This window comes from Typha latifolia, chromosome 7 (genome assembly GCF_019914945.1).
Source record: "Typha latifolia isolate L0001 chromosome 7, TyphaL0001v2, whole genome shotgun sequence".
Taxonomy (NCBI): domain Eukaryota; kingdom Viridiplantae; phylum Streptophyta; class Magnoliopsida; order Poales; family Typhaceae; genus Typha; species Typha latifolia.
The window spans coordinates 10,027,437-10,141,702 of NC_133092.1; the positions used below are offsets into that span (position 1 = coordinate 10,027,437).

A 114,266-nucleotide genomic window follows, 5' to 3' on the forward strand; every position below is an offset into this window, starting at 1 on the left:
TTTGGATTTAGCTGGCTTTTGTTTGCGTGTGGACCCTTATAAAGTCATAGCAACATGAACAGATGCACCACTATCAATCCACCAAGAATTTGATGGTACATTAATCAAATTGGATTCAAAGCAAACACAAGCAAGAGGATTACCTTCTTGTTTGTTTTTCTTCTCTAACTAAGATTTGAATTTAATATAATCAATTCTTTTATGACCTTTCTTCCTGCAAAAGAAGCACTTGATTTCTTCCGGAATGATAGCTTTAGGACCATCTCCCATATCTTGAGCCTAACTGGTACCATGTTTCTTGAAGTCTCTAGTATTTTTCGGAGCCTGGTACCATATATCTGATATCTTGAATATTAAATTTTAGCAATAAAATTAATGCGAATGTTTTTTAAGAACATTTAATATATTAATTCCACGTTGGGTATGTCTTATATTTGATATTCTTACATATTCATAGAAAGTGAGGATGTTAAATATTAAATATTATTTTACTATGTGATAGTAAAATATTAAGCATGCTTATGAAAAAAATAGCATGTGCTATTCATTTGATTACTATTAATGGTATGTGTATGCTTCAATATATATGAGATGAAAATCGTGTATATTATAAAGCATGATATACACATTATAGCATGTGAAATACTTTTCTTCTATAGTTAATAATAAAAAAATGCTATAGGAATTAAATGTGATTATTTAAATCACTGTTATACATGATACATGATAAATTATCACACCTCATACAAGAAATTATTTATAAATGTGAGGGTTGTGAACTCTAAATAAAATTTTATGTAGAATTTTATATTGACATGTCATGTAAGTTAATTATTTGTAAAGGAAAATTGCTTTAAAGGACGAGGATCTAAGACTAGCATTGCTGTTAGATTTTCATCGAGGGAGATAGATCTAAAGCCCACATAATTGTTCCAATAGTAGATCCCTATAATATGATTAGATTTATCCAAAAGTGAAGTTGGATAGAAACAAAGTTTGATGGATACTTTGAAGAGCAATAGTTATTTTTTCTATCCCTATATGTCCAAGTTGAGTTTATCTTTTTAATGAATCCAATATAGTTATTATTTTCTAAGATGTGTATTATATTGCAAACACCTTTGAGAATTCACCTAAGTGAAAGTTGTTGTGATGTCACAACTATAAGACTTAGACAAATCCTTAGTAACTCTCATAATGATCAAGGCAAATGCATAGTTATAAATAGTGCTACGCCGCACGAAAACAAAACAATCCTTCTACTACATGAATGATTGTAGAATTTTAATACATTGAACTTTGTTTAAGGTGTAGTCTGCCATTGATCCTCAATCTAATAGAAATTATTGCAAAGTGCAAATTTAAACCAAAATATACTTAGCATTAATACATAGCATAAAAAAAATTCGATCAGATAATCTCACATATATATATATATATATATATTAATGATTTTAAAAATGTTTGTATTTTTAAATCCCTTGTGGGGAATTGTAATTATTTAAATTTAAAACTATTAACTAAAAGAATTTAAAGCTCAAATGTCATAAAAATTTTCAAAATTTTGTAACAACGATAATGAGTATTGGAAATGTTTAATGGGCTGAATTTGTTATGAACCGGCTTGATCCGACCCGTAATAGTTCTGGGCTAGATTGAAAACATGACTTTCAAAGGAAGCTGCGGATAATCTAACCATTGGATCTTCATGAATTTTTGATATGTTGTCGCCTTTGAAAAGAATTTTCCAACGAATCCAAGATCGTAGGTTTTGAATGGCTATATCTTAAGATATCAGCCAACAATTAGCTAAAAGTTAGATAAACCCTAGCTTGATAGCCCTTCAATGGCTAAATAGAGGCTAGGTTAATTCCTTAGTGTGAAGGGGGAGAAGTTGTTGTAGAAGAGGGGGATCAGAAGTTAGAAGAAGCCGACCAAAAACTTGGGCGGTGGAAGGAATGAGGTGGGAAAGGGTGTCAATGGCTAGAGTAAGTAGAGAAGGAGATAAAAGCATAATATTATTTTCAATTATTAGATTCTTCCAATTATGGTTCCCTTCACATATTTATAGAGGCTCATGCTAGGGACCTATCAACTAAGTTAGAAAACCCTAATAAATTAACAATTTTTGCTACGGTGCGTTCGAACGCGCCCAATCATGTTTGAACATGGAATTACAATTCTTTGTCGTTGTGAACGTATGTAAGCGTTAGAATGATCGCATTCGAACAGCCCGATTCCATTCAATTGCACAGTTTTTGTGAACGCGTGCAGGCATTCGCATAACCCGTTCGAACGCGGTCCCTGCGTTCGAACGCCCCTCGACAAAAATCCTTTTATTTCTTTAAACAAAAATCAACCAGATATATAAGCTCATCTTAATGAACCCAATGTCGCGAGTGGAGCCAATATGGACCGAGACGTATCAGAATTTATTTGGAGGTTACAAGTTTTGAAGAAATTCAGAAAGCCTCAAATACTTATAAATACCTCTTTATTCACGATAAAATATATAATAAAATTCCAAGTGAAAAACAGAAGCTTTTTTTCTCTCATTTTTGTTATGTATATTATTTTGATCAAATTGAAGGAGTATACTTCTCACACGAAAACATCGAAGGCCTGTGCTAATTGGTGACGTAGGAATGAGGTTCTGGGTTATACCTTGGAGAAAAGATAGGTGGTAACCTTACACAAATGACATCACTTTTTTTAGGGCAGTTACGCTTTGGTGTGCCTGACCAAAGTTTCTTAAATTTTTTATTATTTTTATATTAAATAATATTTGTTTTATTTTTTCAAACACAAAAACTAGATTTACTATATGCATAAATATTTAACATTAAATTTTAGAAATAAAAATTAACAAACAAAGCTTACTAGAAACTAAAGCCAATACTCACTAGTTAACGCTGAAATTATCTAGATTTCTGATTTTAATATTTACTTTGGTCCATAATAGACTAAAATCATTCTATTTGGATCAAAAATATTTTTTTCTTTAGAGGTTCAAATCGAAACATAAAACTTCGAAATAGCTTTAAGTTTAGATTTATTTAGTTCTTTAGATAAAAAAAATATGACAAATATATTAGACAGATATATATATATATATATATATATATTTATCGTATCTTTATTATTTAAAATTAATTAAAATTAATTATTAAATTATCAACAACTTTAGGTCGAATTAGTATATTCACATAAGTTTAGTTAAATATAATATAAATATAATAGTTTTAGTTTAAATATAATCATAATATGATAAAATAATACAAATAAAACTAGAAGGTGAAAGTGAATTTAGGCTTAATTACCTTGGGATAAAATATAATTTCCCCAAATAACAAATATCAAAATAGGCCTTCCGCTCAGTATACCCGCCAATGGCTTCTCTCCCAATAAGGAATGGCCGCTTCTTTCTCCGCCCTTCTCTCCCAAAACCGACTTGTCTCTCTGCTCCAGAAACTCAAAACCTTTTCCCAACTCCTCCAATTCCAAGCGCAGCTTATCACAAGAGGCCTCATCTCAGACACGTTCTTCTCAAGCCGCTTCCTTACCGCCATCTGCGAGCTCTCCACCCTTTCTTCCACTTCGCTCAATTCAGCTTACACAGAGCTCATATTCTTTCAAATTCCTCAACCCAATACCTTCTCCTGGAATACCATCATAAGGTTCCACACTAACACTTCAAAACCCCTCCGTGCGATCCATTTTTACTCCCTGATGCGTAAAAATGGGATGTTAACCGATAATTACACCTACCCATTTGTCATCAAAGCCTGTGGATTGATGCCCGACCGTAAAGAAGGAAGTTTCATTCATGGTGAGGTTATCAAGAAAGGATTCGATAAGGACTTGTTTGTGAAGAATGGTTTGATCAGCTTCTACTGCAGGAGAGGGGAATCCCATTTGGGTCGGAAGATTTTCGATGGATCTGATTCTAGAGATTTGGTTTCTTGGAACTCAATCATTGCTGGGTATGTTAGTTGTGGTGAGATGGGACAGGCCCAGAAGCTATTCGATGAGATGCCGGAGAGAGATGCCTTCTCTTGGGCTATACTTATTGATGGCTACGGAAAGAAAATTGGAGATGTTAGTCATGCACGTGAGTTGTTTGATGAGATGCCTGATAGGGATTTGGTCTGTTGGAATTCTATGGTTGATGCATATGCAAGTCACGGCCAGATGGGCCCTGCAAGAGAACTCTTTGAAGCAATGTCTGAGAGGAATGTTATCACATGGAGTATCCTTATCGATGGGTATGTTCGCCATGGAAATTCTATTGAGGCTTTGGATTTATTTCAGCAAATGCTTTATCAGGGTGTGAAGCCTGATAAAGTCAGTGCAGTTGGTGCCATTACAGCCTGTGCTCAGTTGGGTGCTCTTCATCAAGGTCGGTGGGTACACTCCTACTTGAAGAAGAAGAAAATCTTGTCTGATGTTGTGGTCCAAACTGCCTTGATAGATATGTACATGAAATGTGGCAGCTCAGATCTTGCAATGAAGCTCTTTGACAGCACTCCTGAAAGGAGTACGATTACTTGGAATGTGATGATTGTTGGACTTGGGACTAATGGTTATGGATATCTAGCTATTAAACTTTTCTATCAGATGGAGAGGGAGGGAATACTGATGGATGATCTTACTTTCCTTGGCATATTAACAGCTTGTACACATGCTGGTTTAGTTTCTGAGGGATTACTGATATTTGAGGGAATGAAAAATGATTTTGGAATAGAGCCTAAGGTTGAACACTATGGTGCCTTAATTGATCTCCTTGGCCGTGCAGGGAAGTTGCAGGAAGCAATAAATCTCATAGAAACGATGCCTATGAAACCCACTCCAGCTTTGTGGGGCTCTTTTCTCTCAGCTTGTCGAACCCATAGGTGTGTTAAGCTGGCTGAACTTTCTGTTGAGCAGCTTGCAAATCTTGGAGCAGATGACTATGGGGTTTATGTGCTGTTGTCCAACATCTATGCAGATGAGGGCATGTGGCATGATGTATTGCGGATAAGAAACTTAATGATTGCTAGAGGGATGAAAAAGGAAATCGGAAGGAGCTTGATTGAGGTGGATGGAAGAGTCCATGAGTTTGTCAATGGAGATGATTCACATCCTTTTAAGCAGGAAATATACATAGTTCTATGTGGTTTGTCAAATATGGTGGCATCCACAAGATAGTTTTGATGTTTGTTGTCCATCAAAAAATCTACTGCAACGATATTGAGATAGTTCGGTGGTAGGCCCTAGACACCGATAGATTTGTATGCTGGCAAGTTGACTATGGTTTTTACTGCAGAGATAATGCAGCCAATATAAGTTATTGCATATACTAACTTCATCCTTACACTGCTTTCTGATCGTAGGCTTGTGACTATCCATATACCATAGCTCTTTATATTTTGTCAACACCTCCTTTGTCTTTTGACCATGATTCCATGAATCATCCAGTAGCCCTAAATGCTGAAATCAGATTGCCAGCTAGTCCTTGCCTGATCACTTAATGCTTCCTTGATGATGGTGATGATGACAATGAAGTATAATAGGAGATGAGCTTCCAATTTTACCAGCTGTTTCAAATGCTAATGATCATAGACACAATTCTCTTCTGAGAGGTAGACAGAGGTATACAGAATGATCTTTACTAATCTTCATGGTTCAACACTCGGACACTCTTAGCAGCAAGATGGCCTTGTTGATCTTGGTAACATCTGGCTCTACCACTTGAAACTTATCCTGTCTAGGTCTATAGAGATTAATTTAGTAATTCAATTCTATTAGATCCAGAGAGTGCAGGCTTCATCGTAAGACTTCTTTTTCAATGTAATATGCACACGTCAATTTAGACTTTGTTCTGAAAAACTGTGCCTCTAACTCATTTCAACCCTCATTTTAGATGGATCAGTCAGTTATTCAGTCACTTTTCTCATCTTTATATTGTTCTCATCTTTAAAGTGGTAGGAAGCATTGTGCTCAATTGATCTGGTTCTTTGTGCAGTTGTCCTAGTCAAGTCATTCAACTTAATTGAATTGTTTTATTTCAATATTTCGAAGGGCAGACATGTCCTCATAGGAAAAGATCCCAATTTATAATTCTTCTGAGTTTAACCACAGATGTCAGACTTGATGGAATCAAGACTGTAATGAGGGAGAAAAGCAATAACCTTCGTGGGCTGAGAAGTGACAGAAATCCGAGATGTTATTTTGCAGCACTTGAAGATCTTCAGAAGGCTAATATGAGAGCTTTACCACCGGCAGAACATCAAAAGAGAACCTGTTGGAAAAACTAGATTGCTCCAACGGTTCTTCTCTTGCTGAGCATTATCAGCTTATGATGCTTCATCTGGAAAGCTGTACATGTTTGCTTGTAGTGTTTCCAAATCTTGACCAACAGTCAGCAAGAAATCCTCACTGTAAGAGGTACTTGGAAGAGGTGCTGTCCGAGGTGTTTACAAAATCTCAAAATGAGATTATATTTGACTTAGATTTAATTTTATCTCTAAAATGTATTTACCTTATCTCTAAGAGACATGTTTATCTTATATCTAAGAAGTATATAAAGGGGTTTAATCTAACTCCAAGAGTGAAGGCTGTCAAGTATTAAATTGGAGATTATCTTTTAGAAAGCGGTCTACAATTATATTGAAATAATCTTTTGGAGACGATTAGAGATTAATTCTCAGCTTTAGATGAAACGTATTTAATTATTCTCATATCAACGCATCTATATCAGATCTAGAAGAACTACGTCCCGAGGGTCACTAAGACAGAAGAATCAACCTCGAGGGTCATTGAGATTTGGATACCTATTGCGAGGTCTAGCGAACAAAGTCGATACAGATTGAGTCGTGGGAATCGGCAGGTGATTTGTAAGTTTCTTATTAACTGCTACATGTTTTAGTGATAGTCTCGATTCGAATTTAGATCTGTGATTTTTTACTTGGTTTAGAGTTTTTCCACGTAAAAAGTTTTATATTTGCGATTGATTTTTTCATGCTTTATTTTTGGCATATCATTATTAATAGCGTGTGATAGATCTCTATCTCCTAGGGCATTTTTTTATACTTTTTAATTGGATAAGAGTATACCTAAGGATTCACATAAGTTTCAATTTTTTTAAGGTTGGTTATGTAGCCTTGAACTACCATTGAAAGGCCTTTTACCTTGAGAAACATGATGACACTATAGGAGAAGACGAACTTGATAAGCAAGTTTATGAGTCTAACCCTGATGATGCCTAAGATAGTGATGACGACCATGATTACAATGACCATATTGTTGGTGTCGTTCGTTGTGTTTTGATGCAATCGTAGGAGACCGATGATTGGAGAAGGAATACAAAATTCCACACTTATATCAAATGTGGGACCAAATATTGCAAAGTGATCATCAACAATGAAAACTACATTGACACAGTCTCTTCTAGCGTTATATCTTGCTTAGCGTTAAAATCTGGACCTCACTCGAACCCTTATAAGATATCTTAGGTCAACGATTTCTTAATCGCTATAAATGAGAGATACCTAGTTCCTATCACTTTCCTTTCTTATAAAGAAGATGTGTGGTGTGATATTGTGCTGATAGACATAGGCACATTATTTTGGGCCGCCCTTGGTTATTTAATCGTGATGCGATCATCTTTGGGTGTTTCAACTTATGCTCCTTTATTTTTGAAAGAAAGAAGATTAAGATAAATTTTATACGTCCAAAAATAATTCACAAAGATAACAAGAAAAAAGTTCTTAGTAAAAAGGCTTTGCACATAATAAATTTTATTGAATTTGAAAATGAAGCAAATCAAGGTTCTATTGTGTTTGTCTTAGTAGCTCGTGAAGTAGAGAGCCCTACTCTCACAATGTCAATTGAAGAAGCTGCTCTTATGCTAAATGAGTTTCAAGATGTGTTCTCAGATGACCTTCCAGATCAATTGCCTCATTTGAGAAAATTTCTTATGGTCTACTTTGATGACATTTTGATTTATAATCGGTCAAAGGAGCTTTTTTGGATTATTTGCGTCAAGTCTGTCTTGCACTTCATGTTGTTTAACTCTATGGCAATAGGAATAAGTGTTCTTTTCTTGTGGATCAAGTCATCTTCTTAGGGTTTGTAGTTACATATGAAGATCAAAAAATATTGACTTTGGCTAAGAATTGATTTTGAATAATAGCATGAAATGCGCGAAACACATCGAATACCTCATCTGTTCATTTTAGTAAGTATAACCATGTCATTCAGGTACAATCATCAACAAAAATCACAAATCAAGTATGCCAGAGATAGTTGTGATAGGAAATGGTCCCCAAACATCCGTATAAATCAAAGCAAATGGAGTATCGCTTTTATTAAGACTAATAGGAAAAGGTACACGATGGCTCTTGGCAAAAATGCAAGTCTCACATTTGAAATCTAAATACTTCAAACTAGAAAATATTTGTGGAAATAAATGTTGCATATAACTAAATGATGGATGTCCCAACCTATAGTACCATAACCAAATCTATTTCTCCTTCGTAATAAATGAATGGTTCACTTTGTTGGCTCTGCTCTCCATGTAGTACAACCCCTCTCTCTTAGTACCACGCTCAATGATCTCCTTCATGAGAATATCCTGAAAGAGGCAAAAATTTGGATACATTAGTGCTACACAATTCAACTTTTCAGTAGCTTGACCTACAAACATTAGTTTATTTAAAAGAGATGGTACTAAAAGAGTATTGGATAAAGATATAAAGGATGATAAGTGCACAGTTCCTGCCCCTATAGTACAACCTCTCTTAGTACCACGCTCAATGATCTCTTTCATGAGAATATCCTGAAAGAGGCAAAAATTTGGATACATTATTGCTACACAATTCAACTTTTCAATAGCTTGACCTACAAACATTTGTTTATTTAAAAGAGATGATACTAAAAGAGTATTGGACAAAGATATAAAGGATGATAAGTGCATAGTTCTTGCCCCTGTAACTAGATACATGACCCATTAGCATTAGAAATACTGGTTCGCCTTGGTTCTGTATGGTTGACAAAGTCGTCTGGGCACAACGTCATATAATCTGTTGCTCCGGAGTCTACTACCCAACCATCCTTTTTCTGTTCATTAGAAGCAATAAAAGCACTATTGTTGCAAGAACAATTATTACCTTGATCGTTAATATCACTAGTAAACTCAGCCTTTGATTCCACAAGTGGAGCAAAAGACAATTGGGGTTGTGCATATGCCATTGCAACACGCCCGATTCCACCATTAGTTCCCTTTAGTTTACGAGCCTTGAGTTCATTCCACCATTCTAGATAGCCATGTAACTCAAAGCAAGTATCACGCGTATGTTTTAAGTTTACACAATGAGAACAACCACTTCCTCCATTCTCCCTTGTCCTTTTCTCTTTGTTGAAGGATTTGGTTTCCCCCACCTGGTATGGAAGATCTTGACTTTGCAACTTGAGAGGCCACATGTAACTGTGACCCATTTCTGACTCCTTTAGATGCCATGGCAGAACACTAAGATTTTTATTGTTTGCAAGCATGACTGCTTGTCTAGTATCTTCTCTTCGGACATAAACATAAGCATGTTCGTAGGTTGGAAAAAAGGCTGTAATTGGAGTATGTCACTCTGAATTCTATCGAGTCTATCATCTAGACCATCAAGAAAAACATAAACTCGATCTTCTTGAACAATGGAGTTATAGGCGTCGAAAGTCAATCTCTCTCCATAAACCTTAGAGACTATTATAATATGACTTCTTTATCTACAAAAGTCAGCTCCTTGTAGGATAGGTATAAATCAGCTCATAAAATTTCTCAACTAAATTAGTACAGCTCACGCCAACGCATATTAGCTTATCCTTGTCCCAGTCTGCTTCGTCTCCCTTGTTCGACTGGATTAAGCTTAGTTCATCCTCAATGGTTCTAATGGCCTTCCAGATGTTCTAACCATTCCTATAGGCCCAATCCTTCATCTTCTTGGATAAGCTTGCCAAGCTATTGGTGAATGGAGCAGAAGGAGTGTGCCCATTCCATTCTACAAAAATTCAAAAAATCCTCAGAGCACACGTCTACCAATGCTCAAATCTTGGTTGGCGACTTTTGGAGGAAGAGGGAATTATGGTCACTGCTGAAATGGGCTTCTTTCCTGTATGAATGAGTCAACCACATTGAGCAGCCAAGAATCAACTCTATGACATATCAAGAATAAGGTGCTCTTTTACCACCTGATGCATGGACCTCCTGAAGAGCATGAGTTACTAACAAAAAGTTCAATAGGATCAGTTGGTCAACGATTATCAAGATTAGATGCTCTTACTACCATCTTCTACCACCTATTCATCCTTGTTTTTTTTTCCTTTGCATCAATTTGCTAAACATATGATTATGTTCATACATAATCATCCTACATCAAATCAAGTAACAAGTAGATCATAACAAATGATCCTGTTAGTCATGTTTCCAATTTGAAATCCAACTCATAAGAGTTAATAAAGCACGAGGAGATACAAATAGAAATTTTTTTATGAATGAAACAGACACTAAATCTGTTGGTTGTAATATTTTAAATATAGTTATCAAAACTGAATTAGACAAAGTGGTCGGATTGATAAATCGATGAACCAACAATTAAGTTAGTTCAGTTTATTTATAGGATTGGAAAAACAATTTACCCGTAAAAATTATTTGATTCTGCGAACCGACTGAGTTGCTCATTTTTTGTGATTAATTAATTATCTTTTATATTTAATTATTCTATCTTTTTATTGTGATAGTCGTAAAATTAAAGTAATTATATTTTTTAAATTAAAAGTTTAATTAAGATATAGTTTTATATAAGTCTTATGATTTGATATACTTAAAATTAAAGATTAGTTAAAGAAATGGTGAAATAAAATAAGAAATGTAATTATATTGCTTACATAGTTTTTACACCTGTTTAGAACTATAATTATATTATTTAATAATTTATAAATAAACTAGTAGTCTGATTAGATGGCCTACTAGTTGAAGATCTTTCACAGACTCAACGATGGATTGAAGGATTGGCTGATCCCAATCTTAACCAATGACTGAGATATGGTGGGATCTTTTTCCGAGTCAAATCCATAATGGATCCGACTCTGGAACATTATTATCTAGTGTCCTCGATCCCACATTGTTTTCATGTTCTCTCACTCACTCTCTCTTTCTCTCTTTCACTATTTTTCTCACTCTTATTCTCTCCATCAATGCAGATTCAACTCCAACAATCTCCGACGGCTTTGGCTATATAATTTTGTTAATTTTATTTATTTCTCTTTTTTGTAACGGTTCTCTCTTTTATTCTTCTTCACTGCAATAATTTTTTTACTTATTTTCCAATTTTTTGCTTGTTCCACTCTCTCTGTCTTCTTCACTATAGTAGTTTTAAGTATTTTTTTTTTATTTTTAGGCTTCATATATAAGTAATTATTATTTTTTAATTTTTTTTAACTTTATAAAAAATTTCTTACATTTTAAATCATGTTTAAAATTTTTCTTAATTAAAAAATAGTTAATCTAATCCTAGTGGCTAATACATATTATTTTTTCACGAGGCCGATCCCAATCACAATTTTTTGAACCTTAAACTCAAAATTCTATCCATTTCTTAATGATTTTAAAAGATTTAGAGGTATTTCAACTAGGAAACCACTAAATTATGGCATTTCAAATAATTTGAATGAATTTCAGTAAGTTAAAAAAATCCCAATGATTTGAGGTTGGATTTTTGCGAGAATTCATTTCCAGGTTGAGTAAACTTTTCTTTATCTTAAAATTAAGTCCCTGTTAGTTATATTCTTATTGATTCTAAAGATAAAAATCAGAAAATGCCACACAATTGAATGAATTTGCACTTCGAAACAAGACTTTATGGAATTCAGTTCAAAGTTCAAAACATTATTTCCAACCAGTGAAATTCCTTTCCAAGTGATATCAATTGAATCCAACTCAAAGAAGATAAAATGATATCCATCTAGAATTGGCTCCAAAACAAGTGTGAAAACTTTGACCTTTATATAACAATAACTATGCCAAATAATTCAAGGCCTTCTATGATAGACGTAAAAATCCCTTGAAAGAAAAGAAATAAGCTACACAATTACACATATCCCGTGTCTCATCCAATTCTTGCTGTCACTTTTATTTTAGGCTCAACTATCCAACTTGTGATTTGTTTAAGCCATCTCAAATCCATTTCTACTGAAGTAGTAGTCCTCCATGGCTTTCTGTATCTCAGCTCTTTTGTTCATAACAAACGGTCCATGCTGGACAACAGGCTCGTTCAACAATTTGCTGATTTATTCCACACATTTAGGCCATCCCCATGGCTGAGCACAAGACGGTAGTGGCTTGCTACAGGTGATGAGTCCTCAAACTCAAATACTCCCTCCCTTTCAAGAATATACACAAAGGAGTTCCAATTCTCCGGGATGGGCTGCTGCAACTTGGCACCAGGTTTGACTGTAAAATCCATATACATAGTCGGCATTTTAGTGTAGACTGGAGACCGGACACCAAAAGCTTCTCGTGCTTTGATCTGGACTTCGACACCATCCTTCTCGACCAGGCTTATGTCATTGCTTTTTAATTCCTGATATCGAGATTCAATCATGCAATGAGAAAACCGTTTGAGCACATCCTATTGAGTATGTCAAACATGAAGATAAGTTATTTGACTTGACAATGGTCAAATTTGTTACATTTTATCTTTGGAAGAGAGATTGATCCAGAGCTGCAATCCCTTCTGGACCCCTTCTCCTGCGGGCATCTCAGAATGAAGTATTCCCTGGCCTGCGGTCATCCACTAAAGAAGAAAAACATAGGCATGTTTAGATATCGAGATGAATGAATTCTACTCCATAATCAAGTAATACACAATCCTATGAATTCAGACCTGCACATCTCCAGTTCCAAGGGTTCCCATGTGCCCTGCGAAATCATGATAGGTCAAGGATCTCTGAAATCCCATTCAACCAAATCAGTGAACACCTTATGAGCAACGCATCTTCTCAAATCTCAAAAGACTAAAATTGAACTTTAGAAATAAACTTACATGCAGCATATATGAGACAGTCTAAAAACCTGCAAGCAAATAACATCAAAGAACATAATGTTGGAAATATTATATATTTGATATAAATTTTTATTAACTTTGAGATAAGTTTTAAGTGGGGACCACACATTATTAATGATGGATTAATGGTGAAATTAATTTAGCTTAAAGAGTACTTTGATGCCATTCATTCATTTATTCAAATCGAAGTGAGTGAAAATTGGCTCTAAAGTGGGTATTATGATAATAAAAAATAAAGATAAGTAAGTTTAGTATTATATTGGATATTTAAAAAACATTAGTATGTTATATCAGTGCCAAACTTTTTATGGGCTTTAGACTACAAAATGAGTACCTATTTTGTGGGTAAAGAATACTATACAACTTAACTCACACACGCGCATCACTCGGCTCGATTCAGTTTGCATGCGGGATTTGTTTGCATTTGTTAGAAACACAATTTGGTTCATTCCTTTCAAGTCTTGCTCGAGTCTTTAGTTAGCATACAATGCATTCAAATAGTTGCTTCATTTCGAGTGCAAGGCAATCCGACTGTTCTAAAAACAATCGATGGAGGGCAAATTGGTCAATAATCTTAAGACCAAATCTGGTTATTAATCTAACGGTTGAATACATTTTAACCCCCACTAATTATGCTTAAATTTACTTTATCCCCATGTACTTTGAAAAGTTTCAAACTAGTCCCTATACTTACGACTAAAGTGACACTGTCGATTTTGCTGTCTAACTTAATGGGGCGTGGCCAAATTACTACTAAAGCCAGCTGATGGGATTATTCTCCCCATGTACTTTGAAACAGCTTGGACATATGCTAACATGGGGAGAAGGTTTCTAGGTTGTGCTAATTATATGGTAAGTATTTTTAAACCTAATTTTTTTATGAAACTTAATTAGTAGTTAGATTATATCTAATGATGCAATTTTTGGGGCAATAATACACATTGTGGCTATTTCGAATGGTTTGATCCACCATTATGCCAACGTGGAAGAGAAGTGCTACCAAGGATGATGCAAAAAATTAACAAATTAGACATGGAATTAGCTGCAGTTAAGAAGAAAGGAAGCTTTTATTTCAAAGCTTTAGTTGGGACATGGGTTACACTGTTTATCATTTTGAAACTCTATATGCTTGTACGACAATAATTAATGTTAGCAATGTATCAGCTTGTAATGGATAATTTGATATTAGTAATGTATCGACTTGATGTTGGTGTATTGATGCTAATTTACTATTAATTTTAGTCCATAAAAATAGCTGATTTATATGACACTGAAAGACTGTAAAAAACACAATGAAGGCAATACAATGAAAGTCAATAGTGTAGAACTTTAAATTGTTACAAATTAAACATGAAGAATGCAGAAAGCCTTCCATTGGCAGTACAGTCAAGCTATTAAATTACCAACTTTCAACACTATTAATTGTCAACACAACAAAATATAGTACAGTCAAGCTATTAACTATCAACTACAACAAAATACACTATTAATTGTCAACAACTATTAACAAACTGCACTTGTCTCCAAAAAATGACTCCAATGAGCCTACCATCATTAACTGTCAATTAGATTCTCTCATTAGACTTTACATTTCATGCACTTGGGCCTTCTTTTCCTTTTCTAGTAGTTACAAAGCCACCGGAAGTTGGTAATTTTCAAAGCCGTGATGCTATGCCATATCTAGGAGGCTACAAATGTAACAATTTATTACTGACTAACAAATTAACAGAGACCAAACAAAGAGAAATTGAACAAAACATTAGTTTATCAAATACCATAAAAGGAGCATTAGGTGTTGTTTATGTTGGGGCCTACAATATTGTTGATGGTGGGACCTGCAATGTTGTTGATGCTGGAGCTTGAGATGATGAAGTGGGCTGAGATGCTGATGATAAAGTAGGCGGAGATGTTGATACTATGCCATATCTAGGAGGCTACAAATGCAACATAAAATTAGTGACTAAGAAATTAACAGAGACCAAACAAAGAGAAATTTAACAAAACATTAGTTTATCAAATACTATTGTTGGGGCCTGCAATGTTGATGATGTTGGTGCCTGAGATGATGAAGTAGGCTGAGATGCTGATGATGAAGTAGGCAGAGCGGATTGCTGAATATTATTCTTCACCAATTTTGAATTAGGGTGCACTGGACCTTTACACCCTCTTTTGTTATGACCCTTTTGTAAGCACCTTGCACAAACCATATATGTATTCCTCTTAGAAACTAAAATATGACTTGCTAGTTCATCTGATTCCCTCCTCAGTTTTTTTAGTCTCCCAGGTGCTTTCCTATAAATTGGTGGAGCTATTGATTTTGCAAATTGGGCTCTACTATCACCATCCACTATCTCTCTAGCTATTCTTTTTGCTCTGTATAATTTGTTTCTATTGACATCACATAGTAAATCTCTCTAAACAAACTTTTGCATTGAGCTAATCTTCAAATCAGGATTATCTCTAAACTTGTTAATATATTTTTGTGATAAGTAATAGGAGTTAACAAGATGATTCTTAATCCCTACCACATTTGTGTTCTGGTATCAAGGATTTAATTTGGAATGTCTTCTGCCCTTGCATTGGAGATGCATGCACTCTCCACCCACATTCTTTTTTGCAAACAACAGTAATCCTTGTGTTTTCATTTTTTATGTACTTTATGTCATAGCCATTTTGAATGTTCCATTCCTTCATAGCATCTCTAAAGATTTGAGGTGTGGAGAACTTCATTCCTAACTTCAACACAGGCTTCTCCATATATGTTTCCTTATTAAATTTTGGATATTTTGGCATGCTTGATTCTTCATCTGATCCATCTAAGCTATTTAGTTCATCAACTTCTTAGTCAGTGTACCATGCCTCATCATCTCTGGTAGTTGTCTCTGTAGTAGTTGCCTCCTCAGCTGCATCTGTTAAAGCTTCTTCTTGTGAAAATACTTCATCATCACTTAAATCTTCTAAACCATCATTAAACCAGCTAGGATCATGATCACTATCTTCTTCTTCTTCTTCCATAACAGCATTTGTTGTAACCTCTTCTTGCTCAATTTGATTGAGTAGGATTTCAGTTGCTCAATATGTCCACCTCAGTTGCAGTATCTGTTTCACTCTCAACTAGATTGTTGTGTTGTCCAATTGCAGCCTCTATTTCTTCAATCTGCTGCTAAATTGGATTACTAGCCACTTCAGTCTGCTGTTGAACTAGATCGTTGGCCACTTTTGTACCATCTAATGGCATCTATCTCATTTCACTATATAATTTGATCAACTTTTTATCTTTATGTTCATCTAGCATGTGCATGACTTGGGTGTCATTTTCCAACGGTGCAAGACCTTCATTAATATTTCTCCCAGGTGATTTGGAGTATATAAAACAGCTAGTAGGAACTTCTACTCCATTGCAAATGTCTTTTAACTCAAAAAAGATAAGAGGTCAGGGTCTATGTCCACTTGCAATACTTTTCCTTTCTTGTAGGTCTTTCTGGGTAACTTTGTAAATTTCATATCATAAAGCAATTCAAGTATGATTAACCGATCCATATATGTACTATAAGAAACAAACACCATTTGTAAGCAATACAAAATGACATTCATATCATTTACTGTGCACACAAACATAATCATATATAATAGGGAGTTAACTGATATGGTAGAAAAAAAAAAGAATAAGGGGTAAAAGTGATTTTATGCAAATAGTGGAAGATACCAATTTAGTGTGTATATCAACATGATCAAACTACGCAATCAGTGAAAGGGACCACATGCTTAAGTAAAATAGCATATAAATTAACCATAGTGGAGACCATGATTTTGTGATAATATATGTGATCAGTGAAAGGGACCACATGCTACCTTAATATTATATATAGCTTTCATTGATCCCAACCATAGTCTTCACCAAAAAATAAAAATCTGTCTGAAAGAAGCATATTCTTAACTATAATACTAAAATCTCTCCCAACTTGACAAATGCGAAAGGGATCAAAAACCCTAGCTCTACAAAGAAATGTGAAATGGTGAAAGGAGTGATTTTCGTGTGCGATTTATCCTAACAAAACACTAAATTCTTACCTCTAGTAGTTCCCAGTGCAATTTCGCCATATGATTTTGACAATCTGCGATTTTTGTGCCAAATCCCACAAACCCCAAGTAAGGAGATGATGTCGCCCAAACGGAAAAAAAATTAGGCAAAACTCCATCGGTTTATCCTAACAAACCGACGAGGTATTTTGGTCATTTAGCCGCGCCCGTTAAGTTAGAACAGTAAATCTAACGGTATCACTTTAGTCATAAGTATAGAGACTGGTTTGAGATTTTTCAAACTACATGGGGATAAAGTGATTTTGGGCATAAGTAGAAGGGTAAAATATATTTAACCCTTAATCTAATTCTTGTCACTATTTTTTTTTGTGATTGGATTTTTAATTTTCTTTCATTCTTTTAGATGACTGAAATAGTAAAAAGTATTATTACCCCTATCACTGTTCATCTAGTGACTACAGTTCATAGAAAAAAGCCTAAGAAGTTTTATGGTGCATAATTCAAGAGATGGCAGCAGAAAATGCTACTTTATCTGATCACCTTGAACTTGGCTAAATTCTTACATGAAGATGTGCTTGAACTCTGAAAGGAGGAAACTGATAGGTAAGTAATTGTTGTAGTGAATGCGTGCCGACTTTCTTTACCGAAACTATATCCTGAACGGACTGGACAACTCAATGTACAACATGTATAGTTCAATGAAAATGTTTAAAGAATTATGAGAATCTTTAGATAAGAAGTACAAGATAAACGATGCCGATGGAAAGAAATTTGTAGTCGGTAAATTTCTTAAGTACAAGATGGTTGACAATAAACTAGTGATTAACTAAGTACAAGATCTTCAAGTGATCATTCATGAGATCTATACTGAAAGAATGGTGATTAATGAATCATTCCAAATGGTGGCTATTATTAAAAAATTGCCACCGTCTTGGAGGTATTTTAAAAATTACCTAAAACATAAGCCCAAGAAAATGACATTTGAAGAACTTATTGTCAGATTGAGGATAGAAGAAGACAATCGTACTGCTGGAAAAAAAAATTAGAAGTCAGTACGTGTCAAAAAAAATATTGTGGACTCCACAAAGGACAAGAAAAGGAAGCATACTGGCAAAGGCTCTAAAGGTGGCGTGTCAAAGGCAAATGTTGTAGAGTCCAAGTGGCAGCTATTATTGAAAAATTGCCACTATCTTGGAGGGATTTTAAAAATTACCTAAACCACAAGCCTAAGGAAATGACACTTGAAGAACTTGTTGTCAAATTGAGAATATAATAAGATAATCGTACTATTGAAAAAAATTGGAAGATAGTACATGTCAAAGCAAATATTATGGAGTCCACAAAGGACAAGAAAAGGAAGCATACTGGCGAAGGCTCTAAAGGTGGCTCTCAAAGGCAAATGCTATGTCTGTGACAAGCAAGGGTATCATGCTTAAGACTGTCATTTTTGCAAAAAGAATGAGAACTCAAAAAAAGAGAACTCTGAGAAGTGGAAAACCTTCATTCTGATGTCGATGACATGCACCTCTCTACTGTTGTCTCCGAAGTAAACCTGAATGGTTGTAATCCTAAAGAATGGTGGTAGACACTAAGGCTACTCGACATATTTGTGCCAATAGGTGGATGTTTTCATCTTATGAAACTATGACAGATGAAAAACTTTGCATCGGCAATTCAACGACTTCCAAGATGAAAGGAATAAGGTAGGTTTTGTTAAAATTGACTTCAGGATAAGTGTTACAAACCAGATCTGGAATGATCCATTCGTAGGATGATCCTATGATTTTGAGGGGTAGTAATCTCGGAAGTCTTAGATCTAATAGATTTAGAATAAAGTTAATCGGAGATTCGAATAGAAAGTTATGGTTCAAATAGTGGAGCAAGGTCAGATAGGGCAAAAAGGTCAATAATCGACGTTGTGACTGTCGTCAGAGAGTGGCAGATGGCCAAGGATAGTGGTGGATGGTCGTATAATAGGGTGGCTGCTGGAGGAAGATTAGTAGGGTCACTGCCTTTCATCCGCCTTTCTATTGGCTAGGGTTTGGATGTTTGAAATGGTTCTACGTTTATGATCTACTCCTATGAAGATATAGACGATTTAATGGCTACGATAAAAGATAAAGACGATAAAAAATATTTGACTAAATTCAGAGTCATTCCACGCATAAACAATTAATGCTGCACTCCACATATTTTTAGAGGTTAGTTCTAAATTGACTCTAATTAGGATTTGTCTTAAGGGCTTCTATTAAAAATAAACATGATCTAGAGATAAATATAGCTTAGATAAGTCTTTCTTATCATTCTTGGAATGTTTCTTCATTCTATCATAGATAGAGTCCTAATCCTAAGAAGCCTTGAAAATGAAAGTTGTAGATCATGACGTCTTTGATCTTCTCCAAGTAGTTTTCATAATATTCGGTGGACTGATGAAACTGTGCAGGAGTTAACTAAACTAAACTTAGGTAATTAAATAAACTCTAATCTACTTAGACTCTAACTAAACTACATAAGCAGAATAAATAAGATAACTATACATGATCCATCAAGCCCAATGTTCCTATGATATGATCTGATCTAACCCGGATCGCATCAATAAGAACTTACTCTCAATGATGTGATGCATGTGCCCGATATTCGAAAGAATTTGGTTTTGGGATCATTGTTGAGTAAAAACAGGTTTTATACTGGTATTTGAGTCTGATATATTTATACTTATCAAAAATTGGCATGTATGTAGGAAGGGTCTACTTGTCTAATGGACTCTTTAAGATAAATGTAATGATCACTCTAACTCCAAATAAAGATGAATTTTCTTCTTATTATTTTCTTAAGTTTTGTGGAATTTGGCATGGTAAATTAGGACATATTAATTATGGTACATTGCATAGATTAATTAATCTTAACATATTGCTTAATTTATAAATTAATTCGAATAATAAATATGAAATATATGTTGAAGATAAATTGGCTAAGGCTTCGTTTCATTCCATTGAACAAAATATAGAACCTCTAGAACTTATACATACTGATATATATGATTTGAAATTTGTTCAAATCAAAGGTGGAAAAAAGTATTTTATTACTTTTATTGACGATTGCATAAGATATTGTTATGTATATTTGCTAAGAAGCAAAATTGAGGCATTAGAAATGTCTATATATTTCAAAACTGAGGTTGAGAATTAATTGTAATGACCCAAAAAAAATAAATCAAATAAATAATAATAATAATAACCCAGAAAAAATAAATAATAATAATAATCTATAAATTAAATATAAAAAAAGATAAAAAGAAAGAAATAAAAAAAAAATTTGGTGTTGCATGGCACGAGCTTGTGGGCGCACGTTGAGGGCGCCACGTGCGCCTACAACTGCCGGCCCCGCAGCCGCCGCCCTTCCCCCTCTTCCACCGCCTTCCCTCTCTCTTTCTCTCTCTCTCTCTCTCTCTCTCTCTCTCTCTCTCTCTCACACACACACACACACATATTCTCTCTCTCTTTCTCTCACATATTTTCTTGCCAACGCCAGCCTATCACCGCTGTCGCTGCCGTCAACGCCGCAACACCACCCTCACCATCTCTCTCTATTGCTCTTTCTCTCTAAAGACTCATTCTCTCTCTCTTACCCTCCTCTCTCTCTCAATCACCTCTCCCTCTCTCGAGCTCTCTCTTTCTCTCCTTCGCTTATCGACACCGGCCTGCCGCTGTCGCCGTCGTCGCCGTTGCTGCCACCGCCTCTACGGCCGAAGTGAGCCTCCCTCCCTTCCCTTCTCTTCTTCTTCTTCTTCTTCTTCTTCTTCTTCTACTTCTTCCTTTCCTCTACTTCTTTTTCCTCTGTTCATTTTACCTTCTCCGGTAATAAAACACATGTAAAGTACTTATGTTATTTAGTTAATCTAAATTAGATCTTTAATTTAATTTGTCAAGAATAGATATATCTAGTAACATGGTAAGTGTAATTAGTATAATTTCAGTTAATTATAATTATAAATATTTGTACATAAATATATTTTTAACTTCATATATTTTATTAGATTAATACATGTCTTTATAATTAGGTATATATATATATGTATAACTTATTATACATTATTATGCATGTAATATAATAGTTGGCTTACTTAATGTTTATATTACATGATTAAGTAAAGATTATTTTATATGCAACTCTTAATTTAAGTAAGGGTAGTAGTGACAAAGTAATTAAAGTATAATTATATAATATTATATAATATAGGTGCTTATATCTTAAATTATATTATTGTACATGGAGATCTTTTACGTTTTTTTTATCAAAAGAGATTGACTATTATATACTTAATATATAATTAGCAAACTATGGTTTTATAAATAAATCTATAATTAGAATAATAACATACTAATATTATTATAACTAAATATATGATATATATCAAATTACTTAATAAAAACAAAAGAAGGAATTTAAACCTAATAAATCATCATATGTTACACAAACGGATCCTAATTGGATAAATAATTGACCTTATATTACTTAAATATTTTCAGATCCCGAACCCTCTTATTTAAGACCTCGTAGACCTCGCTAGCGATGAGTGTCACTTGGTTGATTGGCGAATGTAAGGAATATGTGGTTTGCGTTTTCTGATCAGGGTGAGTAGTCTTATCCCCTAGACGTCTTTCTCAAATTATGTTATATTATATATTATATACATGCATGTTTTGGCCTCCAGCATGATTATATGACTTTATCTAAAGATGATTACAATCAAGCATATTTTTATCATGCATAGAATTAGGCTGATCTTGGATATGAGTATGATGATGATAAATAGAGATGATTAGAGATTATTATACTATTATGACTTTGTGTCGAAGTGATTTCTAGTATGAGTGTGCATGTGACAGACTAGCAGGAGTATGCATGTGTTAGATACATGGTTAGAGTCGGCATTGCATCATTTTTCTCTTAATTCCTATTCCACCTAAATTCTTGTTATGCATTAACTCGTTATCATACTAGATATATGCATATGATCTGGCATTTAGAAGGAAAACATAAAATGTGATTGATATGATAGTTGATAGAAAGCGTGGAATACCCGAGTAGGCGCCAAGATTAGGGGTGCTTGAGTGATGATTATAGTCGTTGATATGCGATATCTTGTAGCCCATGTCCGAGGTCAGTTGAGTCTATGCACATAGACAATCGAACACATGTCGTTCGCTAGGGCATATGTGGCGAGTTATCCTCACGAGATTTTTATCAACTATGTGGGTGCCCGGTCTGGATGGATGTTGATACCCTAACGGGTGGCGGGGTATGATTATATTTGAGATACTCTTGCGGGTCACAGAGTATGCTCTGAGCCTTCGGACATGATGTTGAGACCGGGTACCGTGTGGTGACTATGCACAGTGGTCTAGTATGATGATATTATACCGAGATGTCGGTGATGATCATGATGTTGAGAAATGCATATGATTTCATTATCATCTGATTACCTGATTATTGAGTGGTCAATATACATCATATATAGTTGCATTTGATGTCATAGCATCGTCATAGTCGGCATGCACCATGTGTCATATTTGAGAGAGAGTTATGATGATCGTATGACTTGGTGACATATTTATTCAGTGATAAGGATTATGTATTTTTATCAGTTATGACATGTTATGTATTTTTCACTTATATATCATTGAGGATACATTCATATACTCATTCATGACATTGTTCTTGCTGATTCATATTATCTAGTACATGATTTACTCTCTGTTTGGTATCACTGATTTGGGGTAAGGTCTATTCACTGAGCCTTTTGCTCATGACTCTCTTTATTTCTTTCTTTTTAACCCCCACTGATATTATGGTACGTGATATCGCTTTGAGATGCCCTGATGAGATATTTTAGAGCAAAGATGAGGTAAGCTATAGATGCGAGACGGTATAGATGATAGTTTATATAAAAATTGAGTTGTACTTGTATTTGATATTTGTACTCTTTTGTATTAGACGATGATTTGTATGATATAGGTCGAATCATGGCGTACTATTGTATTAGTTGTTTTAGTTGTATCTTGATGGTTTGTTGTGGCCTGTGTGGGTCCTGCTAAATTATGTAGTGATTTAATGTATATTATTGTGGACTGGGATATTAATATGTTAACAGGTTTATTTGGTTAATAGTATAATTTATCTAGTGATGGATTATGTGATCATGGATAGATTAGCAGGTTTTATTTGATGATGTCATGATTATATGTGCATAGGAGAGTCTGTACGTGATGGGCCCTGCCCGACTTGTCTCATGCGCCGCGCGTGCCGTGTTGGTGTGTGGGCATGCACGTACCCGTGTCGGGCGGGGGCATTACAATTAAGGTGGTATCAGAGCTTAGGTTTAAGGATGATCTGACAAACCATCAAGTATAGTAGTTGTCGATTTATTTTAGGGTTACCCTAGTAGTCAATCTCGATGAGTTTGATATTAATTGGTTGAGATAGAGATCTAGGTGATGAAGTTGAGATTATTAAGTTTTGATACTTGACGATATTGATAGAAATAATTTGTGATATTAGTATATTGAGAATTTATCTAAGTGATTAATGAATAGGAAGAGATAGTACTAAATCATGCATTGATGTTATTGAGGTCGAGGTGTTATAGTCACTAAAGCATAATATTGGAGATGTCAACATGATCATATGTTGTGATAAAGTGTAAAAATTTGTAAACATGTGGAGATAGGTATTTTGTGTAGAAGGATTATTATCAGTAGATTTGAGGTTATTTTGAGCAGATATAGCATATTTTTGGATTTTTGATCTATTATGGATACATTTGAGATTAGGAGATTAATGCAAAAAGATATATGTACAGAGAGAATATTCTGATTTTTATGAGGGTTATAATTATGGATTGTGGATGGATGAGTAAGACACAATGATTTTGTATAATGAAAAATAAATTAGGTGATGTGATATAGATGGTTGTAGATTGTATATGGAAAAGAACTTTTAGGTTGACTGGTATGATAAATTATTTTTGCAAGATACTTGTGTTAGTAGGTATAAAATTTTAATTGTATCGATAATGGGTGATTTAGTGGGGATATGTGTGTCTAACAATATTGTTAGAGGATTAACGTCTCGTTTAAAATCTTTAAGTTGATTACCAAACAAGGTAATGGGTATAGGAAATATGACATGGATACAGTTATTGGATTGAGAGTGATGTCAGTAGTTGAGACGTAATGTATATCTTTCTGGATGACATGATAGTAGGTTTAGTTTAGAAGTTGCTGATTGTGCGACGTGATAGTAGGTTTAGAAAGAATGATAATGAAACGAATTATATAGGGTGATGATAGTTGCTAAAGTTGAGTCTCAGGATATATCTTGTATGACAGTGAAAATATATTTTGGTTATTAGTTTAGTTTTGAACATTGATTTAGAGGATAAGAATATTATAGCCTGAAGATCGTGTATGTTGGGTGATGAATTTTAATTACAAATATACAGACTTATTTTATTATGATTATTAGGTGATATTAATGATGTTGTAGAAGGATGTTGATGATACTATACGATTAAATTGTGCAGTATATATATAGTGGACTTTGTATAGAGGATGTGATAGAATATTAAATTGAGACTCTTGAAGAAATATGAGGTTTAAGTGATTTAATTAGGAATGACATATGTTGGTATAGATGTTAAATTGAGATATTATGTCAATTTAACATAATATCTCAATTTAACATAATATTATGTTAAATTGAGATATTATGGAATGAGATATGCGCGCGTTCGAACGCAACCTTGGCCGTTCGAACGCAACTTGTGAAAATCAAGCCGCCGCGTTCGAACGCACTTGGGCCCGTTCGAATGCACTTGAGATCAAGTCAGGCCATTCGAATGCACCCGGGCCGTGTTCGAACGCACCTACGAAGTTTGTAATTTTTGAACTTTCGTGAGTTCAGATAAGACTTGGATTTGACTCTATCTTGGAGATCTTATATAAGTATTGTGATGCCCTAACTCTAGAGTGGTTTGTGAAGCAATTTGAAGGTGAACTCTTGAGGCTACATCATTTCTTCAACCAACAAGGTCTTACTCTTCTACAAATCTTAATCTTTAATCTTAAGGGTTATCTAGACGAAAGATCAATCTCAAGGGCTAATAAAGTTGGATATCAATCACGAGAAGCAGTGAATCGTAGGTTCTAGCGAGCAAGACTGAGATGAACAAAGTCGTTTGGATCGACAGATTGTTTTGTGAGTTAGTCTTGTAACTGCTACTATTCTAGTGATTGGTTTTAATCCGAGTTTGGACCCGTGGTTTTTTCCCATTTGAGCTTTTCCACATTAAAATCTTGGCGTTCATCTCTGCTTTTATTTTTTAATATTTCTTCCAATTTTTATTTAAGCAAATGAGTGATATCATTGCCTAGGGTTTAGATACATATGTGTGTCTAGGTGTTTTTTTAGTATTGTTGAATGTAGCAATAGAACTCTGAAAGAAATAATGAATGCCATGTTAATAAGATTTTGTTTACCTCCGAGTTTGTGGGGGGAAGCTTTACTTTTTGTAAATCACATTCTCAACCGGTTACCCCATAAAAAATTGGATAAAACACCTTATGAGTTATGGAAAGGTTGAGTACCTAGCTATAAATTGTTAAGAGTGGGCGGGTGCTTAGCAAAGGTTGCAATTCTAGTTCCTAAAAGAACAAAAATTGGACCTAAAATTATTAATTGTATATTAATTGATTATCCATATCGATTCAGGGTTCACAAATTAAATAATTGTAAGGTACATGAGAATATAATTATTGAGTCTAGGAACACATCATTCTTTGAGAATATATTTCTATATTAATCTTCATCAGAAGTAAGTTATTTTAAAAGAATTTATGAAAATGTAGAAAAAGATGAGGCGGACCAAGAGTCCAATGTAAGAAGAAAATGACAATGAACCTAGACAAAGTAAGAGGGCAAGGAATTCTACGTATTTTGGTCCTAATTTTCTAACATATTTGTTAGAAAAAGAACCTCAGAGTTACAAGGAAGCAATGTCTACTCCTGAAGCTCATTTTATGGAAAGAAACTATTGATAGTGAAATTTAATCTATTTTGCAAAACTATACCTAGAATTGGTGGATCTTCCACTAGGGTGTAAACCTTTGGGTTACAAATAGATCTTCTAAAGATAGATGAAAGTAAATTGTTCAATTGACAAATACAAAGCAAGACTTATAATCAAAGGATATAGATAGACGTAGGGAATACATTACTTTGATACATATTCACCAATAACAAAAATAACGTCTATCCGATTAATTATTGCTCTTATGGCATTATAGAATTTGAAAATAAATTAGATGGATGTAAAAACTGAATTCTTGAATAGTGAATTAAATGAAGAAATCTATATGGAATAACCGAAATGGTTTGATGCTCCGGGAAAAGAGAAAAATGTGTGCAAATTAGTTGAGTTATGATACAAGCACCTAAACAATAGTATGAAAAATTTGACCGAGTTATGATGTCAAATAGTTTTTGCATTAATGAATGTTATAAGTGTGTTTATGTGAAAGGAACTTCAGACAATTATGTCATTGTATGTCTTTATGTGGATGACATGATAATAACTAGTAGCAATATTAATGTCATTAAAGCTACCAAGAATATGCTGACTAACAAGTTCGACATGAAAAATCTAGGAGTTGCAGATGTGATTCTTAGTATAAAGATCACTAAGACAACAAAAAAAAAATGTTATATCACAATCGCATTATATTGAGAAATTGCTCTATAAATTTGATCAGAAGACGCAAACCACGTATCCCTCACATCCGCCAATCAATCGAGTGACACATCGCTAGCAAGGTCAACGAGGTCTCCAATAAGGGGGTTAGGATCTGAATTTCTTCTTTTTTTTTATTAAATAATTTGATCTATATCATATATTTAATTATAATAATATTAATATGTTATTATTCTAATTGTAGATTTATTTATAAAACCATAGTTTGCTAATTATATATTAAGTATATAATAGTCAATCTCTTTTGATGAAAAACAAAACGTAAAAGAGCTACATGTACAATAATATAATTTAAAATACAAGCACCTATATTATATAATATTATATAATATTATATAATTATACTTTAATTATTTTGTCACTACTACCCTTACTAAACAAATTAAGAGTTGCATATAAAATAACCTTTACTTAATCATGTAATATAAACATTAAGTAAGCCTACTATTATATTACATACATAATAATGTATAATAAGTTGTACGTATATATATATACCTAATTATAAAGACATATATAGATCTAATAAAAATATATGAAGTTAAAAATATATTTATGTACAAATATTTATAATTATAATTAACTAAAATTACACTAATTATACTTATCTAATAATCATGTTACTAAATATATCTATTCTTGAAAAATTAAACTAAAAATCTAATTTAGATTAACTAAATAGCATAAGTGATTTAGACATGTCTTTTATTGCTAGAGAAGGTAAAATGAAGAGAGGAAGAAGAAGAAGAAGAAGAAGAAGAAGAAGAAGAAGAAGAAGAAGAAGAAAAGGGAAGAGAGGAGGCTCACCTCGGTGGTAGCGACGGCGGCAGCGACGGCGACGACGGTGACAGCAGCAGGCCGGCGTCGATAAGAGAAGGAGAGAAAGAGAGAGCTCGAGAGAGAGGTGGTTGAGAGAGAGAGAGGAGGGTAAGAGAGAGAGTGAGAGAGAGTTGGAGAGAGACCTATAAAGATGGAGGGAGAGAGAGAGGCGGTGAGGGGGGTGTGGCGGTGGTGGTAGCGACGGTGGCGATAGGGCGACATTGATGAGAGAGAGAGAATAAGTGAGAGCGAGAGATCGAAAGAGAGGGAGAGAGAGAGGCGGTGAATGAGGGGGGAGTGCGGCGGCGGCGGGGTTCGCCGCAGCCAGCTGGCCTGGCCCGGCCAACGGCCGGGCCGGCGGTTGTGGGCACACGTGGTGCCCTCAATGTGCGCCCACAAGTTGCATGGCACGAGCTCGTGCCATGCAACACCAAATTTTTTTTTATTTTTTTTTCTTTCTTTTTGTCTCTTTTTTATATTTAATGTATACATTATTATTATTTATTTTTTCTAGGTTATTAATATTAATAATAATAATAATAATATTATTATTATTATTATTTTGGGTTATTACCATTACACTACTCAAGATATCCAACATTACTTGAATTACAGTGACACAAACTGAATTTCTGATACAAAAGATATCAAATCCACGAGTGGATATGTCTTTACACTTAGGGGTGCATCTATTTTATGAAATTCTTCTAAGCAAACATGTATAACCATATCTACTATGGAATCTAAATTCATAGTATTAGATGAGGCCGGAGAATAAGTCGAGTGGCTTAGATGTGGCCGAAACCTATGTCCGCAATTTGTATACATTGTGTCCGAAATTTCCAAACTTTAATGTTGCAATGAGTTTTTATTATGTATATATTGCATCACATGAGAAAGAACCACATACAACATACAATGTAGCACATCCTAATGAACAATGTGATGTTCTTTAACTATTGTACGGTTTGTTGAATTCTATTGTTCATGTTGGTTATCTTCTGTAAATTTTTTTGAAGTTTTGGAACTTCTTGGTTGTATTATCTTCTATTATTTGAATTGTTGGAGAAATATTTCATAATTATTTTGTTAAAACTCTACATTCTGTGGTGTGGAGACTATTTGGTAATATATTACTCCCAAAATGTATGTTTCAGTAGATATTGTTTCTATGACAGATTTAATGTAATGTTGGTATTTGTTGGAAATAATGTTTGTATGGTAAAATAAGGTTTAAATTTTGTCACTGAAAGAAGTGCTTTTGTATGTCACTAGAATGAGTTTTCAAATATTTCACTATAAGAAGTGTTTTTGTAATCAGTAATTTTTTGTTTTTGGCAGGTGAAGTGAAGGGAGAAAGCATTTTCAATTTGAACTTGTCAAGATTGTGTTGGTAGAATACAGGTTGGAGGTGTCTGCACACATTTTCTTGCTAGATATGTAGAAGGAGCATTCTGAAATGTTGTGAGTCTAATTTTTCCTTTTTTGGAGAAAATTTTTCACTATATTTTATACTTTTTTTTGTTCATCAAAAGATATATTCATGATAACTTATAGTTAATATTTTTATTTTGTGTAATTTTCTGTGTAAGCACAATTTTTTTGTAATATAGTTATATTGTTATATGATGGGATAATTCCACTTAGACCCTCATGAATTATCACCATTTTCTATATACACCCTCTGAACTTTTCTTTTTTTTACCACATACACCCCGGATCTAAAAAGTTTTTTGGTTTAGATGTCCATATAATTAATTTTTTTCTTAGTTCAAGGGGGTATATATGGATATTTTTCTTAGTTTAGGGGTGTATAAGTAATAAAAGAAATTAGGAAGTGTATGTGTAAAACAATAATAGTTTAGAGGGTCTAAATGGATTATAACTTATGTGATTAGTTTTTATAATGTTCTGTAATTTTTGAAATCTGGTTTTCAAATATATGATTATACGAATTTTGTGTGTATGCATGACATAGACCATATGATGATGGATAAAATATATTATTTTTGTGGAGAAATTAAAAAAAAAAGAAAATATTTTTCTCCTTTTTCCCACTTTTTAAATTAAATTTGTATGAAAATAAAATATCATTGAAAACCTAAAGCCTTACAGCTACAACTATATTGGCACTACAAACATTGCATACATAGTGACCTAGCACTGCATATCAAACGCCCAAGCATTGTATACATATAGCGCTACATAATTTTGCCCAGCATTGCATATATACGCCTTATATATGCAACGCAACTGCCCGAGCATTATATTCATACAGTGTTATATAAGTTTTGCTGAGCATTGCATACATAGACCACGACACACATCTATCTTCTCAAAGGACAGGTTAAGATTCATTCGATCTTTTCTTTTCCAACAATTTTTTCGATATAATTTCTTATGGAATTTTATCTTTCATATTTTGATGCTCTATGTAAAGCCCTTTTTCTAGATTTATAGTACATTTTCACTACTAAATTAACTTGTAGGAGTGGGTACTGCATATAAGAGTTTACCTTGCAATCTTATTACCAGTTGGTTTGCATAGGTTTTAAGATCTAATCTCTTATAGATATTTTGGGCTTGTCTTATAGCAAAGTTTATATTTTCTGAAATTGAGCAAGGAAGCTCAGGTCCTCTACAGTTAGTCTTTTAGTATACTCAGGGACCATTTTTCGTTCATCTGGAGTGTGCAAAGCTTTTATGTTGGCTTGTAATATGTGCATATTTTCATCTGCTTTCATGACCATTTTTCTAAACAGTTCCCTTTTGTTTCTCATATCTTTATATAGATCAATGAAAAAAGTTTAATTTGTTGCAAATTGACCTACTAAAGTTTAATTTGTTTCTAATTGCATTTGTTGAATTTGTTGCAAATTAAGCCGCTAAAGTTGAATTTGTTGCAAATTTAATTTCTCTAATTTGTTGCAAATTTAATTTCTCTAATTTGTTGCAAATTTAATTTCTCTAATTTGTTGCAAATTAAGGTTACTCTTCTTCTAACTACAAGGATCTTATTCTTCATAGGCTAGTTCTTCTACTTAGTGCACTGATATTGTGCCCCGCAAAAGGACCATTTTTTAGGTAATTCAGTTTTTATTTGTATTAGATTTAAGCTACAAATATTAGTAGGTTTTTAGCAATGTCAACATTTTTTGTTATATAGGAGTAGTATTAATATTCCTTAATTCATTCTTTGCAATACCTCACAATCGTAAATAAAATCAATGAGTTGATGAAGAAAAATTTGATGTAAAGGTTACTAACAGATGGTGCCCTAAGAGTATTCGAGATGCAATAAAATAGTATGTTCGTTATTGGCCGATGCCATTATTTGAACAAATAATTCGTCGATGGTCAAAGGAGCATAGATGTTTCATATTAGGTGAAATTGCTAAATTCATAATTATCATATTTGTTATGCCCAAATTATCAAATATTAATATTTTATTTTAACTAATTAATATATTTTAGTTATATGTAGACCTTTGATCGATTGAATTTCATTAAATCACTAAAAATGAACAAATTTTGGCTCAAACAAAATTTAGTGTTAGCCACTTAAGTTAATTGGTCAGTACTAGCCAACTCAATTTACCTCTCATCTCTCAAGTCATGCTTAAGTCAAACCAAGATCCACTAATCACTTTCTTCCCTATCTAAATCAGAATAAGTCAAGATTCATTTCTTTTTCATTGAGCAACAGAGTTTTAGCAATCAAATATCTATCTAGTAGTAGAATTTCAGCAAGAAATCTTCACATAATGCAATAGATTTTCAGCTCTAATTCAGTAAAACTTTCACTAATAATTACAGTAATAAATAAATTTCAAATTCCTATATGGGTAGCGATTTTCAGCCAAGCAAATTACCCACTTAATGCAATAGACTTTCATCATATTTCATGCAAAATTTTATCATATTTTATGTACATTCTCAGCAAATTTTAAAAATAATCATTGTAGATTTCAAGCAGATTTTCATAGGTATAAGAAGTCTATAAATAGAAGGGTTGAGAGCTAAAGAAAAATATTTTTTCTTGTACTTTTTGTTCAAGTTTTTTTAAAGGAGTTGTAGTTTAATTGTTTCAATTCAATTAGCAACAATAGAACTATTTAAAGAAATTTCAATCTTTGTAAGTCAGCAAAGTTCATATTCTATATTTTTTGCGTAATCTTTTGTTTTTGGATTTGGACTTTAATAGTTTTTGAAAGAAGTGTTCTACAACTCTCTAATGCTAATCTCATTTTAATTTTTACTCAAGTTGTATTATTAATTAAAAAAGTGAATTTCTAATTTTCTTAAGGTTGAGGATGAAGTTTGTTGATAACATATTTCTTTTATTCTAAATCTCTTATGTGTTCTTAATTGCTAAATAAGTTCTTCTTTCTTCTACTTTAAATTTGTTGTTTAGAATTTAGATATTAGTTGTTTTTCTTAAAATAGATACATCTAATAATTTAAAATTTTCAAACACTTTAAATTTTCAAACAAGTCCTTATGAGATCAATACCTTTCTTATTCCATAGATTCGGCTACAATTATAAGGAAAGCCAATATCTCTTACAAGCAGCAATGATGTAGCTCCTTGGGGTCGACGACATGTCATAGGAAAGCTAGATAAGGCCTCAATTGAGCAACAACTTCAGAAATTGTGCTCTAGTAATAAGATTGAAGAGATAGAAGATTTACAGATATTTCTTATTGCTTATATTTAGTGTTGTTTTCTTTCAATGCACCAACTACTACTGCCCACCTAAATTATCCAAATATCACCAAAACATAAATGAGATAAGTCTCTACTCATGGTCTACAGTAATTCACAAGTTTCTAATATTTTTAATTAGGAAAGCTCAAGGTTATCTCGAGGATTTACAAAGACAATAATAAGGCAATGTAATATATGTGAGCAAAGCAATAATCTTGTTGCCAATATTTCTATATAAGCATACTTCTATAGCAAGTGACATGGATGTTCCGCATTTATTCCCTTGCCTCTTCTATCAGAATGTTATAGTAATTTAAAGGAGTAGCACCTACAAAAACACTATCTGTACTTTAACTCATAGGAAGGTAACACATAAGGAGATGCCTTGATTTGTCACCCAAAGAAAGGGCATTGTTAGGTGGTATAGATTCATTGGAATTAGGAAAAAAACTACAAGCAAATTGGTTTTTTCCTAGTCCAACAAACCTTATACTTGAAAAGAAACAATGTACTAGGTTGGATGGACTTGGTTTTGATAAAGGGGACCCACAAAAGGGGACCCACAAAAGGAAGATTATTTTGAAGAAATACTAAAGGTATTGCAAGTAACTACATTATAAAATTTATACGTAAATATTGCTTAAATATGATTTCATATACAATCATCACATGTTGCTTTATTATACATATATAATTGACAAATCTTTTGCACTAGATTAAATTTGATATTGAAGAGATCAAGCAAACTCAACTATAGATATTACAAAAACTAAGGCGCGTGGAGAGATTGTTGCAAAGAGAATAGGAAAAAGGGAAAGCTTTTGAAACAAAGAGGGCTCAGAAAAAGTATATTTCCTCCCACAATGTTGCCTTAGGAGCCGATATGTCTTACTTCTCTATTAGGCCAAGTTATTGAAGACCAACCTCCTATTGAAAAAAAGCTTAGAGACTTTTATAATTTACACGCTATATTTTATCTATTTTGTGATTCACAATCTATTTTTGAGGATTTTATAATCTGACTCCTTTTTTTTCTTTATAATTCTCATTTAAATTCCTAACGTAATATTAACTAACTAATATCAATAAAATTATTAAAATACCCTTCCAACATCTTTTTTCATCTTTTCCAACCACCTCCTACCATCATCGTGGCCACCACCTTCCCTCATCATCGTCGTCGTCGTCCTCCTCCTCCTTTTTCTTCTTTCTTCTTCCTCTTCTTCTTCTTTCTTCTTCTTCTTCTTCTTCTTCTTCTTCTTCTTCTTCTTCTTCTTCTTCTTCTTCCTCCTCCTCTACCTATCCTTGCTTCGACTGAAGGTTCATTAGAGAAGATGAAGCTTTTAGTCCTCCTCCTCAACCTCCCTTTTAAATCCTACTCCTCTACCTTCCTTTAGTAATCATCTAATTAGTTCCTAGCTGATTTATTAGATAACTATTAAAGAGAGGAAGATGGAAGAGAAAGAGAGGATGAAGAAGACAAGAGAAATTTAGGTATTTATAAATTATTCTATATATTATAATGGAATATTTTTTTATTGTTACCGTCCAAGTGTTAACCAGTGTTAAATGAAAATTATAGAAAAAAATGAGCATTTGAGTTACACAATCCTCAAAGATGGGATGTGAATAACAAAATAGATAACATGTAGGGTATGATTTATAAAATTACATAATTTATTTCTCATTTTATTTCTTACAATATATTTGAACGTAACAATATTGTTTGAAACATTATAGAGATCTTTGAGCATGAATTCAGATTCAATGGTTGAACGTTGTATATCTAGTGCTCTTGAAGGTGGAAAACTATGGAATTGTGTTTATTTGATGATTCCATTGAATACATATTTACATTGGTACCTTCTTATTGTTGATTTAGAAAATAGTGTTCAACGACATTACTCTTCAATAGAAGTATAACACTATTTGGATGAGACGATAATAGTAGTATGAAGAAGATGATTTAATTTCACATTCATCTAGTACTATTTGCAATAATATAACTTATATAAATCTATATTTGCAACAGGGAAAATAGTTACAAGACACCTTGAAAGACTGTAATCTCGATATATATATGAACATGGAATCTAAGCTAGCGGCGATTGGAAAGTTATAGAAATATATTCCAAGGCAGCATCAAAGTGTGGATTATGATATATTTCTCTTATAATATGCAGATCGAATTCAAAGGAAGGCCAAAATAATTGGATTTGGATAAAAGGGTATGAAATTGCTTTGGGTTAAGCATACTACAGAGCAAGCAACTAATGATTTTCTAAAGAATCGTGAATACTTTCACTTCTATATCTTTACACAAAATTGTAACACCTAGACTACGTATAATAGGATGTTGATAGTGTTATCTTACATTTTTTTGCAGAGTGGAGTTTTTATCGGTCATAGTTCTTAGGATCAATCTCTTTCAAGTCATATCATTGATGGGCAATTTGATGGTAATTGATGGTAATTTGTTCTCCTATTAATTTTTTGTATTTATGGACAAGTTTTATTTATTTGTCTTTTGGGCTCATCCAAATGAAGATCATTGTACCTGAGATGTTCCTATTTGTAAACTTTATAGATGTTGACATTATTTGCTAAGGATTGCTGACATGGAATTTTGTTTGTTTGTTGCTGTTGTTAATAAAAGGAGCCTTCATAATATTTAAGCATGAAATTTATTTCCTTGTTGTAGTTTTTAACATTTGATGTTTGTTGTTTAACAATATTTGCAACTGACAAATATACATTTGTGGAGTTATAATGTTTGAAAGTTTGAATGATAAGTGCAGTGTCTAGTAACCTTGAAATAGTTTTGAATTTTGATGATTGAGAATATATAAAGTTTTTAATTTGGTGTTTATTTTTCACTTTAACTAGTATAAAGTTTTCTCTAATTCTATTTGCATTTGTCTGGTGCTTATTTTTCTTATTTGGTGGTAATATTTCTTATTTGATGTATACGAAAGAATTACTATATATGGCATTTGTCTGGTATAAAGTTTTCTTATTTGGTGCTATTTTTTCGCTCTGACTTATTTTTAGCAGAATATATATATGCTGAATTAGAAAGTATGTCATTAAATAGAGTAAATATAGCTCGAAGAATTATTATATATAAAAAATGTTAGATTAGAAATAATAGTAACGTTTACCTATAAATTGTTAGCCACTATTATTTTTCAAGAATTTTGGTATAAATATTTTACTATAAAGGTGTTTTAGTTGTGTGTGTATATATATATATATTACATAATTTCAAATATAGCAGGTTGATTTAATGGCCTAGACCTACGCATTGCATAGGTATCAGCATATAGTGTATACGTAGATGACCAATATAGTAATGTTAGGCATTAGACACCTACCACTAATTGGTTAGCATTGCATATTCATATATGTAGCATTACATATATAGCAGTGAATGTGGCATATGTACAGCACCTTTTATGTATTGCAATATTAGTAAGCATTACTTGCCAAAGGTTAAACTATTACCTACTTATCAGTATATAATGCATATGTAGGCGACAACCATAGTAATACGTATTGGTAGGTGCATAAAGTATGATAATGCATAATATTATTTGGAAATAGTAATACATTATTTATCTACACAATGCATATGTAGGCTTCCACCATGATAAAACATAATAATGCATGATAATATAATGTTTGATGCATACATTGCTACTCTTTTGTCTATCTATCCATCTACCCATTAATCTATTTTAAATCAAATATATGGGCTTTAGATTTGTTTTTTTTATATTTTTGTTTACCTTATATCACATCAAAAGTTATTATTATACTCTTATTCGAAAATATAAGTAAGCATAGAAATAGTTATTTCTAGAATGCATTCCTAATTTTAGTGCTTATTCCTATTCCACATTATTCTACGTGTGAATACAACCTATGGTAAGATGGCTTGAGAATCTATGAAGCATCTTTTTGTATTTTTTATGATGGATCTTCAGCAACTCATCTGTCTAGGATTTGACATTTATTCCAATCTATTTGCTTTTTACTGATTTTTCAAAAAACTTGTATGACCTACTTAATTTTCATCAAGCATTCAATATATTTGTGCGAAAGTTTCCTCCTTTGTATACATGATCATTAGACTCGACTTGCCCAAACTCGACCCGAACCTGTTTGGTTTTAATCGGGCTAAGCCCGACCAAGCCTAATTTAGGCTCAGCTTAACCCAAGCCCGAGATGGTAGTAGCCGGCACGGGCTAAGTCTTTGCCCACCCAGCCCAACCTGAAAACCCGATCCACTACTTTCATCTATGGCCATAATGCATGCATATTCCTATAATCTTTTTAGTCCCACATTGAATATTTAGTAAATTATATATCAATATATAAGTATGATCCTATAAAAAATAACAAATATTTTCATATAAGCCCATTAAACTCGGTCTAATAAGATATAATATATTTTATATTTAACCCATTATGTTAGACCCATTATACCCAAGCCCAATATCTAACAGGCTAGAATACTCTAGCCTTGGCCCGAGCCTGACCTGAACCTGACCCGGCATGCCCGATGATCACGTCTACTCCTCTGTTATGATGTTTTGAGTACATTTTTTCTGACCTTTTTGTAATGATTGTCAATCTATAATAAACGGGGAAAGATGTGTTTGATTTATAAATCTGTGACAAGTAAAGGAAGAAGTGTTTAAGATATCATTAACTAGCAGTTGGCTGCTATCTTGCATATGATGAAAGTGATATATTATCATCTATTACATGCATTGTTTTAGATGTTTGGAATTGAGAATATAAAGCATGTTCTCTATAGGTTCCATTTTCTATTTCTCACATGCATTTTACTTTGTTACGAAGCAGATTTGGTTAAAGTTATGAACATAAAAAAATTATGAATTTAAGCGGTGGTAACCTCGTCAGTTAAAGTTTTAATGGTTTTAGTTTCATCTAAATCAGAGGTCGGAATGAAAAGATTTAAATAAAAGAGTGGAGCAAGATCAGAACGGAGCAGACTGTTAAATATCCGATGTAATGACGGTCGTCGGAAGGTGGCGGACAGCCAAGGGTGGTGGTGGACAGCCGTAAAGTATGGTGGCTACTAGAGGAAGATGATGGCTAAGATTTGAAAACTTTGAAAGTTCTACAGCTGTGATCTACTCCTAAAAAAATAAAGACGATCTGACAGCTATGACAAAGTGGTAAATGTGATAATAAGAAAATAACTTAACTTAATTAATTCTCAATACTTAAATGCTTGAATTCTTAAATAAATAAGCCTAGCCCTTTTATATATAGATGTCGGATATAATAAGTCTTTCTCAAATTTAGCCCTAAAGGCTTATACAGCTTGAGCTAAAACTTGTCTTAGAAGCTTATATAATTTAGTTGAGCTTGCTTTAGTGACTTATGTGACTTAATTGAATTTGTCTTAATAATTTACTTGACTTTAGTGGCTTACATAACTTAACCAAACTTACACATTTTCCACTTCCGAACAAAAAGATGGGATCAATTCTTACTTCTAACATTCCAAAAAGTTGAATTCCATTATTTTCTAACCAGTGAAGTTCCTTTCCAAATAAAATTAATTGAATTCAAATCAAATCGTAAAATAAAATCCATCAAGAATTGGTTCCAGACAAAGTGTGAAAACTTTGACTTTTATGTATAACAACAACTATGCCAAAATAAAACAAGCCCTTCTATGACCGACGTAAATATTTGAACGAAAAGAAAATAAGCTACACAATTAGGCATTTCTAATGTCATCTTCTTGCTGTCCCTTTTATTTCAGGTGCAGCTATCCAACTTGTGAGCTGTTTAACTATTTCTGGGAGTTCCACTGCTTAGCCATCTCAAATCCATTCCTACCGAAATAGTAGTCCTCCATGGTTTTCTGTATCTCAGCTCTTGTGTTCATAACAAATGGTCCATGTTGGACGACTGGCTCATTCAACGGCTGCCCTCCGACGAGAACGAACCGCAACGGCTTTGCTGATTTATTCCACACATTTAGCCCATCGCCGGGGCTTAGCACAAGACAGTAGTGGCTTGCTGCAGGTGAAGAGTCCTCACTTCCAAATACTCCCTCTCCTTCAAGAATATACACAAAGGAGTTCCAATTCTCTGAGATGGGCTGCTGTAGCTTGGCACCAGGTTTGACTGTAAAATCCATATACATAGTCGGAGTTCGAGTGTAGACTGGAGACTGGACACCAAAAGCTTCCCCTGCTATGATTCGGACTTCGACGCCATCCTTCTCGGCCTGGCTTATGTCCTTGCTTTGCAATTCCTGGTATCGGGGTTCAATCCTGCAATGTGAAAACAATTGAGCAAATCATATTCAATATGCCAAATAATAAAAGGAAAATGTTGTTTGACTGGATTAATGCTCAAATTAGGTACATTTTATCTTTAGAAGAGAGATTTATCCAGAGCTGCAATCCCTTTTGGATCCCTTCTCCTGCAGGCATCTCAGAATGAACTATTCCCCGGCCAGCAGTCATCCACTAAAGAAGAAAAAATAGACATGTTTAGAGATTGAGATGAATGAATTTTACTCCACAATTAAATAATACATGACCCTATGAAATCAGACCTGCACATCTCCGGTTCCAATGGTTCCTTTGTGCCCTGCGAAATCTTGATGGGTGAAGGATCCCTGAAATCCCATTGAAGCAAATCAGTGAACATCTTATGGTCAGTGAATATTCTCATACCCCAAAAGACTAGAGATAAACTTACATGTAGCATATATGTGACAGTCTCAAAACCTGCAATCAAATAACAACAAAGAACAGAAGACAAGAGCATTAGAGAACAACAAAATTAAAACAAAGGATGGTCTGGGGATTGACATAATCCAACCTCTATGGGGGTGATCAGGGAATCCAGCAGGAGCCGAAACTGCAGGGAAAAGAACAAAATTAAAGCTAAAATTTTCATCCCATAAGCAATTACAAATGCAATCAAGTAAAAAAGAAGAGTAGTCATATCCCAATTTACCTTCAAACTCATCCAGGAGAAGGAACGGATCCAAATTTCTCAGTTCAGGCCTGAAAGAAACCAAGATCCAACTAACACTCCAAAAGCACAAATTTTTACAGTAGAATCCAAAACAAATTCTTATTATTACCTTCCAATGCTTCTCCTAACATTGGCTCCTACGCCCTCTTCCTGGGAATTGGCAAGGACCTTCTTGATCACTTGCCTGGGCTTCTCAAAGTTTACAGCAGACATGATGGTCCTCTTGGTTTGGCTTCGAAGTAGGAAGATTTTGGCTTTCGGATTGCAGAGAAGAGAGGTTTGTTTGAAGGATGAGGAGAGATTGGAAAGGAGGCTGCTATATATAGGAGAATAGCGAAGTCTCATGGTGTGTCGAGGCGATTTGTTTGGAGAAGATTGCTTTCCTTTTTAATACGCATGGTGGGTGTTGACTAATCCATCCATGCTGGCTGCTTCCAGAGATCAAAATCATCTTTTTTCAATGTGAATTCAATGCATTCACATCTATGCTGACCATGTCATCAGTATGTAACCATGACCTCTTTATATTTCTTTGTTTGGGAAATTTTCAAATAGCACCCTACATATCACTGAATTACAGTTCAAATCCAGAATTATTAGATTTTGGAAAATAACCCAATTTTATGAAAATGGCTAGAAAATACCCAACTATTACTTATTCTTCTTCTTTATTTTTTTTTTCTTTTGCTTTTGTAAAAACCCAACTATTATTTAGTAGACAGGGTTAGATTGAGATTGCTTAGAAATTTACCAACTATTACTTAGTAGACAGGGTTAGATAAACGAGGGTCCTGAACTCCTGATCAAACCAATTTAACCCATTAAACTTGTTAAATTTTGTGTTAGACTCGACCTGCTAAATTATCAGAATGATCCTAGATATATTACGAATATTTGAGATACCAAATATTTTTAAGATTAAGATTTCTACTTGGACGTTTTCCTATTATTGTTAGTTTTCTTTTGATTATTTTTGATTGAGTTATTGTGATGTTTAACTAGAATCTTAGATTCTAAGGGGTTGTAATTCTCAATAAAAAATAAGGGTTAATAAGTTTAATTTATCTGATTATTTCTCTGTTTATTTGGAATTAGTAAGTTTAATTTCTCTGTTTAATTCCCTGTTCATTTTAGATATAATTATTTTTTAGATTAATTATATTGACACCCTTTGAACTATACTCGGTTTTTATATCAAACCCCTAAACTTTTGTAGATTATAATGTTCTTCCTAAATTTTTTATTCCGTCGTTAGAAAAATTGGGTGAGTTAGCTTATGTGGCAATTATATTAGACGTAATTAATTTCAAATAAACTAAATACCCTCGTAATCTTGATACAACCCATTAATTAAATTAGGATAAAAAGATATTTCAATCGTCTTCCTTCCATTTCCTTAACGGTCACCATCATCCGTTTTCTTCCTTCCCTTCTATTCTCTCCCTCCCTATCTCCTTCCAATGGGGTGCCCGCGGCGAGCTCGTTGTTGTCGCTCTCTTGCTCACACGCTGCCTCATGCCCGGGGTAGAATGAGTGGAAACGAGACAGAAGAGAATAAATTATTTTAATTTTAAAAATTAATAATATTATGATATATTAATTAGGGGTAGAATTGTTATTACGTATTTTTCGTCACGGTCTTCACTCGTTTCACTTTCCCCTAAAGTTTAGGGTGATATTGTAACATAAAATTTTTTTAGGAAAATCTTCATAAAAATTAGGTATAATTTAGGGAATTAAACAGAGAAATTAAACTTATTACTTAGTAGGCAGGGTTGGATCCCAAAAATAATTATATCTAAAATGAACCGGGAATTAAACAGAGAAATTAAACTTACTAATTAGTTGCTTCATTCTTCTCATATCTGTTCCTAGAGAAATTAAACTTACTAAAAGTAAGACATTTCTTTGGTTGGCAGTTCACTACAAACTTGAGACGAAAAGGTATCTTAGCAAGGAAAGGTGTTCTTGGGGATCCATTATGTGCCCTTTGTGTTGAGACAGACGAGAATATTAATCATTTATTTTTTATCTTGTAATTTCCTTTTGCTCGATCATTCAACCTTTGTGTATCTATCTTCAATTGGCCTGGTGAACTTGTAATATATGTCAACTCTTGGAGCAGGCTGGGCTATATCTACTTAAGCTTAATTTGATGGCAAGTATAGAAAGAAAGGAATAATAGAACGATCTAATAGTTACAGAGGTTTCAACCACATGAGCAAACGAATTTGGTCCCTCTTATTTAATATCTAAATCTATGCTTTATTTTAATTTAATGGGTTCGCATTTTACTCAAAAAAATGAACAGTAGTAGAATATGTTGACTATATTGCCCATATACCCATAAAAATAAAAATTACTTAACTATAATTCATTTCGGATTCAATATTTTCTTTATAGTATTTATTTTAATATCTAATATTTGCTAACTGGTAAATCTTTTTTCTTTAATTTTATAGTTTGAACTTTGAAAAAAATCTACTGATATAGTTTAAGTTTGAGATAATCACCTGTTTGAAATGATAGCTTACTTTATTAAGGATAGTCATTTTTCCTAGGCTCTCATTCACTTTAAAAATAATTTTTTTTAATTCTAAAATAAACTCATTATTTTATAATAATAGCTAAATATCATAATAATTATATTCTAAATATAAATACTATTTATCAAATTTATATCTCATATCACTTACTAACACAGTTACTAATTTACTTTTTATATCTATCCCGTTAAGCTACTTTATATCAAATTAAAGAGTATTTATAATAATTTTATAAAAAATAAAAAAAATTCTATCTTTTTCTTTATATTGTATCATATCATATAGGTAATTATTGCAACTTTATTTGAAACCTCATTTAAAAACTAATAAAAATAAATATTTATTCTAAAACTAATCTAATTTCTAGAGTAAATGGGTATAAAATAAACCTACGATAATGATGTCATTTACTTTGATGTCTATCTTCCGATTTTGATACATATGTCATTTGACATTGATGTCTATCCTCCAATTTTGATAGAGTGTAAATCAAATTCTATTAAAATCGGAAGATATAATTAATAATAGCGGGAACATGCCATTTATTGCCAATCTCTTGGGACAACCTTATATCTACTACAATATTAAAGCTAAATGGGCTTTATATTTCACTTACATCCTGAAACAGTTTTTCGCATATACATTTTAAATTTTTTTATTACCTATATATATTCTCAGATTTATACGTACCTTTTGAATCGAAAAAAATAATAATTTTACTGATCTCTAAACTAAAAATAATTTGATTTATATGGTAAAAAATAGTTTGGAGAATGTATAGGAAAAACTATGATGATTTTAGAGCTCTAAGAAGAATTTTTACTATTATCACACTATTTAATCTATTATTGAATATGGAAATTTGACCAAAGTAGTTCTGTTCTAATTTATTTTTACTAAAATAGATTGCTCCTCAAATTTATTACTAAATGGTGTCTAATTTATTATTATTTCTAATAAAAATACTAAACTAATTAATATTTCATCTCTAAGTAAAAATGCTAATCATTTCAGTGTTTTTTGTTTATTCCTAAAACGCTAATAAGTTCAACATTTTATATATATAAATTTATTTAATTTAATCTTTTAGTAATTAAGAAAAAAATTTGCCTCGCTATAAAAATACTGATTAATTTAGCATTTTTGTTAGAATAAACTATTTTGATAATTAGTTTATAAAATATTCTATTTTGATATAAAAAAAAAGGGTCTAGTTCGGTCGAAAACCCTCCAATCTGCCGTTAAAGGACCGTTAGCATGGCAGGAATCGGCCTTTCCTTCTTCCCATCTCTCAAAACAAACGTTAACAACCACGGCTCCGCAAACCAAGGAGTTGAACAGCTTCAACACCATCCATCCATACATCTATACATCCATCTACCAACATTTTCCTTTCGTCGGACGAGGAGGTCACCATCACCAAGGTGAATGGGCCATGGCGATTTCGAGGGTATTCTTGATCTTTCTCTCCTTCTTGGCCTCGGATTTAGTCTTTGTCGCCGCCGATTCCTCCTTCGAGGACAACTTCTCCCCCAAGTTTTCCGGCTGCAGCAATGATTTCCAGAGGGTAGATTTTTCTACAAATTTATTAGTAGACTCTGCAATGTTGGAATCATTAAGTGGTCATATAATTGTTAGTCTTTGCTTATATGGTTTTTTATGCCATAGCCGTTAGAAATTATGCTTCTTTAGGTTACATTAGATTTTGGAACAAAAGGTATGGATTCGAGTAAGTTCGTTCCACAATAAGGTGACCTCAACAATGTGACTCTATTAACAAGTCACTAAGGTCTAGTTTGGTTCGTACATAAGAATTTTTTAACTTTATACATGGCCCATACATCTATAACTTTCCTTACGTTTTATTTTTTAGTTGTAAAAAGATAAGAATTACCTTATGTTTGTGTAAGAATTTATGTTTGGTTACTGTAAATAAATATGTTAACTGTAATATAAATATTATTTAGAAAACGTGCATAACTTATCATACCTCTCTACCAATGATAAAATTTTATGTATAACTTATCATATGATATTAAGATTTGACTAAAATATACATAAATAAGTGATTAGTTGTAAAATACATTTAAGGGAGACTAATTTATAAATAAGTATCCTTGTACGAATCAAATGCCACCTAACAAAATGGGTCATACAAATGAATAGGTTTAGAATGTATATAATTGAGAATTAGAAGGTGCACCATTAGCCTTTATGGTTAGACTAACATCCTCTAGAAATCCTCGAGAGGGTTTTTTTTTTAAAACAATGACCGTATAGGCAGTCTTCACCTAGTCATGCACATATAGTTTTAGCTGTAAAGTTTTTACATTTAAATGTATGAGCCCTATACACTGCATCTATGCAGATGATAGAGGAGCCTTTTGCAACTTAATTGCATTTTATTTTCAATCAGTAATAATAATCTTTTGTGTGCATCTCATAGGTAAATTGCGTGCACTCAGATACAGTAAGACATGCATCTAATATAGAAAATATATGCACTCGGTTTTCAAAAGTTCAAACTTTCCAATTAAAAAAATTACAATTAAGTTGCAAAATGCCCAATGATAAATAGAAGAATGTAAGGCCCATCTATGCCTCATCAAAAGAGATAATAGAGACTAATTAAAAAAAAACTGGGACTTAATATTGTTCGAATCTATGACCTCCAGGAAAACTAGTTTTCAAACCATGTTAAATGACAGGTTGATCCAAAATCTTAAGTTGCTACGTAACAATAATATATATCATGCTTTTAACAAGAACATAAAAGGTCTCAAAGTGAAAGTTAAGCCTTCATTGCATTTGTACTCATCCATCATCAACAGAGGTATTGAAAAATCATCTATTTGTTTTGTATACATGTAGGTGAATTTTGGTTGACTAAGAAATTTCAACTTTCAGGTTCAGATACGGAACTGGGTGAATGGTGTTGAAAAATCAAGCATAGTTGGAATAACTGCCAGGTTCGGTGCTATTTTGCCAAGTAATGCATCAGAAAATCTCAAGAAGCAAGCTGTTCTAGCAAATCCAATTAGTTGTTGCACTAATTCATCTTCAAAGGTTATTGTCCTTTGATCTTTTGTTTGCATCACTTATTAAAGTATTAGTCTTGGACAACCTGTTCATTTTGCTTCTCTAACTCCACGCTTCATGTTTCAAGGTGAAAAAGAATTGTCTTCCAAATTTGGCATATTTTATTTTCGTCATTCTCTATCCCTATAACCAACTCATCATATATAGCTGTGCATTTGTCAATGTCGTTATCATTTTGTTCTTAGTTGGTTGGTATCATTAATGTTTTTATCAGTTTGTGCCTGGTGATATGGTGCTAGAATACTGAAATCGAAAAGCTATTATTTTATTGTCGTGTTCTGCAGTGGAAAGAAAACTAAACAGCGATAGAGGATAAATTAATAGAAAGCAAATAGACAAGAATATAGACAAGGAAGGGAATAACTAAGGAAGAAAAGAAGAAAAAAATAAGAAAAGAAGAAGACTATAGATTAGATGAAGAGGATAACTACCAAATTGCTCTGGCTTGTTGGAATCACACCGAAAGGCTTGGCATTGCACCAATAGATGGTTTATGGAACGAAGAAGAGGAAAAAAGCCTCCTTTCTTCTTTTTTTTCGAATCAAAATCATTGCTGAAACAATACAAGATCTAACCCTAGAATAGATTAAGGGAGAAGAAAGATTTTGGTAAAAATATATTGCTTATGTGTGATAGAGGGAGCCTTAGCCCTATTTACACAAAAATCACCAGATATCTAACTAAATGAATAAATTATAACTCTAATGTCTTAGTTAAACTCAGATGGATCTTAAACCAAGAGTTTGTTAAGTAGACACTCAAAGAGAGGAATGGGAAGAGATTTCATGAAGTCGACAATCTTCTCCCTAGTGCTCAGGCAATAGGGTAAATAATGCCATTTCGATACTCCTAGCGAGTTTAGTGTATATCAACTTTAATGTACTTTGTCATCTCATAGAACAAGATTCTTTACAAGCTTTTTACCAGTGTTGTTGTCGACATTAAGAGGAGTTGTGATGGGCAAGAGAACACCCATGCCACTGAGAAAGTGATGGAGCCAAATAATCTCCTTTGTCGCAACACATAGAAAAGTAATTAGAATTTGTATAGGAGAGAGATACAACATTTCAATTCTTACTGCGCTAGAGAATTAGGGAGTCTCCTAGAAAAGTGTAGAAGCCCGCAGTAGATTTCCGTTGTCACTAGCATAATCTGAATCAGAATTAGCTCGTAGCTCTAAGATGAAAGTCGATGATATGAAAAGAGAGCAAGTGATGGTGCCACTAAGATATCGAAGAACATGTATGAGAGCAACATAATAAATAGATCTAGGAATCTGCATGAATTGAGTGACGTGACTAACTACATGAGAGATATCATGTTACGTAATGATTAGGTAGCCTTCGACCAACTAATAATATCTAGTTAGATTAGGAGGAAACTGACTATCATCAAGCTGAAGCTTCACATGTAACTCAACTAGAGTAGTAGAAAAATGAGTGTTAGTGATGGTGGCATAACTGAGAATGTCTACTATTTAAGGAATTTTGACAGTACTGAAGAGGACCAAGGTCTTTTATCTCAAACTAGCTTTCAAGATGCTATTAAAAGGGCAAATGCCAGCCGAGTCATCTCCGATGATAATTATGTCATTGACATACAAAAGGAGGATCCAACCCAGAGTAGAAGACCATAGAAATATGGATAGCTTAGAGAGATTCTCATGAAATTCGTAATCTATGTGAAAACTGCAAAACTGATCAAACTAAGAGCAAGGAGTTTGCTTGAGCCCGTAAATGGCTCATCGTAGTCGACAAATATAACTTGAAGGAATAGGGAAACTAGGTGGAGGATCCATGTAATATCTCCTCTTCGAGAAGACAATTAAGAAATGCATTTTTCACATCCATCTGATGTATAGAGGCTATTGGCATAAAAGCATCAACAAGAAGAGAACAGAGATAAGTCATTCGGGCAAGAGTGTCACGACCCGAAATAGGAATCATGACTGGCCATGCATCTCAATATGCTTGAGATACACGATGTCAGAACCAGAAAAAAAAATTTGGGGGTTGAGAGAGGAGGGTGCACGTGCAGCCCCTCCCCTCTCCCTCTCCGGCACGTGACGAGGCGCAGAAAAGGATTTCATCTAATCCGAATCGGATTAGATTTGATCCTCTTCTAATCTATAAATTAAACCCTAATTCTCTCTCTCTCCTCAACCCCCCAGCCTTCTTCTTCTCCTCTTTCGTTTTCTTTCTTTTCTCACCGTCGTAATCGCGATGAGGGTTCAGCCCGTCAGAGCACCGCCAAAGGAAATTGGGACCACCACACTCCTCCCCAGTGAGCCCTCTCTCATCCCTCTAGTTTAATTTAAATTTAAAGAGGTAAATTAGAAATACCTAATTCGTGGAATACGGCTTCGTCGGCAAATCAGGCCGGTAGATGGCTTCGGGTCGCAACCGCATCGTCACCGGAAGCTTTGTGCTCCAAGCCCGGTTCGGTGATGTCTTCTAGGGAGCCCTTGTGGCTCCAATCAACATCGGCCTCGACGTTGGCTGTCGGTGGTGAGTTCTCCACCTCGTGAGGACGACGAAGTAGAGAGAGAGAGAGAGAGGGAGCCGGTCGTGACTCGTCGCCGGCAGAGTCACCGGCGGCCACTCTCTCTGATTTTCTTCCCTTCCTCTCGTCGGATGCAAGAAGGGAGAAAAAAAGGTGGGTTGGGCTCGGGTTTAACCTGAGCCAACACCTTTTTCTTTTAAATTCGTGTTTGGGTTTGGATTTTAGATCCATAGACCCGACCCGAACCAATTAAGACCGCAGCCCAATCCATTTTCTCGGCTGGGCCTTGGCCTAGCCCGATTAGTTTCTTTTGGCTGGGCTTTGCCCCAGTCTGATTAGCTTCATTTTTTGGAATGGGCCGGGCCAGTAGTAGCCCAGCCCAATCCAATGGGTAAATTAAACCCATTTTAGTTCTTTTTAGTTTTTTAAAATTTAAAAATATTAATATTTATTCAAATTAAAAATATTATTATTATTTATTATTTAAGGTGGTGATTTTTAGTACGTGAGCTAGAGATTTGAGATTTCGGTTGTCCTACCTAGACTCAGGTAAATGGGTTCACTCACATTTATTTTATTATATTTCGTACCTTTGTCAGACCATGTAAATTTTCTGTGTGCAAATTATTTATTTCACCCTTACGTGCAAAAATTTAATTGTTACAATTTCTGTGTGCAAATCTATTTATTTCATCCGTATGTGCGAAAATTTAATTGTTATATTTTCTGTGTGCATTTAATTATTATACTCAGTGCATCACCATACTTCTTGCAAATATTGAAATTTATGAAAAGAAAAAAAAAATGAGACTAGTATTGGTACGACTTAGAGAACAGTCCCAGTATAAATCGCTTGTGATTTTCTGTGGTGACTCAAGTCTATCTAGAAGTCCAGGGGAAAGTCCTAAATTAGATCACTACGGTGACTTTCTTAGGTGACTCTGGCGAGATTAGGGAACAGTCCTAGGATGAATGAGAAATTTCCTAGGTGACTTTAACTTCTCTCAACGATTAGTGAAAAAGATAGAGTGTGTTGATCACATAGCGATACCATCTAATGACCCTAACTTGATCAGCTATGAAGAAAAAAGTCCCGAGCGTCATCTCGATGTGACTTTTAGTTGATGTAGATCCACAGGGTTTAGACCCATTGAGCCATATGATAGTATAAATATTGAAAATATGTTAATATGTTGAAACCGTACAAGGTTACAAGTCGTGACTCTCTATTATTATCATTGTTATTATTTAAATAGCATGCCTATTGCATATTGTTATGGATATTGTTGCTTTTAATTTAATTTTATTCAGTATTATTATAATTAGAAATTTATTTGGTTTTCGAGTGGATTCCACTCACTGAGCTATAGTTATTGGCTCATGGATTCTTTATTTTATATTTATTTATCTATCTCAGGTAATAAATAGCAGGGCGACTGAGCAAGATGTACCCGGACTCCACCTCCACTTAGGATTCACCTATTTACTTTTTCGCTCTTTTAGATTTTATGCTTTAGATTAGAAGTTTTATTTATTTCGTTTAGAGATTATAAAACATTAACATTGTTTTATGTTTATTGCAATTAGTTTAAATTTAATAAAGCAGATCTTCATTTTATTTATTTATTTTGCCATCATACACGTAGAAAGTATTAATAAGGCTTTGTGTATCTCAAGCATATTGAGATGCATGGTCGGTTATGATTCCTATTTCGGATCTTGACAATGTTGGTATCAGAGCCTAAAATTTTGTTATCCTAAATCACCCTTAGAGTTATGTGGAGGTCCGGTGGCATAAGTTCAGGTTCGTTATAAATTTTTATTATATTCAGTAAAATTATTCTTATCTCATTTATAAATCTTGAAGGGGCAGTATATATACGCGTCGTCGTCGACGAGGAGCTGCGGCCCAGAGTTTATCTCCTGACAGGAGTAGAGAGCAAGAGCCGGCTCCTGCTCAAGCGCCAGCTCTTGCACCAATTGCTATTTCTAGTTCGGGATTGGAAACTGCTCCTACCCAAGCTCCTACTCCTATCTAGACTCCTACCCCTACCCAGATCCCTACTCCTGCCCTAGTTCCTGCTACTCATACAGTGGTATCAGTGCTACAGACCCTTCTTTAGGCCATTGGAGGATAGTCATCGCAGACTCCGGCTACATCAGAGTCAAGGCCCCTTAGCCTAGATAGGGGTACAGTGTTTGAAAATTTTTTGAAGGCATCTCCACCTGCCTTTAGAGGGACTACTGATCCCATTGAAGCAGAGGCATGGCTGCTGCGAATCGAGAAGATATTGCGAGTATTGGATTGTTCAGAGGATCAAAAAGTTGCTTTGACGACCTATATGTTTGAAGATCGGGCAGAGCATTGGTGGCAGATGATTGAGTGCCAGTATATTGGATGAGAGAAGGAGCTGACTTGGCAAAAAATACATAAATAATAAATAAATGAAGAAGATCTGCTTTATTAAATTTAAACTAATTGTAATAATTATAAAACAATGTCATTGTTTTTGAGTCTCTAAACGAAATAAATTTAACTTCTAGTCTAAAACATAAAATCCAAAAGAGCGGAAAAGTAATAGGTGGATCCTAAGTGGAGGTGGAGTCCGGGTACATCTCGCTCAGTCGCCCCGCTGACTATTACCTAAGATAGATAAAAATAAAAAAAAAGTCCATGAGCTAACAACTATAGCTCAGTGAGTGGAATCCACTCGAAATCCAAATAAATTCTAATATTTATTAATGTTGAATAAAATAAAATTTAGAACTTGATTTAGGACTTTTCCCTGGACTTCCAGATAGACTTGAATCACCACGGAAAATCGCAAGCGATTTATACCGGGACTATTTTCTAAGTTGTATCAATACTAGTCTCATTTTTCTTTTCACTAAAATTTAATATTTGCACAAAGTATAGTGATGCACTGAATATAATGATTAAATGCACACAAAAAATATAACAATTAAAATTTTGCTCGTAAGGATGAAATAAATAAATTTACACACAGAAAATTTATATGGTCTGACAAAGGTACGAAATATAATAAAATAAATATGTGAGTGAACCCACTCACCTAAGTCTAGGCAAGACAACTGAATCTCAAATTCCTAGCTCACGTGCTAAAAATCACTTCCTTAATAATAAATAACAATAACATTTTTAAATAATAATAAAATAATATTAAAAATTTTTTCTACAATTTAAATTAAAAATTAATAATTTGGGCCAAAATAAGCCCAAATCAGTTGGGTTGGGCTGTAGTGACCCGCAACCCACCCAACTAACACTTAAATAGATTGGGCCCAAGGCCCAATCTAATTAATTAATGGAATCGGGTCGGGTTCCTTGGATTCGGATCCAACCCGACCCGAATCCAAGAACATAAAGGGAGAAGGCCAGACTCGGGTTGCCCGAGTTTGCCTTCTCCAAACTAAAAGAAATGAATAGTGAGAGAGAAAGAGAGAGAGACGGCAGCGGTCGCTAGCCACACCCTAAGTCCCCCTCCCCACAAACGCGCCACAGCAACCACACAAGGTGGAGGAGAAGTTGCCGACGACGATGGCCACACTCCAACTCATAGTCGACGGTGATTAGAGCCACGAGGGCTCTCCTAGAAGGCAACCATGGCACAAGGCCAACGACTTGAAGCTCTTGAGCACGAGCAGCAGCAGTCCGAAGCCGCCGGCCGGCTGAGTAGCCGGCGAAGCTGAAATTCCAAAACTTAGGTACTTTCATTTTACCTTATTAAACTTAAATTAAATTTGAGGGGTGAGAGAGGGCTTACCAAGGAGTCACGTGGTGGTCTCCGTTGGCTCTGGTGGCGCTCCGACAGGCCGATTTCACAGTGTGACTCTGATAGTGAAAAAGAAGAAAGCGAAAAAGTAGAGGAAGAAGAGAGGAGGGGGCTGAGGTGGTTAAGCAGAGAGAGAGGATTAGGGTTTAATTTATAAATTAAAAGAAAATCAAATCTAATCTGATTCGGATTAGATGAGATTTTCTTTGCCCCTTATCGCGTGCCGGAGAGGGAGAAGAGAGGGGGTTGCACGTGCAGAGCACGTGCACCCTCCTCTCTCAACCTTTTTTTTTTGGTTCTTACAAAGAGAAGAAAATGTCTCCTCGTAGTCTATCTTGTATTCCTGAGTAAAGCTTCGAGCAATCGGATGAGTATTATATGTTGCAACAGATCCATTAGGTTCATAATTGACTTTGAAAATTTATTTGTAGCTGATAGGCACAATGTTTGGTGGGTGAGGAACAACGCCACAAGTATGCATCTGCTGAAGGGCTTGAAGCTCATTTATAATAGCTCACTACCACTCTGGAACCTAGACAACCACAAGATAGGACCTGAGCTTAGAAATTGTGTGAATGACTTTAAGAAAGATGTGAAACTGAGGAAAATATGTAAGGAAAAAGAAAGCCATATAGTTGGGAGGGCGATGCTCACGCTTTGGATAGCAACGAGCCGGTGTAGAAGCCGTCACAATAAAGGATGAGATGATTAAAGGGACACTACTAAAAGAGGACGGCTCAGCTATAGGAAGGGGACACAACTTACGAGTGTAGAATTATGGCAAGGTCGTCATGGAAAGCGGTACTCCTCTGGAAGGACTAAAGACTCATCGAGAGAGTACATTCAAGGGCTAGAAGGGACTGATAGTAAAAGAGTATCCATGGGTAGAGGAATGTTAAGCATGTGGTGAGTAGATAGATGGTAGGGCTAAACTAGAGACATCTGAGGTGACGGAAGATAGGATACAGGTAAAGTGATATAGAAACGATAAGTGCGATGGAGCTAAGATATCAAAGGTAAAGAAGGGTATCTCTTCTAGAAAAGTGGCATTGCGTGAGACCCTAATATGATGAGCAAAATTGTTATAACAATGGTAGCCTTTATGCTCAAGACTATATCGTAAAAAAACATATTTATCTTCTTGAGGGGACAACTTGTTATTTCTCTTAAAGAAAGAAGAACAAAATAAATACTCCCAAGAACATGACTATAAGATGTTGAAGTACCATAGAGATGCTCATATAGGATGGCACTAGCGAGAGTGGATGATAGAGTTCGATTAATAAGATAGAGAACAATAAGAATGGCTTCAGCCTAATAAGATAGAGGAATAGAAGATAAATAAAACAAAATTAAGAGGAAAGATACCCATAAGCACCATTAGATTAGAAGATCTTAAAAGATTGATCGAATTGAGTACGAACCATAGAAGAGAAATCATGATAGATGTAACACAATAAAGTGTTGCCCTATTTATACAAAGCCACCAGATATCTATAAATAAATGAATAAGATATAACTCTAATAATAGCTATCCTTACAAAGGACCTCCATCTTGTTTTTTAATAAGGGATGAATAAGATACTCTAAACTATGGATGGCCGTACTGGCATGTGGCATGAGGGGTGCCGCACGGCACCCCTTCTAATAGCTTCGGCGCTCGCTATCGATCTCGTCGTTGAGCTACTTGTAGCCGCTCACCGATCGCCACTCACCTTCGTCGTCGCCGTCACTTCGTTGGGTGCCCTAGCCCTCGCCGATCATCGCTCACCTCTCTCTCTCTCTCTCTCTCTCCTCTCTGGGGCTAGGGCACCCGACGAAGCGATGGTGACGGCGAACGCAAGCGGCGAGCAGCGAGCGATGGCGACGGCGACTACGAAGGTGCCGGCCGGTGGTCGGCACGGTTCATGCCTGTGGCACGATCTGTACCTGTGGCACGGCCATTGTTGGTTTAAACAATCTTAAATTCCTAGTTACAGTTGGTCAAAATTGATCTTACCCATATAAGTACCAATAAAAGTAAAACCTAACAAAATACTAACTTATTGACCCAAAAAAGTGTTAAATTGAGCTAAAATAGACCCAAATACAAAAGTTACGAAAATACATAAAATTAGGTTAAGTAAATGATGAAAATTAGAAAATAGCACAATTAAACTCAATCCTAACTAGACTTGACTCAATAAAGATACCCAAAGATTAGAAAGCAAATCCTCAAATACGAAATATGTCTTTAGTCTTTATTCTCCTGCATCACAAGACATTTTGAGGCTTTGAGTGCACATATCCACTATTACTTACTGGAACTTAGGAGCATGAATACTCTATGCTTTTCTATATTGCTCATCTCACAATCCACTAGCTGGATGCAATTTTTTTCCTTAAACTTTTGTAGGTGCAGAAAGTGATTTTAATTTTCCTTATCTTTTTTAACCTTTCTATTAGTCAGGTTTTACTGATTTGATAGGTGTTTGTTATGTCCAATTGTTGGAACGGCCAATTTGTTAGAGCAAAATGAAGGTGAGCTTGGTTGAAGAACTTTTATTATACTAAAGAAGATGTATAATCCTCGAAGCTCTTGAGCTTGATTATTTTAAGATGCCCAAAGTTGAACAGTAAGCCAATAGTGTGACTGATTTTTGGCAATGTCCTTTTCACATGTCTCACTGCTACAACAAGTACTGTATATGAGCGGCAACCTCTGATGAGCATGCCCATTGGGCAATTAGATATTTGGGTGAAGCATATCCATTTAGCTTGGGCTCTTTAGATATTTAAGTCATGTCTGCTGATTAATCTTTTTCTGGCATCCTATTATACATTGTTGACTGGTCTCCTTAAACTATGTCATCAAACCCGAAGGCATCTTATCTATATGCCTTTTGCATTTTCAAGTCATTTTGACATTCAACTTATCGCCATCTCTTTCTGCAATTCTCTTGTGGATGATTATTGTTTTTCATAGTAAGATATTGTTAAGTGATTTTAAGTGAGATACCACTAGTGTTTCTCAGCCTTGGTCCTTTCCTTATCTGCATGGCATACCTTAGTCAGCTTTATTAGACAGTTTTTTCTCTACTAAATTCATGCTTTTATATCTCAATCTCTTTCTATCTTTTATCCTTAACTCAAATCGTCCAAAAATTTATGAGACTATGAAGTAAGGAACATGTATAACTTTACCAATGTAAGGTAGGCATAACTCATTAGTTGTCCTTGTTAATACTTCAGATCCCTAACTGCTGTCTTTTCTTTTAGTGAGTTACACTAGACTAGTAGGATCAGTGTTTTTAATGGTAGCCAAGGTGGCGCCTTGGTGGGGTGGCGCCTTCGCGGGGTGGTGAGCCAACTACCTCGCATTCCACCTTGGCGGCCTATAAATGGCTAGCGGGCCACCATTTGTCTTTTGGCAGGCCGTCTTATCATTTGGCGGCTCGCGTAGCCTGCTTAGCCGTTATAGCAGGTTGGGTAATACGGTAAGGGGTTGGGGTATATAATGGATAGTGAGTTAGCGAGTAACTAAATAAAAAAGAAATCTTACTCTGCCCTAACCCAATCGAGCTCTCTTCCTCCCTCCCTCCCTCCCTCCTCTCTTGATCGATGGCAGCAAGCTGTATTGGTAGCGGCAATGGGAGTGGCGAGGGCAAGCATCGGCGGCGGTAACGATGACGAACTCGAACAACACCACTCAGAGAAGAATAATATGAAGCACCACATCTGCTCGTGGGCTAGGGAAGCGGAAGGGGAAGGGGAAGAGGAAAGGAAAGGAGAAGTGATTTAGGCGAAGAGGATGGCAGCTGGTTTAGGAGAAAGGTGATGTAGATTGTAGAGTGATTGATGCAAAGTGATTAATGACAGTTGGCCTAAGCACTAGCTTTGTCCTAGTGCATCTATTTTTAGGAGAAAGTTTCTCTATATATCATATCATATCTAATTATTTTTAATTATTTTTAAATAAAAAATGCTAAACCACCTTGTCACCTGCCTTCCGTCTTGGCGCTAGGCGGTGGGGTGATTGCCCGCCATCCGCAGCTGCTTTTCAAAACATTGAGTAGAATATTCAAGATGAATCCCTCTAAACATTTTTGCCCAATTCTCAACAATTGCTCCAATACCATGGGATTTTTATATCTTTTCCCATGAATGCTCATCATTTATTCATTTATCAACTGCATGATGGTTTATTATTTTAACCAGTCCTAAACTAATTGTCAAATAGAGACCTGAGTGATTCAAAGTGAGCTTTTGATTCCATCATGCTTTCATATCTAGCTACAGTGACAGCCTATACAGGTTTAGATGAGTAAAAGGACCAAGATCTTGCTGCAATGACTTATGCAATATGTATCTTTAAAAGGTATAAAGTACGTAGATAATAGGAAATTTCAAACATTTATCCAAACAAAAGCACCTAAATAACACGGACAAATATAGAAGTTTTGGTTCACTTATTGAGCTAGTCTCACTTTATTGTCATTTGATGAAATGATGAGCTGCATTGGTAAAAATATATTGGCCTCTCATTAGTCAAGCTAATGAGCTTTCTCCATTAAATAAGAGGAACTTATCCATTGATGGACTAACTCATAACACAACTAGGAAAGAAGATGACAAATGCCTAGCTACAAGGATGCAGTGGAACCACTTTCACATGTTACCATGGTAGATATTTTTCTTTTCAGGATCATTGTAAGAACCTTACTATATGAGCTACTCAATCTTTTACAACGTATATGATTAAGTCATAAATATTTTCTTGCAACATGTAATTTTGCACTTGCTTGATGAAAATAATGGTAACAGGTACTTTTAATCATTACATTGTTTAGTGCCAGTCATTTCTCGTAGCATATATGTACCAACCAAAAACAAATATTTGAGTAATAACAGACCAAGACTGTTCTCATTTTTTGTTTATATTCTTTGTCGTAAAGTAAGCTGCATTTTTGGCAGCTATCGATTCTATTGTTACTGGCTGAGCGTGGAGATTGCACGTACATTGATAAAGCAAAATTTGCACAGTCAAGATCTGCTGCAAGCTTACTGTTGATAAATGATGAAGAAGGTTTACTCCCTTTCTCCTTTCTGCTTGACTTGATGCTCTTCTTTGATACTATGCATCATGGATGGCCGTGCCGGTAGAGGCATGACACTTGGCATGGGGTGTACTAGTGGGACACCCTTGTGCCTAGCTGTGCCGATTTGTGCCGGTTTGGGCATGGCTTTGTGCTGGTCATGTGCCAATGTAGAGATTTTTTTAAATTTTTTTTATTTCCATCAATCTTTATCAAATCAACTTTACTCATTTTCTTAACAAACATGATATAACATGTGTAACCAATTTTTTTAATATTTTTTTATTTCTGTCAGTCATCATCAATTAACTTTTGTCATTTGTCATTTTTTAATTTCTATAATCATCATTTAACAAACATAGAATGTTCAATTATATTATGAAGTATTTAATCATATTATGGAGTGTTTAATTATTAATATTAATTTTAATGAATGTATTCAATTATATTATGTGTTGAATAATATTTATATTCAACTGTTATTTTATCTTTAATAAAATATGTTATTTACAGAAATAATCTAAAGATAAAACATTGTGGCGTGCCGCTTGGCACGCCCTGTGCCAACCGGCACGTGCCACCAGCACGGCCATCGTTATATGCATATAATCTACGATAGTTCATGTTGTATAACTTGATATATTTTGGTTCCTAGAACTTTCCAAGATGGTTTGCATGCAAAATGATTCAGCAGTTAGTATCAAGATTCCTGTTGTTATGATGCCAACTTTAGAAGGTGAGAAGATTAAGAAATCCTTGGAAATAGGGGGAAGAGGTAAACTTTTATGGTTTTTCTACTCTACTTATTTGTTGCTTTTAGTATATTAACTTTCCTATAATACCATATGGATTTTTATATGTGAATCATGTGCCCTTATGTTTCATCTTTACAGTAATCTCTCTACTGCTTTTCTTAGGCTATAATATTCTAACTTACTGCTGATTGCCAACACAGAAGTTTATGCAGATTCAACCAGTTTTTCCTTGAATTCTATTATTTTACTCTTACTACATCATACAAGAGCAACCAAGCCCTTAGTCCCAGCAATTTAGTGTTGGTTAAAAGGGTGTTCTAGTGCATGAGGCCCCAATTAACACGGGCTCTAGAGATGGATGGGGTACGCAGGTTTACCCTCATTTCTTGAGAGGTCGTTTCCATGACTTGAACTCATGACCTCTTGAATGCAAAGGGCAATCCTCACTGTCACACAAAACATCTTCCTTCTTAGAGAAAAATGTGGTTGGAACTTACCGAATGTTTACTTCAGGTTAAAGTGGTTTGGCACATTATTCAGTGTTCTACTTCAGTTTACTAGGTACAATTTTGTTCTCTTTCTTTCTCAGTATGCATCAAGATTCTTAGCTGCATGTTTCCTGCTCAGTTGGAGTCACTGAATTCTCTCTAGAGAATGGATGGCTTCTTTTAATGTGATAATTAAGGATTGCCCCATGCTGCTTGGTGGGAGGGTTTATGATTAAAATATACTCTGGATATTTCTCCTAGTTCTGTTTTCAGTTGCACAGGAGGGTATTTTGCGTGATGTCCTGATAGGTTACGGAACAATTCCTTTAAGATTTAGATTTATTGTAGGAAGCAGTCCGCGCAACCGAGGAAAAATATTCACCAAATATTCTCCTATAGTCAGAAAATTATAAAACCAAGTGGAATCGATCCATAACTCCCTGATCTACGTTTTTGGTATTTATGCCCTTCACAGATTCGAACTCCAACTGGGATGAAAATATGATATAGTGCGGATGATGGTGGTGGTGACGGGTGAAGTGGAAGTTAGGGTTATGGATGATAATGGAGATGAGGGTGGATTGTCGATGTAGTTTAAGTGATAAAGACGAAGAGGAAGAAGTGGTCGAGATCCCAAGAAAGAGGGAGGACTCGACAGACGAGGGAGATTAGAAGTTAGGAGAGACCTTATCAATGATAGAGGTGGTAGGCTAGTGAAGAGGGAGGAGGGAGATTAGGATAGAGAGAAGATAGAGAGGCAAAAAACCAATATTCCAATAGCATTATGATTTTAGCTGCCATTCACACCTTTATAGAGGCTAGCCAACAAGCCAAAATAACAATTATTAACCCTAATTCTACTGGACTCCCGCCGATCGCGTTCGAACGCGCCCGATCGCGTTCGAACACACAAAAGACGTTCTCTGTCGATTCGAACGCGCATTTTGCATTCTCTATTTTTGCGAACTTGGTGCAGGCGTTCGCAAAGCCATTCAAACGCAACCTACAGAAAATTTATTTTAAGAAAAATAATTAACTAATGCAATAAGAAAAGACTCTAACTAAGTATATCATGTCCACCAATTTTCTTCATAAGTTTGGCTTCGCTGATAAAGAATTTACTCGATGGAGAACTTTTTTCCTCATTTGTTTTTCGTTCCACATGCAAACTCTTGATTCTTTTAAAAGATCTTTTATCTACCGGCTCAAGGCAGTATTTCATTGTTTTTTCAAAAAAAAAAAATTATGACCATTCATCCTTTGTATATGATTACCAGGTAAACTGAAAAGATTCCTCAATAGATAAAAAGGAAAGCGACACCTTTCACAATTGTACCGACGTTATTGCTATGCTGCAAAATGATGAGCTCACTCATGAGGCTTGCTACATCAATTAATTAGTATCAGCGTCTCAGGAAGAAAATGCAATACTAAGCTTGATCTCTTATAAATTTCTTGAATAATCAATATTTCAAAACCAGTGTCCTATATAATTTCAGAAAGCAAGAAATTATGATATATCTCATTTCCTTCCGTATAGTATGTATCTGCGACATGCACATAATAGCTTCCTTAGGCTAAGTAGTCTTTATATATTTCTTGAATAACCAATATTTCAGCCAGTGTCCTTTATAATTTCTAAGTAAGAAACTGATAAGAACATCTTGTTGTATGATTATATCCCATTTCCTTCCTTATAGTATGTATCTGCAACATGCACATAATAGCTTCATTAGGCTAAGTAGTCCTTATTCTCTTGAACCTTATAATGTCAACTTCTTAATTCTTATAAGTTCTAACTCAGAAACTGAACATAGTTGCTGTTAAGATAATTCCCAATGTGTGCTGAATTACGTCTTTAAGTGCAGAATTGTTGAGAGCATGACTTTCTAGACATTGACTTTGTTTGTTGTTTAAGTTCGTTCGTAGTTTCTATCTTTCAGTACATCTATTTGCTTTGTGTAATATTCTTAATTTCTTATAATTTTTATTTTTCACAATGCTCTTTTGCTGCAGTTGATATTCTTTTATTTTCTCCAAATGAGAAAGATGTGGACTTCTCTGTAGCCTTTTTATGGTTAATGGCTGTTGGAACTATTGTTTGTGCCTCTCTTTGGGATGAATACATTTCATCTGAGAAGGTATTCGACTACAAGTGTCAAAAGAAATTGATTTAGATTTTTCTCTCTTGGGTTTTTTCAGTTGATAATCCATTAAATGTTCCTGAAACATAATTTGCAAGTTGTATGTTGTAACATTTCTCACTAACTATTCTAAAAGCTTAAATTGTTAGACAATTATAGTTTTATCCTTTTATACTCCAACATGGTAATATAATATTGAACACATTATGAGTCCCTATGTATTTGAGTCATTATGTGTAGATATGTTGAAACCCTATCTCTAGTGCTAGACCTCTACTTGTTATGTATCTTTGCTAGTTCTCACCACCATATTCCTTGTAGACTTTATCTCTTACAAGAACTTCACTTCTACATGCAACTAATTACATGGGGCTCTGTCTAATTATTAAAATGCCCCGGATTCATTGTTTCTGAACCTGTTCTCCCACCATTACCACATTACATAGTTTGTGATATCTACAACTTAAGTAGGGCCTTCTACGACTATTTGTGAAAATATGTTACTCTTCTTACTTCTTAGTTTTATTAAAGATCATCTAAAAGCGAGAAACTGAATGAAGAGGTACTAGAAAGCTCTATCAAGTAAGGGGTAATAGTTATATGATATTAAAATTCTGTCAGATAGTTGATGATGTTACTTTAACAAGTGTTAGTCGATTAGTAAACTTGATGGCCATACCAAAATTATTTCATAGTCATCCATTAAAATTTTTTCATTCTTCAGTTTATCCAATGTGTGGTAATTTGCATATTCATGAAGTGATCATCCAAAGAAAAGCATAGCTACATTCCTTTTCTCTTATACAAGTCTCATTAAGGTGACATGCATCTAAACTTTGCCTTTAATCTCCATGAACAGGATCAACCTAATGCTGAACTGAATGACAAAGGAGATTCTGAGAACGAAATTGTAGAAATGAAAGCAAAGGGTGCTATAGTCTTTGTTATAGCAGCATCTGCTTTTCTGATAATTCTATACTTTTTCATGTCATCTTGGCTTGTTTGGCTTCTGATTGTGTTGTTTTGCCTCGCTGGAGCTGAGGTACAAAAGTCAGTATGAATTTTCATGAAATTATCTAGTTCAGTTGATAATTTGTTATATAATCATCTTTAACAAATCAGGCTAGATTGGACATTTAGTATTCTAATAGACCTTTATGTATGATGCTTTTTACCTTTGCACTGTTTTCAGGGAATGCGCTTTTGTACAGTAACTCTTACTTCAAGGTGTGGTCCTACAGACTTATTTCTGTAACATTTTAATCTGGTGTCATCTCCTTGCTGCATTTAAGGCTTATTTTCTGAACAGAATCTTCAGAGGCTGTGGTCAGATTAGAGTAAATCTTCCTTTTCTCGGGGAAGTACTGGTTCTGTCTATGTTTGTTTTTCCACTCTGCTTGGCATTCTCCATAAGTTGGGCTGCAAATCAGAAATCTTCTTTTGCCTGGATTGGCCAAGACATTCTTGTAAGTTGTAAGATATCAAATACATACTGAAGTTTTCTCTTGCCACATCTGTATTTGTTTTTATTTTTCTAAATATTTGTAGAGTTTAGTCTTTGGCTTGACAAATAGTGTAAATCGACAAGGATGGTCGTGCCAGTCGGCACGCGCCGATCGGCCGGCACTTGCCGTGCCAGTGGCACACCCCCGTGCCGACCGGCACGTGTGCCGTGCCGAGTCGTGCCGGTCCGGCATGACCACGTGCCATCCGGCACGGCCTCGTGCTGGTCATGTGCCAGCGTAGAGACATTTTTTTTAAAATTTTTCTATTTCCATCAATCTTTATCAAATCAACTTTACTTATTTTCTTAACAAACATGATATGACATGTGAAACCAATTTTTTTTAACTTTTTCTTATTTCTATCAATTAACTTTTGTCATTTGTCATTTTTGAAATGACAACTTATTTGTCATTTTTTAAAATTGGAATGACAACTCATTTGCTAGACCTAGACAACCACAAAACTGAATTTATCAGAGAGAAGAAAAAAAATGAGACCATCTCAAGCTCAATATGATTATAGTCAGATGAGGGAAGGACTTGAGTCTATAGATTAGCAGGACATCAAGAGAGGTGTGCACACAGGATGATATGAGTTCATCATCATTACCATCATATCAATCACACCTACCAGAGCCGCAACACCCTTATTATACTCCATATCTACAATCTGTATATACTTATGGTGTGTCTATGCCTGTGTCAGTGCTGGTCGTTCCCGTGCATATTCAATATTCATATTATATCATCGAAGAATTATAAAATTCTTATTTGTATGAAGACTATGTGAGATGTTATAACGAGCAATATTATCAGTGGATGAGTTTTGAAGAATATCGATAGTATTTAACGCAACATTCCGGTGTTATTTTTGTGCCAGCAAATGAAGTCTTTGATCCTCCTCGTCATTCTACGTTCGACTAGATATTAGTTTTAATTATTGAACTATTATTAATTATATATTGAATGATCAATTAATATTGAATGTTATTATGTGTTCAATTATATTATGGAGTATTCAATCATATTATGGAGTATTTAATCATTAATATTAATTTTAATGAGTGTATTCAATCATATTACAAAAATAATCTAAAGATAAAATATTGTAATGTAGATTTTAAATTTTAATAAATATATTTAGACAAAAAATCAAATATTGACATACCAAAGACAAAAAAATATCTCTAAATATCATAAAAAATTTATTAAAAACATTATAAATGTGTGCCATTGTCCCGGAGGGCTGCCGCTCGGCACGTGCCACTGGCACGGCCATCACTGTATATAGGTATCTAAGTATTTGAAAGGAACCAAACCTTTTCTCCTTAGTGCAAGTAGCACCTTTTTGTTATGTTATGAGCAATTGCTGCAAACTTCCAATAGCTGCAACTGACATTATATGTCTTAGGTACTAAATTTAGCAACCAGGATAAGAGAGGTAGAAAATATTTATGTAAACAAAGAAAAACTATTGCAATGCGTTACTCTTTGATTCAGAGTCCAATACAAATGATCTGCTAATTAAAAGTTAGGTCGGATCACCTTACAAAACTTTGGCATTTTGCTTAACCAATATTGAAATAGAGGGGCAGTTGGATTTTTCGGTGTGTCAAGTGTTGCTTAGTAGTTGTTTTGTGTACTATCAATATATCATGTAGAATTTTAGAGTAAATCAATATGCTCTACAGATGCAAAGTAGGTCTTAGGTAGCATCTCTTTTTCTTGCTTTCATGTATTTTCTGAACTATTTATGGGCAGGAAGTGTATGGCAATCTAGGTTAGTATAAATGCTGAAGTTCCTTTAGCTATAAATTTGAATCTTTTTTGATTAAATATGCTTGTTTGATTAGGTAAGTCAATGTTCTGAACCAAGTCATATTTATCCAAAGAGTCCTAATACAGTAATAGTTTGATATAAGAAGAGTTTAGGATTACCTCTTTTGGTGTATTATACATGATGTAGTCAGATTTGATTAGATAAAAATTTTGTGATATACATTGAGAACCTTCTTAATACTTTTCAGTTTTCAAAAGTGTAGGTGCTATAATAAAATAAATTACCATTTTTCTCATTCAATTATTTGGTAAATCTTTTATACCATCTGTTTAAATTTCATTTCCTATATTTTTCATATTTAAGTTTGTATTGTCAGATCAATATGGAATTTGAAGAGAACCTGTTGTGTAAGTATAAGTATAAAAGAATGAAAGCATGAAACTACCATCCTTTGTTCACCTTAGCTTTTAGAGTTGTTAATCTATATACATGTATTGTCTGCAGGTTGTGTCTGGGGAATATCATATAACTTGTATCTTTGATATATTTGAGTACTATTGCTGGTTATTCCATTTGTAACATGGTATTAGATCTCTAGGCTTCTTTCCAATTGATTATATTTTTTCTAATTTTCTATCAATCATATTCCTTGGCTTGCCATTGCACTAGAAGCCGTTGTTAGGAACAAATCTCACGCAAGTGAATTGTGAGAAACCCTCAATCACAAGGACCAAGATTCAAAAAGTTGGAATTAGAATTGGGATTAGCCTCCCAAAAAAATGATACGTATCGATCGTATCAGCCAAATCGGTCGTAACGGCCGCTCGGATTGGATTGGGCTATTTCTAATTACATTAAATTCTAAATATTATTTAAAATTACATGAAAGTTTTTAAAATATAATAAGAATGAGAAAATAATAATTACTCATATATGAAACCTAAAAACTAAAAAAAATGTTAACTTACTTAAAATTGCTACAATGAAGGAGAGAGAGAGAGAGAGTGGAAAAAATGAAAAGAAAAGAAAGAAAGAAAAGACTACCATAGTAAAGGAGAGAGAAGAAAAAAACTGTAGTGAAGATATAAGAGAAGAGAGAGAAAGAAATAAAATAAAAAAATCACATAGCCAAGGTTGTTTGAGTTTGATCTGCATTAGTGGAGTTTGCCAGAGTTGGATTTCTGCCAAGGATTCTAGTTTCGGTCGATCCCGAGGGATCGGCCAAAACGGTAGGCCGAAACCAGCCGGGATCGGCTGGTTTCGGCCTGCAGCAGCAGCAGACAGTTGCTGCTGCTGTAGGGTGCTGCAGCAGATAGCTGCCTGCTGCAGGCAGCTGTCAGCAGCTGTCACACAGAGAGAGAGAGAGAGATTAAAAAAAAAGAGGGTAAGAGAGAGAAAAAAATGAAGAGAGAGTGAGGGAGAGGGAAAGATTAAAAAAAAAGAGAGTGAGAAAGAGAGAGAGAGAGAGAGAGAGAAAGATAGGAAAAAAAGTATGGGAGAGAATGAATATTTTAGACTAACAGTTAGAGGAATAGGAAAGAAGAGAGGGTGGAAGAGAGATTTTTTATTTTTTAGGCTTTATATGTAAGTAATTATTATTTCTTATTTTCTTATAATTTTTTCTAAATTTTTAGAAATTTCTCAATATTTTTAATAATATTTAGAATTTTATTTAATTAAAATAGTCCGATCTGATACGGGCGGCCGATACGGTCGATACATATCGTTTTTCTGGACGGCCGATCTCGATCCCGATACCGATTTTTAGAACCTTGATTTCTGCATGGAAGAAGCAATAACTATGGTAGGGAGAGAGAGAAATAGTGAAAGAGAGAAAGAGAAAAAGAAAGAGAAAGAAAGAGAGAAAGAATGAAAGAAGATCGACTAGAATCGGCTGATTCAGATTGAGATCGGCCAATTTCACCCGATCCCAATCAATTGATTGGGCTCGGGTGTGGATTGGCAGATCCTTCGAACCATGATAAGGACTCGCCTATGAGTTGCAATGAGACCCATTCAAGTCCTTGCATGAGAAATCCCATATGGATGGAAGTTGTCCCCTTGTGTGCGGCCTACAGCAATTTCAAATTCTAATGGACTAAAAATTCCTCCCACATGCACATACTTCCATGAGATTGCTCACACTGGGAAAGAAATACTTGTGTCTCAACAAAAGTATGCTTCCAATGTAGTTAGCTGAGCAACTAGATCTAATGTTGGCTCTTCCAAAGACAGTCTTTCAACCGTATAATAACTATAAAAAATGTCCTACTTTTTTTTTATCTTACATTCCTGATTTCTGTACTTATTTTCTTCCTTATAGCATACCCTTTACCATACATACAAGTGCCTTGTCACAATGGATAACTTCCTACGTCATTTTATTCTGACAGCATGTCTCCTTCAGATCGTTTATAATAATTTTCTTCTCCATCCTTCATATTTTTGGCACGTAAATTGAAAATTATCACTTTTCATGTGGATGATATCAAACGACTGATTTTCACTGCCCAACACACTGAACAGTGAACACATCTAAATTTTGTTGCTATTATATCTTTTACTCTGAGCTGTCAAGCTGTCACATTACAGTGCGGAAGTACTTTCATCAAGTTTTGTCTCTTCTTTTGTTCTTGAAAATATTTCAAGCATCAGTATCATCATCAATTAAGAGGTTGAACTAAAGTCTTTGTTGTTGTTGTTGCTGCATCTTTTCATCAATTAAGATTGTATCACTGCAAACTTCTTTATTAATATTTTCACTAATCTTTTATGCAATATTCGTGTAGTGCAAGCCTTGCCAATTGAACTTCTTGTACTGCATATTTAGTCTCATTGGAATCCATTTAGTTCCATGTTACATGCTGTCTGACAGCTTACTATTTATTGTATTAGCTTATTTTTATATATTACAGTTCATTACGTCCCTTTTAATTGGATCTTTCTCTGATGCATCCAGGACATCTGTTTGATAATACAAGTGTTACAGCTGGCTCAGTTGCCAAATGTAAAGGTGATCTTTGTAACATTATCATGTAATCATTTTTTTGCTATAATTGATAATGCTCTAACTAATCCTTATTATATATTTTCAATATTTTATACTTGTGGACTAACTTGTTACCTAACATTGGAAAGAGTTGAGGCTATCTAGGCAAATTCCAGCAAATATTTTCTCCATTTAATTTACAGTCCAATTGGATGGGTCCTACTTAAAATGAGTAGAGCTCCTTTTCCTATAAAGGACTGCTAAACGTATTTGATAATTTGTCACTTCTCCAACAACATAATTTTGTAGATAATTGTTTGTTTATTGTTCTTTAACTTGTTGCACTGCTTTTCAGGTTGCATCGGCACTTCTTGTGTGTGCATTTTTCTATGATATATTCTGGGTTTTCCTGTCCCCACTTATTTTCCATGAGAGTGTCATGATTGCAGTAAGTCTATTTTTTCTGGTTTTAACATTTCAGCCACTGTCTTCTCAAGATGTGATATTTATGTCATTGATAGTGTTATTCTTGCAACTATTCAGTTAGAACAGTCAGTTTGTTGTTCAATTATTTCACCATAGCATTAAATTACTAGTTGTTTCATTGTTGGACTACCTCTTTGCTTCTGTTGAGTTATTTCACCAGAACATCAAATTAGTAGTTGTTTTCCAGTCGGATTGCATTTGGATTCTTGTCATAAACCTTTTCAGCCTTTTTTCTTTAAATGATAAAATGGATATTAGAATTTTGAAGTAGCTTCAGTTTTCCTTCTTTTTTTTACCACTTGTCCTAGTATTTATTGCATACATTAAATTATTGAGACAAGTGTTTGGGTCCCAATTATAATTTATTAAAGGAAGATTTATGAGAGAGAAGATCAGGACATTATATAGAGAGACTAGAGGAGACCTTGAAGGCAACGATGGCTGTGCCACAGACACGGACCATGCCGACTACTGGCTAGCACAACCCGGCACGGCACGTGCTGTGGCACTTGCCGGCTGTGCTATAAGAGGAGAGAAGAAAAGTAATACTCACCTTCGCCTTCGCCATTGCCGTTGCCGTCGCTGATTGCTGCTCGCCGCTTGTCGCTCGCCTTCGCCGTCGCCGATCACCGTCGCCCGAGTGCGTCGGGTGCCCTAGCCCAAGAGAGGAGGAGGAGAGATCGAGAGAGAGTTGACCGGCACGCCCTTGGGCTAGGGCACCTAATACGCTCGGGCGACGGCGATCGGCAACAAGTAGCTCGACGACGAGGTCAACGGCGAGTGACGGAACTATTAGGAGGGGTACTGTGCAGCAACCGTCGTGCCATGTGCCGGTACGCGGCCAGCACAACCATCCATGCTCGAAAGAGACAAGAGGAGGAAAGAAAATCTTCCCCTGGCGCCATATCTCAAAAAGATAGATACAAAGGTTGAAAGGGGTTTTAGCCCAGTTCTTGACGAAATTGCTGTAGCAGTAAAATAATATCTCCAAAGTAGCATTCTGTTCAAACTATTTCTCAAACTAGTACTACAATAAAATCATTGTCTCAGACAACAATTCTTTAGTAAATTAATCAATTTTATAATAGGCTAAAAATAAAGAAAAAGTTTAGATTATCATAATTTTGCGTTGGATTTTCTATTTTGGTCAAAAAATATGTCGTTGTGAAGATATGAAATTTTTTTATAAGATGGAATAATGTAATAATTCCCCTAAACCAACTGTGCTTAGAATTGCAAAATAAAGAACATAGCTCCTCCAAATTTTAATTTCACATTTATATATTAGTTTATGTCATGACCTAAAATTAGAATCATGATCGGCCATGTACCTCAATGCACTTGAGATACACAAAGTCTTAACTAATATTTTTTTAAGTTCCAAAGTATTAAGAATTTAATTATGAAAAAAAACACTAATGTTATCGATAATGTGTCACTAATCAAACTAAAATAATAGATAGTTTAGAATAAAATGTCTAATACAATCGATAGACAAAATAGTAAAATTCTAAGTGGAGGTGAGGTCCCGGTGCATCTCGCTTAGTCACCACCTGGATCAGTATTTAAAATATTAGAAGAAAAAATTCATGATCCAACAAATATAGCTCATTGAGTGAAATCCACTCAAAAGCCAAATAAATCCGAATTCATAATATAAATTTAAATAAATATAAGTACAATAATATAAAATGAGAATCTTAATAAGCTTGCTTATGATAACAATTATAAATTTATAATAATAGGACAAGTAATAATAGAGTAAATCATATCTCATAACATGATTCTTGTCCATATGTTAAACTTTTTTTCAATATTAATAATAATGTCATATGTCTCAAATTATGACTATTCCCGAGAATCCATATCAACTACAAGTCACCTCGGTATGCACTGGAGTCTTTTTTTTATAGTTAATTTAGTTAGGGTCATCAGGAGGTGTCACTATGTGATAAACTCACTTGTCTTTTTCACTAACCATAGAGAAAGATTAGAGTCATCTTAGGGAGATTTCTGATCTAGCTTGAGATTATTCTCTAAGCTCGCCAGAGTCATTTACGGAGCATATGCCGATCAGGTATAGGACTGACCCCTAGATTTCAAGGTAGTCTTTAGTCACCACAGAGAGATGCACGAAGAATATCTAGCTTGTGCTGTTCTCAAAGTCCTACTACATATCAATTATATTTTTCCACTAATATTATCAATCATATAAATGACTATTTGCACTGAATATAGTAATATAGTGGGTCTTATATTTTGCACACAAAACATAATATTGCACAAAAATATAATAATGTATTTGCACATTAAATATTACGTGATCTGATAAAAAGCATAAAATACAAGACGAATAAATAAAATAAATATGTAAGTGAACCTACTCACCTATGTCTAGGTGAAACGACTGAAATCTCTAGTCCATGGGTTAAAAAAAAAAACTATATTTAATAATAAATAAATAATATATTTTAATTTAACTAATATCATGATTTCTAAAATTTAAAACTAATTAAATAGGTAAAATGGGTTGATTTAAGCCCATTGGATTGGGCTGGATTGTAGTTGGCCCGCAACCTATAAGAATTCAATTTAACGGGCTGGACCAAGGCCAGCAATTAAATTAGCAATGGACTGGGCTGTGGGTTAGAAATCACTTTCTCTGAAAGTGTTTAATATAGAAATAATGGTGAAAAAAATTCATTGTCTAAAGCAATAATTTTCCTAGCAATTTTTTAGTGTTGTAGAAAATTGATTAGTCCACTTAAATCCACTGTCTAAGACAGCAATTTTATTGTTATACTAGTTTGGAAAATAATTTGAACAGATATATTTTATGAAATACTTATTACTATAGCAATAATTTGCGCTCATTTCAAAGGAGCCAGCAAAAAATCCAAATGAGATAGTCAAAGGGTTTACAAAGGCTGGAGTGCACAGAGAATCTCTAGAGCCACCAAAGAATCTCAAGGAGATAATCGAAGGCTTTGCGAAGGCATTAGGTCCAATTGTTCGTGATCGACGCAGGAGAGTCCTCCCTCTGATGACCGGTAGGAAGGAGTCCTAGAAGTGTTTTGCCAAGGAGCACCCCAACAAAAGGTGGTGGAGGGATTTCACTGCACCATAATAGAGCCAGCAACCAAGAGGACCATTGAAGCCTTTGCGAGCTAGGACATTGGTTGTTTAAATTTTATCAAGGTTAGTTAGCTAGAGGAAGGTCATAACTTTGGATGGTAGGGACATCTTCCAAAGGCTAGCCACTCACTCCTCTTTGGTGGTACTGGTAGAGAGGATGCTATTTTGGGAGCTGACGGAGAAAGATCTGAACATAGTCATCCTCTAGTTGATGTTGTGCAGAGATCTGGCAGGAAGGGAGAGGTCCTTAAGGAAGATTCCTGGTGCAGCCCACTCATCGGCAGTAGGCCCGTCTATCTTTCCAGGGCACCTTAAGGAAGGTGCATCTGTGAGGAGCATGCTTTCCGTGTAGATACCTGGAACACTAGGGGAGATGAGTGTGCAATGGTACTTCTCTGAGCTAGAGATCAGTCCATAAGCTAATTTAATCACCTCTCCTTGAGATAAAGGATACTTTAACTGTGAATGGGTGGCGGCCCTCAGCACACCCCTTCATATAGTGGGGCACCTCGGGTTCTTTCTTAAGATAGCTCCTTCTGTAGTATAGCTCAATTACCACCGCTGTAGTATAGCTCAATTACCACCGCTCTCTACCAGGAAACCTTCTAGTTGAGCAGCTTCCACCAGCATTTTCCCACAAGAGAGATGTTGACACCTTTTGAGGCCCATAATCGCGAGCTCTTAGGAAGGTAATGCCTAATTGGCTTGATAATGGAAGTGAAAGATCATCCTTCTCCCTTCCAAAGAAAGGCCCCTTCTGATGACATTTATCTTGGAGATGACTGCTTCAGGTGCCAAAATAAAAGAAATGAAGTATGAGGGAAGGACTGAACCACTTTATCAAGCACAACTCTGCCTGTCAATTGATAGGATTCTAGCTTTCCAATACTTGTTGATGATAGGCTGCCAGTCCTAGGAGTTAATCAACCTAGGATTTAGGGCCTAGGTACTTGATAGGGAAGAGGCGCAGAGGACACTTGACCAACCTGGGCCAATACAGTGCAGCTTTAGCCAAGAAGATTGAGTGGAGGCACAATTTGTCTAGGTTGATGCAAAGGCCCAAGAGAAGCTCAAACAGGACCATGATGCAGTTGAGTTTGGAGATGGATCCAGTGCTTCCACTTGATTGGAGAGTGTTGTCTACAAATTGGAGGATAGGGATTTCTATGGTAGGCAAAGGACCCAATCCCTAGATAAGCCCCTCGTCTTATGACTCTAGGAAGAATCTTATGAGCAGATCCAAGACTAGGATCAAGAGAAGTGGAGATAAAGGATCCACATGCTTGAGACCATAAATCCCCTCACTTTTAGGATGGAGAAGAGAGTATTTCATCCAATACATTTGAAAGCCTTGGCAAAATCGAGCTTGATCAGGCTACCCAACCTATTGAATCGGTGAGCGCAAGACAACGGCTCATGGACTAGACATTTTCCAGAATTGACTTCCATTTGGTAGTAAATGCTGATTGATTGCTATAGATGAGGTTGCCCATCAACCTTTTCAACCTATTGAGTAGGCCCTTGGTAATTATCTTAAATTTACAATTGAGCAAGTTGACTGGTTGGGAGTTTGACTAGAGATTGGCCCATCGTTCATCGGTAGGAATGTGAAGGACTTATTCCCCGTTTCAACTAGATGTCTTGGGCATGGAAACCGTTCAAGACTTTTCAAAGATCCCCTTTGATTTCGTTCCAAAACTATTGGTAGAAAAGGACTGGAGATCTGTCGATTCCCAGAGTTCTCACCACACCCAGAAAAAAGACCGCAACCCAAATCTCCTCTCCGGAGAAGGGGTCAGCTAGAGCTGCAAAGGAGGAGCTCTGATCTTGATGGATAGTGGCCTAGTCAACCACAATCGCTGGCGAGGGACGAGGAAGTACTTACAACGCTAGTGAAAGGCTTTCCTAATATAGAGCTGGTTGGCCATAGAGGAGCCACGCTACTAGATGTAGGTGATACAGTTATTTTTTCTCCCATTCGTGAATGAATGAAAGAACATTGTGTGAATCTCTTCTGTTGGGCCACAACTGATGATATCTTTTTTGCCACAAGATCTCTTCCTGGAAAAGAATGCTGTTGAGCTTTTAGCCTTCAGGTTAGATTTGTCGGCGAGGTCCTGATTGAGAGGAGACCTGCCTATTCCCACCGGTCCAACGCAAGGATGGTATCAAGCAAGGTCTCCTTCGAAGTCAGATACTGTGGAAGTTAGAGGTGCTCTAGAAGAAATTTTCTAATTGAGAAAACAAAACTTGAGGATGAAGGAAAATGTAGGATTGGGAGAGTCAGACCCTTCACCCACCAGCCTCTCAATAGTTGTTGTAAGCTTGGGGCTCATAACTAGACCTTATCAAACCTAAAAAGCCTCAAGGTTCTCGGACTGCATCTGGTATAAAGTCAATCGGGAGCATAGTCTGAGACCAAGCAAGGGAGAGTCAAATAGAAGTTGTCCAAGAAGGCAAAGTCCCAATCAGCAGAGAAGAAGGTCCTGCCCAATTTATAGTAGGTTGGAGGAGATTGTTGTTGGACAGAATGCTTGTGTTTATAAAAGGAGCACAGACCCCTTATTCTAAAATAAATATTTCATTATAAAAAATAGACACCCCTCCAATAAAAACCTAGAAAATAAGATTCCTACAAAAGCCAAAGCCGGTCGAGCAGTCACCAAGGATCCTTCCCCTTGGCCTCCCCTTGTGGGATGAAAGAGATGATGTCATTGAGGTCACCTAGCCAAATGAAAAGGCAGAGGATTTAGATTATTGTTAGAGCCTTGTTAGAAAGAGGAGTAGGCTTAGACACTACTTTGGCTTCGAGAGTTGACCAATAGGTTGCTCAGGGAGAAGGGAGACAACAAAGCCTGAGTAAGTGATTAAGGGCTCTTAGCTAAGGAAGCTAGGGCTTGAGCTAGGAGAATGCTAAGTCATAGTGGGATGGGCATGGCCTGCAGGAAAGAGAAAGGCATGACAGAAGTCGAGGGGTGGGAGGTTTGTATCATTACCGAATAATGATGAGAGTTTTCACCATCCCAAAGTTGTCATCATTACCGTTTTTCTTCTTCCATGAATTGATACGCATCACCACGAGGGGTTGGGCCTAGGCCTTGCAGTGGGACCTAAACCCACCCACTTAATTGTGGGTTTAGTTAGCTTGACATTGCAATTAATCTTAGCATTCAAGGTTGACTAATAAGAGGCAAAGATCCCTCAACCCACCCACTTATCTCTATGCGCATGACATGCCGAGAGAAAAACAGCTTCACCAATGACTCAGACAGAGAGAAAAATAAAATGAAAGAGGAGAGAGAGACTTGTCATGCCGCCTTTACCGTTGCAATCGCTTGTTGCCGCTCTTGCCTTTGGCCCTGGTCTACTTCACCATACCCAAGTCGGGAGGAAGAGAACGAGAAGAAGAATATGACCCATAATGGGTTGAATAAAAACTTAAGTTAGTAATCTAATTTAAATTTAAACTAAGTTAAGTTAGATCCACTCACTTAAGTTTTTATTCGACCTATTATGAGTCATCTTCTTCCTCGCAACTAGGGCACGATGAAATGGACCAAGGGCAAAGGCAAGAGGGATAGCAAGGGCATCATGACATGTATCCCTCTCCTATCTTATTCTCTCCCTTTAGGCCTATAGTGGAATCATTTTATGGCGAGCCGTGTGGCGTCCCTTGTGCCACATGTTAGTACTGTGACAGCATGGCAATACCAACATGGCCATCCTTGCGTGAAGTATAACATAACACAAAGATAATCATAATGCATGAAATATAATGCTGCCTGAAGATAAAACAATGAAATTATAGTATGAAATACAAGACAGTTACTACATGAGTGAATTCACTCGCCTAGTCCATGCAAAGCATGGATGGCCATGCCGGTCGGCACGGAGCATGCTGACCGGCACTTGACGTGCCAGTAATAGCACAACACTTAGCACGAGATGTGCTAGTGGCACACCTTCTTGTCGAGCCGTGTTGACCAGCATGTGCCGTGCTAGTTCAACACATCCATATGCTATCCAACATGGTTGCGTGCCGATCATTGTGCCATGTAAATTTTTTTTTAAATTTTTTATATTTTTATCAATCATTATTAAATCAACTGATCAATTGATTATTTAGAAAACTTAGGTAAAATTAATGATGATGGCACTAGAGATGAGATATACATTCCTATTATACAAACTTTTTAGAGAGGTACTATTTTTATTAAGGACTTGAGTCTATAGGTAGCAAGATATTAGGAGAGGTGCACATAGAATGATGAGTTCATCATTATTACTATCATATCAATAACATACACTAAAGCCACAACACTCTTATTATACATTACATCTACAATCTGTATATGCTTATGGTGTGCCTGTGCCGGTATTGGTCGTTTCTATGCATATTTAATATTCATATCATATCATAAAAGAATTATAAAATTTTTATTTGTATGAAGACTATGTGAGATGTTATAATAAGCAATACTAGTAGTGGATGAGTTTTGAAGAATATCGACAGTATTTAATGTAACATTCTTTTGTTATTCTTGTGTCAGCAAATGAAGTCTTTTATTTTTCTCGTCATTCTAAGTTCAAGTAGATATTAGTTTTAATTATTGAATTTTATTAATTAATATTATGTGTTCAATTTTATTTTGAAGTAGTCAATTATATTATGGAGTGTTTAATCATTGATATTAGTTTTAATGAGTGTATTCAATCATATTATGTGTTGAATAATATTTATATTTAACTATTGCTTTATCTTTAATAAAATAGGTCATTTACAAAAATAATCTAAAGTTAAAAGCACTATAATAATGTAATTTCAATTCATATATTTAAACCAAAAACCAAAGATTGACATATCAAAGATCTAAAAACATCTCTAAATATTTTTAAAAACTTATTAAAAATATTATAAATGCGTGCCAGTAGCACGTAAAGGTGTCACTGGCACGGCCATCGTTGATGCAAAGTACTAAAATCCATAACCTAGTTGTGAGGAAAAATCACAACCTTGAACAATAAGCATTTTATACTTTAATTTAATAATAAATAAAATTCTAAAATTAGTCTTAATTTGTAGTAGGTTCCACATCCTACAATTTGGACTAAGGATGCAGCTAGCCTGCGACGGGTCAAATTAGGAGACACTAACACCTTCCTCATGCCAACGGCAATACACACGAGGTGGAAGGAGAATGACCGAGATAGCCGATTTCGAATAGTGCACCATTCATGGCTGTCGACCATGGTGGTGAGTGATCTCCCCAAGAATACTAGGAAGGCAACTGCTAAGGGTGCTACAAAACTCTTCACAAGGAAAATGCAACAAGAGCAAGCCCAATAGTCATCGATGACAGCAGCCAAAAACAAGGACAAAGCTGATGAGGCTAAGCTACATGGTGTAGCCTCTCTCGAGCACCTTGGGAACTCACTAAGAGTACTTAGTACCCTCCTCACAAAGGCCTTGAGATGGCTATGTGTGGTTTAGCATGGCATGTAGAGATTTTTTCTAAATTTTTCTATTTTCATCCATCATCATCAAATCAACTTAGTTCCCGACATGTTTAATATTCTTATTATATCACACGATAATTGCAAAATTCCTATTTGTATGAAATCTATGTGAGATGTAACAACAAGTAATAGTAGATGAGTTTTAAAGATTATTGACAGTATTTAGTACAACATTCTCATGTTATTCTTATGCTGACAGCTGAAGTCTTTGATTCTCTTCGTCATTTATGTTCAACTAGATATTAATTTTAATTATTAAAATATTATTAATTAATATTCTGTGTTCAATTATATTATGAAGCATTCAATCATTTTCTCATGTTATTATGTGTTGAATAATATTTCTATTTAGCTTTTACTTTATTTTTAATAAAATATGTCATCTACAAAAATAATCTAAAAATATAACACTATATATAGATTTTACCAAAAATCAAAGATTGACATGCTGAAGAACTAAAAACATATTTAAATATCTTAAAATTTTTATAAAAAATATTATAAATAAGTGCCAGTGGCATGTAGGGGCTGTGTTGCTCAGCATGCCGACCGACATGTGCCGTGTCGATGGTGGCATGACCATCATTGAAAAAAACGAGAAAGAAGGCGAAGGTTGCGTTGAGAGAAAAGGAGAAGAGGATTTGCTAGGGTTTTGTACAGAAGGAATAATAAGAGTAACACCATTTCCCACAGGGAAATTATGCTGCAACTTCTTTGAGAATGAGAAGGAAAAGGAATAGTGGCGCACATTCTTACAGGTGCGCCGAATTTTTTATGTGTAGATATTGCTCCCACCTTTCTTACCTGAGGCGTGCACGTCACGTGGAAGGCCATCCTCACCTATGCCATATTTTGACTCAACAACTGAGCACACAACTTAGTCAGCAACACTAAGTTCCACGGTCAACATTTTTCTCATCACTCCCTTTTCCACTTAGCGTACCATGTCCTCCATAATTGTTGTCACAAATTGTCACGACCCAAAATCGGCATGTGCCGTGACGATGGTGGCATGACCATCATTGAAAAAAATGAGAAAGAGGGCGGCATCGAGAGAAAAGGAGAAGAGGATTTGCTAGGGTTTTGTAGAGAAGGAATAATAAGACTAACACGATTTCCCACTGGGAAATCATGCTAAAACTTCTTTGAGAATGAGAAGGAAAAGGAATAGTGGCGCACATTCTTACAGGTGCGCCGAAATTTTTGTGTGGATATTACTCCCACCTTTCTTACTTGAGGTGTGCTCGTCACGTGGAAGGCCATCCTCACCTATGCCATATTTTGACTCAACAACTGAGAACACAACCTGGTCAGCAATACCAAGTTCCACGATGAGCAGCTTCCTCATCACTCCTTTTTCCACTTAGCCTACCACGTCCTCCATACTTGCTGTCACAAATTGTCACGACCCAAAATTGGAATTATGACTGGTCATGTACCTCAATACACTTGAAATACATAAAGCCCTAATAAATAATTTCCTAAGTCCACCATGATAAAAATTTAATATAAATATTTGATTCCAATAAATGTAATCTAATAATAATAAAAATGACCAATATCACTACTAATGTGTCTCCAATCAAATTGAAATAACAGAATGTTTCGGACTACTCTTCTACCTATCTTTAAGCCAACCAACCTGGAGCTTAAAAATCTATCCCTGCTCCTATACCATCATTTATCTATATCTTCTGTACTTCATGGTGTCAACATTATTATGTGACTGTTCTGCAATCCTTTTCATTAAAGTGCTACAGGAAATATTTCAACTAATTCTCAGTTCTAACTGTGTTATTATGTTCAATCACCAACTTATCAGTGATGTAGCTAACATTCTGGGCCGTCTAATAACTGCATGCCATTAACATTTATTTGTATTGTAGGTTGCACATGGTGACAAGAGTGGCGGACCAGCTATTCCAATGCTTCTAAGAATCCCTAAATTTGACGATCCATGGCGTGGCTATGACATGATTGGATTTGGAGACATTCTATTCCCTGGACTGCTTATTTGTTTCAGTTTCAGGTACCATTTAACTTTCCTGTCTTTTGTAAAACAAACAATATTCATTTTTACTTGAACCAGTATATTTGCACCAATAAAATTTCTTTTCAAAACCATGGTGACAGAGCACTATACCTACACTTTATAATTGCTGAAAAGATGGCAAGTACTGCTTGAAATTTTGTGGGAAACCATCTTATCATCAAATGGTTGGACCAATATGGTGCGAGGCGCTCCTTGCCACTTTTCCAAATAGTTGATCAAACCAGATTTAAAGGCTGATGCAACAACTAACCTTTTAAGTTTTATACCACCTGTATAAAATCCCAAGGACCATAATAGTACCTATCTGATGGTAATTTTTACTTTCATGCCTATTAAGGCATAATAGTAATTGCATGCAGTACAATGCAAGTTAAGTAAAGAGGAAGTTATGAAACTTTTGTTGCAACATATGCCTAATCCTACTGGCCATCAGCCTAGTAAGCACAGTGACACTCAGAGAACTCTGATTCAGTTTACAGACCATTCGTATCCTACAGTATCACAAGATACATAGCTTCAATTGCTACAGTCACTTCCTTCCAGGAGATCTAGTTCTTAGTGGAATTAGCTAATGGTGTAATGTCTTTTTTCTATTGCAGATACGATAAATCAAATAAGAAGAGCTTCTTAAATGGTTATTATATTTGGCTAGTCATTGGTTATGCTGTTGGTGAGTATTCTCTTTCTCCTTCTCTCAGTAAGCAATGTTAGCAAGACCTTTCTTTTCAATTGTGAGGCAAAAAATATTACTAACGTGCATTGTAGGAAAGTACAGTTGTTTTGAATTGATCAATTCTTTTAGGTAAAACATAATCTTCTGAAGCCCATTGGATTATTTCCTGACCTGTTTGCTTATGACTTGTGAATTAAGATGAGTTGAATACTTCACTATTGCATGACAGACTTTGCTTGTATCACCAAAGTGATCCATAATGGTTATTTCGTGTTCTTTAATATGGGGCAAGTACTCAAGGGTTGTGGTGATCCTCCTAGATAAGAAATGAGCAAGTGGGATTTCGACAATTAACATCATTTCTTGTTGATAAATCTGCATTTAATATGGGCATAGGATGCTGTGAAAGAAGGATCAAAGTGTAATGAGGTGAGATAGAAGATCAAATTCATTAATCCCAAGGTTCTCGGTATCGGGATTGGGATCTAGTATCGGCCGGAAAAATGATACGTTTGGCCGTTCATATTGGATCAGACTATTTTTTAATTACGTAAAATTCTAAATATTATTTACAAATGCAGAAATTTTTTAAAAAATTTAGAAAAAATGACAGGAACATAAGAAAATAAAAATTACTCACATATGAAGCCTAAAAACTTACAAAATGTATTAACTTATTCAAAATTTAAAATTTTGATGAATACTGAATTGGTTCTTATAAATTTCTATAGTCTTCATCCTCATAATCAACATAAGTTTATAAATAATGATGTTTATGACTTGACACTGATGAATACTGAATTGTTGTGTGACTTGTGTCTGATGAGGATAATAATCAGTATATGAATCTTGTGTCTGAGAATACTGAGGATAATAACTAGCATATGGATTTTATGATGGCTCCAAACAATAAATACTCAATGTATTATAATTATAGGAAGCAATATTCTCATGACAACGTCGCTGATATGTATATACATCCACATTTTCAATATCTTTAATCCTTATGCCTCCTTAACATTTCTCAGCAAATGTAGATGGGACGATCTCACCATCAGATATATCATCAAGATTATGACTAGTACTGGCTGGTAGGTATACTATCTCTCGCTGTTGAACGACTCGTACTAGCCTCTGCTCTCGTTGTAGTCTCCCCTAATATCTAATCTAACTATGGGTTATTTCTGTCATCTAATAACCTGTCTTTTATTTCTCTGATCTATAGAGTTAAGAGGTCTTCTTTATTTTAAAAAAAATATGTTTTAAATCAATTAGTTGTTTATTTTCTACCTTTTTTCTTAAATTTCTCTCCCTCAATCTCATATTATAAGGACAAAAAGCTAACTTATCCATCTTTCCATTGTCAATTAGTTGCGTGTTTTGGTATGGAAAATTAGTTCAATTTCTTTCATACTGTGATGAAGACAGTTTGACTTAAAATCTTTTTTGCTATTGGTGTCAAGTTTAGTGCCTCCTCTAATTCATAGATAGATCGCCATTCAATTGGAGTATTATAAGATATAGCTGCAGCAACTTTAGTAATAATAAATTGCCCATCTCTCAATCTATATCTCTCCATCTGAAATAAAAAATATAGTATTGCATACTGATTATATTGAAAGTTAAAACTTGAAACAAATAATAGTAAAATTATTTAACTAAATCATAACTCACTTCTTTATTGTGAAGGATTTGTTTATGAATATTAGACTCAAGCCTGTTGATTATCTTCCTAACTCCCAATAAAACTTCACTAATATTATTGATATTTGTAGATAATTGAAATCTTGGATTAAGAAAATACCATATAGAAATTTAAAATTTATAAGCATTCAAATTTTAAAATATTCAAAAATAAAAGTTTCAATTAAAGATTTATCTTTAGGTTTATTCTTAATTTTTATAGACTACCCCTGTGATGTAAACATTTGTAGAATATCATCCTTATATCGTATGATACTTTCTAAGGCTAAAAAATGAGTGGCAAATTAAGTGACGTTAAAATTTTAATCATAGTTATATATAAAATTTGTCAATCTCTGACCTTCATGTATGACAATATCAGTTTTAGGCTCTTTTGCAATATCCTCTAATATTAGATCAATATATTATGTAGCATATGATGTCTAATATAAATGAGGTATTTTTATTATAAGTAAATTTCTAGTAGTTTTATAATTAACCCCATTATTAGTAACCAATTATACTACTCTTTTTTCATTATTTTTTGTACCAATTTATTCATCAACTAACAAGTATAATCTGTATTTTTAAAATAAGAAGTAACATTCACAGACTTCAGAAATATTATCTCCATGCCCGAGTACACTAAAAATTAATTATATTTCTTCTGTTTTGTGTACCCCACCCATCACACATCATTGTATAACCAAATTCATCTTAATACCATTTAAATGTCTTAATATAAGTAAAAAACTCCTTTATCTCTGAGTCAAGATATTTAGTAACAATATCATTTGAATTAGAAAGCAGAACACCAGGCCTTATTGATTGTATAGCATCCATCATAGTGATAATAAAGAGTATCAACTACATTGAAAGGAATATGATTATAGAAGAAAAATTTAGAGATAGCTCTATCAATGTATTTCTTTGTATTTTTAATTCCTTTAAGAGCTGTCTTAATGGATGTTTGTGTTCGACCATTTTTTTTCTAAAATTTGTATTCATTGGTCCACTATTTTCAGACTTTGCTATAACACTAAGAGTCATAAGGGTAGATTTGCTGTCCCCATATTCTCTCCCTGTATATTTACTGATCTAGATCTCTAAAAGTTATAATCATTGCTTATCTTTTTCTCCTTTCTATACATATTTCTTCTCTCTTTCACTACCCTCATCATTCTTCTCATTTTGTTCACTACTATCATGATCAATGTGTATAGGATTATGTACCAACTTTTTATGAAATATTGATTCTCTCTATTGTGTAGATTGTTTATCCTTCTTTTTGATAATTAGATGAGCTAATATCTATTTTCTAACTTGAAAAAAAAATTAGACACACATATGTATTTAAACCCTAGGCAATGATATCAACTCTTTGCTTAAATAAATGCGAAATAAATATCAAAGACTAAAGTAAAAATGAACACCAAGATTTTTACGTGGAAAAATCCAAATGAAAAAAAAATTACAGATCCACACTCGGATCAAAACAATCACTAAACTTGTAGCAGTTACAAGATTGACTTACAAAACAACTCCTCCCACGACTTTGTTTTCCTTAATTTTGATAGCTAGAGCCTGCAATTCACTGCTTTCCGTAATTGATCTCCAATCTCAGTAACCCTCAAGATTGATCCTTTATCTAGATGAAAGCTTAGTGCATTATAGAAGAGACGGACTTGTTGGTAGGAGAAAGGTTGTAGCTCCAAGAACTTTTTATCAAAAGTAATCATCAACTTTATTAGGGTTAGGGCATCCTAACCCTTATATAGATTAACAAGATAAAGTCAAATTCAAGTCAAAACAAAACTCTCAGATGTCTAAAAACTTTTATATTACGTGGGTGTGTTCGAACTTTGCCTGAGTGCGTTCGAATGGCCAAAACATATTCGCTGTATGTGCGGATGCCTGATTTCGCTTTCGAATGTGGTGCGAATGCTGTGTGAAAGAGGTGATTTATCTTCTCTAAAACTTAAAAATTTTTAGTCGAAATCTTATTAAAACCAGGGTTCCCAGTATCGGGATTGGGATCGGTATCGGCCGTCCAGAAAAACAATACGTTTCGGCCGTATCGGCCGTTCGTATCGAATCAGACTATTTGTTAATTATATAAAATTCTAAATATTATTTAAAAATGCAGAAAAATGCAGAAAGATTTAGAAAAAATGACAAAAAAATAAGAAAATAAAAATTACTCACATATAAAGTCTAAAAACTTAAAAAAATATATTAACTTACTCAAAATTTAAAACTTTGTTGAATACCGAGCTGGTTCTCATAAATTTCTAGTCTTCATCATCATAATCACCATAAGTTTGTAAATATTGATGTCTGGGACTTGATGCTCCAAAAAATGATTCCATCATACTAGTCATATTGTATAGATCTTGTTGTGTGACTTGCGTTTGAGGTGGATAATAACCAGCATTTGGATCTTGTGTCTGAGAATACTGAGGATACTGAGTATAATAACTAGCATATGGATTTTGTGATTGGTCCAAACAATAAATACTCAATGTACCATAATTATAGGAACCAAAATGCATCTCATGACGACGTCGCTGATATGTATATATATTCTCTATCTTCACTCCTTATGCCTCCTTGACTTTTCTCAACAAATGTAGATGGAACGATCTCACCACCATATGTATCATCAGGACTATGACTAGTACTAGCAGTTATACTATCTCTCACTGCTGAATGACTCATACTAGCCTCTGCCCTCGTCGTGGTCTCTCCCAATATTTCATCTAACCATGGGTTATCTCTGTCATCTAATAACCTGCCATCTATTTCTCTGATCCATGGAGTCAAGGGGTCTTCTTCATCAAAAACATGATTTAAATCAATCAGTTGTTCATTTTCTGCCTTTCTTCTTAAATTTCTCTCCCTCAATCTCATATTATAATGACAAAAAACTAACTTCTCCAATCTTTCCATTGTCAATCGGTTGCGTATTTTTGTGTGGATTAAAAAGAAAGTAGTCCAATTTCTTTCACACTGTGATGAAGGCACAGTTTGACTTAAAATTTTCTTTGCTATTGGCGTCAAATTTGGTGCCTCCTCCCATCTATAAATAGATCACCATTCAGCTGGAGTGTTATGAGATATAGCTGCAGCAACTTTAGCAGTACTGAATTGCCTAGCTCTCAATCTATATCTCTCCATCTGAAATCAGAAATATATTATTAGCTTATTGATTATATTTAAAGTTAAAACTTGAAACAAATAATAATAAAATTATTTAATTAAATCATAACTTACTTCTTTATCGCACAAGATTTGTTTATGAATATCGGGCTCAAGCTTGCTGATTACCTTTCTAACCCCCAATAAGACTTCACTATCATTATTGACATTTTTAGAGAGTTAAAATCTTGGATTAAGAAAATACCCTGTAGAAATTTAAAATTTGTAAGCATTCAAATTTTTAAATATTCATAAATAAAAGTAAATTAAAACTTAAAACTTAAAAACATGCTTACCAGCAGCGTGTATATCTCTATGTAGTTGTTTGTTTCATCTAGAATCAATAATCTTCCACCACTTCCTATAACTTTGTCCCACGTTTTTTTTATTGATTCTTTAGCTATATCCATTGTCTCATATAAGAAACCAATCTCAGACTTGTCATCACTGTCTACAAGTTTTAATAATTTGACAAGAGGCTCAAATACTGCGGTGGCAATTGTAATATTATCCCAAAATATATTTCCAAGAGCCATATTTTTTAAAGTTTCACCTAAAGATTTATCTTTAGGTTTCATATTCTTAATTTTCATAGACCACTCCTGTGATGTAAACATCCGCATAATATCATCCTTGTAGCGCATGATGCTCTCGAAGGCTAGAAAGTGAGTGGCAAATCTAGTGACGCCGGGTCTGATGATCTCCCTACCACCAGTCATCTGCCTGAGTAAATTAAGAACCCAACCATAGTTATATATAAAATTTATTAACCTCTACCTTCATATATGACTATGTCAATTTTAGGCTCTTTTACAATATCCTCTAACATCAGATCGATACAATGTGCAGCACATGACGTCCAATATAAATGAGGTATTTTAATCATTAGTAAATTTTCAGCAGCTTTATAATTTGCCCCATTATCAGTAACCACTTGGACTACTCTTTTTTCACCGATTTCTTGTACCACCTCATCCATCAACTGACAAATATAATCTGCATTTTTGAAATGAGCAGTAGCATCCACAAACTTCAAAAATATTGTCCCCATGCCAGAGTACACTAAGAAATTAATTATATTTCTTCTGTTTTGTGTACTCCACCCATCACACATCAGTGTACAACCAAATTCATCCCAATATCGTTTAAATATCTCAATATAAGTATGAAGTTCATATACCTCTGAGTCAAGATATTTAGTAGCAATATCATTTAAACTAGGAGGGGAAATACCATGCCCTACTAATTGTATAACATCCACCATAGTGTGATAGTAAGGGCTATCAGCTACATTAAAAGGAATATGGTTGTAGAAGAAAAATTTAGAGATAACTTTACCAATGCATTTCTTTGCATTTTTAATTCCTTTGAGAGCTGTCTTGATTGAAGTCTGTGTACGACCCCTTTTTTTTGAAGATATGTATCCATTGGTCCAATATTTTCAGACTCTGCTGTAACACCAGGAGTCTTATAGGTAGAACTGCTGCCCCCATATTCTCTCTCTTCTCATATATTAACTGATCTAGATCTCTGAAAGTTACCACTAGTGCTTCTTCTCATCTCTTTCTCTTCTCTATGCATATTTCTGCTCTCTTTCATTGCCCTCCTCATCCTCCTCACTTTGCTCACTGTTATCATCATCAATGTGTATAGGATTATGCATCAATTCTTTACGAATCATTGACTCTCTTTGTTGTGCAGATTGTTTATCATTCTTTTTGTCAATTAAATGAGCCAACATCTACTTTCTAACTTCCAAAAACACTTGAGTGCAAGCTGCTACATTTTCTTGTCTTTCAGCTAAATGTTCTTTCAAACGGCTGACACCACCACTCATTTCCTTTTCACACCAATTGCATGTAACGCGTCTTTTATCTTGCCCAATAGTGCTGCAATGTTGCCACCCAATGTCAGTATCATATAACTTCTCTTTTGGAGCCATTGATATTTTAGCTCTCCAACTAAAACACATAAACAAAAATCAAAATAAAATAATTTAAAATTATAACCAGGTGCTGCTGTAGCAGAGAAGCTGTTGCTGCTGTAGCAGAGAAGCTGTTGCTGCTCTGCTGGCAGAGAAGTCTCTGCTGCAGCAGCATTGCTACTGAGCTGCTGCTACTGCAGCAGCACCTGCTGCACAATGGAAAAAAAAAACTGAAAAAAAAACTTACCCAAGGTCGCCGGAGATCGAGGTCGTCGGAGAACGTCGTCGGAGGTCAAGGTCACCGGAGAGACAGAGATCTACTCACTACTCAGTCACCGGTGAGAAAGAGAGTTAGAGATCTGTGAGAAAGAGAGAAAGAAAGAAAAGAGAGAAAGAAAGAAGAGAGAGAGAGAGAGAGAGAGAGAGAGAGAGAGAGAAGGGAGAGAGGCAGGTGGGGGATGAGGACATCAATTATTGATGTCCCCCGGGTCGAATCCGGGTCAGATACGACCCGTTCCCACCCGTTTCGGCCGATCCCACTCGGGATTAGCCAAAACTGGGAACCTTGATCAAAACTTGTACATATGCTTATGAACATGTATAAAAACACTTAGATTATTTTGTACACATTTGCCAATATTAAAAACCTAATAACTTCCAAGGACACTTGAATACAAGCTGCTACATTTTCTTGCCTTCCAGCCAATATTAAAAACCTAACATAACTTCTAAGGACACTTGAGTGCAAATTGCTACATTTTCTTGCCTTCCAACTAAATGTTTTTTTAAATAGTAGACACCACCACTCATTTCCTTTCCATACATTTAACACGTTTTTTATTTTGCTAAACAGTGTTGCAATATTGCTACGCAATATCGATATCATATGACTTCTTTTTTAGAGCCATTGATATTTTATATTTTTTATTATAATTCTGTAACTAAAAAATATAAACAAAAATTAAAATAAAATATAAAATAATTTAAAATTTACAAAAATAAAATCCTCTCAAATTTTGTTTTACTTCTTTCCGGTTTCGACCCCTCTCTCTCTCTCAAGTTCTTAGCAACAATAGGTATTGTTGCTTCACCACAATAGCAGCACCTGCTGCTGCTTCACTACAGGAAGAGAAAGAGAGAGGAAATGAGAGGAATTAGAAACTGAAAAAAAACTCACCCGCGGTCGCCAGAGGTCAAGGTTGTCGAATCTTCGTTAGAAAAATAGGAATTAAATGAGTTAAACAAGGTATAAATTCGAGACTTCTAGAAGATCAAGCTCTGATAGTGTGTTAGTTCACATACTAAAAAAACTTTAAGTCATTAGAAAATGGTAGTTTTTATTTTTTATTTTTTATATTTTAACACTGAATTAATCCATTTTGGCAGAAATAAAAAGGATAGCTACCATCAGATGATCTACTTTTTCCTTTCCCCTTAACTTGGCCCCAATTAGTAGAAGATAGTTCAATCAAGTTGATAACCATTCATTATCCACTACCTAAATTTTCCTACATTTAACATTCTTTTGTTAATCTGTTAATAAAGATATTGGTTCATCCTTTGCAGGTTTATCACTCACATATCTTGCTCTTTATCTGATGAATGGCCATGGACAGCCAGCGCTGCTCTACTTAGTTCCTTGCACCTTGGGTAACGACTCTAAAATCTTCCTTCCAACAGAAACATATTATATCCTTCCTTTTTTATGGGATATCATATCGATCATGAGTTCTGACCTTTTCCTGTGGCCAAATTATCAGGTCTTGTTATCATATTGGGTGCGATAAGAGGAGAACTAGGTGATCTCTGGAACTTTGGGAAAAGACGTCGTATCTCAGGAGAAGCTTAGTTGCATTGTGAGCTTAGAAGAGAAAAGTATCTATCGCAGTTCAAGATATTGATTCCATCAGCAGTTGTAGCTATAAAATAACTGATCCATTTGAGATGTGGAAGACTTAAAAATCTGGCTTCTACAGAAAAGGTCCAGAAATTACTTAATGTACAGTAAATATCATATGACCATGATAAGCAATAAGTTTGACTCTGTAAGACAGTTTGGAGTGTAAATTTGTATCTTGTTATATAAAATCACGGTTGTGTAAATGTTCTTTCAGTCTCTTATACAGATTCTTCTCTTCAAAAAAATAAAAAGAAGCACCTGGAAGCTAATATCCGCTTTCTTTTTCACTTTCTGTTTGAGGGAGATGGAATCCATATAATTACAACTACAAGGGGTTTGGGCTCAGGTTTTGAGAGTTTTCTTGGTGATTTAGAGAAGACACTTTTTTTTCTTTTTTGCTATGAATATCTTCTTCCTCATAGAAAAAAGATAGAACGCCCCATGGATGGTAGGCTTGACGTTGAACTACATAGATCTTGGTGTCTTTTTTTACTTCTTTAATTTTATTATAATTATGACTAGTTCAACTAATACTATTATTATTATTATTATAACTGTTACTATTACTATTAAAACTATTACTACTACACTATTACTACTACTAAGAGCAAATGATTAAACTTTTTTGTATCTTATGCTTTTGAAATAGTATGGTTATATTTTGCGAGATTGCATGAGCGCAAGGTGAAAAATATTCTCAAAGGTAGATGAGATGTAGGAGGGGGGTTTGGCGTAGATGGTCCAAAAGAAACCCTTCACCATTGGCGATTCGCTTTACCCAAAAGCTCTTATTTGCGTTGATGGAAAAATAGAATCACTTTCAATTCAACATCTCTGTTTGTATGAATACTTCTCCCACAGTTCTCTCTCGGATCAGCCAATCTCTCGGATAAGCTTAAGAAATAGACTCATTTTGCAAAAGAAGAATAATTCTTCTTTGAGGAAGACGTAAAGGTTTCAATATAGTAACGTATAAGAACACCTCTTAAAGGAAATGCTTCTTTTTTATGTCCCTTTTTTTTTCTTCTGGAGTGGTGTTCTCCTTGTCTCCAATTCCTTCATATGTGATATTTCGTATCACTCGGGAATAAGATAGCTATTCAACTTTGTTCTGATTGATTGTTGGACTCATCCTATCATTTTGTGAAGAATATATCTTTCCATTAGCCTTTAAAGATATTAAAGTACAGGATTGTGTAGTCAATCGAAATGGATCGTCCAGTCACAATCTTAGAATGTTTTTTTTTCTAATTTTATTTTTACAAAATTGGCACTCATACATTTATTTACTCTCACAGTCTATTTCTAGAGTTAAATATCAAGTGGGGAATATTTTGGACACGCTCAGCTGCCACCTCTTATTTTCAAGGGAAAAGACACTGAGTTGACTAACGTTTACGTAAGTTGTAAAGCAGTGAACTTTCAATCGCTTTAATCTAAACACAAAGCATTAAATCTCTTTGGCGTTTTCTTCCTAATAAATATGAGTATAGGAAGTGAGAAGATTTTTCTTTGATTTGTGTTTATTCGTTAATTGATTAGAATTCAATAAACTAGAGAATTCCTCTCACGTATCGTTACATTTCTCATATATTTACCTATTCCTTATTTAAAACCCTAATGAGTTCAATATTTTAGATTTAGGTAAAAAGCTAAAAACCATTAGCATTTTGTATCTTACATGAAACACTTCAGTATTTTCAATTGTGCTCAGTTGTTTGCAGTAGATACATAAACAATACCACTTTAAATAATAAGTTTAGAAGGTAGACGAGTTGGGTAAATAATAACAAACCCCTACCAAAGGATAGATGTCGATTCTTTGAGGCAGACTGAGATGCAAGGACGAGACCACTAGATGCAACCACCGAAGGTATGCTGCAACAAGGAAGTGCTCTAGGGTTGCCCTGGTGCTGCTGCCGAAGGCGAATAGGGATAAGAGGGAGAGAGAGAAAAGATAAAAAAATATAAAAAATTTCAATAATTTCTATCTGCTCTCTACTACATCTATTATAGAGAGAAGTATAGATAGAAAGAATTACAAGGTTAACAAAACAACTAGGACCCAATCAAATATAACAAAGCAAAACAAATCAACTCGGCTAGATCAATTGACCCAATTGGGCTAAGCTCGACAATGAGTAAACTAAGCATAGAATGAATTGTATCTTTCCACCATTCTGTCGTCCACTCCACTTTATCCTCAAAGTAAAAAGTCTAAAAAGCAGTCCATAAAAACTAGACTTAGGCATCCAAATTGCATTATCCATCGACATATCCTGATAAGGGATATGGAGGGGCACCTTCTCATCGAAACTAACGAGTAGTAGAGATAAAACAGATGAGATGCGCTTAGCCGCAGCCACACGTTCATGTCGACTAAAGACATGAAAATCCAATACACTTTGGAGTCGGGTGGCAAGTTAAGGCGATAGGCGACCAACCTGACTCGAGATTCTACTTAGAATGACCCGAATTCTAGTTTTGGATAGGTCAAATTGAACTCTAACAATAAGGTTAAAGCTGAATATAAACCCACTTACCAAACTTAATTGACCAATCTTGGTGTCGTCTTAGAGTTGTTTTATTCTTTTTTGAGCATCAGTGAAGTGGAGTTTCAGCTGCCATATCATGCAAGATTGCATCAACTTTGAAGAGGTACCTAATTGTTGACGGCAACGAAATAAGAGAGTAAGATTAGGGATGTCGACCATACACTACTTTAAAGGGCATCATGATGATTGTAGAGTGATGAGTTGTATTATAGGACCATTCAACCCATGTTAAGAAGGAAAGCCATTGATGTGGTCGATCTCTATAAAATGATGGAGATATTACTCCAAACATATATGCAAATTGTCCATCCATTTGATGATGTTACGTCGAGCTCATGCAAAAACTGGTGCCAAAGAGGAAAAAAAAATTCTTGTCAAAATTAATTGATGGAATGTGGCATGCCTTGAAGTTTAGTTATGTCATATACAATTTTAGCCACCTTGTAAGCAGTAAGGATGAGATAAATCTAGAAAGTGTGCATACTTAGAAACTCAGTCCACCACCACCAAAATGATTGAATACCCTCGGGCGATTGATGAGCTTGGTTGAGTCGAACTTGGCATGCTAACAGATGTTGTAGTTGTAAGCATACCACTGAATATTGTGAGACAATCTAATCCACACACAGTTTTCACATATTTGTTTAAGTGTGTGAAATGCAACTTCATGGCCAGCTAAAGGTGAGCCATGGAATTGTTGAATAATGGTAGAGTAAATCTGCATATCTGTCGACACTAAGCTACAGTCACCCTGTAGAATCAAATCTCCGTAGTAAGTATGGAGGTCTGTTAGTGGGGTTGGACAGCAAGGAATGACACAATTCCACTTTCATCATATCACTAGGATAAGTTGTGCGTAAGTTCACACAGAACTCTGCCTCCTCCCTCCTTGAGCTCGTCGTCACCATCACATCTCCGTCATCATCAAGCTCCGCCACCATTGCATCTCTGCAGTCACCAAGCTCCATAAAATCTCCTTCGTCACCAAGCTCCGCAAAATCTCCGCCGAGAACAACAATATGGATCATTGGAGCAATCGTTAGAAGGTCGAGATGAGCACCCATTGCATCATTGGCCCATACAAATGGTGTGAGTAGGAGTGACTGAGATAGAGAATTTCTCAACTTTAGTACCATGGTCTGAGGGACATGGGGCTACAATGGGATCAATGGTGGTGGTGGCAAGCCATTTTGGTGTTGCATATCTAGAAGGACGTCAATATTTTCAGCCACAGCCTATTGTAACTCGCTAAAGGCCAACTGCATTAAGGACACCAATTTCACTGTGTCAATCTGTAGGGGCTTGAGTAGGTTGCATATCATCCATTCGGATGAGGTTGTCATGGTATCATTCAGTGTGGGTAGATGGGATGGAGGCGAGGATGACAAGGTCAGTGTGGACATCAGAGAAACAAAATCTTCATCAGTGTGGAATGAAAAATGTTCTCAAAATATCATAAGATATTCTAACATAATAAATGTGTAGGCTAGACAAAAGATTTAGCCTCAGTGACATATGAATTGATCAAGGGAGCCAATCACAATGAGTCTAAACAATGCACATAATACTTTAATTCAAAAAAATCAATCAAATATCTAGATTAACATCAATGTTCATGGGGTATTTTTGTAATAGGCTAGTAAGACTCAACTATTGAACTACACTAATGGCTTCTAACCAAATACATTGATAATATTTAGAAAATATTTCCATATCCATTATGATAAATTTGAGAAAAATGTGCAAATAACACCATGCATTTTAACTAAATTGTGGTTTACATCTATATATTTTTACTATTTATAAATCGAGCCTTATAATTTAGTGAATATATGTAGAAAACATCTTGAATTAGATTTGAACTAACACTATTTGTGCAGATGAGAATATTCTGTCAAATTAATTTTTTAAAATGACTAAAATACTCTTAATATATGTTGAGTAAGTATAATTTAGTTAAGAATATTTTTTTAATTTTTTCCAGTATAGTTAATTTAACCTTGGGATTTGGTTAAGTTTGACTAACGAATTTTATGGCAGGGTGTTTTCTGCACATATTCGTTAAATCAAAGGACTCGATTTGTAAATAGTAAAAATATAGGATTTAACCATAATTTTGTTAAAATGTAGGGTGTTATATGTGAATTTTTCTAAAAATTACCATAATATAAAGAAGATTGTAATAAATTTTTTTGGTTAGCACTTTACCTCTCGAATTTGACTCAATCGCAGGAAACGCTATTATAATTTTAACTTAAGCACTTTAACTCATCTGCATTTCAACTTAAGCACTTAATCCCCTATGGTTTAGAATATAATGCAACAGTTATATTTTCCATCATATTTGGCCAACCTAAAGGTTTAATCTGAAGGTTTTTTAGAGACAAAGTAATAAAGAAGTGGATAAGCTTTTTAACTCACAAGGAGATAAATATAAGGGATAATTCATTTTTCACCCTATAAACTACCACCATTTTTCACAATGACCCTCTAAACTATTTTTTGGTACACAATGGCCCTCTAAACTATCAAAATACCTCATCCCTTTAACGTCGTAGACAAAATCAGGGACACATTGCCCCTCCATTTTGGTCAATATAAATTTCTCTCTTTGAGTTCCGCATGACTTATAAGTGCATATGAGGGGTAAATATGTCATATTTTTATCATATAACTATCACATAACAACTTGTAGATAAAAATAGTTAACAAAAACCTAATGGAAGAAGTGAGATAAGGTATTTTTGATAGTTCAAAACTTATTGTATACTAAAAAAATAGTTTAACGGGTCATTATGGAAAAAGGTGGTAGTTAAGGAGGTGAAAGGATATTATTCCTAAATATAATTAAAAATAGAGGAGGGTTTCATACATGTTAAGAATCGGTGCGGGTCGATTAACCCAATCACTTGGATTCGGTGCATAAGGAGGGTTGTAGGTTTTTGCATCTAACCCTTGGCTATTTATCTGTTTATTTTATCCTTGTATTTGCTTATTAGTTTACTTTTGCTGTTTAGACCATATGTTAAGTGCATTCGCTTATTAGTGGTTTTGCTTATAAGTACGAGTCGGACTTGAGCATGTTCAAGTCGACTAGCTAAGTCAAGTCAGCGAGCCACATATAAAGGTTGTAGTGTGCACCTTAGTTAATCACCTAGGATTATTGGAAAACCCTACCTTGACTCTCTCTCTCGTTTCCATCTCTGTCGTACTATCCATCTAAGCTTGGTCGTAAGCCATTGAAGCTACCTTGCTAGCTACCTCTTCAACCGGCCAACACCACCTATCCCAAGGTGACGGTCCACCTTCTCCTCCCTCCCCTCTTCCCTTATCACTGACCATAATAACAACCATCATTGTCACCTTCATACCGCCTTTTGCCTAGATCTAGACTGATCCAAACATAAGAAATTATGAAATTTTTGGTGGCTCGTGAGTTAGGGTTCTAATGGCTTTAGTTTCACCCAAATTGGAGGTCAGAATGAAAAGATATAAACAAAATATTAGAGCAGGGTCAGAATAGGGTAAAACAGTAAACATTCAACGTTGGGGTGGTCGTCGGAGGGTGGCAGACGACCAAGGTGATGGTGGACGACCATAAGATAGGGTGGCTTCTAGAGGAAGGTGGTGGCTTTAGGTTGAAGGTAGAATTATGGTTCTAAGTTAGATCTACTCTTAGAAAAATAAACGACTATAATTAATTTACTTCTACTCCTAGATTATCTTACTCTTACTCCTAAGATAGTCCAAGACTAAAGCATAATTCTTAATTCTTTATTAGATACTTAAATTTTTAAGGCTTAATTATACTTTGCCCCTCATACTATAAAAGCGTACAAATACCCCCCTATACTTTTGAAATGCTACGACCCCTTAGACATCTTTAATAAAAGCTATAAAATTACCTTTCTATCCCTTTATAGTTGGATGGAATTATTATGATTTATTAGATAAAAAAATTAAATTACATATTTACCCTCACCTACCATTGATTGGACAACTCTACCTCGCATAGTCACATCGCCCATATTGCCCTCATCGGCAATTTTGAGTAGGAGTGTAAATGAGCCGAGCCTGACCGAGCCGGCTCTAGCTCAGGCTCGGCTCGAAATAACTTTCGAGCCTCATAATGTTGCTCAGGCTCGGCTCAGCTCAACTTGAGCTGAGCTCAACCTGAGCCTAACCGAGCTCGAGTCGAGCCCGAGCAAAGCTTGGGCTTGATTAGAGGATGAGACGGTGGCAGTGTGGGCGGTGGCGACATGGACGGCAGCTTGCTGAAGGAGTCGGAGACGGATGGAGGAGGAGGCGACGACGAGGAGATGGTGAATGAAGGAGGAGGAGGAAGCCGACGGAGTGGACAAGGAGGAGGCCTACAGAGGAGGAGGAGGAGGAGGAAGCCGACGGAGTGGACGAGGAGGAGGTCGACGGAGAGGAAGGCGTGGCGCCGTGGTGGTGGCTTGCCGTTGTTGTCGATGGAGGCCGACGGGGAGGGAGGAGGTGGCGGCACGTGGGGTGAGGTTAAGAGTGGTGATTGGGGGGATGAGGATGAGGGTGAGGGTGAGGGTGAGAGTGAGGGTGAGGATAAGGGTGAGAGTGAGGGTGAAGGTGAGGGTGGGGTGGGTGAGGGAATTGAGGATGGGGAAGGTGAAGTGATGGATGAGGGTGGGGTAGGTGAGGGTGGGGTAGGTGAGGGTGATGAATATTGAATAAGTTACGGGTGAGGATGGGTTAGTGAGGGACATGTGGCAATATTTTTTTATGCGACGTGTCCTTAGTTATAGCTAGTCAGGCTATCGAGCCTATCGAGTCGAGCCTGAGCGAGCTGGCTCTAGCTCAGGCTCAACTCGATATTAATTTCGAGCCTATTATGATGGCTCGAGCTCGGCTTAGCTCTGACCGAGCCAAGCCGGACTTGAGCTTCACCCGAGCCGAGCCCGAGCCAAGCCCGAGCTGCTCATCAAGCCTGACAGCCCTAATTTTGAGAGAAGAGAACAAGAGAACGAGAGAAGAGAGAAACCTTTCTTCTTCTCTTCTCATCTCTTCTTCTCTTCTTCTTCCGTTCTTCTTCCCCTCTTCTTCCTCTTTAATCTACCACTCCTATCACTTGAACTCTTTCCTCTCAAGGATGTCAAGGCACTCAAGCATCGAAGAAGACATAGAACACCAAACATCAAAGGAGATCGAGTATATCAGAGAGTTTGTAAGTTTTGTCCAATTAAATTTTTTGCTTTTATAAGGTGTAGACTTTCCTAGAGATATATTGTAATATCAATATCTTGGTCCCCACCCCAAATTTGGGATTTTTCGAGGGCTTAGTGAATATTATATACTCGACCCATCTTTGTTCACTCTTCTTTTTAAGCATGTGGTCCATCTAATCTATACATGCTATGCACTTTATAAGCACATTAAGTTTGCACATTAAGTTTGTTTGTCTATATAAATATTGAGTTTGTTTGTATGCACTTTATAAGCATATTGAGTTTGTTTGCCAGCATATAGATAAATATTCTAATATAAGTTTAATTATAAATACAAGAAGTAGAGAAATGCAAAAAGTACAGCAAACAGTGAGCTCAATCAAAAGAGTAAACTTAGTTAATGAGTAAAGTAGAGACATGCCTACTTGTACTGTTGAAGAAATTAGTAGACATAATAAATCTAACCATGTTTCAATGCCTACTACTACTGTTGAAGAAAATGAAAATACTCTAAATAAATTATCTGACCATATACCAATACCTACTAGTAATGTTGAAGCAAATATTTCAAATAAATTATTTGACCATAGTGACGGTGAGTATGATTTTGTTATGTCTATGCATTCATATAGAGATGAAGATGAAAGTGATAGTGCTAGTGATTTTAGAATTGATAGTGACAATAATGAGGGCAGTAACAATGATAGTGACAACAATGAGGGCAGTGACAATGACAGTGATAATAATTTTGAAATTGATAGAGGTGAATCTTCCCATCCAAGAGCTGACACTGATGAAAGTGATGATAGGAATGATAAGCTGAATGAACTTAATTATCCAAAATGTAATCACAAGAAGCATACGGCTAAACCTGCGCTAAAGCTTGGGATGATATTTCCTAATGTACACTCATTTAGAGACTTATTGAAAGAGTTTCATATTAAAGAAGAACATGAATTCAAATACATTAGAAATAAGCCTTCTATGATCACTGTTGAATGCAAGAAGGGCTGTGAGTTTAGATTGCATGCTATTCCATTGGCTGGCACAAATTCTTTCCAAAGTAAGAACCTCAAAGAACCTCATAAATGTGGAAGAGTTTATAGTAACAAAGCAGCTAACTCTACTTGGTTGGCCAAAAAGTATATGGATCATTTAGTTGATAATTCTGATTGGAAAGTAAAATCAATGAAAAGAACAATTAGAAGAGATTGGATGCTTAATGCATCAAGGATACAAGTGTATAGGGCTAAAAGAATAGCTATTGATAAACTAGAAGGTGACCACAAGCAGCAGTACACTAGATTATGGGACTATTTTGAGGTTATTAGAAGACAAAATCTAGGAAGTACAACTATGTTGCATGTAGAGAGGCCAACTCTATGTACTGCACCAAGATTCCAAAAGTTTTTTTTGTTATGTATCATGCACAAATTAAAGGTTTCCTTAAAGGTTGTAAACCTATAATTGGATTCGATGCATGTCATCTAAAATTTAATACATGTTGTTGCAAGAGATGGGAATAATCAAACATACCCATTGGCAGCTGCTATTGTAGAAGCAGAATGCAAAAATAGCTGGACTTGGTTTATAGAGATTTTGATCCAGCCATTGGAAGGCCTGAAGACAAAGGATGGACATTTATTTCAGATAGAGAAAAGGTATAATTTGATTATATATTTATTTATATTTATATATATTTTTATATTTTTTATTTTAATTATGCATATTAATAGCTTGACTAACTTTTGCAATATGGTTGTATGCTAGAGCCTTGTTCAAACTTCTGAGTTATTAATGATGAATATGGAGTATAGATTTTGTATTAGACATATCTGTGCCAACTTTAGCAAATTGTTTAAGAAAAAGGAATATAAAGATTTCATGTGGGTTGCTGCCTGAGCTTACACATTGTAGGATTTTAACACTGCAATGGAGGGATTGAAGAAATTGAACAAAGAAGCTCATGACTGGTTATTGAGGGAACCACCAAGTTGCTGGCCTAGGTGTATGTTTAGTCCTAGATCAAAATGTGATAGTATTATGAACAATACAAGTGAGGCTTCAATGTATACATAAAAGATGCCAGAGATAAACCTATAATTACCATGATGGAAATGATTCAAATATAACTTATGACAAGGTACCAAAAGAGGCTACAATTTGGAAGTACTTTTAAGAGTTGTCTTTGTGATAATATTCAGAAAAAATTAGAGAGAAAAAACATAAGGTAAAATGATTTGAACATTATATGTTGCCAGAAGAATTTTTGAGATAAAATCAACATATAAGACTACCATTGTTGACATAGGCCAAGAAACATGCTCTTGTAGAATATGGGACTTGACAGGAATATCATGTGAGCATGCAATTAAAGCCATATTTGCTGATAAACATCAGCTTGAAGAATTTGTCAATGAGTTTTATGATATTTCAACATACTTGAAGGCCTACAACAAAATTATCTATCCAATACCAGACTAAACTTCATGGGTACATACAAAGTATGATCCTATAATGCCTCCTTCAAGAAAGCGGCCTCGAAGACCTAAGAAGGCTAGAAGAAAAGGGGAAGATGAGCCTCAAAATCGATATCAAGTGAGAAGACATCGTACATTCCTTAGATGCAAAAATTGTAAACAATATAGTCATAATGTAAGAACTTGTAGAAATTCAAGTAATCAAGTAACCACAAAAGGGAGAAACTGCTAGTGAAGGTATTAAAGACTTTGGCATCTTACGCTATCACATTTTTACTCTAATATTTTTAGATTTTTTAATGTCATCTTTTAATCCAGCCTTCAAGAAATGCAACACATAACATTAATGTTCAGAATGATAGAACTAGAACTTCACAATAGGTTTTGGACAGTGTTAGTACATTTATTTCAACTAAATACATGTCAACTGAATTTATGTAATATTCATAGTATTTTTATGCCATATTTTAATGCAGCCTTCAAGAAATGTAACACTGGAGATCAATGCTTAAAAAAATAGGCCTTTTTACAGCAGGTTTTAATTATTCTGTCTTTAGAGTTTTAATTAAATATTCTAAAATTTAATATTCAGTAGTGAATTCACTCTAATATTCTAAATCTTTTCACATGTAGGTGTCACAAAGTAATATTACTCAAACAAGGGTAATTGGAACTCAAGCAGTTGGAACTCAAGAATCTAATTGTAATTAGATATAAGCATGAAACATTACAATAGAGACTGTACACATTTTGAGAGGAAATGAAACATTATGATGGACTATATACATTTTGGGTGAAAATGGAACATTATGATATGATTATTTTGTCTAAGGTTGAAAAATTGTCAAATGTGATGTAATTATTTTGTTCAAAGCATGAAACATTGTAAGCAATGTCATATTCGATAATGCATTTTGAAGTATTTAGATGTTTTTACTATTTAGATGGTAAGCGATATCATTCGGTTTAGATGTCTTTACTATTTAGATGTTATCACAATTTGTACTCCATATTCAGTTTATAAATTTATACTGATTGTAATAGCATTGCAAAAAAAATTTCATTATTTAGATGTTGTCATAATTTGTTGCATTCAAAAGAAATATTTCATTAAATGACATTTGCAATTACTGATGACATTGGTGCTGCAACTATCACTAGTGACATTCATTAGATGTTTTGACTACATTTAGAAGCAATTACATTAAGTGATAGACTGCTTACTTATCCAAACTAGAATACATATTATGACTACTACAAAGCAAAAAAAAGTTTGCATCTTTTCCTTTTTATGGACTGCAACAAACTGGATCAACAACTCTTCATTCATTTTTCTCATCTTGTTGTTGGCTCCTTCTATGGTAAAGAATTTCTTTTTAATCTTCATAATTTATAATTCTAGCTTGTCAATCCTCTCTATATTTTGACCAAAATCCTTGACTTTAGGAAATAAGGGAGAATCAATCCAAGAAAAGAAACTACAAGAGTTTTCTTTCTGCACACACAACAAATCTGACATTTGATTAGAAAAAAATATAATAGGATATGCAACCATCTATCATCTACCTTGAAGCGCATGCAACCTAGAAATATCCTCCCTAGGTTATTCTCTATGTGGGTGGCCTAATAATAGCTCTTGATCCACAATGATAGAAGGCATCTTCAAGAGAGGAGTATTTGGTGTTGCTACTACTTGTGCTAGAAGCCATGTTGTTGGGAAGATATAGAAAAATAGGATGAAGAAACTTAGGGCTTGGGTAAGGTAATGGGTTGGGAAAAAAAGGGTGGAAGCCATTTTGTAATTCATCTAAGAAAGGAGATGAGGGCAAAATTATCTAAAACATATTATTTTGACCAGCATGAGGCTAATTTCGTCTATATGTAAGTAATCTACTATTCACGTGGTTGTCACGTGAGTTTTAACTCACGGAATGCTAACAGATGAATTTAGTTGTAGCATTTTAAAAGTAAAGAGGGGTATTTGTATGCTTTTATAGTATAGGGAGACAAAGTGATACAAGATCAAAATATACGGGGGGCAAAGTGTAATTAAGCTAATTTTTAAACAAAGAAGCCTAGCCCCTCTATATATAAAGGTTGGGTACAATATGTCCTACTTGAACTTAGTCCTAACGGCCTATACGAGTTGAACTAGGACTTGCCTTAGAGGCTTACATGACTTAATTGAGCTTGCCTTGGTGGCTTACATGACTTAATTGAACTTGCCTTATAGGCTTAAATGACATAACTAGATTTGCCTTAAGAGCTTACATAAGAGATAAACATGAATCAATTAAAAGATAAATAGACTCGATTCATCTAGCCTAATATCTTTATGATTTGATCTTATTAGACCCGGATTATATTAATTCACCACGCTTCCGACACCTTATCCTCAATGTGACAAGTATGCAAGCTAGACCTTCTAGCTCATGTTGTGCTCATGAGCCTATGGGTCTACATGCAGATACAACTCAATTAGCTGATGTGGGTCCATTATCTCATTCCACCAATCATTCTCGAGCTCGTACTCGGGCCCCAAGTCATGCTCATGGGTTCCCAACTGGTTCACATGAGTTGGTTGAACCGGATTGCAAAAAATTTGCACGCCTCGAGATACATGCACTTCATCTCTCCCATAGGATTGTCCTAACCTTAGGGCTGTAATTATTTTTTGGCCTATGTGTGTTGTTATGGGCTGCATGGATGCCGGCAGTGGTTGGGCAATGTTGCTGGCCAGTGGCAGTCGGCATCTGGTGTGACGGCTAGCGGTGGCGAAGAAAGCCCATTATTGAGCTTAGGCTCAGATTGAAGCAGCAGTAGCCAAGGCGCATCGTTTGTGGGTTCCCCACCCCTGGCGGCTGCAGTTTGTCACCATAGTCCCACTACCATGGAGCCCCGATAGTAGAGACACTCGGCAAAGCATCCCCGACGTAGCTTGGCTCGGGAAAACTCCTCACGGTCATGGCCATCAGGTTCGGCCATGCAGCGGTCTCCGACCACTGAGGTGGCCACCAATGGATGGCAATCAACCCAAGGAGGCTAACTGTGGTCATTGGTGGTAGCTAGAACGCTGAACCCTTGGCCACAAGCCATGAGCCATGATTTTGTTGTAGCAAAAAGGGTTATCGACGGTGCTCTTCCGAGCTTCTACTGCGGCTACTAGCAATCTGGCTCGGGTGAGGGGGTATTGTGGAAGGGACCGGACGTGGCGGCATGGGCTAAGAGCGGCTGGATGGGCCCCAATGGAAAGCTAGGTTTTTCAACCCTAGCCTCCACCGAGGGTGGGGAAGACGACCCCGGGGCCACTGCTGGCGACTGCTCTAGTGTTGTAACGACTGTGGGTATGGTTTGCGGTGGTGGGTAGGCCTTCACCGTGGCTAGAGAAGCAGGCGAGGCTACGATTTGGGTCGCCACCTCCACCCTCTCTTAGTTTGGATTTTGCTCGTCATGGGGAGATGTTTTGGCCATGGCGGGTAGAGTTGGAGGTGATGGCTGTGTTGGCAGCATGGGTTGGCTGTGTTAGTTTAGGAGAGCAGTCGTCAAGGCTTGGATGGAGTCTTTGAGGGAGGTTTGCATCTTCTTCAACTCGTTTAGAAATTCTTTAAATATTGTCTTTTGCTACGCTAACGGCTCATCGCCAATGGCTGCCGATGGTGATGGTGGAGCCGGGGACACACCCACAGGAACATAAATGAGTTCCCGTTCCTCCACGGTTGCTCTTTCCTTGTTCATCTTCTTCGATCTTGTGCTAACCATCGACCAAGAAATGTCAGGTCTGATACTAATGTTATGTACCGGATTTGGACTAAAAAAAATTATGAAAATTTAAGTGGTGGTAGCCTCATGAGTTTGGGTTCTAATGGCTTTCATTTCATCGAAATTACAGATCGGGATAAAAAAATATAAATAAAAGAGTGGAGCAATGTCAGAATGGGATAGAACAGTAAATATTCGATGTTGTGACGGTCGTTGGAGGGTAGAATTATGGTTCTAAGTTAGATCTACTCATAGAAAAATAAGCTACTATAATTAATTTACTTCTACTCCTAGATTATTTCTCTTACTCTTAAGATAGTCCAATGCTAAAACGTAATTCTAAATTCTTCACTGGATTCATGGATTTTTAAACAAAGAAGCTCAACCCCTATATATATAGAGGTTGGTTACAATAAGTCTTACTCGAATTTAGCCTTAAAATCTTATATGACTTGAACTAGAATTTGCCTTAAAGACTTACATGCCTTAATTAAACTTGCCTTAGTGGCTTATGTGACTTAATTGAACTTGCCCTATTGGCTTACATGACATAACTAGATTTGCCTTTAAGGGCTTACATAAGAGATAAACATGAATAAATTAAAAGATAAATAGACTAGATTCATTGAGCCCAATCTTCTCATGATTCGATCCGATTAGACCTAGATCATATCACCTACCACCACCACCTTGGCCTCCGCCTCCGTTTAACCATACACTCAAGTAATTTCGTGTCTCTATCTGCAATCTACCAACCCATCAAAATTCAAGCTAATCCAATTGTGGGATCCTAATGTTATCTTGACCTTAATGTTCCATGATAGACCTAGCTCTCACCTTGGAAGTCGGAACCAAGATCCATGGGTAGATTCAGACTTGCACCAAATTTACAATTGGTATATACCCTAGAAAATGCAACGCAAAAGGGATCGTATTAGTATAATATTAAGCCAAATCACAATAAAATAAAATATAATTTTCCCTAGATTTTTTCTATATATTAGAGATTTGACCATAGTGGTTTATATTCACTATGATATTGATACAATTTGGAGTTCACCGATGTTATCTCGAGCATGAATACACTCTAGGAGTATCTTTGTTTCTTGTTTCAGTGTTTAATTTTTTAAAAAAAAATAAGTTTTCTGTATGTCGCGTTTGAACGCGGGTGGAGTGCGTTCGAATGCACTTGTGAACGCCTACAACAGGTTCGCACATCTAGAGAGAGCAACATGTGCGTTCGAACGCGCCTGTGAATGCCTGCATCGCATTTGCACATACAGAGAACACAAAATGTGCGTTCGAACGCTATCGGGCGCGTTCAAACGCGGTCGGCGAAAATCTATTGTTTTAAGTTAATAATTGCCATTTTAAAATTGTTTTGTTAGCCTCTAAAGGTGTGGATGGCAACTATGGAATCATTATTAAATGAATTGAGTTTTGCCTTATCTCCTTCGTCTTCTTCTCTCCTGTTCTCTCGATCCCCGGCGTCGCCACTTCTTGCCTCCCTCGATAGACCAATCACCCTAGTCCCTTAAGGGAGGCCCACTCCTCCCCCTTCTTCCAATCTATCCATCACTTTGCCCTCATCCTTCCATCACCCATAACCCTTCCACCACCACTTATTCATCGGTGCCACCCCGTCAGCGTTGGTCCACCAACCTCCACCATCACCAAGGATTTCGTGCATCCATCCACGGATCCTAAGACAGACTCCCCGATGTATCTCTATTAATCGGACGATATCTCGAGATCCCAACATTTGATTCTCCTGAAACTTGATTTGTTGAAAGATATTTTCTAGGGCTACAAAATATTAAAATCTCACATCGATCTGAAGGCAGAATCCTTCGGTATCTATTTCAAAAGTTCTGTGTCAGATCTTGTCCAGATCTGAAAATCGGGATAGATCGAACCTTCACCAAAAGGGGAGAGCCACCGTTCCTCGGACATGCACTTCCTATGATGACAACCAGAGCCATGGCTGCACGGCGAGATGAGGAAGAAGAGATTCTCCCAATAGAGGAGGGGGAAACAATTGCGGAGACTTCCACCTGCGGAACCACCCTACCAAATCGGAATACGGAAGAGCCTAGCGTTCAAGCCATGTTTGGGTCTCTTTCCGAACAAATGGCCATCAACAATCAGATGATGATGGAGATGATGCGGGAATTACAGGCAACAAGGGAAGCAGATGATGCGGGAATGCACCTTTGACCCCACGACGCGAGTCCACCCCAATGAACCCACTGCCATCAGTTCAAAACTTGCAACCACAAGAGCCTCTGCTGCCACCACCCTTTGGGCAGAGACAAGCAAAGATGGTTCCACTCGGCCCAGTTGTAGGTGAGCCCATCTGACGAGCAAACCACTATGGAGATCGCCTTGGAGATCTAGATCCGTGGGCGAGGCAATACGAACCGGAATCGCGTCGAGTTAATAAAAATTGAAGGGATCATCAAAGGTGCGTCTCAATTTCCCAAGTTAAACAAGGACTTGGATATGATCCGGATCGAGACAACGGTATCCGTGGGCAAATTGTGCGTCTCAAATTTCCCAAGTTCAAAGGTGGCGATCCGATTGATTGGTTGTATAGGGCGGAATAATTCTTCGCATACTAGGGTACAGTGAAAGAATATAAGGTGACGCTTATGAGCTTCTACCTTGAAGATGTGGCCCTTCATTGGTTTCGAGCAGCCAATGCCTATAACAACCTATCCTTAAAAAAACATTAAAAAAAAAAATCTTTGCATGGGCAGGACGTGGCCGGCCATAGTCAACCGTAGCCAACTGGCTGCGGCCAACTGGCTTAGGCAAGACCCAGTGCTGCCGCAGCACCGCCAAACCCCCCACCGCCTCTCTCTCTATCTTTTTATTCTCCTCTCTCTCTCTCTCTCGTTCGCTCTCTCTCTCTCTCTCCCGTCGCCGCTGTCGTCGTGCTGCTATAGGTGAGCCTCCTCCTTCTTCCTCTTTTTCTTCTCTCTCTCTCTCTATCACTATCTCTTTCTCTCTTTTTCTTTTTCTTGCTTTGGGCTCGGGCTCGTCAGAGCCGAGCCGCCGACGAGAGGCCGGCAGCTAGCTGGCCACCAACTGCCGGTGCCCTCCCCACTGGCCCGGGTCCGCACCTCCCTCCCCTCATCCCTTCTTCTTCTTCTTCTTCTCCTTCTTCTTCTTCTTCTTCTTCTTCTTCTTCTTCTTCTTCTTCTTCTTTCTTTCTCTTTCTTCTTCGTCGGCTTTTGCTCCTTTTTCTACACAGTGCTGGGCTCGGCCCAACACTGATGGCAGTTTTTTTTAATTATTTATTTATTTTATTGATGTTATTTATTTAGGTTTTTCCTTCTTAATTAATGCAAATAGACTATTTAGACATTAATTATTTTAATAATAATATATAATCTTCAATATGATTAGTATTAATTATAATTTGTATAATCAATGATTAATCAAGTATAAATATAAGTAATACTCATATTTAATTATTTATATCTCTATTAGATTAATATATAGATTTGTAAATTATAATTATCAAATTTATGTACTAATATTTTTATGAGATACATTTTAAATAATTCTAATAATTTATTATACATTATTATTTTGTAACAAATAAAATAATCAGCTTATGTATTTATTTATTATTTTATAAAGTAATGACTACATAGTCCCTAATTAATCAAGATATAATTTAATTATAATTAGGTTTTTATCTATATTTATATTTTTATTTATCATTAAAAATCTAGCTAGTTATAAAAATATGTAGAAATTCTAAAATCTAATAAATCATCATATTTTACTCGAACGGATTATAATGGGATAAACAACTAACTTTATGTTACTTGAACATTTTCAGATCCCAAACCCCTTATTTGAGACCTCGTGGACCTTGCTACTGATGAGTGTCACTAGGTTGATTGGCGAATGTAAGGGATACATAGTTTGCGTCTTCTGATCAGAGTGAGTAGTCTTATCCCATAGACGCCTTTCTTAAATTAGGTTATAGTATATATTATGTACATGCATGTTTTGGCCTCCAGCATGATTATATGATTTTATCTAGAAATGATTATAGTCGAGCATATTTTTATCATGCATAGAATTAGGCTGATCTTGGATATGAGTATGATGATGATACATGGAGATTTTTTTATTCATTGTTGAGGATTATACAATTTATCAGTCATGACATGTTATCTATTTTTTATTTATATATTATTGATGATACATTCATATACTCATTCATGACATAATATTTTTGCTGATTCATATTATCCAGTACATTATTTACTCTTTGTTTGGCATCACTAATTCGGGGTAAGGTCTATTCACTGAGCCTTTTGCTCATGACTCTCTTTATTTTTTTTTAATCCCCACAGAATGAAATAAATTCTCATAAATGAGCATATTATATCCTCAACCAAAAATATATCACATGATGAAAGTACCATATAACATCACCGAATATAACAACATATCATATATAACAATTCTGATCCAATGATACTAGTCACATTAATGATGATGTTATGATGCATGCCAACCACTAGATAATCATATATGTCAGAGCCAGATATAATCCACATATCTCTCACTATCACAATCATACATCTCAACTCTGAATATCATCCACCATGCTGGACTACGATACCCGACCCCAAACTCAATATACATCATGTCACAAGCTCGAAGCATACCCTGTCATACGCTAAGAGTATCTCTGTAAATAAATCATATCTTGTCATACGCTAAAGGTATCTCTGTAGATAAATCATAACCTGCCATACGCTAAGGGTATCTCGAAGAAAGTAATCATTACCCCACCATATGCTAAGGGTATATCAATGATAGTTGTACCCTGTCCTACGCTAAGAGTACAACCATTAGCCATCACCATACTCTGTCATACGCTAAGAGTATGGCACCTTCCTTGGAGCCGCTGCCGCCGCCGGTGAGATCTCTCACTCCCCCTCTCTTTCCTTCTCTCTCTCTCTCTCTCTCTCTCTCTCTCTCTCTCTCTCTCTCTCTCTCTTGCCCGAGGTTGGGATCGTCGGAACCTCCTCCCTCACCTCCTCTCTTTCTTCTCTTCCTCTTCTCTTCTTCTTCTTCTTCTTCTACTTCTTTCTTTCTTTCTTTCTTTCTTTCTTTTTCTCCTTCTTCCTCAGCTCCTTCTCTTTCTTTCTGCACAGTGTTGGGCTCGGCACTGATGGCAGATGTCATTAATTTATTAATTAATTAGTTTATTTATGCTATTTATTTAGGTATTTTTCTTCTTAATTAATGCAAATAGATTATTTAGACATTAACTATTTTAATAATATTATATATCCTTCAATATAATTTTATTAATGATAATTTTTATAATTAATGATTAATTAGGTATAAATATAGGTAATACTTATATTTATTTATTTATTTACATATCTATTAGATTAATAGATAGATTTGTAAATTATAATTATTAGATTTATATTCTAATACCCTCATCATATATATTTTAAGTATTTCTATTAATTTTATGATTATTCTGAAACAAATAAAATACTAAGTTTTTTTAGTTATTTATTTATTATTTTATTGAGTAAAGACTGCGTTGTCCCTAATTAATCAAGATAGTGTATGAATTATAAACTTAATTAAAATTAGACCACGTCTATACTTATTTAGCCTTTTATTTTATTTATTTTATTTTATAATTATATATTTAGAAATACTCTTATATAAAAGGAAACAAGCCTCTTCTCCTTATATTATAACTAACATTTTATAATAATAAAGAATTATAATATTTGAATCGTATCTATATTATAGACCTAGTTATGTAATCAAAAATAAAGAAAAGTGATTCTAAATCTAATAAACCTTTATATTTTAACTGAATTAATTCTAATTAGATAAACGGCTAACATCATACTACTTAAATATTTCAGATCCCGAACCCCCTTATTTGAGACCCCATGGACCTTGCTAGCGATGAGTGTCACTTGGTTACCTGACGGACGTGAGAGATGCGTGATTTGTATCTTCTGATCAGACGGTGAGTAGTCTTATCCCCTAGATAGCAATGTTATATTATATATTATATACATGCATGTTTTGGCCTCTAGCATGACTATATAACTTTATATAGAGATGATTTCAGTCGAGCATACTTTATCATGCATTTGATTAGGCTGATCTGGGATATGAATACATTGGTAATATATATAGAGATGATTGGAGATGATTATATTGTTCTGATTTTATACCGAGATGATCTGTAGCATGAGTGTGCATGTGATAGACTAGCAGGAGTATGCATGTGTTGACTATATAGTTGGAGACTACATTGCATTATTTTTCTCTTGATTCCTATTCCACCTAAATTCCTATTATGCATTGACTTGTTATCGTACTGGATATATACATATGATCTGGCATTTAGAAGGAAAGCATGAAATGTGATTGATAGGATAGTTGATAGAAAACGTGAGGATACCCGAGTAGGCGCCAAGGTTAGGGGTGCATGGAGTGATAATTATGGTCGCTGATATGCGATATCTCATGGCCCATGTCCGAGGTCAGTTGAGTCTGTGCGCACAGACAATCGGACACATGCCGTTCGCCAGGGCATATGTAGCGAGTTATCCTCACGAGGCTTCTATCAACTATGTGGGGTGCCCGGTCTGGATGGATGTTGATACCCTTAGCGGATGGCAGGGTATAGTTATATTTGAGATACTCCTTGCGGATGGCAGAGTATGCTCGGAGCTTTCGGGCATGATGTTGAGACCGGGTACCGAGTGTTGACTGTGCATAGTGGTCTAGTATGATGATATTATACTGAGATGTCGGTGATGATTATGATGTTGAGAAATGCATATGATTTCATTATCATTTGATTACCTGATTATCGGGTGGTCAATATTCATCATATATGATTGCATTTGATATCATAACGTGGTCATGGTCGGCATGCATAATGTGTCATATTTGAGAGAGAGTTATGATGATAGTATGATACGGAGATTTGTTTACTCATGGTCGAGGATTATATACTTTTATCAGTTATGACATGTTATCTACTTTTTAGTTATATATTATTGAGGATACATTCATATACTCATTCATGGCATGATACTCTTTCTAATTTATATTATCCAGTATATGATTTACTCTCTGTTTGGCATCACTGATTCGGGGTAAAGTCTATTCACTGAGCCTTTTGCTCATGACTCTCTTTATTTCTTTTCTAACCCCTCAGATTTGTGGTACGTGATAGCGACCTGAGATATCTTGAGAAGATATTTTAGAGTGATGATGAGGTGAGCTATTGATGCGAGACGGTATAGAAGATAATTTAACTAGACATTGAGTTGTATCGTTGTTTGTTATATTTGTGCCTTATTGTATCGAATGATGATTTGTATAGTATATATCAGATTTTATAACACTCGTGTATCAGTTGTTTAGTTGTATCTTGATGGTTTGTTGTGGCCTGTGTGGGCCCTGCCAGATTATGTAGTGGTCTAGTGTATATTATTATGAACTTGGATATTCATATATTAACAAGTTTATTTGGTTGATAGTATGATGTATTTGGTGATGGATTATATGATCATGGATAGGTTAACAGGTTTTATTTGATGATGTCATGATTATATGTGCACAGGAGAGTATTTGTGTGTGACAGGCCCCGCCCGACCTGTTGTGTGCGCCGCGCGTGCCGTGTGGGCGCGTGGGCGTGCACGTGCCGTGCCGGGCGGGGGCGTTACACTCTAACCATATATCTAACACATGTATACTTTTGCTAGTCTATCACATGCATACTCAGGATAGAGATCATCCCGTCATAAAATCATAATAGTATAATCATCTCTATATATCACTAATGTACTCATATCTTAAATCAGCCTAATCAAATGCATGATAAAATATGCTTGACTGAAATCATCTCTATATAAAGTCATATAATCATGCTAGAGGCCAAAACATAAGTGTACATAAGATATAATATATTCTAATTTGATAAAGGCGTCTAGGGGATAAGACTACTCACAGTCTGATCAGAAGACACAAACCACGTATCTCTCACGTCCGTCAGTCAAACATCAACTCATCGTCAGGGTCCACAGGGTCTCACATAAGGGGGTTTGGGATCTGAAAATATTTAAGTAGTACAATGTTAGCCGTTTATCTAATTAGAATATAAATGTTTATTAGGTTTAGAATCTCTTCTCTTTATTTTTTGTTTACATAAGTAGGTATATATTATAGATACGATTCAAATACTATAATTATATTATTATCATAAAATGTTAGTTATAATATAAGGAGAAGAGGTATGTTTCCTTTTATATGAGAGTATTTTTAAATATATAATTATAAAATAAAATAAAAGGCTAAATAACTATAAGTATAGACAAGCTCTAATTATAATTAATTTTATAATTCATACACTATCTTGATTAATTAGGGACAATGCGGTTTTTACTCGATAAAATAATAAATAAATAACTAAATAAGCTTAGTATTTTATTTGTTGCAGAATAATCATAAAATTAATAAAATTACTTAAAATATATATGATGAGGGTATCATAATATAAATCTAATAATTATAATTTACAAATCTATCTATTAATCTAATAGATATATAAATAAATATAAGTATTACCTATATTTATACCTAATTAATCATTAATTATAAAAATTATCATTAATAAAATTATATGGAAGAATATATAATATTATTAAAATAGTTAATGTCTAAATAATCTATTTGCATTAATTAAGAAGAAAAATACCTAAATAAATAACATAAATAAAATAATTAATTAATTAGTTCTGCAATTAGTGCTGGGCTCGGCCCAGCACTGTGTAGAAAGAAGGAGAAGAAGCCGAGGAAGAAGAAGAAAAAAAAAGAAAGAAAGAAGAAGAAGAAGAAGAAGAAGAAGAAGAAGAAGAAGAAGAAGAAGAAGAGAAGAGAAGAAGGGAAGAGGAGGGAGCTGCGGACCTGAGCTGGCGGGGAGGGCACCGGCCACTGCTGGCCAGCCAGCGGCCAGCCTCTCGCCGGCGGCTCGGCTCCGACGAGCCCGAGCTCGGGGCAAGAAAGAGAGAGGGAGAGAGATAAAGAGATAGAGAGAGAGGAAGAAAAGGAAAGAGAGGGGGAAATAAGGGATCTCACCGGCGGCGGCGACTTCAAGGGAGGTGGCCGCGGGCCGATGTTGGTAACGAAGAGAGGAAGCAGTGCGAAAGAGAGTGGAGAGAGAGTGGAGTGAGAGAGAGACCGAGAGAGATAGATAGAGAGAGAGATTTAAAGAGAGAGAGAGAGAGGGGAGGCGGTGGAGGAGGGGTAGCGGCGATGCCGGGGCCCGTCGCATCCAACTGGCCACGGCCGGTTGGCTGCAACTGCGGTAGTGGGCGCGTGGTGCCCCCACCACACAAGCTGCATGAGCAGCGTTCATGGGCACAAGGCTGGCCACGTCGTGCCCAAAAATTAAATTTTTTTTTTGGTTTGGGTTGTTACATTTTCCTTCCCCCTTATAAAAATTTCGACCCCAAAATTTAAATCACACTGGTATTGTAAGAAAATCCACATATCTAGTTCGAGTACCTTCTAATCAAATCGATAACTGCACAATCTTACTTTATCAAATCTATAACTTATACCACCACAAGTAACTCCCTTACAAAATTAAATTTTCTAGATCTAGGTTAGTCAGGTAATCATACCATGTCTATACACATCAATAATACCACTGGTCTGCAAAAAAAAAAAGTACATTTATTCTATTAATTGAATCATATTCTACTCCAAAATACCTCAAGCTATCTCAATTTATCACTTTTCCTGCTAACTACAACAATACACATCGTAATGCCATAATTACTTATGATAATATCATACAACCTATTTAAGTAAAATATATACTCTGATCTCAAACATACTCAATGGATTATCCCTCAATACTATTACTAATACCAAGTAGAATGATAAATACAAGTTATTTCAAGAATATCCGCAAGACTTAACTCATACTTCTCTTTCTAATAAATAATGTCACTAATCTAAACATACTCAACATCATCCGATATCCTCGTAAAATTTAGGCAATAGTACAAAGTCTCTTATTTAAAGTGCATTGCTCATATGCTTAAACCATTATACAAATTACTAGATAAATCAATATAAGAGATCACACCTATCCATATAAGACTACAGTATCAACATGTATTCATAATACATTCTTCAGAATAACATGCAGTGCATCAATTCCAACCTATCAATGTAAATCCTAATGCAACCTCAAACGAATTTATACACCCTTCTGATTCTCCACATTATCTTCCTTCTTAATGTGCAATATCTAAAAGGTAAAAATTAAAACTATTTCAAGAAACATACATGATAAACTTTATAATGATCTTTCTATCAATCACTTATATATCCAAACTATTCATTCCTCGATTCACATAATTCCAGTTTGATCATTATCTATTTAATTACTATCACTACTAGTATATCCACCAAAATATCATTTAATGATATCGATATTCAGATCCAAAGACTATCCATGGAGTTCTATTAAGTAATTCGATAATCTCTTCAATATCTCGACAGATAATATTTAGTTTATAATATTAATCTATTGCCACACAAATATATACTAATTCATCATACTTGATCTTTAAGAATACATAAACACATCTTAAACAAATCCACAAAATCATTATACATGAACTAAAGCTACTAAGATTAATCTCCCGAATTGATAATGCTATTATGATATGCTAATAAAGTAACTGACACTAACTGATTCCTATAGATTAAAAGATATCCAAGAATATAGATAACAACCTTCTTGCAATCTTAACTTTGCAATTCATTAAAAGATTAAATTTTCACAAACTATAATAGAACTAATCATGAAATCATATATCCCAATCAAGTATCTTTATCTTAAGACTTAAATGTAAACCTGTAAGTCTTTACAATCATTAAGATCAAACTCATCATTCTAAAAGGCTCGCTCAATAACCTCTAGTAATAATCGAACATGCAAGCCAATAGTTAAACAAATGCTAATATAATCACTTCTCTATACATCATTATCCGTTCATCATCTAGTAGTGAAAAACCCCTAGACACAAGTATGTATCTAAATACTAGGCAATGATATCACTCGTTCGCTTAAGTAAAAGTCCGAAGAAATATTAAAAATGAAAGCAGAGATGAACACTAAGATTTTAACGTGGAAAACCCAAACGGGAAAAAACAATAGATTCAAACTCGGATCAAAACCAATCACTAGGATAGTAGCAGTTACAAGACTGACTCACAAAACAACCCGTCGATCCAAACGACTTTTTTCCTCTCAGTCTTGCTCCCTAGAACCCACGATTCATTACTTCTCGTGATTGAAGTCCAACCTCAGTAGCCATCGAGATTGATCTTTTGTCTAGATAGCCCTTAAGACGAAAGATTAAGTTTTGTAGATGAGTAGAACTTTGTAAGTTGAAGAACCGATATAGCCTCAAGAAGTCCCCTTCAATGATGCTTCTTCAACCATAAGAGTTAGGGCATCACAATCCTTATATATGATCTCCAAGATAGAGCCAAATTCAAGTCTTATCCGTACTCACGAAAGTCCAAGATTTTCAAACTTTGTTGGTGCGTTCGAATGCGGCCCGGGTGCGTTCGAACGGCCTGACTTGATCTCAGGTGCGTTCGAACAGGCACAAGTGCGTTCAAACATGACAGCTTGAACTTTTCAGGTTGCGTTTGAACGCGTTTGTGAACGCTGCTCTCGGTCTGTGTGAACGCAAGTACCCGTGTTCGAACGCGTTTGTGAACGCAGCTCTCGGTCCATGTGAACGCAAATATCCACGTTGAACACGTTTGTGGACGCAGCTCTCGATCTGTGTGAACACAGTACCAGCGTTCAAATGCATTTGTAAATGCAGCTCTCGGTCTGTGTGAACGCAGTACCCGCGTTCGAACGCGTTTGTGAACGCAGTACCCGCGTTCGAACGTGTTTATGAACGCACCGCATTCGAACGCATTTGTGAACGCGGTGTGAACTCATCAACTTTGCTCCAATAATCTTGTAATTCTTCAAATCAGAGATTTTCTAGACTTGTATAAAACTCATATATATGTAAAAATACACTTAGAATATTTTGTACATAATTGCCAACAATTAAAAATCTAACAATCTCCCCCTTTAGTAATTTGTGACAAAACATCTAGATTACAAGATATTACAAGGAATTCAAAATGAGCATTCAACAAGTCTAGTACATTTAGCACATCAATCCCTGCAAATAAAAATATATCAATCCAAGATCAAGTGAAAATAACTAGAAATGAATAACAATCCAAACACAAGTTATCAAGCAAGCATAAGTTCACAAGTACTCAAGCAAAGTTATTAGCGAGTAAACTTAAACCAGTAAACTCCCCCTATGCTAGTACTCCCCCTGCACCAGTCCTAAACTCTAAACACACGTCTAAACTCACTAAACTCACTCTCCCCCTTTTTGACACAAATGCCAAAGACTAGGAACTCGGAGGGAACTGACAATGAAGAACCGACAACACGGAGTCAAGTACGGTCCCCTAGCGAGCTTGCTCAGCTCGTAAATCATTCACAACCGAATGGAGGTCCTGCACCTGAGTGCTAAACTGATCAAAACGGTCAGAGAACTGTGGTAACTCCCCTCAGTATGAAATGAATCATCGTCAAAACTGTCATCAGAAATGTCGAGGTGTGATGAACGTCCAGCGACGGAAGAGGAGGATGGCTTGAGAGGAGATGGCTGATCATGAGCTTGACTTCGCTTAAGAGTTATTTGATCCAACGGTTTTTGAGAAATAAGCGAAGCTTATGAGGCATCCACTTGCACCCCACTCTGAGTGCACAAATTGGTAATAAAAATACCAAACGACAACCCTTCACGAGGCGCTTCTTTCTGTGCAGCTGTTAGAATGGAATCGTATATCACCGCAACCAAATCAATAGAAACTCTCGACAGCATCGCATGAAGGAGGAAGGCACGATCCAGATTAATATTGGAATGTCGAGTCTTGGGGGTGACGTTGTACAGACAAAACAGGTGAAGCATGCGAGCCACTGATGTCAATTTCGCATGAGGCATCATGTTTCCTTTCCAACGTTCCCCTTTGATTAACACAGTACCAGCATAGTCTTTGACATCAGGAAGCGGAGCAGACGATGGATACTGGAACTCACCATCAGGAAGTTGGAGTTCAGCACGAATATCATCGAAGTCCAAGTATATCGAAACCCCACGGACAGTAGAACGTATACAGCGTTCCAAAACCATGGCATTACTGAAAAATTCTCTGACAACTTCCATATATGCAGTCATGTTCATCCGACACACGGACAACCATCCTCGCTCAATAAATATCTATTCAATCCTTAGGTCTAGGAACTAAATACCAAACATCATTCTTAGAAAATTGCTCTAATTCCTCATGCATAGCATTAACCCAAGAATCGTCTAACAATGTTTCCT

General features: G+C 35.4%; 3 protein-coding genes and 1 long non-coding RNA gene across 6 annotated transcripts; 2 read left to right on the forward strand and 2 right to left on the reverse strand.

Annotated features, from left to right (window-relative positions):
- Positions 1–3,376: 3,376 nt before the first annotated feature.
- On the forward strand, positions 3,377–5,926 carry LOC140791820 (pentatricopeptide repeat-containing protein At2g20540-like). Its single transcript, XM_073142481.1, has one exon. It carries the CDS (start codon positions 3,412–3,414, stop codon positions 5,185–5,187), a length of 1,776 nt encoding a protein of 591 aa, XP_072998582.1. The 5' UTR covers positions 3,377–3,411; the 3' UTR covers positions 5,188–5,926.
- A 5,934-nt stretch (positions 5,927–11,860) lies between these two features.
- Positions 11,861–17,304, reverse strand: LOC140791803 (uncharacterized). Of its 2 annotated transcripts, XR_012109634.1 has the most exons (6): positions 17,163–17,304; positions 14,867–15,025; positions 14,641–14,779; positions 12,912–12,946; positions 12,718–12,821; positions 11,861–12,608 (listed from the first exon to the last, which is right to left on the reverse strand). It is a non-coding gene; the product is annotated as an uncharacterized lncRNA (long non-coding RNA). The 2 variants fall into 2 exon arrangements; XR_012109635.1 differs by lacking the exon at positions 14,641–14,779 and having other exon boundaries at positions 12,912–13,099.
- A 20,819-nt stretch (positions 17,305–38,123) lies between these two features.
- Positions 38,124–40,001, reverse strand: LOC140793073 (pirin-like protein). Its single transcript, XM_073144436.1, has 7 exons — positions 39,615–40,001; positions 39,485–39,534; positions 39,347–39,385; positions 39,224–39,252; positions 39,078–39,140; positions 38,885–38,988; positions 38,124–38,790 (listed from the first exon to the last, which is right to left on the reverse strand). The coding sequence occupies exons 1-7, from the start codon at positions 39,848–39,850 to the stop codon at positions 38,304–38,306; spliced, it is 1,008 nt and encodes a 335-aa protein (XP_073000537.1). The 5' UTR covers positions 39,851–40,001; the 3' UTR covers positions 38,124–38,303.
- A 3,317-nt stretch (positions 40,002–43,318) lies between these two features.
- LOC140792912 (signal peptide peptidase-like 2) lies at positions 43,319–86,954 on the forward strand. 2 transcript variants are annotated; one of them, XM_073144143.1, is made up of 14 exons: positions 43,319–43,618; positions 44,959–45,117; positions 56,400–56,511; positions 57,177–57,296; positions 59,781–59,905; positions 60,768–60,950; positions 61,101–61,135; positions 61,218–61,374; positions 66,153–66,206; positions 66,538–66,630; positions 77,207–77,349; positions 77,973–78,043; positions 86,418–86,501; positions 86,612–86,954. In XM_073144143.1, exons 1-14 carry the CDS (start codon positions 43,487–43,489, stop codon positions 86,698–86,700), a joined length of 1,557 nt encoding a protein of 518 aa, XP_073000244.1. In that variant the 5' UTR covers positions 43,319–43,486; the 3' UTR covers positions 86,701–86,954. The 2 variants fall into 2 exon arrangements, with proteins under 2 accessions (XP_073000244.1, XP_073000245.1); XM_073144144.1 differs by having other exon boundaries at positions 57,177–57,257.
- Positions 86,955–114,266: the final 27,312 nt, after the last annotated feature.

What these genes read in the sequence shown, in the direction of transcription:
- LOC140791820 (XM_073142481.1), top strand. Translation starts at nt 3,412, where the DNA reads ATGGCCGCTTCTTTCTCCGCCCTTCTCTCCCAAAACCGACTTGTCTCT.
- LOC140793073 (XM_073144436.1), bottom strand. Translation starts at nt 39,850, where the DNA reads ATGAGACTTCGCTATTCTCCTATATATAGCAGCCTCCTTTCCAATCTC. An exon ending in GTTAGGAGAAGCATTGGAAG is followed by an intron (nt 39,535 to 39,614) that starts GTAATAATAAGA and finishes GGTTTCTTTCAG; the next exon opens with GCCTGAACTGAGAAATTTGG. An exon ending in TTGGAACCGGAGATGTGCAG is followed by an intron (nt 38,989 to 39,077) that starts GTCTGATTTCAT and finishes TTTCTTCTTTAG; the next exon opens with TGGATGACTGCTGGCCGGGG.
- LOC140792912 (XM_073144143.1), top strand. Translation starts at nt 43,487, where the DNA reads ATGGCGATTTCGAGGGTATTCTTGATCTTTCTCTCCTTCTTGGCCTCG. An exon ending in GCACTAATTCATCTTCAAAG is followed by an intron (nt 45,118 to 56,399) that starts GTTATTGTCCTT and finishes CATTTTTGGCAG; the next exon opens with CTATCGATTCTATTGTTACT. An exon ending in TTTGCCTCGCTGGAGCTGAG is followed by an intron (nt 60,951 to 61,100) that starts GTACAAAAGTCA and finishes CACTGTTTTCAG; the next exon opens with GGAATGCGCTTTTGTACAGT.